This window comes from Capra hircus, chromosome 7 (assembly GCF_001704415.2).
Source record: "Capra hircus breed San Clemente chromosome 7, ASM170441v1, whole genome shotgun sequence".
NCBI classification, from domain to species: domain Eukaryota; kingdom Metazoa; phylum Chordata; class Mammalia; order Artiodactyla; family Bovidae; genus Capra; species Capra hircus.
The window spans coordinates 64488205-64632383 of NC_030814.1; the positions used below are offsets into that span (position 1 = coordinate 64488205).

Sequence of the window (144179 nt, forward strand, 5' to 3'; positions counted from 1 at the left end):
TCCCTGCCCTTTCCTGGCACCCTCCTCTGCCAGCTGCCTTGTCCAGCCAGAGTGGCTCTGGCCAACCAGAGACAGTCTGGCATCTTGACTGTATTGGATTTTGTGTAGAGAGATCAGGGTTTGACAGGGGCTAGGATCAAAGCCCCCATACATAAGATATGGGGGTGGGGTCCTGGTTTGTGCTTACTCTTGGCACAGCAAAGGAGAAAAGGAAGAGGGGGAGGCAGGTAGCCACCTATGCCCGGCCTGCACCCAGAACTAAGAATTGACCTTGGATCCTACTGTACAGCACATGGAACTCTGCTCAGTGTTATGTGGCAGCCTGAATGGGAGGGCAGTCTGGGGGATAATGGATATGTGGATATGTATGACTGAGTCCCTTTGCTGTTCACCTGAACCTATCACTGCTGCTGCTGCTAAGTCGCTTCAGTCATGTCCGACTCTGTGTGACCCCATAGACGGCAGCCCATGAGGCTCCCCCGTCCCTGAGATTCTCCAGGCAAGAGCACTGGAGTAGGTTCCATTTCCTTCTCCAATGCATGAAAGTGAAAAGTGAAAGTGAAGTTGCGTTGTTAATTGGCTATACTCCAATATAAAATTAAAAAGTTAAAAAGAAAAGTGACCTTGGGCACTTGAAACCTGCTTTGGTTCCATAAAGGTTGAGGACAGTTTTAGACAGTTATTTAGGAAAGCCGTAAGATTGAGGCTGCCCCAACTATAAGATGATATTGGAGGACCCCAGGAGCTTCCCAAAACAGCCCCCCCCACCCATAAACACAGACTCTCCTGTCAGAGTCATGTCTGGCCTGGCCATGCCCTGGTCAAGCCCTACACTGCAGTCCTCCTGGCCATTGTGAATAATCTCTGTCCAGTGGCATGGAACCCCCAAAGGGCCTCCCTTCCTTTTTAGTAAAAGACCCCCCTCTTTGCCCTCTCACCTCCACTCCCAGCTGACTCTTAATCTTTTAAGAGAAACAAATCACTCCCAACTTCAAAGTATCGTAATTCCCCCCAAAGAGCAATCTCGAGAATGTCAAGGGGAAATTATTGAATTATCCTGGTTGGCAGAAAAATCTAATTTATAGCAAAGCATTTCTCCTGAAGTTTTAATAGATTTTTTTTTTCCTTTCAATGGATTTTAATGCACAATTGTTTCCTGGGCTTGGAAATTTAGTTTGAAGCACTGACATTGCTTTTCAGTTCTTGATTTATTGCCAGCTCTCTGCTTTTGGGCCTGATAGCATACACAACATCCTATTTTCCCTTAAATGTGAGAGGACTGCTCTCTCTGTTCAGCCTGCTGTACCAGATACCTGATGGCACTGCCACCTCATTAAGGGTGTGAGGGGGCCTGGAGACCTGGCTGAACCCTCCCTGCCCTCCTTGACTGGCTCTCCAGGGAAAGTTCCTTACTTGAGGATTTTGCTAGTGTGGAACCTCAATGCCGTGTGTATGAGGATACCGCTGGTCTCTGGGGACCCATTGAAGCATGGCTAACCTTCCTTTCTGCCCACTCCGTGCCTTCTAGCCTATCAAGTTGCCTCGTGCAAAATAGGAGCTCAGCCAACAGGTGTCAGTGACATCGAGCATGGCATGGCTGAGAGTCAGAGTTCTGCTTGGGCCAGTGAAAGCTTAAGCTCCCATTAGCAGAGGAATGTTGTGTTGACATCTTTGCCCAGGCTGCAGTCCCTTGGATTGGAGTCATCTGGGCATAGCATAGGGACAGCAGGCAAGGGTGCTGCCTACAGGTCTTAACTTATGGGGGCATGGCCAGTCTGGGGAAGGGGGCTGGAGGGCCCAGTGGCACCAGAAAAATGCATCCTCCCCAAAAGATGAGAAGCTCATTATGTCCCCAGTCACCTTTCAAGAGTATCTGACTAAGGCAGTGTTTAACCAAAACTTGCTAAGGAGAGTAGGGTTTTGGAATGAATGGCAGGCAGAAAAGGGAAATATTTAAAAATATATTTTTAAAAAATCAACTTCTTTTGAGCCCTTGGAATGGGGATACCCATTTTACAGATGCATAAACTGAGGCTCAGAGAGGGGCAGAAACACAGGAAGCTTTGGCAAATAGCCAAAGTGACACTGAGACCCAGATGTGCAACTCCCTGAGGGCTCATCTAAAAGCGTGGGAGGCTGTACCTGGCTTACTAACCTGACCCTGCAGGACCTAGCAAAAATCAGCCTCCTTTGGGAGGGTGAGGGTCCCTCAGACCCTAAGGAGGCTGCCCATCATGCAGTTTTAGAGCAAGCTGATAGGCCCATGAGGAATCCTTCCTAGGTCACAGCTGTTCCCCGGGGGTTTCTTCTAGCAATCCTCCTATCCCTGACCCCAACTTCCAAATATCCAGAGTCCCTAGAGATTTCAGCCTCTTTCTTCCAAGAGATTGCTGTGGTAGCAAGTGGGAGAATCACCTGGCCAGAGAGGAGTGGTAAACAAGGGGCAAAGGGGAGAGGGTCTTCACCTTCCCATCACTCCTTTTCACAGAATATGCCCTTCTCCATCTCTCATCACTGCCTGACATTTCATCCTCAGGCAACTGGGGTTTCCTGTCTCAGGGCATTACCAGGAACAGAGAAACAAATGGCCTGACTGCTGAAAATTCCTGACGGGTTCCCTAAGCATGGAGGGCACACTGGCCAGGGTCCCTGTATGGACATGGAAATAGAGGGAGCACTCACCTCCCCCAGGAAAGTCACAGGACACAATATTATGAGCAGCGGGGCCTGGCATGTGGGTTGCCTTGTTTACTACACAGAGTAAGATGGCATGCAGGGATGGGCACTTCTATCCTATGCCTAGAACCTGGGGCAGAAGGATGGCAGGAAAGGAGGGCACAGTCCTGACTTTGCGAGCTCACCCGCTTGCTCACCCTCGAGGGTCTAGTGCTCTTGGCAGTGGCTGAGGTAGGAGATGAAAGCGATTAGGATTTGGGGGAGCCCTTGGAGCCATCAGAGGTGGCTGCTGGGAGAACACAGTGTGGCTGAGTCTCCCCCAGGTGACCCAACCTTGTAGCCATCAGTCCTTCTCTTAGCACTCTCGCTGGTCCCTGGCAAGCTGCAATCCCTACAACATTTCTGCACATGGCCAGGGCCAGCCCCTGCCGGAAGTGGACCCTGGACACTGTGGGCCCCTTTTACCCCCATGCAGCCCTCTGGAGCAAATCAAGGAGCCCAGCCAGGAGCAGAGTGATTTGAAGGTGCTCACAGGATTGTGGAGAGGTGGTCAGAGACAGGCGTTTCTGTATGACTTAAGGGCGAACCAGGCCTCGGGCTGGAGATCCTGGAGACCCTGCTTCTACAAGGAAGGTGTCCTCACCACTCAAGCCATGAAAGCGTGGAACAGGAGGCATCAGGTGGAAGGAGCCCCCTGTTACAGGGCTAGTCCCCTAGAGACCTGCCTCTCAAGGCTGCATCACACACGCTTCTGCAGGAGAAGCCACGGAGTCCACCCTGCTCCTCCACAGGTCATGACTCCCACCATGTCATCTCTCCTGGGACAACTCCCTGGCTCGGCCCCAGCCAGCTGGAACCCAGGTCACCTCGTCCCTCCCCAGTGCTCATCCCTTCCCAGTGCTCATCCCTTTACCCTTTGGCAGGCCTGTGACTACACCAGACATGGCCTGGGGCCCAGGAGAGCTAAGCGGTGGGTGGGTGGACAGGAGAAGGAAACCTGAGTGGGCTGGTCATCTGATCCCAGCTTCTGGGAATGGGAAACTCATGCAAGGCCAGGACTGGGACCCTTCCCTGTGGGTGTCAGGGAGCAGGCTTCCAGGATAGGGGCCATTGCAGCACTGATGAACACTTTCCAGAAAGGCATGATAGGGATTAGGGATGAGGAAGCTGCTAATGAGACCCCAAATACATGGCAAGTCAGTCTTGGTTAGGTCTGTGGGTTTTGAGGGTCCCAGTTGGCCAGCTGGGGGGCAGATCCAAGGGGGCTTCTGCCCATGGCTCCCTAGTCCCCAGTTGAAGTTTGATAAGATGAGGTGTAGGGCAGCCCAGCTCTGGAAGAAGTTATGCCTGGCACAGCCCTGAGAGCCCCCAGTGCCACAGCTCATGTATACCAGCTATTCAGATCAGACCACAGGGCAGGGCCCCTTGCCCGAGTTTCTGAAGCTTTGCCCTCTGGTGAGTAATTTCTTGGAGTTTGTGTGTGGCATCAAGATCAGAGGTTTTGCTCTCCACCTCTTACCTCTGAAGGAATCATGAAGAAGAACCTTTCTCGAGGGCCCTGGGGGATGCTTCTGATCTGAGAGAGGACTCCAGAGGCAGGATGAGGGCATGTGTGGACCTGAAGTGCTTGGGGCAAGAGGCTCTTGTACTGGGTCCTCCGGCCTACGCACCCTGGCCGGGCTCCCTGGGTCTGAGTCTGATGGGCACCACAGGTTGGCATGCTTATTAGTGGTCATGCAAGAGGCATGCCTGCCACCCAAGCCCTTGGCTGCCAGCCCATGCCTCAGCCCCACTCAGCTCCAAGCAGACTCACCAAGGGCAGCCTGGAATGGCTGGAGCTCCAATTGCAACTGGAAGGTCAGGGTTAGACTCAAAGAACTTTCTGAGTATAAGAGTTGTGATGTTTAATCAGCAAAGGTGAACTGATCCCTCAACTCTCAGCAACCAGGTGCCAGCCTTGTCCCTCAACCTGTCCTTAAAACTGGTTAGATCTCAGTAAGTGGTATTACCATCCACCTAGCCACCCAAGTCCCAGGGGCAGCAAGCCCCTGAGCCAATCTAGCTGCAGGTCTTTGCATCTCTTCCTCCTGACACTGTCCAGAATCTGTCCATAGCCCTCCACCTCCACTGGCACCACCCAGGCCAAGCCACCACCATCTCTCTTCTGAATTCCTGCAGCAGCTTCTCACTCTGCCTGCTCCCACCCATGCCCCCTGCTGTTCATTCTTCACCCAGTAGCCAGAGTGAGCTTCTCAGAATGTAAGTCAAATGGATCTCTCTCCTACTATAGACCTTCCAGGGGGCTGTGGTCCTCTTGGGTAAATGTCTTGCCCAATATGACTCCAGCCTCACCTCCTGCTATCTTGACCACAGAATTCTGTTGCCAGGGGCCTTATTCTGTGTGCCCCTAACTTGACTATGACTCTACCATCTCTCTGGCCTCTTGACTGTCACTTACTCATCTTCTAAGACTAGGAAGACTTTTTGATTTGCCAACCACCTCCAAGGCTTTGAGAATCTCTGCTGAACCTGAATCTACCTTCCCAACACCTGTCACCTCTTACTAACACACTTCTTTATTCTTAAGTCTACCTACTTCAGAATGACAATCACAATCGAGACAACACATACATAACAGACATACAAAATGACCACAAATTAGAGAGGTAGAAATAAAGGGTGGTTGGGGTGGAGGTGGGGAATAGACAGCCCCCTTCCTTTGCCCCCACCCCTCCCACTATCTCCTAGGGTCAGAAGTAAGCTCTCAAAAAAAGACACTTACAGATTTAGGTGCCTGACTCCCATTCAACTTTTTCTTTTTTTATTGTGGCAAAATATATGTAACATAAAATTTACCATTTTAACTATTTTAAAGTATAGTTTAATGGCACAGAACTATTGGAAAAGACCCTGATGCTGGGAAAGATTGGAGGCAAAAGGAGAATTGGGTGGCAGAGGATGAGATGGTTAGACAGCATCACTGGCTCAATGAGCATGAATTTGAGCAAACCCTGGGCAATAGTGAAGGACAGCCTGCCATGCTGCAGTCCATGGGGTTGCAAAGATTTGGACATGATTTAGGGACTGAACAACAATGGTTTAGTGACATTAAGTAAATATACATTACTGTACAACAATCACCACCATCCATCTCCAGGACTTTGTCATCATCCCAAAATGAAACTGTATACCCATTAAATAATAATTCCGCATACCTTAGCCTCATCCACTAGCCCACAACCACCATTCTACTTTTGTTTCTATGAATTTGACTACTCCAGGTACCTTATACAAGCGGAATCATACAATATTTGTCTTCTTGTGTCTGGTTTATTTCACCTAGCATATCTTCACAGTCCATCCATATGGTCATATATGTCAGAATTCCCTTCCTTTTTAAGAATGAATAATATTCCATTTTATGTATATACCTCATTTTGTTTATTGATTCGTCTATTGATGTGCATTGAGTTATTACCACGTTTTTGCCTATTGTGAATTATGCTGCTGTGAACACAAGTGTACAAACATCTGTTCAAGTCTCTGCTTTCAGTTATTTTAGGAGTATACCCATAATGGAATCACTGGATCATATGGTAATTCTTTGAGGACCTGCCATATCATTTCCCATAGTAGCTGCACCATTTTACACTCTCACTGGCAATGCACAGCGGTTCCAGTTTCTCCACATCCTTACCAACACATGCTATTTTCTGTTCTGTTTAGTTTTTTTTTTTTAGTAGTACTCATCCAAATGGGTGTGAAATAGTATCTCACAATGATTTTATTTTTTAAAATTTCCTAATAATTAGTGATACAGACTACCTTTTTCATGTGTTTCTCTTCTTTGGAGAAATGTCTGTTCAAGTCTTTTGCCAATTTTTAAATTTGGTTGTATGTTTGTTTTTTGTTGTTGAGTTGTGGGAGTTCATTATATATTCTGAATATTAACCCTTTATATGATTTGCAAATATTTCTCCCATTCTGTGGGTTGCCTTTTCCCTATATTGGTATTGGTATTGTCCTTTGATGCACAAAAGTTTTTTAACTTTGATGAAACCCAATTTATCTATTTTTCCTTTTGCTGTCTGTGCTCTCCGTGTCATTTGCAAGAAATCATTGCCAAATCCAAGTGATATGGAGCTTTTCCCTTATGCTTTCTTTTAAGAGTTTTATAGTTTAATGTGGTCTCCAGGTCTGAGGTGGGTGCTGCCTGTGTGTGCATGTAGGTGAGAGTGCTGAAGACAGGCAAGTGTAGCACATAGGAGCTCATAGAAGAGCAACTTCCTAAGTCTTGGCAAAAAAAAATAAGCTGACAATAGAGACCTATTTTTATATTTTTAAGAAAGGGGCAGAAGGCATGTCAGATGAGTTTGATCAACTTTTTTGTCCCTGCTTTGCCCCTGTAGATTCAGCAGTAAGTGAAACTCGTAGTGAAAAAGAGGGGCACCCTTTGCTAGGAGTCCCGGTAAGCATAAACTATAATTCTTTGTATATAGAAACAAATTAGTGTAAAGTTTAATTTTACTCTTAAGAAAAAGAATTTTATTGTTTAGCTCTATGTTTAGGTCTTTGATCCACTATGAGTTAATATTTGTATATGGTATAAAGTAAGGATCCAACTTCATTCTTTTAAAATGTAGATATCCAGTTTTCCCAAAACTATTTGTTGAAAAGACTGTCCTTTCCTTTCAAGGGTGTCTTGGCACCCTTGTCAAAAACCATCTGACTATACACGCAAAGATTTATTCCTAGGCTGTCTATTATATTTCATTAGTCTATGTGTCCGGAGAAGGTGATGGCACCCCACTCCAGTGCTCTTGCCTGGAAAATCCCACGGGTGCCTGGTGGGCTGCAGTCCATGGGGTCGCTAAGAGTCGGACACCACTGAGCGACTTCACTTTCACTTTTCACTTTCGTACGCTGGAGAAGGAAATGGCAACCCACTCCAGTGTTCTTGCCAGGAGAATCCCAGGGACGGGAGCCTGGTGGGCTGCTGTCTATGGGGTCGCACAGTCGGACACGACTGATGCGCCTTAGCAGCAGCAGCAGCAGTCTATGTGTCTGTCTCTATGCCAATGCCACACTCTTCTGATTACTATAGCTTTGAAGTAAGTTTTGAGATTAAGTGATATGAGGCATCCAAGTTTGTTCTTTTTCAAGATTGTTTTGGCAATTCAGGGTCCCTTGAGATTCCATATGAATTTTAGGGTGGATTTTTCTATATCTGAAAAAAACAGTGTCAGGGTTTTGACAGTGATTATTTTGACCCTTGTAACTTTAAGTAGGGCCTAGGCTAGCTAGAGGCATCCCGGTGTGACCAGGAACCTGCAGTGCAGTAAGAATGAATGGTGGTCTGAGCAGAAGGAGAAGGCACAGACTTAGTATATTGAAGAGTGGGGGCAAGAGGCTACCCCTCTCTAAAATACCAAAATTTCTGGCTCCTCCTAGGCCTCTATCAGAGGCAGGTCTTCATGGCAGCAGTTTACCCATCTGTATAATGGGCTTTGCATTCCTAAGCCACTGAAATGGCTCCTCTAGAGTCAAATGGCTCCTCCTTTTCCTCCTTTAGGTTTTTCAGCTCCTGAAAAACCCTGTTAATCTATTAGGACCTGGAACTCCCTATCCTGGCTCTTGGGGATATTAGCGCTAATTTTGACGTAGCTGGGTCACTCTGACCCCTGACCAGTTCATTCTTCTAGTCCAGCTAGCTACCCCTTCCAAGAGTGCCGGGAGCCAGTGTGAGGAATCCCGCCCGTGACAAGGTCATGAGGAAGGAAGCTGACATACGCAAGGCGTGCTCAGACTTCAGGGACCCCTCTGGAAATTCCTAAGCATGTACCCCAACAAAAATCTGCCGGCTTTTGTGCTCTGCTTTTCCACTCTTCTGACATTTTCTGGAAAAAGTCAATTCAGGGCTTTAGTCTTCTGCATTTGAAAGAGTGTTTCAATCCAAAAACCCTCTGATGGCTTTCTAGCCTGCCTGCAGGACTCGTACAGCTGCGCATGTGATTGTTTGAGGCCTCCTGACCGCAGGAGGCACAGGAAGCTTAAAACATCCTAGGAATGTAGGAGCTTCCGAGGAGTCAAAATCTTTAGAATAGGACTGATTAAAAGTTTCATTTTTTGGGTCAATGCTTGCTGCCAAATTTTCATATCCTTTATTTTTAGATACAGTTGGTATATAGAAAAACAAGTAGTAGACCTGGTATTAGCAACATTAGATCTTTGAGTTAAGTACCTTCTTTGTTATATCCCACTGCACCTTTGTTCTATAGAGATGTAACTTTAATGCGTTAAGGAGATGCAGATTAAAGAAAAACACTTCAGGGGAAACAAAATTAACATTCTTTAAGGAAGAGAGCCAAAAAGTGTTAACAAGCCTCTTGGCCAGAAGATAATGTAAATCACCTGAGACCTTTTGTATACAAAATGATGTACAGAAAGAGTCTGGGCTGCGAACGCTACATAATTTTGTGTTACCCATTGATCTCCATGTTTTATCAAAGTATAAAAGGCCTTCTGAACAATAAAGGATGGGGCCAGGGGCCGGGGGCCAGTTTCTCGAACTAGTCTCTCGGCCTGGTTTCTTGGGACTCTGGCTCCCCCCATGTCTTTTTCTCTCTTTCTTCTTCTCTCCCTTTCCTTTTCTCTGCTCTTTACTTTAACTTCAGGCTGAATCTCCACCTGGGGCGCGGAGGCTCGCCAGGTCTACTTACTTGCCCTGGCTGTTAAGACCCGCACGAAAGGGAGCTTAAGGCGAGGCACCCTTAGATATTCAAGCGGGCGCCGGTGGCCCAACGTAGATGGTGCAAATTCCTTGTCTGGAATTTTATTGGCCTTCCGCGTAAACCAAGCTATTCAGCCCTCTTCCTCCACTTAATCTTCCTACTACGCTACAGTTTCTTAATCTAATCTTATATTAATAAATAAACAAGTTTTTCCACGCCAACGCCGTCCACCCTTCGAATTCCCTGGATCCACCGGGGCTGGTCCCCGGCACAAGAGGAGCACGTGTCCTCAAGACTGGGGGGAATAAGAATGGGTAGTTCTGAGCCTCTGGGGAGAGGATGGTTGGGCAGAATACCTTTGTGAAGATTATAGAGATGGTCTCCCCATCCTGGTGCATCTTATAAGCAGATCTAGACCTCAGCAGGTGAAGTCCACCTGCAGCAGTGAAAGCAATGGTGGATGCAGGCAGCCTTCCTGTGCAGCCTAGACGCTTGAGAGATGACTCACTGGGCCCTAAGCCTTAAATCTGGCTCTGCCTCAGAAAAACTCCTACACTCAGTCCATCGCTGAAGACAAACAGATGGATAAATGAGTAGGGAGCACTCTGAACCCATAATGGGGTTCAATTCCCAGTTCTGAGTTGTGACACTCACTCACCCTGCCTGCCTGGCCATCAGCACATAGGAAAGCCATTACTGCCCTACCTCTAGGAGGCATGGTTGGGGCTTCTAGCAACTCATCCCTTCTGGAAGGGGCTGTGTAACTCCAGCTCTGACAGAGGGCTCTGGGGTTTCTGGCACAGCCTGAATTTCTGTCTCAGGGTTCATATATGTATGACTAGGGGTCAGAAAATGAGGTCCTTGAGCCAAATGGGAACCTTTATCCTAGTTGTTTTTAAAGCATCCCAAACTTTATCAGGCTATCTGGAGTCATTTTAGATACAGAAGTAAAGCAGCAAGCAGGAAACGGTCTTCCTGTTTCAGAGATGAAGTGATAGAGGCCTAGAAGATTGTGTCAGTGCTAGGAAGGGTCTCACCCAATTCAGCTTTTCTTTTGCCAAGTGAAATCTATCCATCTCTTCATTCATGCATTCATGCCTACCACTGGACAGGTCCCTCGCCAGGGGCCGGGGATACAACAATGAGTAAGACAGAGCCTCTCTCTCTCGGAAGGCACAGTCTGCTGGGGGAGGCAGGTGGTAGCAAACAACCAAATAAACAAAAATCCCTCATGAAAGAAGTAATAAAACATGACTCCAGGGAAATATTTAACTAAAGAATATGACCTGGATCGAGAAATCAGTGAGATCTGCCCTGAGAAAGCAGAGACCTGAAGGATGAGTCAAACAGACAAAGGGGAAAGGAAGCGTATTTCAGGCAGAGGAATAGCATGTGCAAAGACCTGGGGACTGCAGGGATAGACCCAAAGAGGAAGGGTCACCTTGGGGAGCTGGAGACCATAACCAGTGGTTTGGGATTCCTACTTATATTCTTCCACTATTCCCTACAGCCCAGTAGGTTGGGCTGCTCTCCAAGTGCCCAGGAGAACTTAAAGACAGACCACAGAGTGCAGAATATCAGAACTGTGCAAAGAACATATAAGATGTATCCAACTTTGTTGAAGCCTGTTCAGGTCCCTATGGTTGGTGAAAGCCTCTGGTTAAGTCTAGTTAAGACTAGAGGCCAAAGATTGAGTGCCAAATAGAAGAGTTTTATTGCCAGAGACACTGTGCCAGCAGTTTAGGTTGGAGAAGGGGGAGAAATGGAGTTGTTTATGAACTATCTCTGTTCTTTATTCAAAGAAAGATTTCTGAGTGTTGCTGATTGATGGGGATATCTAGCTTATAGGTCAGGTAGGAGTGGGTTGGCTGGGAGTGACCGTCTGTGGACCTGGGGTATCTTCCTCAGGATTATGGTGTCTACAAGCTTCTGTGTGTACACGATATGCCCGGATCGAGATTTGGGGGCCGAATCAGGTCTGCACTGATGTCAGCAGGCTAGATGGCCCGATTGGAGCTTATCACTGGCCACTGGCCGTCAATCCTTACATGTGTGTGGGGAGCTCCAGATTCCTTCCTCTCCCTCAGCCCCACATGCTGTGTTGAATTCTACTTCCTCTCATCTTCCCCTGTGCCTGCCCTAGTCTAGGCTACCATTATTGCTCACCCAAAGGCATTCATTTCCTCCAAACTTATTACCTCCAACTCATGGTCCATGAGTCATCTCCCTAAAATGTCACTTAGCTTCTTAAAACCCTTCCTTGACTTCCTGTGGCCACTGGAACAAAGCCCTGAGGTTTGCACACCCAAGCAGTTGACTTCTCCAACCACATCCCTCTCACACACTAGGCTCAGCCACAGTGAATTTCTAGTTTCTCGAAAGTCATGCTCCCTCTCACTGGTAGGCCTTGGCTAGTAGTGTTCCTTCTGTGTGGAATGCTCTTCTCACCTTCACCTGACCACCTCCCGCCTATTTTCCAAGTGTCAGTTTATATGCCAATACCTTGGAGCTTTCCTGACATCCTTAAATTGAAGTTAGGTAGTCACACCTTAGGGTTTCCCAGGTGGCTCAGTGGTAAAGAAACTGCCTGCCAATGCAGGAGATTCAAAAGACTCAGGTTCAATCCCTGGGTTGGGAAGATCCTCTGGAGGAAGAAATGGCAACCCATTCCAGTATTCTTGCCTGGAGAACCCCATGGACAGAGGAGCCTAGCAGGCTACAGTCCACAGGATCACAAAGAGTTGGACACAACTGAAGCGACTTAGCACGCACACATACATAGTCCTACTTTGGTGAGCCCCAGTCCCTTCTCTTTTTAAAATATTTATTTGAATTGGAGTGTGTTGGCGGGAAATGTGATACCTAGGGTCATTCAGGGAAGACATCTACCCCCTGTTCCTCAAACTGCCTGGAAACATAGGCGGGAACCCCTGGAAAAGGAGATGCCAGCACAGCCCTGCTTCTTCTAGTTCCTACTCTAAGGAGGACCGAATAGTCCCTTTGGTGGTTTCTTATCCTGAGCCACGCTGTCAGGAGAAGCACTGCTTTGTGAGCAGGCCCCAGGGTAGGTGGAGGGTTCCAGGCTGACCAGCCAGAACATTAGATGTACAGGGCTCAGGCAAGGGCCCAGGCTGGAGAAAAGAAGGCCAGCATTCAAACTCAGCCTCTCTATCTAACCAAGTAATCATGCCATTAAAATTGCCTGACTTCCTGCTCAGTTCAGTCTGGCCTTGTAGTGGGGTTGTGCTAGGTCAAGAGGATTCTCCAACAGCCTGTTTGCCTCTGAACTTGAGTTTCTGGCTCTTGGGTGAACAGAATGAATATCTGCCAGTGAATGAGAAATGCTTCCCTGGGGCTCTGTTCTTTTAAAGAAATCAAGGAGTCCCATAGTCAGACCTTGAGGATTTTTTTCCAAAGCCAACACAAGTCACTACTCTCTGAGAACTTCCACCACCTCTGCTCCTCCCTACCACCTCCCGCCACCACCATGTCAAGTGGTGATGGAAGGTTCTCAAAGGCTCCATCTCCTATTGCGCATGCCCGACTGTTGACTGGGGTGAGTTCTAGAGAGAGGAGAGTTGGTAGGACATATACACTGTACTGTGTATGCTGCTACAATGTGGGAATGTTTTTACAAGCATGGATGACTCCTATAATTAAAGATACAAATCTAGTAAAAAGTTTCATCCAATAGGCTGTAGGTTTAGAGGGTGAAAAGGAAGACTTGATAGGTGAGACACCACTGGAGCTGGGCCTGGTCAGGAGGGCAGCAGCAGCAATGGGGCCTTTGGACTAGGGAAAGGCAGGATGCAATGCTCAAAAATGAGAGAGCTTTAGGAGCAGAGGACAAAAAATGATGGGCATACACTGGGCTGGAGGAGGATTTATAGAAGACTTCTGAGAGGTGAATTAGCACTGTAGGATGTAAGGCCTTGGATGCCAGACCAAGAATTTATATTAAGGGGCTTCTGAAACAGAAAGATATGACCTGAGCTAGACCTTGGGCCTGGAAATGGCAAAAATGAGAGAAAGACCAGGCCTGTCAGGAGGCTATTTGCACTTCCCAGTGAGAAGAGCAACAATCAGGGGAAAGACGTTCCTGGATGAATAAGCTGGGCTGGCCCGAACCTCAGCACTGAGGACCCACACTCTACCTGCACTGCAAATCTTCCCAAAGCCTTGCTGGGCACTTGCAGCTCTGCCTGAAGTTCCTGGTTCACGTGTGGCTAGAGACAAGGTGACATCTCAGTGCACCTTTGGTTCACTCTCCCTTGCCCACCCTGACCCAGAAAGAAGGTGGTGCCAACTACACCTCTGGGGGCCTCCAGTTCCTTTTCCCTCCGTAGAACAAATCCAGAGCAGCTGTTTGATTTGGGGTCACTTCGTGATTCATTTGCATATCATATTTCCCTGGTTCCCAGAGGAAAAGCAAGCCTGTACACCACCAAAAAAGTTATTAGTATGTGCCAACTTGAGCCAGATGATGATTCTCACACTGGAGAGCCACCTGCAAGAGACAGGTCAGGTACTTTGGCAATGCTGGGGGTTCCCAAGGGTTCCAGAGAGGCGCAGACACCTCAAGGGACTGGGCCTTGACAGCAGGACGGGTAGGCTAGCATCCCCCATTCTGCGAACCTCCCAGCCCTGCCTCCCGCCCCATCAGAGGCTGCTGGGGACAGTTATGCCTAAGGGGCCATCCAGGGGCACTTACGGACCTACACAGAATGAACTGGGCCTTGGGCAGGTTCTTCAAGATCAAAGAACCCTCACTTCTCCTCTTCATAATTATAGTTCTCCCACTTTTATGATCAGGTACCAAAGATTCAAAGTTCAAAGAAAGCCCAATGAGCAGAGAGAGAGCACTTTCTCCCTTCTCTGACACCTCCGAGGTGCTTAATGAAAAGAGATCAAGGCCACTGCAACCCGAAAGGGCCCAGACCCTTCAGAGTCTAATGAACACATTAGGCTAGGAAAACTTCTTCCTCTGCCCCCGGTGGTCTCTCAGCTAAGAGCTCTGGGGCCCGCTCTTCCCTTTGCCGGGAGGCCTGTTCTCAGCTGGCCCCACGGAGGCTGAGGAACTGCTGCTCTCTCAGGAAGGTATCACCTCTTCTGTGAAGTGAAGCGTTCCATTACCACTCCACTAGCACGCTCCCCTCCTCCACTGTTTACATGTCTTGTATTTAGCCTATCACTGCATATCGCACCCTCTGCTGTTTTGCTTTCTTTATGTTCTGGTGTGATGTCATGTGAGCCCTAGTGGGTAGCCTAGTGTCTGCCTCATTGAGCAGGAACTTAGCAAGCATTGGTGCAATAGAGCCATGAAGCACAGTCCTAGATTTCCCAAGCCAATTCCAGGCCATTTGGGGATGCTTTACCCTTCTTCACCACCCCCTACCAGTTACCCTTAGCCTCCAACAGCTCTCTACCCCAACCTAAGTTTGGAACTGGATATCAGTCAGTCACACCTAGAGATGTCTTTCTTGAAAAAGTCCTCAGACCAGCAGCCTGTAGAGGTCCCCCAAGTTCTCAGTGAACTTCGCACACGGACCAAGGCAGAATGGGGAAGGCTGGAGCTGTGGAGGTTGACCCTTAGGCAGTAGCAGTGTGGTGATGATTGACAGTCCATGTATAATAAGGGACGGGCTGTGACCCAGGGGAAGTGAGTCTACTCAGGGTGTCCTGACACTCCATCTGGAAGTGGACTCTGGACCCAGGACAGTATCCAGCTTGGGAAATAGGCAGGGCACTCGAAACTCGCCAGGCAGGTCGAAGACCACAGCCACCCTCCATGAAACAAAATCCCCGATCCATCTCTTCCACCCTCAAGATAAAGATCCAAGGTGCAGGCAGGCCTTGACAGTGAGGAGAGAGTCAGCCTTGGCCACAGGGGCCTTGGCAGTACTAGCTGCCCCCTTGGATGTCCCAGCTCTAGGCTTCTTGGTCCAGACTTTGCATTCCTCTAGAATGCCAGTGCCCTCTGTTACTGGTCACTTGGCCAAGTCAGAGCCTTGCTCTCCTTCTGCCAGGGCAGCTTTTTGTGGGCTTCTCAAGCCTTAGAATTCTCTGGCTGGCTGATGGATCATCTTCTGCTTAGCCAGGCTCCAATGCTGGGCTCACCCCCAACTTGAGTCAGCACCCAGCTGGCTGCTCAAGCCCTGGCTCTGGTCTCTAAGAGGTCTCTGGGCAAATCTGCAGCTCAGCACTAAACACATTTGCATTTGGTCTCTTCGGTTCATTGATCAGGAATCATATGATCTTTTAAAAACACAGCTGGTAGAGTTGCCCATCTGTGCTTCTGCATTTGGATCATAAATTGGGCTGCCTAGAATTTATTTAAACCTGCAGGTCTGGGTGCAGAGTAAGGTGGCTCTCACAGTGTTTCCTGTGATGATCTCCTCATTTTCTGGATCATCCTAATTCTTGGGACCACTCTTGGCTGGGTTTCTAGGACTTGGTCTGTTTTTAATGCTCATTTGTCTCCTGAGTTCTTCTAAGGACTATTTCCTCTGGACACTGAGATTCTCTAATTGCAGGGCTTATATGCACTCCTCCCCTATCCCTGCACCTCCCCCCCCCCCAACCTCCACACACGATTCCCAGACAAGATGGGTCAGAAGTCCTTAGCCAGGCTAGTAACCTAAAGATAGTGATGTTCTATATGCTCCCCTTCCCACTCCATCCTTTGAACTATACACAGGAACATTACTGAGAGACTGCCATGTGTCCCCTGATATCTGGTCTAGCTGAGCACATGGCATCCAAAATAAATACTACATTTCCCAGCCTCTTTTCCAGCTATATGACTAAGTTTTGGTCAATGAGATATAAGTAGGATGGTATAAACTTCTAAAGTATCTTTAAAGGGAAAGGCATACCTTACTTCATGCTAGCCACAAATCACCTCTTGTGATATGATAGCTGGAGTTAGAGCAGCCACATTAGAACATGAGGATGAAAGTGCCCTGTGAAGATGGCAGATATGGTAGCCCATCTTCTGAGATGGCCTCCAGTGATTCTCAACTTCTCATATGTCCTTGTTTCATTCTCTCCCATATTCAATGGGACTGACATGTACCCAATAGGTACATGCATTTTGTCATTGCAAAAATGACAGTGTGACTTCTGAGATTCCTTCATAAAAGACATTGCAGCTTCTGCCTTATTCTCTTCTGGATCACTTGCTCTAGGCTAGTGGAAGCCAGCTGCTCTGTTGTAAGCACACTCAAGCAGCCCTGTGGAGGATTATAGGTGGTAAGGAACTGAGGCTTCCTGCCAACAGCCAGAACCAATTTGCCGGCAATGCTGCGGTGCCGGTCAAGCCTTCAAGTGATCACAGCTCCCTTAGACTACAACCTTATGAGAAAGCTTAAGCTGGAACCACTCAGAAAAGTCACTCCTGAATTACTGACACAGAAACTGTGAGATAATAAATGCTTATTGTTGTTTTAAGCCACTGAGTTTTGAGGTAATTTGTTTACACAGCAATAGAGGAGAGCAAGAAAACAGGAGTCTTGATCCTCTGAAACCGTGGAGGGCCTTAGCAACCCTTACATTTATCTCTGACTTTTTTTGAAGAGATATAAACTTCTCTTATTTTCACAGCTATTGTCTTGAGTTTTCTGTCATTCCTATTCCTAGTTTTATTTTGGACTCACTCATTCAGAGACTCTCTTAAGAATTGCTAACTGAAAGTGTCTTGGGAGGCCATCCTTGTCATTCCTGCTGCTGGTGGCATGTTGAGGCCTAAATCTTCCCAAGATGATGGGTAGTTAATGTCTGAAAATGTCTGTGAAAGAAATTTTATAATGAGAAGCACTGGCCAAGGATGAGGAGACCCTGGCTCCCCCCGCTCCTGAGAGCTCTCACTTATTAACACTTTGGTGACCTTACCTGGCACAGAAAGACACTGTCTTTATACAGGATATCCATGAGGCTCAAAAATATGTGTCAATTAGCAATTTGGCGAGTCCCAAGCTGCTCTACTGACTGAAGAAAGCACTCTTGCTGTGGGTCTGGCTGTTTCTGGATGGAGCCAGCCGGCCTCAGAATTTACAGCTGCTCCTTTCATGGACCAGCTTCCAGGCGTGCATCTCTGTGACCTACTGAACAAATCCTCGCCAGTGATGAGACACCCTGCTCAGATCCACTCAGCCATGGCAGTTGACAGGGCAGAGTGATGGCAGCGCTGTTAGCCTAGTTTTAACTAAAACACTTCTTCCCATTGCCCTGGTTGCAAGACAATGCTCAGCCCTCTGACACTCCCTCACCACCCCATGTCCTGCTTTGTTAGAGATCACAGTTCCCAAGTGGACTAAGCACCCAACATGATTCCTGACCCCCAGCATCACAGTTCCCAGACCTGCTTAAGACTCCTCACCTTCTCCCATTGGCTCTTGCCACACTGTGGGATACCTTCTCTCTGAAATCTTAGCTTCCTCTACCAGAGGCCTTCATCTCCGGCTTTCTAGACTTTTCCAGTCTGCTCTCCACTCCTGCTCTGGCACTTTAACAAAGGCCTGCTGTCTCAAGGGGCTTCAGACCAGGCTGGAGAATCAACTGAAAAACCAACAAATTTCTTAAACCCTATATTAGTTAAGGTAATGCTTAGATGCTATAACAAACAAATTCCAAATGTATATTGGCTCAGACAATATCACTGATTTCTTGTTCAGCTCACATAGGTGTTTCTAATTGGTGGTGTCTCTCCTCCAAGTGATGATTCAGGGACAAAGATCCTTCCACCTTGTGGCTCTGCTGTCTCCAACATGTGATTTCCAAGGGGACCTCAAACTAAAAGGAGGAAAGAAGGGTAGAGAAGGCACATCTGCTTCTTAACTATTTGGGGCTGGAAAATACACTGATCAACAACCCATCACAGATGTCATCCCTGATCAACATCCCACTGGCAAGAAGGTGTCACTTGACTCCTCTCAGATGTAGCAGATGTGAGGGAAGCAGTGTATGCTGGGAAATGTAACCCTTGCTGGGAAGCCCCTTTCTAGCTTCAGCTCTGTTCTAAAGAAGGACAAGGGATATACTGTTTTTTTTTTTTGTTTTTTGTTTTGTTTTGTTTTGTTTTGTTTTTTGTGAACAGTTAGCTCTCTTGGCTACACACTCAGAAGGAAGTAAGCCTTCTTCCACAAATGTCTTGCAAGACTGCAGCCCAGGCACTACAGGCCGACCTACCTTCCAGCTTTCCATTTCCTGGAGAAAACACCAAGGAGGATAGGTCAACATCAATGCAGATTTATGACCTCCAAAGCCACCAGGGCCCCTGTACTGCTAGGCCTGGGTCAGATTCTCTGCTATTTCCCCTAACAGGTGTTCCAAACATTCTCTCCTTGCCCTCAGCCACTCCCCAACCTGTATTCTCAACAAGTGCGAATTTTAGGGCTGAAAGCACGATGCCTCTCCACTCCTTCCCCTGCTCTCTCCTCCCCAGCCACACTCATATAAATTTGTTCGTGTCCACATTCCCTCCAGCTTCAGGGTCCGACCTGCTCCTTAGGTTCCAGACCTGTGTGTCCGTCTGCCTTTGGATGCCCCTACCCACATGCATATAGGTCCTTCATACTCACCACATCTCAAACTGAACTCACCAATGTCCAGCTTCTCCCCCTCCCCCAAAACTGCTTCTCCTCTTGTGGTTTTTAGAGATGGCAACACCCTAACCACGTAGTTGTCCTTGCTAAAAACATGACAGTCAGCATTGTCTCATTTCTCAGGTTAAATCCTGGCCAAAACATTTCTTGAATCAGTTCCTTCCACTTGTCTCCTCAGTTCAGGTCATTGCTTCTGCTCAGTGCCTGGAGCCACTGCCTAACAGGTATTTATCCTCTAGTCCGTTTCCCTCCAGCCACTCTCCACGGCAGCCAGAGCAACAGTTCTACAGCACAGATCTGCCCACAGCACTCCTCCCAAAGCACTCTGCACAGACGGGCTGGCTCCTCCTGTCCTGGGAGCACTGTGGCTCACTTCCTACCACATGACTGGCCTTGGCAGTACACTCACACTCATGTCTGCCACTGGACCTCCACGGGGCCCTGGGAGAAGGCCAGAAAGAAGCATCGCCTCCCACTTTAATGATAAGAAAACCTGTTCATAGGAGATGAGGTGATTGCCCAAGGGTATTTGTTCTTTTCTACAGTGTCATAGACCCACTCTGCTGATGTAATGCCCTGTGATGCCAACACAGACCCTAGACTCTGTGAAAAACTGCCTCAGACACCACCCCAGACCCTTCAGTCATCATATATCTTGCATGTCAGCTATTCCCTCGGGTAAGGAATTATTGGAACAGACACCCACCCAAGCTGACTCCAGCATAAAGAGGACTCTCACAGAATCCAAATGCACAGAGTCATCTCAGGAACTGGAAGCTCATTAGACAACCATTCCATCTTCAGTGCTGGACTACAGGCCCTTTCTCCCTACATTTCTAATCTCTTCCCTTTTTCACAAAACCCTTAACCATCTTTTACAAGACCCAACATGATCAACGGTTCTGAGTCAGCCTGACTCACAACTCCAGGGCCCACCCCAAAGAAGCAGTGTCAGGGCAGCGGGAGCACTTGGCTGGCCCAGCCTGGGTGCTTGTTGGTCCTCTCAGGCTAGGTTTTCTGCCCTGACCCATCATCTGGAACACGTACAACACGTCAGCTGGTACAAACAGGACAATAGGAGTTGTTGGGGAATTCCAAGGAGGGATATAGGGAGGGAGCCAATTACAAGCGTAGAGAAAACTGTGAAAGATGTTGAATTTAGTGGGTGTCCTGAATAACTTACCCACCTAGGTTCTTTCTGCTTTTTGTTGTCTTTGACTAGACATTTCTCAGCTCTAAAGATGGAAGTGAAGTTGTAAAACCTTGATAGTAATGCAAATAATTCCTGTTCACAGTAATACAAATTGTGTCTAGTGGAAGACAGTTGTGTATATTGGCCAATTTTGCATCCATTTCTGAAGTGATTTCAGCATTCCTTATCAGTATTCCTTGTGATACTGTGAGTTCTCCTTTGAATTGATTGTAATGTTTTAGTGGTTCTCTCATTAATTAATGAGTTAAACTAAATCTTTGACATGTTAATTTTATATCATGGGACAGACATGATTATATCCTCTTTTAAATTTTATCATTAAATACAGACAAACTTTGTATGATCACATACTCACTTTAGAAATATTAATGATTAGAGAAAAAAATTTAGGATACACAAGAAACTGTTAGAGTTCACCTGTGGGGAAAATGCAGGGTAGAGGCACTTAACTTTTCATTTTATATTTTTTTGAACTATTTTAATTTTTAAACTGTGTTATAAGAATTTCAGTGGATGCCGCCTTGGCCAGGCAAAGGGTTAAGGGTCATCTGTTTTCTTTTTTTAAACTTTTCCCTATTAAAATAATAACATTAAGTTTATAGTTATTTGTTAAGCTTATATATGGTTGTTTGGACTTTGCTGATTGTATGTTATATTTTTAAATTTAAAAATTGGATACTTGTTAGGACTTCCCCAGTGGTCCAGTGGCTAAGCCTCTGTGCTTTTAAAGCAGGGGCCCCAGGTTCGATCCCTGGTGGGGGACCTAGATCCCACAAGCCACAGGTATGAAAAAAACAAGAGTCTGCATGCCACAACTCAGCACAGCCAAGAAAAAAATAATCTGATACTTTAAAATTTAAAGGGAAAGGCAAATCAAATAAGAAAAACTACATCTTGGCATATTGCTCCAAGCCAGCCCAGGGCAGCCAGTGGTTATGATGTACTGCCTGTCTTCAGGGAAGAGGATAAGGTTCAGGCTACACCCACAGGTCAAAGGGCTCCAGGCACCCTCCCTTCATACACATTCTGTGTCAGGGCTATCCAGGAGAGGGACCTTCCTTGTTGTTCAATACTTGTCGCAAACCCTCCCTCTTGCTCTCTTGGCAGCCCAAGGCAAGGAACACTGATGGAAGACCATGCCAGAATGGGAACATTCCTTCTTCCTCCCCTTCCTCCCCTGACAACTGAGAGGCATCCCGCCCTCCCTGGCTGGCCACTGGAAGGAAAGAATCACTGCCAAACCACTGCTTGCACAACAATGTGCTTCTGAGTAGGGTACATACAATTTTTGTCAGTTGAATCCTGTGTTCCTCCTGACTTACATGATGGTCCAGATATACTCTGGCTTCCATGCTCAACGGAGGCTCATCCACTAGTAATGGCTTCACATTCTTTTGTCTTCATTAACCAACCTATAAACTGGCATTTAAGTTCATGAGGGTAGCACCTTCCTTCCAGGAATTTCTCCAGGCTTGGATGTTTGTCTCTGCTGTTCTCTGCGTGTGTGTGTGTGGTGAAGGAGGCAATACCCACAGGCAGTGGGACCATCTCTAAGCCCCTGACCTGTGGCATGAGTGTGTGCCATCCCTTGCATTTGGCACATCTGCACACAGGTGCTTTGCTACTGAACTCTGGTCTAGGAAAACTGAGGAAGAAGGCAGGCAGGAGCCCAGTCCTCCTCTCTGTTGCTGTACACTCACAGCTGGCCTGACCAGAGCTGACCCTTCCCATACTACCTACTAAGCACAGTGTCATGGTCACCCCTGAATCCTGGGGCTGCTGCTCCAGGCGCTCCAGAACACCCTCCACTACCACGGGGAGGGATAGTTTCACTCCTAGTGCCACTACTTGGGATGTTTGAGCCCAGATACCCAATGTCGTGTGACTACATCGCTCTCTCCCTTCAGCCCTCAGTGGCTCTCCATTGCCTGCAGGATCAAGTCCAAGCTCCATGGCCTGGCCTTCAAGTCCCTAGATTTGCAATCTGGACCCAGGTATACCTCTGGCACTATCTCCCAACACCACATACCCCCTTGTCTAACCACTCATTCAGCCCAGGCACACTGGAGTCCAACTTATGCATAAGTCTAAAGGCTGTTTTCCAAACTTCGCAGCTGCCCCAAATGCCTCATTTCAAAGACAGCCTCTCTCTTATTAACTGGTGTCATCAGAACTACACTGTACAGATGCAGATGCAGGCGTCCCAGTGCCTGCTCTAACGCGGGGCCTTACCCGGGTGCTCACACCGCCCTTGAGGCTGCACCTGGCTGAGCGTCCCACAGACCACTCTCTAGAAGGGCTCTCTCCACGTGAGCAGCTGCAGATTCCTCCCACCTCCCCAGAACTCACTGCTGTGGAGCAGAGGCAGTTGTATTAGGACATATCACAGCATCTTGCTGCCAAAGTGACAACTACAATTATGTTTTGGCCGACAGCTAGAGATGAGAGAATGTACGGCCAAGGCTTCATGGGCCTTCATGACTCAGCAAATTGTGCTGTGTGTCCAACTGATAGGTGAGGTGGGCCCAACCTGCCCACTGCCCAGGCCCTCCCTTCTTAGGCAAACTGCTAGCTATGACCTCGAGTTAATACCTGGGGCCCTCAGGTGAAGTCTTTCACTGGGGTGTGATAGTTAATCCCCCAAGGGACATCGTAGGCCCAGAGGAGAGAAATAGTAGTGGTCATGCCCAGGCATGGCCCAAACCAAAGATAGACAATTGATTCCTCAGGAAGGGCAGGGGCAGGCCATACAAAGCCAAGCTGTCTAGGGGTGAGCCCCATCATGCAGGGCAGCCTGATGAGGGGGATGGTTGTGATGGACAGAGAGTCTCTTGAGGCTCAGGATACCACCTCCATGAGGAATCTTGGTGCCAAAGGCTGTGGGCAGAGGATGGTGTCAGTGTAGGGGCCCAGATGATGCAGCAAGAACAAGCACGCAGCAGCGGCAGCTCCCACTTACTGAGCCCTTCCGAGTGCTTGGCAATGTGCTGACCACTTTACATATGTTCCTTCTTTGCATCTTCCCCATAACCCAGTGAGGTAGGTTCTGTTATTATCTCCACTTTGCCAGGAAGGAAACTGAGTCTAAGAGAGGAATGTGATGGTGGCCGCGAAGCTGGCACATGTGCAGACAGGATTGGAGCCCAGACAGTCTGGCTCCAGAGCTTGATTGGTTTGTGTTCTCATTATCTTGGTTAGACCCTTTCAATCCAGTCTTGGTTGCAGGAAGTTAAGAGACCCCCCCAGCCCATTTCTCACAGATTATGAGTTGAGTTGCGGCCTCCAAGTAGACTTTGACCTGAAAGCCAAAATATTACCAAGGAAAATAAACAACAGCTATTTCAGGTGACAGGTACTGGGCTATGGAATTGGGAGGAGAAAAAGAGCTATCAGGATTTCCTCAAAGTCCATATTTGCATGTTCAGCAGAACAAGCATCACCAGGAAGCTGCTCTGTGGCCAGCGTTGCCCCCGGAGGCAGGGCAGGAGCAGGAACGGTCCTTTCTCTCTGACCCACAGGCCTCCTGTTAGCCCAGGGCTGTCTCTTACTCAGCCCTGACCTAGGCTCTGGCTGAGGCCCTGGGAGGGGCGGGCTCAGGCTCTTACAGTGCTCTGAGGAGCACTGCTGCCCTTTTTCAGGCCCTTTGTTGGGGCAGAACCTGCTTGTCCACGCACCCTGCCCAAAGGCATGCAGAGTGGAGGCAGTAGACTAACAACTTTGTTCTACATGCTTCCAAAGTGGGCATCTGAAAGGCTGGTGAGGCTGGGACATGGGAGCATTTGTATTTCGAGTGACTGCCGCCCATGAATCACCAATTTCATTCTGTGCTCTCAGCTCTGTGAAGGCATCATTTCCACCCAGCCTCACATGGAGCTGGCGGCCAGAGCCTCTTAGTGGGGCTATAAATAGAAGATCATCAACTCACCTCTTCTGAGCTCATCACAGGCTCCTGGGTTTACTGCGTGTCTTCCTGCTGCCTGCACGTCACCATCACTCAGATTTCCCAGGTGAGGCGTGGCTGAGAGACCCAGGGCATGCTCTGGGGGCTGCAGGGTTTGAATTTTCAGAGCTGTTCAGGGTGACAGCAAGGGCAATGGCAGACTTTTGAAGAGCTCGGCATTTAGGGCGTCATAATTATAATCTCGGGTCTCTGAGATCCTCTCCAGTTAAACACAGTAGCAAGGGACTGTCATTTCTCCAGAAGTCCTAGAAATAAAAGGCAAAGGACTCACCAAACGCACACCCAGAGAAAGCCACTCAGAGTGGGTAGCAAGAAATGAGAGGTTTCATGCCTTCCTGTGGACTTGTCTCCTAACACTGAATGAAATACTTTATGGCTCTCTGGCTTCAGAAGTGAGATACACTGAATGAAATATTTTATGGCTCCCTGGCTTCAGAAGTCAGATCACATTTTTTTAGTATTACTCAGAGCTACCATTATGGAGTGCTCCCTGCGTGCCAGGCTCTGTGCCCAGCCTTGGCATGCAGCGTCTCATCAAGTCATCACAACAACCATATTGAGTTAACTGCTAGTGGCATTGGCTTTCTATTGGTGAGGAGGCTGAGGCTCCCAGAGTCTCAGGGACAGGGCTGCTGGATTTCAGAGCCCAGTCTCTGAACCACCACACTTTCTGCCTCCTGCAGAGGAAGACTGTGTGTCTACTTCCGTGTTCATGTGTAGCCATGCATGTGTCCATGCACATGTGCGAACAGAAGGATCTGAACAGTAGTCTCCTTTTCCCAGCTTCATATATTCCATGCCTAGAGTAGGAGCCAGATGCTCATAGTCATCTTCCCCCAAGTCCCAGGCCTCTTTGGCATCATGAACGTCCCCCATCATCATCTTCTCCTAATTGTGATCTTCTTCTAGGTTCTCCCGCAGGAGGGGCCCAGCCTCCATTTGGCTCTTGAAGCCCAACTTGATGGTATTCCTCATGCCTCCCTCCCCTCAGGCCTTAAACAGTCAGAGGTCAGGTGGGACTCCATCCCTCCCATTTGCTCTCCCCCTACTTCCCACTCTGAGGGCAGCCTTCCTCCAATCTGTGTCCTCCTTCGCCTCCCAGAGTCACAGCCCCATATTTGAGGTCCAGGGCCCTTTATTGGCTTGTTTCAATAGCCTTCCAGCTCAGTGCTGTACCTGATGAATGTACTGAGAACACAGATTCTTAGTTCCCTCTCTACACCACCTGAAACAAAATCTGGCAGGGTAGAGGCTAGGGTTCACATTTTTAAAAAGCTCTTCCAGTCATCTCTGCAGCCAGGATTAAGAGATCCTTTGTCTAACTAGCCACCTAGACTCCAACCTCTCCCTGCTCCAAACCCTCCCACTCACAGCTATAAGCTTAAATTTCTTTTCTTTTAAAAGGTGTTTATTTATTTGTTTGGCTGGGCCCGGTCTCAGCTGAGGCTCTGGGATCTTCGTTGCAGCATGTGGGATCTTTCCCTGAAGCACAGGGGCTTCTATAGTTGTGGTGTGCATGCTTCTCTCTGGTCATGACATGCAGGCTTAGTTGCCCTTGGTATGTATCATCTTAGTTCCCTGACCAGGGATTGAACTGGCATCCCCTGAATTAGAAGGTGGATTCTCAACCATTGGACCACTAGGGAAGTCCCATGAGCTTAATTATCTTAAAGCTCAGTTTATCTCATGTCACTCTCCTGCTCAAGATTCCTTGGGTGGCTCCCCACTGCCTGCAGGACAGTGCAAAGTCCTTAGTGTGGCCTTCAAAAGCCTCTCCATCCTGATCTACTCATGTCCTGCTAAACTTTGCCCCGTCCACAGAGTCATCCTTCCCTGTAACACCCTCCTGACCCTGCTCTCTCTCCTTGTCTGGACTTTAAGATGTCAGCTGGCACAGCAGAGCACACTGAAACAGCAGTGATCCTTTCTTAACACTTTGAGCCCTTCAATAAGAGGAATGAAGAATTATTGCTAAAATGCCCTCTTAATTCAAGAGCCACGCGTGCAGCTTTAAATGAAGAGGGTTTTGTGTGGCCAGAAGATGAAAGGAGATCTGCTAGCAGATATAACACAATAGCAGTAATGCATAAACACAAGATAGCAGGAGAGGTGGGGCTCATGATTAATTCAAAGAAGATGGTATTTCAGCATTCTCCCTGGTTTTATTCAAGCCCAAAAGACAGAGCAGGTCTGGTAAGCACTGGTGCCAAGGCCATGTTTCAAACTGCCTCTCATGCTTTTCTGTCCACATTCCCAGGCAAAAGCAGAGAAGGACATTTGGATCTTGTTCAAAAGGTCAAAAGTGTCTTACTAACATGATTAAACAATGTGTGTATTTGGACTTTGCTCCATTTCCCACAAAGAAACACCTAGCTCAAAACAAAATAAAGAATGACTATGCTGGGGAATGGGGTGGGATGAATTGGGAGATTGGGATTGACATATATTTACTACTATATACAGTATTTTTTGTATAGCACAGGGACTTGGTGCTCTGTGGTGACCTAAATGGGAAGGAAATCCAAAAAAGGGATATATGTATATGTATGGCTAACTCACTTTGCTGTATAGCAGAAACAGACTCAGCAATGTAAAGCAACTATACTCCAATTTGAAAAAAGGTGACTGTGTTGACTGACAGCAGAAATTATTTCAGAACATGGCCTGGAAATTGTTCCCCCCAAGTACTTCAAAGTGAAAAGGGACTCTAAAGAGTCCCATTTTGGACCAAATGTGACAGAAGAACTTCCCAAGAATCTCTGTCTGCTCCCTCCCAAAGCCCTACTACAAACAACCATAAAGGAATAAAAAGAGTCACACATTGACAAGTCTATGCAAACAGGGGAAGACATGGCAGCAGACTGAGTGCCTCAGCACATTTCTGAAAGGCAGGAAGCAGTGGTGAGCCACAGGGCAGCACAGGGAGGCCGAAGGCCTGATGCCTACAGAGAGCTTCTGGATAAGGAGTGGGCAGGTGGCTGGGACAGGGAGGGCAGAGCTGCACACAGGAGGGATTGGTGGAGACTGCATGGGAGCACAAATCCCACTGGGCAGTGGGGTCACACCTCGCTTGTTCCTGCAGGAGACATGAAGTGCCCACTGGGGAACTTGGGTCAGCTCCTCAGGCACTGTAGAAGGTGAGTACGGAGTATAAAACCGAAAATATGGGGAATAAATGGAAACTCTGAAACTAAGAGGTAAACTGCCAGCCCCTTTTTCTCATTCTGTTTCTAGGAAGCTTGATAAGCAGGCATACTCTAGACTGAAGACTCACGAACTCTTTTCTGAAGAAACTGAGGACACTCAAGGGAAAGACCTATAGATACATACATGATATGGATACGGACCCCCAGAAGAAGAGCCAGCTCACGACCAGCCACGCTCTGGCAGACAGAACGTCCACTGACAGACAAGATCCACCCATGCATGCTGACCATCCAATCATCTGTACAGCACATAGTTCCTAAATATGATCAGAGAGCCAAGATCCCCAGACATTTAATGAAAGCCTCAGACATGAAAGGTAGGTGTAGAGGAGGGAGGAAGAATGCATGCTTAGAGAGGAGAAGAAAGCTTTACAAATGCTATGAAATATTCAGGGAGAGAAAATGAGATTTCTATTTCAAGACTCACTTTCATGAAATGTCAAAACACCGGGGATAAAGAAAAGGCTCCAAAAGAACTCAGAAAGGAAATACAGGTCAGTTGAAAGGATCAGGGATGAGAACAACACCAGACCTCTCAGTAGCAACACTGGAAGCTGGAGGATAATGGAGTCACAGATTCAGAATTCTGAATGAGAATTATTTTAGCTTAGAAATCTAAACTCAAACCATTAAGAGAAATGGTAGAACAAAAAATACTTGAAAACATGGAAGATCACAAATCATTTGCCTCTCATGCTCCCTTTCTCAGGAAGCTCTCCATCCAAAGAAGAGAAGAACGAAATACTTTATAGTCTCTCACCCAAATAAGAGAACAATCCAAGAATGAGCAAGACATACCCAGGAGAGGGCAGAGGCATTCTCAGGATGATGGTGAAGGATATCTGGTGCCAGATGGGCCAGATGGATTACCTAATAGGTATGAATAGGTGGGAAATTATGTTCAGGAGCTATTAGATGGTTGCAAGAATTAGCAATAAGTTTACCAAAAACTGAGTCAATAAAAATGTCTGAAGCAACTGCTACCTACCGATAACCCCATAACACATAAACTGTAAAAGAAGATGAAGGCAACACAAAATTTACAGAGCTATAATAATGTTAACACAGATTATTAATTAATCAATATCTGTGATGTACAGTACTGGGAAGCTGCAGAAAAGGGAAGGGGGATGTAGGTAGAAGAGAGTAAAAGGAATCAATCTTCATATCCCATGATTACAAATAAATAGGTAATGTTTAAAATAGACAAATCAACAAATGAACACGATAAGATAAGATTTAGAAAAGTTAAACCTGGGAGAAACAGCTGAAAGAGTTTAACTGGGTACCTCTGGGCATCAAGCAGGGAGTTATGGTTGGGTGGGATAGGAGGCTACCATTTTTCACCATATGCCTTTTAGTTCTATTTGATATTTTAATCTGGGGGAGTATATGTGTTATTTTTATGAAAATAAAAAAAATTACCTAGAGGGGTGGGATGGGGAGAGTGGTGGGAGGGAGGCTCAAGAGGGAGGGAATAGGGACATATGTATACCCATGGCTGATTCAAGTTGATGCTTGGCAGAAACCAACACAATACTATAAAGCAATTATCCTTCAATTAAAAATAAATAAATTTTTTAAATTAAGAAAAATCAAAAAAAATAAAATTAAGAAAAATCACTAGAAAATATTTTAAATTTAAATATTTAAAACTCACCCAAGGGCCACATGACTTGAAAAGGTCAGTTTACATTCCAATCCCAAAGAAGGGAAATGCCAAAGAATGTTCAAACTATTGTTCCTGTAGTATAATTGTGCTCATTTCACATGCTAGCAAGGTAATGCTCAAAATCCTTCAAGCTAGGCTTCAGCAGTACATGAAGTGAGAACTTCAAATGTACAAGCTAGGTTTAGAAGAAGCAGAGGAATTGGAGGTCAAATTGCCAACATTCACTAGATCACAGAGAAAGCAAGGGAACTCCAGAAAAATATCTACTTCTGCTTCATTGACTACGCTAAAGTCTTTGACTGTGTGGATCACGACAAACTGTGGAAAATTCTTAAAGAGATGGGAATACCAGACTACCTCACCTGTCTGCTGAGAAACCTCTATGCAGGTCACGAAGTAACTGTTAGAATTGGTCGTGGAAAAATGGACTGGTTCAAAATTGGGAAACGAGTATGACAGGCTGTATAGTGTCACCCTGCTTATTTAATTTATATGCATAGTACATCATAAGAAATGCCAGGATGGATGAATCACAAGCTGGAATCAAGATTGCCGGGAGAAATATCAGCAATCTCAGATATGCAGATGATATCATGCTAATCACAGAAAGTGAAAAGGAACTAAAAGCTTCTTGATAAAGGTGAAAAAGAACGGTGAAAAAGCTGGCTTGAAACTCAACATTCAAAAAACTAAGATCATGGCATGCAGTCCCATCACTTCATGGCAAATAGAAGAGAAAAATGTGGAAGCAGTGACAGATTTTATTTTCTTGGGCTTCAAAATCACTGCAGATGGTGACTGTAGCCATGAAATTAAAAGACACTTACTCCTTGGAAGAAAAGCTATGACAAACTTAGGCAGCATATTAAAAAGCAGAGATATCACTTTGCCGACATAGATCCATATAGTCCAAGCTATAGTTTTTCCAATAATCATGTATGGATGTGAGAGTTGGACCATAAAGAAGGCTGAGCGCTGAAGAATTGATACTTTTGAACTGTGGTGTTAGAGAAGACCCTCGAGAGATCCCTGGACAGCAAGGAGATCAAACTAGTCAATCTTAAAGGAAATCAACCCTGAATATTCATTAAAAGGACTGATGCTGAGGCTGAAGCTCCAATAATTTGGCCACCTGATGCAAAGAGCCGACTCACTGCAAAAGATCCTGATGCTGAGGAAGACCGAAAGCAAAAAGAGAAGGAAGCAGCAGAGGATGAGATGGTTAGATAGCATCCCTGACTTAATGGACATGAATTTGAGCAAATTTTGGGAGACAGTGAAGCCTGGTGTGCTGCAGTGCATGGGGTTGCATAGAGTTGGACACAACTTAGCAACTGAAGAACAACAAAATTTTAAATTGACAAACTATTTTTTTAAGTGTTAAATTTTCATTAATTATACCTCTGTGATTTGTTTCTGTCCTATTGATCTTCCGGACCATTCATGTATTCACTCATTTATTTTTCCTTTCAAAGTCTTAAATACTGATTGGAACAATGCAGTAGGTTACTAGACAGAACACGTTTAGGATCTACTAATACTAAATAAAAAACAAAACAAAACAAAACGGAGAAGGCAATGGCACCCCACTCCAGTACTCTTGCCTGGAAAATCCCATGGACGGAGGAGCCTGGTAGGCTGCAGTCTGTGGGGTCGCTAAGAGTCAGACATGACTGAGTGATTTCACTTTCACTTTTCACTTTCATGCACTGGAGAAGGAAATGGCAACCTGCTCCAGTGTTCCTGCCTGGAGAATCCCAGGGACAGGGTGCCCGGTGGGCTGCCGTCTATGGGGTCGCACAGAGTCAGACACGACTGAAGCGTCTTAGCAGCAGCAGCAGCAAAACTAAAATATTATTTATCTGAAATCCAAATTTAACCAAGCTTTGGAATTTCTCTGTGTGTGCTAAATCTGGCACATTAAGATGTGATTCTTCCATTAGCCCCACAAGTTAATACTGTGGCTAAAGATAGGGTGGAACCAGAAAGTTTGTCTGCACTTAATAGTCACAGTGTGGGAGAGGACACAGCATGTGGCAAGACTTCCTGGTTAGATGCTGAAAAGCAACCTGGTGTCTAGTCATGGCATGGTGCCGACCAGTCCTTGGCCGGTCTTGGTGAGTCCAGAAGTACTATAAAGTGCAGTTCTTGCCCGTGACTGGCAGCTGTGTCCACCCCAGGGCCCAGCACTTGGCAGCCTGCCTCTGTCTGCCCCTCAGGACATAAGAGATGAGCCCAGGGCTCTCGCATTCATCTCCATTCCTTTGCTGCATTTTCTTGCTTGAGAAGATAGGGCAAGATAAAAAACAAACTTATTTTAGCTAAATTCAGGAGTGAAGCCACATCCATATCAGCCCTTCTTGCCTTTTTTTTTTTTACTGTCAGGCCACGTGGCTTACAGGATCTTAGTTCCCCAACCAGAGACTGAACTCAGGCCCCAATGGTGAGAGTGCTGAGTCCTAATCAATGGACCACCAGGGAATTTCCCCTTCTTGCTTTTTATTGAAAAACTATCTCCTTTTTTATTGAAGTACAATTTTTTACACAATGAATGACCTCACTCTCCCAGCTTTATTTATTTACTTTTGCGCTGGGTCTTTGTTGCTGCATGTGAACTTTTCCCTAATTGTGGCAAGTGAGGGCTACTCTTTGTTGTGGTGCATAGAATTCTCACTGTGGTGGCTTCTTTTGTTGTGGAGCACAGGCTCCAGGGTATGCAGGCTTCAGTAGTTGTGGTGTTTGGGCTCAGCAGTTGTGGCGCAAGGGCTTAGCTGCCCTGCAGCATGTGGGATCTTCCTGGACCAGGGATCAAACCTGTGTCCCCTGCATTGGTAGGCAGATTCCTCACCACTGGACTACTAGGGAGGTCCCTGAAGTATACTTGATTTACAATGTTGTGTTAGTTTCAGGTATACAGCAAAGTGACTCAGTCATAGGTTATTATAAGGTCTGGTGGTGGTAGTGGTTTAGTCACTAAGTCATGTCTGACTCTTGCGACCCCATGGACAGAGGAGCCTGGCAGGATACAGTCCATGGGATTCTCCAGGCAAGAATAGTGGAGTGGGTTGCCATTTCCTTCTCCATTATAAGTCCTTGTTTTCTATTATATATTATTATAAAATATAGTCTTTATTATTTATCAATTTAATATATAGTAGTGTGCATCTGTTAATCCCAAACTCCTAATTTATCCCTTCCTCTCCCCTTCCCCCTTTGGTAACCATAAATTTGTTTTCTATATCTGTGAGTCTGTTGCTGTTTTATAAATAAATTCATTTGTATCATTTTTTTAGATTCCACATATGAGCGATATCATATGATATTTGCCTCTGTCTGACTTACTTCACTCAGTATGACAATCTCTAGGTCCATCCATGTTGCTGCAAATGGCAGTATTTCATTCTCTTTTATGGCTGAATAATACTGCATTATGCCATACACCATATACTCATGCATTCATCTGTTGATGGACACTTAGGTTGCTTCCATGTCTTAGCTATTGTAAGTAACGCTACTATAAACATTGGGATGCATATATCTTTTTGAATTAGAGTTTTTGTCTTTTCTGAATATATGCCTAAGAGTGGGACTGCTGGATATATTGCAACTTTATTTTTAGTTTAAGGAATCTCCATGCTGTTCTCCAGAGTGGCTCCACCAATTTACATTCCCATCAACAGTGTAGGAGGGTTCCCTTTTCTCCACACCTCCTCTACTTTTTGATGATGTCCATTCTGACTGGTGTGAGGTGATACTTCACTGTAGTTCTGATTTACATTTCTCTAATAATTAGCAATGTGAGGCATCTTTTCAATCAAGCCTGTTGGCCATCTGAACATCTTTGGAGATATGTCTGTTTAAGTCTTCAGCCCATTTTTTGATGGGTTGTTTGGAGAAACTACCTCTTTCAGCAAATTTCTTACACAAAAACTGTACTATGTGCTTAAGAGTTTCACTCTCACGAAGAATTTTGTTCTTGAACTGTGGGAAATCCTCTACCACCACTGACCAATGGTAGGAATGTTGGGAAACAGTTCTTTGGGGTTAACAGAATTAATACAAAGGATATGTGAGTTCTCCTGAAAGCTAAAATTATCTCTGGAATATATAAATTCATAATTTGGAAATACACATATATAAATGTATATAGAGAAAGAGTTAACATTTGGATATTTAAAAATGAGGGAGAATGCAAATATAAAGCATTATTGAGTTTTTGCTATTAATTATACCTTATGTGAGTAGATGTCAAAGGCAACCAGGCAGGCAACATGTTTCAGAACTCCAACTGGGATTAAGATGATGAGCCAGTGTCCTGTTTTGCAAAATTAACAGGTAACAAGAGAGTTTGCTTTTTAAAAGACATTTTGAGCTCTTCTTATCGTATTTTTTTAAATTGTGAAATATTTAATTATGTATCTGGTTCAATCATGAATTTATTGTAGATGTGCGATGGCTGGGAGCTCAGTTCAAGTCAAGGAAGCTTTTTTTATTTTTCAGACATCTCTAATAAAGGTCTTCTATTTAAAGATGAAATCCAACTTTATAGAGTTCTCACTCTTTGGCCCTATGCCTGCCTCAAAAAGCAATGAAGAATGAGCCATCTTTTACAAAACAGCCCTTCAAAGACGGGAAGACAGTCCTATGGCCTCTCCAACGGTGTCCTTTGCTCCCATGTAACCTGGTCTCCGACTTCCCTCCTCCACCTCCTTCCACGTGAACACTTCAGTTCATCAGTGCTGTGCTTAAAATGAGGCAAACTCAACTCCTGGTATGCCCTGAGGTGTACAAAATAGCGAGGAACTATAACTTTCTGTGATCTGAGAGCTGAACGTCCATTCAGTTAAAGCAGCCACTCAACTGCTGTTTTAAAAATACCAATTTTAACATTTCTAGCCAAGAGAAGACTAATTCAACAGAAAAAAAAGTTAAGCTTACATTTAAAACAGGTTAAAGCATTCATGATTTTGATCTTTAAAAAACCCACCGTCTCATATGAATATAAATAATGGATTAACGAACTTTTGCACAACAGAAGCTAACCTGATTTTCATCTTTACTACCTTTGCAGTAAGGAGCAGAGTAACTTCCTGCAGTAGGAAGCCTTTGGGGAATGTAATTTTCACTGCCTTGTGATGTTAATTTGAGATAATTATCATAAGCGAACTAAAAAAAGTTGTGCATATTATTTGTCTCTCTGAGAGCCTTCTGCTCTTGGCTAGGCAGGATACCAAGGAAGCCCTGGGAGAGGAATATTTAGAATTTAGATATTTCTTTAATAGCCGTGGGTCCCAGAGTTTCAAAACTTTTAATGTTTCCCAGCTTTGGCTGGGAAAGCCATTCTCTACAAAGGCTTGAGAAGCCAGATCCAAGAGCTCTCTCCACTCGGTATTTTTAATGCACCTCCATTGTCAACTTTTCCAAAGCAGGATGGGTAAGACCATTTGGCTATTCTGGAATAGTTTTGTCACGTATGGAGGGAAACTACGTATTTTTTTTCATTTGATACCTCCAGGACCATTATGAATTTAGGTTATTTGCTGAGAAAAAGGAAGCCCTGGAGTCCCTGGTTCAGTGCTCTCATCTGACTGCCCACTAGGACGCCTTGAGCCATTTCCAGGAGCATTTTCACCTGTTGGACTGGCCTCCCTTTTTAAGACCAAAATCAGAACAGAAGAGTGCTGGAAGGTAAATAAGGACTAGCCGTTCTTCCAGTCTCAGGCTTCCATGCCATGGCCTTTAGGCGGGGAGGTCTTCTACAGAGCACCAGCCACGAAGTGGGAGCCTGAACAAAGAGAAGGGAGGTTTTGCTCAACAGAGTCTGGAAACATTAGAATGTGCCGAGCAGTGATTGCAGAAACTGTTCGCCAGCTTTTAAAGAGGAGGCCTGTGGCTGGTAGATTTGGAAACTCAGGTGCAAACTTTCTAGGGGATACTTTGGCATAGTAAAAGTGTGAATGCCCTTCTGAACCAGGAATTTCACTTTTAGGAGTTTGTCAGAAGGAAAAAAAACCCTGATGTCCACAGAGGTTTAGCTGAAAGAATGTCTTAGTGGAAATAATATTTTTTATTATAATTTCAAAATAGGAGAATGTTCCATCTCTGAAGGAACAGTTTAGTTCTGAATCATCTTAACAAGGACTTAACAAGGACAACAGCAAACCTGTCAACTACGTAGTTGTGCAACCAGGAGAAAAATGCAACCTCCGAAGTGTTTTTAAAGAACTGCAGGGCTGAAAATGAGCAGGAAGCCTGGTGAAAACCTTGAGTAAAGAGGGGATGTATAGCCTCAGAGAGCTCAGAAATCTCAGCAATGATTCCCTTCTGGAAGGAGAAGACCCTACTATGAAAGGGAACTATGAAAACAAGGTCTAAATAGAACAAAGCAGAATTGCTGGGGACACTGAAAAATCTTGGAAAGCACCGAAAAAAAAAAAAAAAAAAAGAACTTTAAAATGTGGGTCTAATTTTCCTAGAGACAAAGGCTGTAAAGAAATCTGAGAAACAGAAACTCTCCTGGACCAAGCTCTGAAATCCAGGGGATAGGTGACTTCTCAAGGGGTCCATATCAGAAGTTCATCACTGTGGCAACAGAGAGCTCCCCCAGCCCCACATTCCAACCACTTTTCCAGGGCAACAAGCATTACTGCAAACTGGACCCAAACCTGCAAGACCCTCGAAGGAAGGAAAGTATGGGCCAAGAGTTCTGTCCAGCCAAACTGATCTTCAAGTACACAGCCTGCAGACAAACATTAAAAAATCTGTAAGAAATCAGAGAATACTATTCTCATGAGCCTTTTCAGAGGAACCCGCTAGAACCATAGGACAGCAGTTGCAGCACCCCTGAGCAAGCCTGAGGAAATCAGGATACAAGGACCTTCCTTGAGCATTGGCTGTATTAAACTGTAGAAATAAAACAAATACAGAATGCTACATGCCTTACTTAATATTGTAGACATTTCTCATTATTAATAAAAAATTGAAGAAGAGAAAATAGGAGTAAGAATAAGTTTACTGATCACCTCAAATTATTTGATTCAAAGGATAGTATTTAAAGCTTCCAAATCAAGTAGAAGCTTAATCATATTCAACATAAACACTAATTCTATTGACTGAATGGAGAGAAGGCGTGAGGCAGAGAGGGTGAAATTAAAAGGTCATTTTATTGTTGCTCATGGTAGAGAATCAAGATACAGTCCCCAGAAAGGGTGGATCCAGGGTATTTTACAAAGGTAACTTTTAGAGCAAAAACACAAACCTTCCTAAGTATCAAAACTACATTAAGAAAAAGGGCAAATACAAAAGTAAATAATGAAAGCACAACATAAAGTAATATGACAGAATTGAAACCAAATACATCTGTCAATTCAATAAATATAAGTGGGTTTAACTCATCTATTTTTAGAATGGTTTTCAAAATAGATTGCAAAGCCTAATCCAACTCTAGGTTATATACATCTACGACAAAATGACTCAGAAAGGTTAAAATGAAAGGATGGGCAAAGAAAAGCATACCAGAAAAATATAAACATTAAAAATCTTACTATCTGACAACAAAAAATTCAGGACAAAAAGCTTCAAAGAAGATAAAGAGAAGTACATTTAAATGCTAAAGGCTATAAACTTCATTATGAACATTTAAACCATGAATATGTACCAAATAACACAGCAGGAACTTTCACATAATACAGTATAGAGATGCAAGGACATCTAGACAAAGACACCTTGTGGCAGGGCCCAGCGGTAAGGCCAGGTAAGAACACAGGGTTGGAGATGTATGAAACACAGCCAATACTCAATGCATAATCATTTGGTCTATTGCACACAATTAACACACAACACAGTTTAGTCAAAGTAGTGGAAATAGACGAGGGTAATGAACCACTCCAAGGGGAAGTCCCCAGAAGGAGGCATCTCAGCAGTGGTCCCCAGTCACTCAACAGGTCTCAGAACAAGCCGAGTTAGTAGTCACCCTCTACTCCAACAGTCTCTAGCAGTTTTGCTATAGAACAGCTCTCAGCAGACTGGAATCCGGTCCTTCCACCAAAGAGCTTTCAAGTCACCTGATTCAAGGACTTTTAAAAAAAAATTATTTATTTGGTTATGTTAGGTCTTAAGTTGTGGCACACGGAATCTTTCATTATGGTACACAGACTCTCTAGTTGTGGCGTGCGAGCTTAGTTGCTCCACAACATATATGATCTCAGTTCTCTGACCAGGATCGAACCTGCGCCCCCTGCTTAGACCATCTATGGTCTTATTTTAAGGAGTCCACCAGTAGGGTATAATGATTACACCACAGGGAGTCTTGTCTCTATCCAATGTTCTTTCTGTTCCAGTGAAGTCTTTCTGCAGATTACCAAAAAAATTCTTACCTAAAGTAACACTCTTAATTTCTAACACTAAGACACCCACAATTCTACATCAGACGTTTCAAAACAACTAATATGGAAGTTCCCATTGGCCACTGTGACTCCATTTTGAACTACTTAAAACAGCTTAAATTCTATCAGCAGTAAAAGAACTGAATAGAAGTATTCTAGAGTATTTTCTAAAGTATCTTCTAGAATTCTCTTAAAAGTTTCTAGGCCCACAATTAAAAGAATTGGTGAAGAGTATTCTAGAAAACAATCTTAGGAGGAGGAGGAGAGAGGAGAGGCAGAAAGAGTCAGAGGAGGAAGAAAGAGAAGAAAAGGGAAAAAACAAGAGAAGAGAAAAAAATTTTTAATGAAGATGTAGTGGTTTAAAATTCATTCACAAATTCTCTGACACGCTATTTAAAAGGTGGAGCCTAAAATATCTTGCCCTTAAATATGCAGTGGACTCAATAATTTACTTCTGAGTTAGAGTGGTGGTATGGACCCTCTTGAGTCCGTGTCATATAAGATATTGCAGCTCTCCCTTACTCCTCCTTGGTTTGCTGACGCTGAAGAAAGGCCTCCACCATGTGAGGACACACAGGCAGCCCTGCAGAGAGTCCGTGTCAGGAGAAACGGAGCCCTGAGACAAACAGCCATGTGCCTGAGCCATCCTAGAGGCGGCTCCGGGGCTCCTACCTAAGCCTTCACTTAACTAAAGCACTAACCCGCAAATGTATTGAAACCGCATCAGAGACCCTGAGCCAGAACCACCCAGTTAAACTATGCCAGTTAAACTATTCTGTGAATTCCTGATTCACAGAAACCGTGAGATAATAAATAGTTATTGTTTTAAGTCACTAAGTTTTGGGGTATTTTATATCCAGCCAAACAACGAACACAGAAGGAAAATAAAAATTTTACATTTGACAAAAAGTGACCTGCCACTAACAGACTAAAGGAAATGTTAACAATTTTTTTAGGTAAAAGAAAAGTGAAAAAGATGGAAAGTAAGAAGCAGAGAATGAATGAAGAATAACAAATAAAGTGGCAAATATGTGTTTAAGTCTAATGTTTCAACAGATTTTAAAATATACCATAACAATAAGACCTAAATAAATGGAGATATACCATGTATATGAATTGGAAGACTCGATATTGTTAAGATGTTAATTCTCCCCCATTGATCCACAGATTCAATGCAATCCCAATCAAAATCCTAGCAGCTTTGTTTTTCTAAAAATTGAGAAACTGATGCTAAAATTTGTATTGAAAAGCAATAGACTAAAATAGCCAAAACCATTTTGTGAAAGAACACAGCTGAATAACTCAAATGACATGATCTAAAGACTTAAAGACCATAAAGCTACAGCAGGAGTTGATGAAAAATGATTTTCATGTTTTTAAACAATTGAAAAAAGAAACAAAGAAAAGTATCTAACAGGAATTATATAATAGCCACCCTTTATAGAAAAATCTTGCTCTTTGAGCTACAGTAATCAAGACACTATCATATTGGTAAAAAGATATACACATAGATCAATGTAGCAGAATAGGCTCCAGAAATAGATTCACACATAGATGGTCAACTAATTCTTGACAAAGATATTAAAGTACGATAATTGAATGGAAAAAAGATGGTCTTTTTCAACAAACTGAACTGGACCAATTAGACAACCACATGCAAAAAGGAAAAAGAAAAAACAACCTATGCTGGGAAACAATTTTCCATGGGTGTCTTATGTATCTGCACATCTTAAGAGTTAGACACTAACTGCCCTTTTGTTCCAGATTGTCTTTTCAAGGATATTTGTCCTGAAGCAGTCTAGGGATAGTGTCTATCTTCAAAATAAAGGGTCAGTTTGTTTACTGTCCAGATAAAAAAGATAACGTACTCCTCTGGGGCAAAGGTTGAGCAGGTTTGCTTGCAGCCTTTTATGAAAGATTGTGTGTGTGTGTGCTCTCAGTCATGTCTGACTCTTTGGGACCCCATGGACTGTAGCCCGCCAGGCTCCTCTGTCCATGGGATTCTCCAGGCAAGAATACTCGAGCAGGTTGCCATTTCTTCCTCCAAGAGATCTTCCCAACCCAGGAATAGAACCTTCGCTTCTTTTATCTCCTGCATGGCTGGTGGATTCTTTACCACTAGCACCACCTGGGAAGCCCTTAGAAAAGACTGATGTTCCCTAAACTTGGGGTTCCTCAGCAGTCATACAAATCCATCGCCTGTACCTGTTTGTACCTCATCCACTGCTGACCTTTTGTCATAAACCCCGTGGGACTTAAGGGACAAGAGGAACCAATGCAAACATAAAGCTTATGCTGTTTGCTGTGCTGTGATCACAGTACAGAATTCTTTGTCTCTGTTTTCAGTTCAGTTCAGTTCAGTTCAGTCGCTCAGTTGTGTCCAAGTCTTTGCGACCCCATGAATCGCAGCACGCCAGGCCACCCTGACCATCACCATCTCCCGGAGTTCACTCAGACTCACATCCATCGAGTCCGTGATGCCATCCAGCCATCTCATCTTCGGTCGTCCCCTTCTCCTCCTGCCCCCAATCTCTTCCAGCATCAGAGTATTTTCCAATGAGTCAACACTTCGCATGAGGTGTCCAAAGTACTGGAGCTTCAGCTTTAGCATCATTCCTTCCAAAGAAATCCCAGGGTTGATCTCCTTCAGAATGGACTGGTTGGATCTCCTTGCAGTCCAAGGGACTCTCAAGAGTCTTCAACACCACAGTTCAAACACATCAATTCTTCGGCGCTCAGCCTTCTTCACAGTCCAACTCTCACATCCATACATGACCACAGGAAAAACCATAGCCTTGACTAGACGGACCTTAGTCGGCGAAGTAATGTCTCTGCTTTTGAATATACTATCTAGGTTGGTCATAACTTTTCTTCCAAGGAATAAGCGTCTTTTAATTTCATGGCTGCAATCACCATCTGCAGTGATTTTGGAGCCAAAAAATATAAAGTCTGACACTGTTTCCACTGTTTCCCCCTCTATTTCCCATGAAGTGATGGGACCAGATGCCATGATCTTCGTTTTCTGAATGTTGAGCTTTAAGCCAACTTTTTCACTCTCCTCTATCACTTTCATCAAGAGGCTTTTTAGTTCCTCTTCCCTTTCTGCCATAAGGGTGGTGTCATCTGCATATCTGAGGTGATTGATATTTCTCCCAGCAATCTTGATCCCAGCTTGTGTTTCTTCCAGTCCAGCGTTTCTCATGATATACTCTGCATTGAAGTTAAATAAGCATGGTGACAATATACAGCCTTGATGTACTCCTTTTCCTCTTTGGAACCAGTCTGTTGTTCCATGTCCAGTTCTAACTGTTGCTTCCTGACCTGCATACAGATTTCTCAAGAGGCAGGTCAGATGGTCTGGTATTCCCATCTCTCTCAGTATTTTCCACAGTTTATTGTGATCCACACAGTCAAAGGCTTTGGCATAGTCAATAAAGCAGAAATAGATGTTTTTCTGGAACTCTCTTGCTTTTACAACGACCAAGCGGACGTTGGCAATTTGATCTCTGGTTCCTCTGCCTTTTCTAAAACCAGCTTGAACATCAGGGAGTTCACGGTTCACGTATTGCTGAAGCCTGGCTTGGAGAATTTTGAGCATTACTTTACTAGCATGTGAGATGAGTGCAATTGTGTGGTAGTTTGAGCATTCTTTGGCATTGCCTTTCTTTGGAATTGGAATGAAAACTGACTTTTTCCAGTCCTGTGGCCACTGCTGAGTTTTCCAAATTTGCTGGCATATTGAGTGCAGCACTTTCACAGCATCATCTTTCAGGATTTGAAACAGCTCAACTGGAATTCCATCACCTCCACTAGCTTTGTTCATAGTGATGCTTTCTAAGGCCCACTTGACTTCACATTCCAAGATGTCTGGCTCTAGATTAGTGATCACATCATCATGATTATCCGGGTTGTGAAGATCTTTTTGTACAGTTCTTCTGTGTATTCTTACCACCTCTTCTTAGTATCTTCTGCTTCTGTTAGGTCCAGACCATTTCTGTCCTTAATCGAGCCCATCTTTGCATGAAATGTTCCCTTGGTATCTCTAATTTTCTTGAAGAGATCTCTAGTCTTTCCCATTCTGTTGTTTTCCTCTATTTCTTTACATTGATCGCTGAAGAAGGCTTTCTTATCTCTTCTTGCTATTCTTTGGAACTCTGCATTCAGATGCTTATATCTTTCCTTTTCTCCTTTGCTTTTCGCTTCTCTTCTTTTTACAGCTATTTGTAAGGCCTCCCCAGACAGCCATTTTGCTTTTTTGCATTTCTTTTCCATGGGGATGGTCTTGATCCCTGTCTCCTGTACAATGTCACGAACCTCATTCCATAGTTCATCAGGCAGTCTATCTATCAGATCTAGACCCTTAAATCTATTTCTCACTTCCACTGTATAATCATAAGGGATTTGATTTAGGTCATACCTGAATGGTCTAGCAGTTTTCCCTACTTTCTTCAATTTAAGTCTGAATTTGGCAATAAGGAGTTCATGATCTGAGCCACAGTCAGCTCCAGGTCTTGTTTTTGTTGACTGTATAGAGCTTCTCCATCTTTGGCTGCAAAGAATATAATCAATCTGATTTCAGTGTTGACCATCTGGTGATGTCCATGTGTAGAGTCTTCTCTTGTGTGGTTGGAAGAGGGTGTTTGCTATGACCACTGCTTTGTTTTAGGAGTCTTAAATATTTTGCCAGCATCCAGTGAAACTACAACAGGAGAAACTTTTAGCTTGTAAATGTGGCACACGAATGTTCACAGTAGCATTATTTATACTAGTCAAGGTGTAGAAACAATCCAAACATCTAGCAACTGATGAAAGGATAAACAAAATGAAGTGTATCCATACGATGGAATGTTCAGTTCAGTTCAGTTCAGTTGCTCAGTCGTGTCTGACTCTTAGCGACCCCATGAACTGCAGCATGCCAGGCCTCCCTGTCCATCACCAACTCCCAGAGTTCACTCAAACTCACGTCCATCGAGTCGGTGATGCCATCCAGCCATCTCATCCTCTGTCGTCCCCTTCTCCTCCTGCCCGCAGTCCCTCCCAGAAAAGGGATTTTCCAATGAGTCAACTCTTCGCATGAGGTGGCCAAAGTACTGGAGTTTCAGCTTCAGCATCATTCCCTCCAAAGAAATCCCAGGGTTGATCTCCTTCAGAATGGACTCGTTGGATCTCCCTGCAGTCCAAGGGACTCTCAAGAGTCTTCTCCAACGCTACAGTTCAAAAGCATCAATTCTTCGGTGCTCAGCTTTCTTCACAGTCCAACTCTCACATCCATACATGACCACTGGAAAAACCATAGCCTTGACTAGACGGACTCAGTCATAAAAATGGAATGAAATACTAATACATGCTACAACATGGATGAATCTTGAAAACATTATGTAAGTGAAGAGCTTACAAGAGACCACACATTGTATGATTCCAGTAATGTTAAATGCCCAGAATAGGAAACCTATAGAGATAAAAAGTAGATTAGTGGTTGCCAGGGGCTTGAGTGAGTGCAAAGCAATTGCTAATGGGTATGGAGTCTCTTTTAGGGGTGATGAAAATGTTTTATATCTAATTTGTGTTGATGGTTGCACAAATCTGTGAATATATTGAAACCACTAAATTCATCCATTTAAAATACTCAGTGGTACCCACACCAGTATTCTTGCCTGGAGAATTCCATGAACAGAGGAGATGGGTAGGCTATGGTCCATGGATTGCAAAGAGTTGGACACGACTGAACAACTTTCACACACACACAACGATGTTTTAAAAAGAAGATAAGGTAGGAAAGCTGTACTTGTCTATATAAGTACTTCACTTTAAGAAAATCTGAATCACAGAAATGAGTTAGAAACAATAACCTGGGCAGTGACTGGACTTGCCACAGGGCCCTGTAAAATGTTAATATTAACTAACATTTTTAGGCTACTTTACATTTTGAAAGTATAATGTTAAGAAGATCATAGTATAAAAAAAATACCTATTTGTGTACGTTTGAGTTCTTATGACCTGCATGCATGAAAATGTCTGTATGTAGGTACACATATGCATATGTCTCATCATTATTAAAGATGATTCTAAATGAGACAGTTGCCAGATGATCTCTTAGCCTTTACACGAGTTAGCTATGTAGCTGCAGTTGTTGGTCGCAAAGTCCAGGTTCCTATTTCTGGGGCAACCTCTCCACCATACAATGAGGTGACCAAGAATTTGGTCCCAAGAACCCTCATCAATGTTTTTCAAAGTTTGGTCAGCTGCAGATGGAATCAATTTCCTGGAGCCTTGACGCAAAATCCAGTTATGGGCCTGGGACTCTGCTATTTTTGGCTATGTCTCACAGCTTTCATAATTTCAGTTTCTTGACCAGGGACTGAACCTGGGCCATGGCAGTGAAAGCACCAAATCCTAACCACTGGACTACCGCAACTCTTAAGGAATCTGTTATTTTAACAAGCTCCTTAGGTGATGTAATCTACACTTAATTTCAGGAACCCCAGCTCTTGGCACCTATTGCTGACTGATGTGGAGAAGCTGAGTCTGTCTGATTTCACAGGTCTGTTCACATTCTTCCCAATAACCAGGGTAAAAGTAGCATGCCTCCCTATTGTTAACCACAATGGGTGTCACTGAGCCTGGTACTGTTTTTTGCAGGCACAGTCTACTTGTGAGACTGCCTGATAGTTCCATTCCATACCTGTTTTATGCCTGCTAGAGGCCCTGGTGTCTCATCACAAGCTGCAGAAGCAGGAGACTCATAGGTTGCTTTGCTCCTAAGCCTCACAATACTGGACCTACACTGAAGCCTTGGATCCTGGATTCTAGGCTCAGTTCTGTACTTCAACCCACATTTCATGGGGGAAGATGGGGAAGCCTATTAGCTCAATAACTTCCCAAGGTTGATGGAAGCGCAAGTGGTTTCCCAGTTCCTGAATGAGATGTGAAATTCAGTTTTTATGAGCTCGTTTGTCAGTGGGTCTACCTGACCCTAGAACGGACAGCAGAGTCAGGCCAACTCACCTGCTTATTTCCTCCAGACACATCCATTTTGGCTCCTGCCAACATCTTTTGGAAATACCTGGTTAAAATCCTTCAGTGGCTCCCCATTCTTTTTAGGGCCTAGGCCACAACTCCTTCTGTGATCTACTGTCCTTGGTGATCTTTGCATCCTTATCTCCTCCACTGTCCCCCTACTCTAGGATTTGTCATACAGATCTTGCAGTTCTCTCACCAGTTCGGGGTCTCCTGCGGTGCCCTACTCTTTTCCGTGTACTTAACTCTTCTCAATTCCTCAGCTCTCCAGTATCATTTCCCTGACCACCAAGCCTGCATCAGGTCTCTTGCTTATCCATGCTTCTGGCACTCTGGGTCTCTCTTTTATTAAACTTTGTCAATGCTCAAAAGTTTCCCTTGAGCAATTATTAAATATTCACTAATAATGTCTATCTCCCCCAGCAGACTAAAGTTCACTAGAGGAGCGCTCTGAGTTTGCTCTCATACCATCCCAGCACCTAGCAAAGGGTCTGGCAAGCACTCAGCTGGATCGCTAATTGGTTCCAGGAAAGCGGGCCACAAGCTGGGTGGAGTGTCAAGGCCTCTGGGAATGGATAAAAGTAGACCCTGAGCAACCACACCTGTAATTCCTCGGAACTGTGGGCAACGGTCCCGCGGGCCAGGTGCTCAGGGAATTCCCAGGTCAAGGACACAGTAAAAGCCCTGACTGAGGTCCAGCTGCCGAATGGGAGAGGGCCGTCCTTGCTCTGTGCTTGGGAAGGCCTCCGTTTCCCTACTGGTTTCCCACTCGGTCTAGTGAGAACTGCCCCTGAGGCCCTGAGGTAGAGCCACTCCAGAGGCGCCGGCTGAGGTCTGAGGTGCCGGTTCGGGCTGGGTGAGGCCGCCGCGCCCGCCGAGGGCGCTCCAGACCAATCCTCCTGCGCAGTCGCGCGCCGCCGGTGCTCCTCTAGCCGCAGAGAGGTGGCGCAGTGCATGTCGGGAAGGCGGTGGGCAGGTCCGGCCCTTAGCGGTGGAGGGCGCCATGGTGGGTGGCGAGGCTGCCGCTGCCGTGGAAGAGCTAATCTCGGGTGTGCGGCGAGCGACTGACTTCGCTGAGCAGTTCCGCTCCTACTCGGAGAGCGAGAAGCAATGGAAGGCCCGCATGGAATTCATCCTGCGCCATCTGCCCGACTACCGCGATCCACCCGACGGTGGCGGCCGCCTGGACCAGCTGCTCTCCCTCTCCATGGTCTGGGCCAACCACCTCTTCCTGGGTTGCAGGTGCGGACCCCTGCCGGCTAACTGACTCTGTCCCAACCGCAGTCCTAACCCCAGGGCTAACCCCTGCCCAAGGCTGACCCCGTCCCCAGTCTCCAACCGTACTGGCCAGGTCTAAGGCAGAGTCCCACCTTAGCCAATTCTTGAAAAGATACTAAACCTCTCAGAGCTTCGACTTTCTCATCTGGAAAATGAATTGTGATGACTACAGTATTAAAGGGTGAAAAGCACTTAGCACAGGCGGTCATCTAGCAAGAAGAGCCCTATACATGCTAGGCGTTCGAGTTTGTATTTAGTAATGCAAAATACAAATATTTTGTTTGTATTATTACTGTAATTACTTCAAACCATCCTCTTTCTGCGTGCATAATTTTAAGTTCATTAGCTCCTTTCTTCCACATGGCAAACGTGCAGGGACAGAAACTGAGATCCCCAGTTTACATAAGCAACTGAAGAGAGGGAAAGAGACATACCTAGGACCATGCAGCTTCTGGCAGGATTGGTGGATTTTACCATTTATGGCTGGATGTAGTTTGTGGCCCTTGGCTTTTTCTCTCACATCCTAGTCTGCTGGACCCAGTAGCAAGCAGCACTCTTTGCCTCTCTGCCTTTCCTTTTATGAAAATAACAAATGCCTTCAAGAACTGTGTTTGAAATGCTTGAAATATAGCACTCTACCACTCCATGAAGTGGTTGGCAAATCTTTAGGCTCCATCCTTTTATTTAGCATTTCCTGAAATTCTGTTAGGATAATGAAATGACTTAGTTGACTAGTTCTGGTCTCTGTGCTCCTTATGGCTGTGTGGTCACATGGCCCCTCCAGTCCTAAGCCACTTGGTTTTGCTTTCAGATTTGGGGAGTTATTGGAACAGAATTTTGGGAAGCAGGGCCTGCTGCATCCCTTCTGTTTCTCTGACTTCCAGGTGCCCCTAGTAAATTCTAGTTAACAAGATCCAAGATTAGGCAAAAGAAGGAATATTGGACAAATGAACAAGTAACATTATTTTCATTAGACCAGTATTCCACATATTAAAAAAAAAATTGGCCCTCACACCATATCCAAGAGTATGTACTGCCAGATGTACAGTGCCTCTGGTTTTGTAAGTCTTGTTTTGTAAATCTTACAACACCTGCTCTGTCGGCATTCCTAGTGCCGCTTCTGTAGCTACATGCGGAAGAACTATTTTCTGACTTGATGTTGCTATCAGTTTCCCCAGTAGTATCAAATTGTTCCTCTGAGAGTTGCGTTTATAGTCCAGCTACCTGCAGTTTCTTTTTAGCCCACAGTGACAATAATTCTTCCAGGGTTTTTATCTTACTACTTTTTATTGTGCAGTTACAACAAAGACCTTTTAGACAAGGTGATGGAAATGGCTGATGGGATTGAAGTGGAAGACCTGCCACAGTTTACTACCAGAGGTGAATTCATGAAAAAGGTAAACAGGATTTCCAAGTGCATTTGAAATGGTATAGAGCTAATGGCCCCTGCCTTTATGGTGATGTGTTAGAGTATATTGTTTTCTGAATGCTCTTCTTTACTACCCCAATCTTAGCCCTTTCATTTTATTTCTCTGTAACTGGTATAAAGCTTTTCATAACCAGATAACAACTCAGTAGGTAAATTACACAGTGGGTGGAGTAACACATAAATTCAACCTCTTTAGTTCCTTTAGGAACATTCTGTTTAGAGCTTTTTGCTTGAATTTTAAGAAAATGTTGGTTAGAATGCTAGTTTCCCACTTATTAAAAAATCTTATTGATAACATTAACTTATCCTTACCGCAGTGGTTGAGGACACCACCAGACTTGTTTGGCCTCTCTGACTTGTTGACGGAAATGTGGATGGTGTGATATCCACACATCGTAACTGTTTCCTATTCTGCCAGGCTTGGTCTGATCTGAGGCTGTGAATTTTTCCATAGTGAGCTGTTGCCTGTCAAGCCTTGTATTTGCCTGTAGGGGCAGGGGCCATAGTGTGTGTGGCAGAAGAAAACTCAGAGGATACCAACTGCTTTTTACTGTCTCCCAAGATAGGCTTTTTCTTATTTGCCCTGGTCTCCTTAGGCAGTGGAATTAATTGTTTCTTCATCCCCCATAGCACTTCACCCAGACCTTTTTAAGGGCACATGGTAAGCTTCTTGAGAGATGAGATGGTGCTTAAGACATTGATCCTGTTAACTCTGAAACCTGGTGTAGGCATGCACTAGAGAAGGTGCTCAGAAAATGCTTACCGAATTGACCAAAGGCTGCTAGCCTGTTAGTTCTCATCTCAGAAACATAGGCAAACGCTTGCTTCACCCCACTTGGGTCTTGTTTTAGGAAGCAGGACATAGAATAAGGTTCCCTTCAGTGTGGGTTTTGGGAACTAATCAAATCCTCAGCTGCCCCAAAAGTATTTCAGCCCCAAACAGCAAACCCCACTTGATTTCAGATAGTGTCCCTTTAAAAGTATTGTTGTTTTTTTTATGTCAGAAGCTTTCTCTATCTCCTTTATACTGTAATAAAACTTTATTACACACACACACACAAAGTATTGTTTTGTAACTGAATCTGGAATCAAAAGTTTCAGGTTGAGTTCAAGGGGCTATTTTGTTTTTCATATCAGCTGTTAACAGGGCTACTGTTTGTAGCCAGGGAGCCATTGTGAATTGTGCATTTGTGACTTTTGGAATTCTCCTACGAAATATTAAAAAAGAAACCTGGAGTAAGTCCCTTAGTATCCAGGTCGTCAGGTTCCTTGGGCTCAGGCATGGGACAGTTAGATAATTTCTGGCCACATGGGTTAGGGGCAGGAAGGGAGTAGGGTGAGCTTTCATTTCTTGACTGTTCATGGCCAGTTCTTTCCTTGACTTTTTGCTCCTAAGAGGTGGTCTGCCCTCTCTAAGATCTGTTTTTCTCGTAAATATTATATTTTTCTCTTCACAGTCATGCTGGGATATTGGAGCTCATAACACTTGATGAATTTTGGGTTTCAAACTCCAGATGAGACTAAGGAGTTTTTGTAATTAACAAGCATGTCCCTAACATTATCCATAGACCAGAGTGAAGAAGTATGTGTGTGTGGTGAGGGAAGAATTTCTAAACTGTTAAACATTTTGTAAAGGGGTCTGGAACCGCAAAAATGTAGGGAACCCCTGTTCTGAGTTCATTTTTGAATCCCCTGTTCATTTTTGACACTCACAGTGTCAGCCTCCAGAGTAGAGTTCTCAGGGATGAACTTTGGCATCCCTGAAGCCAGCTTTGCCATCAGACTAATCACTGGCACCTAGTTACCTGGAAGAAGCCTTCAGGGTGGCTGCATTTCTATAGCACTTTTGGATTATGTATGTTTGAACTTCCTTCAAATAATACTTAGGTTTTTTTAGTAACCCAGTTAAATTTTAGACTGTCAGTGTCACTGAAAATGAAGCTAAGTAGATTCTGAAAAGTGAGATACTTGGAGGATGTGTAGTGTGTTGCCAGTTGGTAAAGTCTTTTAGATAAGCCTGTCCTGCGAATGAGTCGTCTTACCTGTTCCATGACAGAACTGTGGTGTGTTGAAGGCTGTCCCTTCTCTTCTGAAAGCCACCCTGAGTGCCCACTGCAAAGAGAGCCCTGGGGGCTTTGCAGCAGTTTGTGTGTATGTGTGTGTCTTGTCTTGCCTGAGGTTTTTGCATGTAATAGAGGTTGACAAACATTAAGCACCATTGCGAGCCCAGAGACAAAAAAACAAAACAAAGAACCTTGATGTTGAGCCATGCACTTGAAAAGGTCAGTTATGGTTCTGCCCAGAATTGATCCTTAGCTCTAAGAGTTTTTAGTTGGATTTTGAAGCTAGCTACGAAGTAGAAATGAATCGCCTGGCATCAGTGGTATACAGAGACTGGATAGTGAAGATTATTTAGGGACATTAAGTTCTTTAAAGGTTAAAAAAATACTTTATGGATATTTGGCACTTTTAAGGCCAGTAAAAATGAGGTCTGTCCAGCTTTTTTTTTAAGGGGGTATGGTGTGGGCAAATCTGATAAAAGAAATGAGCATGGGACTCTGACAGGTGGTATTTGTCAGACAGTTGCAGTGTATGATTTTTCTTTGGAAAAAAGAGGTTCAAACACAAATATATTGAACACTCTCAATTATCCACCGGCCCTCCCAAGGTACCTACCAGCAGAACTTTGTGATCAACCACGTTAGCCATTAATGAGCAATAATTAACCCAGTGCAGCAGCTCCCTCAGGAATGGTGTTGTTACTGAGACTGTTTATATTATTTCCAAGGCATCATCTTAAGAAGAGCAGTGATTCACTAGGAAGTTATCGTTATTGGCCAAAGAAAGAATCTGTCCACTTAACTCCATTTTTCCTGAGAACATTTTTATCAAGAGGGAAAATGGCAGTATGGAAAGTGACTAAATATGAAATGTGGAAGAGAAGTTAGAAAAGTGTGCTTGCCTTTCAGAGAATTTTTCTTCTTGTACATTATATCCAGTCTTGGAAAGCTCTGAAGTAACAGAGCAGCCACTCCACTGATGGAAGGAGATGTGATTCTAGTAAGATGGCAAGTATTTGTCAATATTAAAAAAATTTTTTTCAGCCTGCCAGAGTAGTTAAATCAGGTTTTGTCTTGGATCCTAAGATAAATGCTTCGTGGAGCTACCTTTCTTTTTCCCTTTATCCACAGAAATAGAACCAGCCAGAAGAGCTGTGTCTGACCCTACAGGCCAGTCTGTTGCCCAGCATGAGTGAATCACCTACCAACACGAGTGTCAAAGACCAGACTTGAAACAGCCAAAGCCAGGGGCAGCTCTGCTGCTACTCCAGTCTTGGTCTGTCCTGTTGGAAATTGAAGAGAGGGCTTACCGGATTCTCTTTCCCTTTGGAATAAAGATGGTTTCTTTAGGTGGTAACTGCATTTTCCTCAAAGGAGAAAGACCTCTTATATTTTGCTCTTGCTGAGGAATTTTGCTTCTTCACTTCTCAAAGACTGATATGACAGGCTTAAGCCAGGAAATAGGTCATACCTTGAAAACTGATTGCTAAAAAGACTCTGATTGACTCACTTGCACTGCTAAATGTTAAGGAAATCCATTCAAATAGGTGACAGCCAAAATGATTTCTTCACACCCTGCTTAAGAGTTGTCTAAAGCCAAGTTTAAATTTACCAAAGGTGCTAGAGAGTACCCAGAAAGAATATATCTGCTTCAGTTCATCACTATTTGAAGACATGCATTTACAGTTTCTAATAGTGTGAAATTCAGAAACACATAACCTTCACATCTTCTAAATATCCTGAGTCAATGTGAAATGTTGTGAATTACTACCTGGATTCAACTGATTTTAATTTAGAACAATAAAGGGTTTGTGTGATTCTGTTTTTAGAAGCCTTCGTTGCAGAGCATGCCATGGAAAAAGTTATTTTTTAAGTATTTCTGTTATTACTGTGAATTGTGAACATTAACAGATCACAGGTGACAAAACAAAAAATCTGCTTCCAAGTGGATGGTATGGTCAGTGTTTTGCTCTATCTTCTGTACATAGTAAACTCTTAATAATTTCTGAGTCTACTTACATACCATCTGGGTAGGACATAAAATTTGTATCACTGCTGTATTTTTACTTATGAATTTGAGTCATTAGACTACATGGCTACTAACTTTTTCTTTTTTTTCCTAGCACCAAAGCTAAGGCAGAAGATTCGTCACACTTTCATCATTAGTTACAGACTTGGAAAGGAGGCTGGCATGAATGCGACATTGACCTCAGCGGCCTCTTAAGATTCTTGGTATTAACATGTAGCAAAGAGGCAATTAGAATGAAAGGGAATCTTGTCTAGATTGGCATTTTTAAAGTTCTCATTTTTCTAGTAGCTATCATTGTAAAAGTATGCGTGGATATTTATGTGTTTATAAATCATGCCCTCTTTTGTTGGTCAAAATGTTTAAAGTGCCTATTTTTTTTATGTTGATGTAATAATGGCAGGTAATGAATTATACACTTTGGACTTTTCAGCAGTGTACCTTTAAGTGTGATTCTGCTTTATAGTCTTTTTCCTCTGCTGACTGAGGCAAATCATATCCCTTATTTCTACCTGAAGTTTATACCATCCATATACCCTGTTTCCACACACATTTCACCTTTTTTAGAGATGACTGAAAATCAAAATCATAGGGCTTCAGGTTTATCTACCAGCTCATGGGAAAAGGCAGCCTTATTTTTTAAAAAGTCTTATTAAAAAAAAAAAAGCCTTATTTTAAAGCTCACTGAAACAAGATTCCACAGCTTGGTCTCTATAAGGCCTTCCAGGCTGCTGAGTAAAAAGCCCATACTCTTTTCCTGGAGGGAGCCTGAGGTTTGGTTTTCTAGACTTGAGGAACTGCCTTGTACAATCCCTCAAGAAATACTTATTTAGTGCAGTGCTGCTTTGCGCTGAAGTTCTCATTAATTTCCCTTTCAGTTGATGTGTGTTTCTTATCCCCCGCCCCGTTCCTCTTTCTTATTTAGTACCCACTCTTATGTGCTTCTCTCTAAGCATAAATACTAAGGACTTCACGTGGGGACAGCAGTGTAACAGTCACGGCAGGATTCCCTTATCACTGTGCTTGGTACTGGGGGTAGTGGCAAGATATGATAGTGGGCCTGCCTGAGCTTAATCTGCTGGGGAGCTCAGGACACTGAAGTGCTGAAGAGGAGAGTGACTGGGAGCCTGGTGCCTGGGAGCAGAAAAGGGGGACGACTCTCACCCATGATTCGAGGCTGAGGCCAAATAGCACACCACATCTCTGTGCAGCTTCTAGCTCTGATCTGTAGTGACCACTAGGGTGGGCCAGGTGAAGACCTTGGGACCTCTGACAAGTCACTTCTCTCCTGTGGCCTTTCCTGGAAAATGATAATCATAGAAATAGCTACCACAGAGACCTGTGACAAGGATTAAGGGCCAAGTATGGTGCTCAGTTAGCCCCGGCCTCTATAGGATATAATTCCCCAATAAAATACTCAATATCCTATCAGGAGCACATCCATTGCAAATTCAGCTTATTTTTGAAGACTTCGCCAGTTAATCAAATTTTCTGATGTCATTTTCTAGTGGATTTTCTCTCATTTCCTCAGCTTAAACGGCCTTTAAAAAATTTTATTTTAGAACAATTTACAGGAAGTCTGTAAAAATAGTTTATAGAGTTCCTGTATACTCTGCAGTTTCCCCTATTATTAGCATCTTACATTAGTATGGTACATTTGTTACCATTAACAAGCCAATATTGATACACTCTTAACTAATGTCCAGGATGTCCACGCTTCACTGAGACTTCATTTTCACTTGATATCCTTTTTCTGTTTCAGGATCCCATTACTCTCCCCAGGATAAGTTGCCTGTTTTTCATCTTACCTTTATGTCTACGGCTATCTCCCGTATAAAATTAATATTTTAGACTTTTATCCTTTGTTTACTTGGAATAGAAAGTGGCATAGAAATCTCATATTCTGCATCGCAGCACCCCTTGTAGGTTAGTAAAATGGCCCACTTTTAGATTTGAAACAGGAGCTCACAGGTAAGATACAAGCTACAAGCCACTGGTGGTCTCATAGTCTTGCCCACAAAATGGAGTGAGGATCAAGTGAGATCATACTAAGGGACATGGTAAAGTATTACTTCAAGTAATGACTAGGAGGGGCTCTCATCTGTTAGACATTAAGTCTCAAGACCTTCTGAAGAAGCAACCACAATTGATAGAGACAACCCATGGATTCAGTCAACTGCAGATCATGTAGTGCTGCAGGTCCCTGTTTATTGGTAGCGATTTACGTGTAAGTGGACCTGTGCAATTCAGACCTGTTTGGGTCATCCATACCAACAGTACAGTTTAGGGTGCTCAGTTAATAGTGATGCCCTTTCATATTATCCAGAAATTGCTTTTTGAAACATTGCTGAGTCTGTGGCCCACCTGATAATCCCTTTCTACCTGTGCACAGGCAGTTTCCCTCTAAGCTTTTCCAGGATCCACTTAGATCTGTGGCTTACCCATTCTATGGGCACTGGGTGGAATCACATTAACTGTCACTGCCCATCCTCTGTTCCTCTGCTATCTTTAGTAAATGAGTGAATACACAGTGTGGTATCTGACAGGAGATATATTGCCGTGTTTCCCAACTGTCCAGCTCTGCCTGGGTCCCCTTATGTCTGAAAGGAGACTGAAACCTCGGGGGTCTGAAAGTCAGCTTGTCATCTAGCCCTGTCTCTCATTCTTGACTAGGTTAGGGACCCCTTTCAGTTCTGTAGTAGTAAGAATAAACACAACCCTTAAGAGGCAAGAATTTTAGAACTTAAAGGTTTGTGATCATATGGAAATAGCTTCCTTCAATAAACAAGTACTAGATGCTAAAACAAACTGCCCTCCTGCATAGTATACACACACACTCCCTAAGAACAGAACCTTACCTGGCTTGTTTTTCATTAAAATCAATAAATAGCCAGATAACCTATTTACTTAAATGAAAAGCAAGCCAAGCAAGTTGTTTATTTCCCAAAGTTTACTCTGTCCCTTCAAAGTTAGGACTCCTGGGGCAAGGCACAGCAATATTTCACTGCCTTTCTCATTTTGGTCTGGAAGGCTTTTTCACACTGCCAGCAGTAGAGGCCGGAGAAGGCAATGGCACCCTACTCTAGTACTCTTGCCTGGAAAATCCTATGGACGGAGGAGCCTGGTAGGCTGCAGTCCATGGGGTCGCGAAGAGTCGGATACGACTGAGCAACTTTGCTTTCACTTTTCACTTTCATGCATTGGAGAAGGAAATGGCAACCCACTCCATTGTTCTTGCCTGGAGAATCCCAGGGATGGGGGAGCCTGGTGGGCTGCCGTCTATGGGGTCGCAGAGTCAGACACGACTGAAGCGACTTGGCAGCAGCAGCAGCAGCAGCAGCAGAGGCAGAGTTCTTCACATGTGCTCCTACCTGAGATGGAAGTGGGCCTGAAGCCTTGCTCAGAAGAGTCCCAGCTGAGGAGGTGCAGTAGGACGACTGCATCACGTGCACAGATTCCCTTGGAAATCAGAGACTCAAGTTGAGACTATTAAGAGCTCACATTAGATGGAGCTAGTTCTTACCTGTTCTAGACCTTGGCATGTGAACCAGTTTTTTCCCCTTGACGTGCTGTCAGACAAGGATGCCTCTTTAGAACATAAGCCAGGCAGTCACAGCCCAAGTCCTATCTTTTCCCAACCAAGTAAAAGTAGGTTAGCAAACCAAAAATATCCTTGAATAAGGCCCTGGGAGAAAGATGCTGTTAGGAGCCTGAGACAGGTCTTGGTCCACCTGTGATTTAGTGAAGGGGCAGTTAACAGTGAAGTCATCCTTGAACTGCATGGGCCTAGTGATTAAAGCCCTTGCTTTGCTGTCAATGCTAGCACCCAAATCTCATGCTGCTAGGGCTGCATTTTTCTTTCCCTTTGACATTTTCATTAAGAATGTTTAATTATCCCCAGTAGCTGTGGACTGGTAGTAATTCCTGCCTCCTGAGTTCCTCGGTGTTAGGATGATTCCTACTTTCATGTTTATTGGGGGATTCCATAGAAAAACTGTATGAGTACCTGGCTCTTGGTGAGCTCCCACTGCTTCATTTCTGCCCTGCTTTTCCTTTGAGACCATGGTGGGAAGATACAAAATGTTTCAACTAAAATTTACATGAGATAAAAATAAACACCCATTATCACCCCTCCATGCCAGGCTTCATCCCCAAAGCTGCAAAAGGGTGGACCTGACATGCTACCTGGCACCGATTAGGTGCCAATGGGTGCCAGCATTATCAGCAGACATGCTGACAGAACAAATGGCAGCAGGCACTGTACAGTACAGCACAAACTAAACACGAGGCTGTTCTGGATCCAGGCAGAAGCAGGATGGGAGGAAGGGCCAGCACACAGCCAGCCTTGGAACCCCTAATCTAGGGGTCTGGGGCTTGTAAAGGCTGTCGCTATGTTCCTTTTTCCATAAATGTGGACTTTGCCCTAGTAGTGGCTGAAAGGCAGACGTCTTGCCCTAAAGTATCACACTGTAAATTGCCTAGATTCCTTATCATTCTTGGGTGTGAATTTTGGGTCTCAGACAACTGGAAAAATTTGGTCTTAGACCAACACCTACAGTCCTCACTTCCTCTTAAGCCAGCTGTTTTCAGCTTCTCAGGTGGTGAGAATGACTCATGCTTCCTTCTACCTTTGTGCTTACTGAATTATTTTTTATGACAGTGTTCTACTTTTGTAACAAAAAACAGAAAGCCGCTAATTAAAAAAGTGTTCCCCGAGGATTCATGGACCCTGGAGGTTCACTGCTGTCCTGTTGGCCTTCTGCCCAGGCCTGTGCATGTACTGCCAGAGTTATCTGGAAAGCAGTTCCAAGTGTTAGCTCCACTCTATGGTACTTATAGTATGGCTCAGCCTGATACCTCAAACAGAGTCTTGAGGGTGCCAGGGTGATTGTGGTCTGTCCTCAAGCTCCCTTGTGCACAGTGCCCAGCCCATGTCAAAGAACCAATCAGTAAGGGCTAACAAAAGCTAGAAAGGAAACTTCTTCCTAACAGATGGTATCATCAACTCACCACCAGGCCCCAGGACCACCCTCACTCGTATTTCTGACTTGCAAAAGGTTTCTTGTACCTAACCCCTGGGATGTCTTCATTCTAAAGGCAGTTTTCCGGCTGATATTCCAGAGTCTCTACCTGAAATCACAGCCTTAGGTGCTTATGCAGGTGCAGTCACTACAATGCAGCAAGGTCACTAATCTAGAGTTTTCTTTGGAGGCCATATTCTAAGCCTTGAGCCAAAGCTGAAGATACGGGCTGAAGTCTCTGGATTCTTTCCTCTTCTCTGCCCAGGATGGTTATCTGAACAAGAAGCTTCCTGTTGTCTTTGTATTACCACCGACACAAAAACAGAAAACCTCCCAACTCAAGTTTTGTAGGATGACTTTACACAGAGGCTAGCCAAAGAGCTGCAAACCTCTCTGCATCTGCATTCTTCTAGTGCATTCTTCTAGTGTCGCTAGTCCAATTCAGCTGGTGGGCTGCAGTATTCTTGGCATAAGGCCTTCTTTGTAAAGGGGAAAGAGCAAGAGAGACTTCAGACAGGAAGCAGCATTAAGAAGTCTACCTTAAGCGTGCTACGTTTGCACTTTGGCAGCGTTCAGCACACCACAGATGCTCTCCTACATTCTATGAAGAATGACAACTAAAGCAGATTAGGCTGATGAGTGGATCCTTTCAGAGAGAGGCTCTGGTTTCCTCTAGACAAAATTCCTAACCCAGTGGTACATTAAAGATCCCAGTCTGGCAGGTAAGACTTTAGATCAGTTATAACATCCTCCCAAAAGACTACAGAAGCATCACACTTGTAACCAAACCAAGACCATCACCATATAAAGACCTCTCTAGCTAAAAGGTTATTATTTCCTTTTACTCAGCAGAGCACACACTATATTTAGTCTTCCCAAACACATGATTCCAGAAGTCACTGGTAAACAAAAGCATCTTGTGGCCAAACTTTAGCACTACGTCAATGGCAGAGTTCCTGACAGTCCAAGCAAGCTCTTAACCGGAGTCTCCCATGTGCCAGAGAGGAAGCTTGGAGCCTTTCCTTCCAGAGCTCTTGATTTCAACCAGCTAATGTTGCTGAGCTAAGAAAGATTTGCAAAGGGTGCATCTCATTCAGCTTTTGGGCCCAACTAAAAGAAAGCCCAGTCCAGGCTATGAACAGGAAACTCAGAACAGCACACATGTCTGTATATTTTTTCAAAGGATAGAGGAAAAAGTCAATTCTTTAAAACAAAATTTTGTTTCTAATATATCTTTGTGCTCTGTATCATATACTAGATAACAAGATAACTAAAATTTCCCCTTATCAGACAACAGCTTAGTTTTTCCCTAACTAGATGGTAAATGAAGTGACAGAGCTACCATCTTTGCACAAGGCCCCTGCCCTATGGACAGTTTCCTTTAACAGCTTTCCACCTATTGACTTTTATGTTTACATACATAATCCCCACATACCAGGTTCCTTTGGGAATCGGCAATGTTGAATGCAGCAGAAAGGAATTATAATAACCACCACCAAAACCTAAAAATTTTCTCTCTTAAAACTTGGAAGAATTGAGAGATCAAAATACCTCATACATAACTTTTGAGCCCCAGGCTTCTCTTTTAAAAGAGTACTAAATGAATAAATTAAGACAGGTACCTTGTTTACTGGGCATACAACAGACTATTAACTAAATATGTCACCTTCAGTAACTTTCTTCACTACCTTCCACCGACATGAGAAAGAACTTTTAGATCAGTTCCAAAAGTTATTCATATTCATGGAAAGAAATTTTAGGGAGTGTGTGCGACTGTGTCTGTACAGACTGGAGGATATTTCTACAAAGGGGAAAAAAAATGGGGTCTGTAAGTCAAGTGCTTTCTATCAGAGACTAGTGTTCCTATGTTCAGACTTGTACATTTTTAAAAAGGTGGAAAATGCTGAAAACCTCTTCACTGGATAGATACAAATCTATACAAAACTCTAACTTATGAATTTTCACAAGTTGGGATGAATATTTAAATTCAGTACAATTTTAAAAACTAAACTCAATCCCTTAATATTTCTTAAGGAATAGTACAGTTACTGGGTAAAAGACCAGACTGCCTGGGTTCAGATAGCAGCTCTATCACATATTGGTTGGTTGGCCTTGAGAAAAGTCACTTGATCTGTATCTTAAATTTTCTTATCTGTAATACAATCGTACCCACCTCATAAGATTACTTGGGTTTGAAATGTGATCATATTAAAATGCTTAGAATGGTGCCTTGCACAGACAGTATGTGTCAGAAGTATTGTTACAGAGGAATTACACATCACAAATGCACTTAAACATTAACATGAAATCCAACTTTGTACAAAATGAATAAATTAGTTCTAGCCTCTTGCCATACCATACATCTATAAACTTTACGTAGTAAATGTTAAAAGTAAACCTGGTATTCAACCAAATAAGGAATCTGTTCCAAGGCTGAAGAGAAAAACCTGAGTAATTGAAAGATGGAACGTCCCTAAGAATTTTCTCCAACAGGAATGGGGACTAGGTATGAGGTTTACGCACATGTGTTGAATTTAGGAATTAGAGCTTATTAATCCTTTGTAAAGTAAGATATAATTTCCTTGTAACTATCTAGCAATACCTGAAATTTCTTAGTTTTACTTTTTGGCTGTGCTTCGTAGCATGTGGGACCGCAGTGACCTAACCAGAAACCGAACCTGCACCCCCTGCACTGGAAGCACAGAATGGTAGGGGAAAGGAAACAGGTTCAGGATGAAAACAGATTTTGAAGCATTATCCAAATAGCATTTAATATTTTAAGAGGGGAGGCTATCATAGCTACTGCATATTTAATCTAAGAGTCAGTCACTGGATTAAATGTCTCAAGAAACTATAATTTGTTTTAGAGCTGAATATAAAAGTATCACACATTTGATATGATGAAAAACTACCTTTAAATACAGCATCTTTTTTTTGGTGGGGGGGGCATAATTCCAGTGAGTGAACTCTCAATTGTATCAAAAGTTCCCTGAGATCATACAGTTATCCCCAGATTTCCCAAGCATTAACTTTTAAAGGGAAACATTAGCACTTCTCCTCCCTAAGCTCTGCTTAATAGAAGCTATAGAAATTGCCCTTCTAAGTCTTCCAGTAGAAAAGAAAATCCATCTTCCAATAGAAAAGATGCTGCTAGCTAACTAAGCTAGTATGAATGTACAAGAAACTTTTGGGGTTAATGAAATAGCTGTTTTAACTACTAGAAAGACTACACAGGTGGTTCAACAGAATTTACTTGTATATTTTCCATTTTCTATACTATTTGAAGGCATAGAATAGCTTGGATTAAGCTTTCTACAAATACTGTGTTTTAAGTTTATCCAGTAAACTAAGATGCAGTACAGCTTTTATACAACTTAGGAGATTAAAAAAAAAAAAAAATCTCCACAAGAGAAGGCAACTCAACAGGCCCTGGTATTAAAACATTTTTCCAGAATAAACAGATAGGCAATTGCATTAAAAGGCAGCTTTCAAATATTTAAATTACACTAAGATTCCTTCCAAATATCTGCCTTGTTCAAACCAATGCAACAAATTCTTATATTGTTAATTGTAGGGCATGGATTTTTTAAAAATGTTGATTGTTTTACTTTCTTCATTATCAAAAATATTTTAAAGTGTTATCAAGCAGCAAAGTAAGTTGCATAAGCTCTCTGCTCAAGGTAGAGATGCCAATACCCCATGGTGGAGGTGCAAACTGTGAAATCAAAGGGTGCAGTTTAACAGTAAGTAGTGCATGAAGAAACAGTAATAAGTGGCCTAAATACAGAGCTGGACAGAATCAAACCAGTTATAATTGCTCAACTAAAACTAATAAAGGTACATTCAAAATACAGTTTGAGATTATAATTGGTTATTTAGAATCAAATCTGAATTTCTTGATAAAATATAAATCTGTTCTTTTGAAACTGGAAATGAAACTATCAATCGATAGAGAGCTAGAGACTTATTAACCCCTCCTACTTAGATAAGGAAATAAGTGACAAAGTCTCTTGCACTGAAGTATGTATTTTAACAGCTTTACATGTAATATTCATATATAAAAAACTTTAAGTGCTTTTCTCCAATTTAAAAATCTAAAGAATTCAAAAATAAGGCATTCAATATTTGAAAAAAGTACAGATTTACAAAATGTGTATATTCTGTCATGAAAACTCCACACCAACATTATACACTTGGAAAAAAATACAAACAGGATATATTACAAATTTATGTAAGCAATAACTTAGTTCACACCATGCAATAAAAAGTACATTAATCAAGATACACAAGCTTTTGTAGGTTCTAAACTGAAGGACTTTTTTTCTGCAGAATCCTTAAAACCTGTGGCACTTAAAATTTGTTAGCCTTTCTACTGAGAGGTAAATTATACACAACAATGATGAAAAAGATTAACAGACCAGTTGTCTATTATGAATCATTCCAGCTTTGTTCAACAATGGCCGAAACTCTTTTCTCATATTCTCGTTTGTTTTCCTGATAAAGCTGTGCTGCCTGACTATTGGCTGGACTATTTGGATTCGGTTCATCCAGCAGAGACTAGAAGGAAAGACAGAAGGAAAAACACATATGTAGAGTTATTTTTTTATATTAACACGGGTCAGATATGGAGCACAAAAGTTATAGAAAACAGAAATTACTTAATGAAGAAAGATATTAGTATGTCTCATGTATTTTCAGACCTAAACACTTTAGTTTGATAAAGACAGTAAGAAGTTTCCTATTGCTATAAAACTTCAGTTTTCAAAACAGATAGCTCTCAATTGCCTTAAGACCTCTAATTTCAAAGAAACTGGAAAAGAACAAATATTAATTCAGCATACTGCGATATTAAACGGGAACTAAACAATTTGATTTGGTTAATATACAATGTCTACAAAATGCCTCAGCAACTAACATTTCCCAAAGTTAAACTCTATTATTGTGATAGGTTTGCAAATTCCTGGCAGTAAGTTGGGTAGTATACCTTATTTCCTTTAATCAACAAAACATATACACCTAGCAGCAAGGGAATATATTAATAACAGGAAGACTGAAAATACTATTTGTGACTCAAATTAAAGCAGAAGTGTGACAGAAAAAACTTGAAGGCCACAAACCAAAATATCACATCTGCTCCTTTCAAATCCATGTAACTAAAACTTGACTCCACCTCAAACCTTCCTCCTAAACTGTCATTCAAGGTCAACTCTGAAATATTCTGCCAGAGTGCTTTGGTGGATAGTTACATTCTTTTCCTTTGAAACAGCATTTCTTGGATGGGGCAAAATGATGCTTTTCTGCACTGCAGTTTCTTGAGGTCCCTATGTTTTTACTAAACAATTATCTTTCTCTCTCCCCAAGATTTTTTCATCTTTCTCCATCACCTCTGGCTATGCTTTCTAGGCATGAATAATAATTGACCGGTGAGGGAATTTCGTGGTGGTCTAGTGGTTATGACTCTGCACTTGCACCATAGGGGGCATGAGTTCTATCTTTGGTTGGGGAACTAAGACCCCAAGGCTGCGAGATGCAGCGAAAAACACCCAAAACCCAAAGAAACAAAACAAAATCACTTGATCTGTGAGAACAATTTATACTTTAATTTTATCAGGAAAATGATCATGGATTTGATCCAGCATGATCACTAATGAAAAAGCAGATCAGTTGTATGAAAATCCTGAGGATTCTGTATGAGGTTTGCCACTGGTAACCTTAGTGTTGGGAGTGTTAGTTTGCTCACTTGGCCTTTAAACTGATCCTAAAAGAGTCAACTATATTCCATAGAATCTTGAAAAATTAAGATGCATTCTAACACATGCTTACCTGAATTGATGTTAAGATAGAAGATACATCGTATGTTGGACTCCATCTATTCTGAAGGATATCTAAACATATGCTACCATCAGCATATACTGCAAAGACAACACTAAAATTGGTTACATGTTAACTTGGTCATATCTAATAATTAAACAGTAATTTTTTTTTACCACAAACAGAATGCCTGGCTCAGTCAGAAGCCTTGAACACTGGTTAATGACTAAAACTTTCTGTCTCACAGGAAAATCAGTCTCAAACTAATGACTGTTTACCACATACCTTTTGATGAGGAGGCTGAGTAAGTTAAATTTTTTCAACACATAACATATAGCAAATCTGTTTAAATTCCACACTTCTAAATATTCCTAAATAAAGCTCTTGGGGGGGGGGCTAATTTTTTGAAATAGCAATTCTACTTTAAAAGTAGTAATGATGCACATGTGAAGTTTTATTTACAGCACATTCTCTATCACACTCTCCACAGAAGTGAAAAACTGGAAACGGTGTGTGGTCCCCAGTGAGGGGACTGGCTGAGTAACAGTACATCATTAATGGCACATACCACTACTGCTGCCAGAAATGACACACGTCTACCATAAGTTAATTAACGCAGAATGACAACCCTAATATATTACATTAATAAGTTTCCAATTACTTATATAATCCCATTTCTTATAAAGAATCATTTACAAATACTTTAATTTGAAGTATAGGCAGTCACAAAAACGTGTAAGACTCAATGCCAAAATGTAGATATCTGTAAATAGTAGGATTATGAAGGATCTTATTTACCTTCACTTGTACTTTGATTTGTTTTTCCAATAAGTATGCATTCCTCTCATAATAAAAATAAGAATCAAGTGATTACTATTTTAAAAGTTTAACATTTGAGAGTGGATTTTTCCCCCTCTTGATTATGAGAATACAAACAATGAATACAAATTTTTATCCACTTGCCAGATTATGTATATGTACAATAAATTTACAAAAATAGAATCACTGTTGACAAAGAATAAGTGCATTCGAATGTTATCAATACTATCAAATTGTGGAAAGCTTCACAGAACAAGTCTGATCACTCTACATTGAAACAGGAGGAAGTAAGGCCTTTTGGGGGAGAGGAGGTAAATTACACTTAATACTGTCATTCTTCAGGACTCTATCCTTGGTCTTCTTCCATCTTATACCCTTTACACAACCTCTAGGGGCAACTTTACTCATGGCCTCAATTACTATCTATGTGCTAGGTATTTCTAATTGTTAGCGTTAGACCAGATTTAACGCTCAGCTTTAAAGCAGCATAGTCAACTGCTTACTGTGTACCCCACAGGAACATCAAACTTAGCAAGTTCAAAGCAAAAATCATAACCTCTGTAAAACCCATAAAAATGCAAAATGATTTTAAAGTTTTGAAGTAGTAACTATTTTTGAGAAGTAATACGAAAGTGAATTAGAAACCAAACATCCATCAACTGATAAACAAAATGTAGTCTATTCATACAATGGATTATAATTCAGCAATAAAATGAAGTACAGTTATGTGTTATGAGATGAACCTGAAAACTATGCCAGCTGAAAGAAATCAATTACAAAGGACCACATACATTATATGACACATATATGACTCCATTTATATGCAATGTCCAGAATAAGCAAACCTATATAGAGAAAATAAACCAGTGGTTGCCTATGGCTGGGAGGCAGGAGGATAGGGATGGGGAGTGAATGCTAACAGGAATGGGATTTTTTGGGGAGAGTGATAAAAATGTTCTAAAATTGATTATGGTAATGACTGTACAACTCAGTCAAGGTACTAAAAACCACTAAATTGTACAACTTACATGGGTGAATAGCATAGTATATGAATCTTTTAATAATTTTTTTTTTTTTTAAAGTAAACTAGGAAGGTAACTAAATGAAGTTTTCACTCATAGTGGAGAAAAAAGGGAAACCACGCTATTAATATGGAGGGATAACAAAAATAACCAAAGGACCTCCTGGTGATCCAGTGGTTGAGACTCCACCCTCCCTATGCAGGGGGCACAGGTTTCATCCCTGGTTAGGGAACTAAGATCTGACATGACACACGGATCAGCCAAAAAAAGGAAAGAGGATATTTGTTAATTTTACATATAACAGGATCTCAATTTTGAACATTTGTTTGTAGTTTTACAGCTAAACTTTAAGCTACAAATTCTTTTTAGTATCTTTCACATTCTGACAAATAAATAGATATTACTTTTAAAAATCAGAAGTTATTAAAACAAAACTTTCCTCAAATCAGGAACCCTGGTAAGATTCCAGACTAAAGAAGCATGGTTAACACTGACATGGAAGCAACACCGAGAGGTGGGCCCTAACGATGAAAAGCATGGGCAGCACCTAAAAGGATGGAACAACTCTTTCTTCCTCCTATCATTTGCAAAAGCTAAAAAATGCTACTTACCATTTGGATGGAACATTTTGGATAAAAACCTAACAGTTGGCGGTTTATTTGGATATTCTTCAGAAAATTCTATTACTAGTTTAAAAGTACCTAGATAGAAAACAAACCAAAATAATTACAGTGATGACAAGTACTTGAATTTCCAACCCTATGCTGGCTTTTGCACAACCACACAAAAATTAATGTCAATTTTGGTTTAGCATATAAAACATACTAAATATACTTCTATTTATGTACTGATAATATACAACATTGGCAAGCATTTTGGGGTACAAGCACTTAACATATACTACTGGTAAGAACACTGTCATATTTTTGGCAGGCAATTTTGCCCTAGCTACCAAACTTTTAAATGCACATTTGAATAACTACAGATAATTTACTATAACTTAGAAGGAGGTGCCAAACGATTTTGAGAGGGGCTAACCACCATATGACAAAGGACTCAGACTGGAGGGTATGGCCACTAATGTGAAAAAGTCTTTTCTGTTCCCATCATTTAAGTACGTCAAGAATCAGTTAAGCATTAGTGTAACTGTCTACTGTTGGTTATAAACTAATATGGTACATTTTGGCCAGCCTAAATCATTATTTGCTGTCAAGAGACAGGCATTAAAAAAAAAAATTATGTATCTGTACCAAAGTCAATCTATTCAGTGTACAAAGAGCTCTCAACTCAAATTACAAATCTATTTAGCAGACACAACCACCATTAATATATAGTTTTATGTTTGTCATTCTGGACTCCTTTTGTGTTTATTCACTATCCAGAGACGTTTTACTTTTGAGGAAATATACCTGAAGGCTCGACAGGTGCTCCAATTACCCACTGTGGGCTTACTCAGTAAGTTGAAGCCTATTCCTAATGAAGTCAATACAAGTTTAAACCATTCAAGATGTCTCCACAAGTTTCTCTCCTTATTTTATCAATTAAACAAACAAACAAACAAAAAACATACTTTCTCAACCTAAATTCTAAACTCATGACTTCAGTCTACCAAGATCAAAGACATGTATTTAGTAAAATATTTAACACTCTATTTTCATTGCTCATATATTCAATATATAACCTCTACCTCTTTAAATTTTTTGTTGTTTGGAAATTTAGGATTAGGGAGGCCAAAGATACAAACAAAATCAAAGGTGATATTTAATTCACGTTCTGATATATTAAGAGGTTCTATGAAATGTATAGTTCATTAGCAAAGAGAGACTTAAAACCTAATATATTTTTAATACCTAATGTTATATATATATTTTACACTTACTTTTAGTTTCCTTCATTACAAAATGTACAATGTAAACATTTCAGGTAAACACAAATATGAAACAGCTTTAAGCTTGCTTTCTTCATATTTATGGGGTCTCTGGACCTCTTTATACTCTTACTCCCAATCACACCAAGCTCCGAATGTGAAGTCACTCAACGTGAAGATGGGAAGAGATGTATGCAACAGCACACCATTTTATGGCATTTCCACCAAAAATTAAAAATATTTAAAAATATTTCAACTTTTTGGTTGGTAAAAATTCCCCTAATAAAAAAAAATTCCTCAAATTTTTACACAATCCATTTTCATAATTGGTATAAACTGCTCCAGCACACCATGTGCTACCACTATTGATATTTGTATTAGAAATGATTACTCAAGGAAATCTTAAAATACTTAACTGTAAACTCATTACACATTAACCTAAGTAACATTTAATGAAAATAACTGCATTTCCCCCACCACGTTAGTGAGAAGTGTAGCACTGTCTATCTGCAAATCTCTTAAACGATTAGCTTAATAGAAAACAGCTGCCCTCTCTCGGCTGCCTCTGCATTCAATCTGTTGCAACATGCTGTTCTGGTTGAGATACATGAAGAAAATCAGGCCTCTTCCAAATATGAAAAGGAAAAAGGAAGGAGTATTTTCATAGCCTTTTCAGATAAAGGTAGATATTCTTTTCTGCTGTTACATAAAATAAATGGTAAAGTTTTTACTGGTTAGCTGCAACATAAAATATGAAGCCATATAAACTTTTTGCATCACTGATATTAATGACTATTGCACACTGCATGTATCTTTTATCCATCCATAATTTCCTAACACATTGGCCACTTGGAAAATACCAGTTCACCGAGTTATCCAAATCATCTGAATGTTGCCATATTTCATTTGATATGCATTTATATACACCAGGGCTTCCCTCATAGCTCAGTCAGTCAAGAATCTGCCTGCAATGCAGGAGACATAGGTTTAATTCCTGGGTTGGGAAGATCCCCTGGAGAAGGAAATGGCAACCCACTCCAGTATTCTTGCTTGGAGAATACCAAGGACAGAGGAGCCTGGCAGGCTACAGTACATGGGGTCGCAAGAGTCGGACATGACTTAGCGACTAAAGAGAAAGAGATACACACTATCAAAAACAAAGTCACAACCGGTAATACCATCTACTAATCTCATGAGAGAAAAAAGTATTGGGAAACCATAATTTTATCAGCAGCAACAAATCCTGTCAGTCACTTTCCTGGACTGAATTTAAAATCTTCCCTGGTGGCTCAGATAGTAAAGAATCTGCCTGCAATGTGGGATACCCAGGTTTGACCCCCGGGTCAGAAGATCCCCTGGAAAAGGGAATGGCTATCCACTCCAGTTTTCCTGCCTAGAGAATTCCATGGACAGAGGAGCCTGGCGAGCCATAGTCCGCGGAGTCACCAAGAGCCAGACATGACTGAGCAACTAACACTTTCACTAAGAATATGGCAACCAAATACATACTCAAATCTAAATAACCAAAGTTTGCCAGTCATTCTTTCAAGTAAAAATGTTCCATGAAAAAAGCAGTAATTCAAGTTGCAACTCAACTGCAGAAATGGCTTTCCCTCCAACCACCAAACTGGTATGCAAGGAAGTGCTGTATGCATACTTCCAACTTCATCAAGCAGAACATCAGAAAGCAGCATACTCAATGGTCAGAGTTTAGCAATATTAGTAATTCCCACTTTTTCATCAAAACATTTTAAAGTGAAACTGACATCTTTTATAAAAAAAAATGTGAAAAATACGACTCCAAGCACAGTTTGCTGCCACTGACTTGGTATGTGCCAAGGCACTAAATTGCTTAGGGCCAGTTTTACTCACTAATGCTTTTGTACCATCAGTGCTATGTTAATACAATAAAAAAGGTAGGAAAAAAAAGCCTTACTATTGCTATGAAGACAGTTTTGATCACAGGAAACCCCTGAAAAGGTCTCAGGAAACTTAAAGAGCTTGTGGACCACCCGTGAGCATCCTCGGTACAGAGTAAAAAGCAGAACCCCTTGAGTACCTTTCTTCAACTCCTTACCCCTCCCCACCATCTAGAGGTAACCACTGATAGCAGTATGGTATACAAGCCTTTACACACACACACACACACACACTTGCATGTATGCTAGTCAGTAAAACTGTGGTATTGTAACATATGTTCTGCAACTTTTTTGTCTCCTCAAACATACAACCAGATCTACTTTATTCTTTAATAGGTACATAATATTCTACAGTCTAGATGTTTAATAATTTGCTTAACCATTTCTCCTACTGAACATTCAGGTTTTCTCCTTAAAAATACTTCTGCAATAATTATTTGTATAAATAACCTTGATGGGTTAATTCTGGAGCCACTGTGATAACTAAGACAAATCTATTTAACACATTTTAAAAATTCATGCTATATTAGGGAAACTTTAAGTATCTGGTTAAAATCAATTTAATAAGTTCAACTATAAATACACATTGGAACAAGTTTTCCATTTTCCTGGCTCTTGGATAAATACTGAATTTAAGATGCAAAAGATTCTGTAGAATGCTAACTATTTACAGGTGTCAAAAGATAGCGGTTAAGTGAAACTACTGGCAGTTACACACAATTAAGAGCACTGATCAACATATATAAAGTTAAAAATGCATGATTATTACTCTTCTGATGTTTACCTCAGAGACACCTTTAGCATGCTATGAGGTCATTTAAATTTAAAACTATTCTCAACATAGACCCCACCACATAGGCCTACAGTTCAAGAGCCAATACAAAAGTAACAGAAAGAACTAGCAATGAAGGTGATCAAGCTGACACGGGAAGAAAGTTCTTTGTAAGCTATAAATTCTCAGTAGCATTATTTAGTTTTAATCTGATCTATTATTAATAGAAAATGGCCTTAACTAGATAGATTGGTGTTATAATTTTCTACTTAAAAGAAGCCTCTTAATAGTATAGAAAACATATTGAGAATGACTTACCATCTTCAAAGGGTGTCCCTTCTGGTCTGAAAACAAGAAGATTTCTGATTAAAAAAAGTTTTTTCTTTCTGCTTTTTCCTGATTTTCATAGTGGAGAGGATAAACTTAAACAAGAGAAAGAGGAGCTCATTCTGCTAATTTGTGGAGTATTTATTGTTAATATCACCTTAGCCCTGGATTTTTATTTATATACACATAAAAGGGGCTTCCTTGGTGGCTCAGACAGTAGAGAATCTGCCTGCAATGCAGGAGACCCAGGTTGGATCCCTGGGTTGGGAAGAGTCCCTGGAGAAGGGAATGGCTAACCACTCCAGTATTCTTGCCTGGAGAATTGCACAGACAGTGGAGCCTGGTGGGCTATAGACCATGGGGTCACAAAGAGTCAGATACAACTGAGCAACTAACAATAACAAACACACGACATAAATAGTAACTTTTCATTTTCCAAGTGTTCCTTTTAGAATGGTTTTACAAAAAACAAAACTTGCCATAATTTTAGCACAAAAAAATTCAGTTCATAAATATCAATCCTTTTGTAAATATATGTATTCTTAACAGAAAAATTCCTATTTTCTTAAATATATATCAATAAAATGGAAGTCAATATCCTTTAAGATAATTATGATACCAAAGTATCCTGCTTTTCAAAAGAGAAATAGCTCTTGTTCAACTCAACTAAATTTATCTGATGTCACCAAGAATGCCAGTTTCTTTTGTCCATGTCTTTTCATTGTACCATATCCCTATCTCATCTTTCCTGAGCAGCAACCTGAAGTTTACTTAATTTTTTTTAAGTTTGTTTTTTTAATTGCTTTACAAAGCTGGGTTGGTAAGGTTTAATTATTATTTGCAAGGTACATTCAAGATCTCAAAGAAGCATGCTAACACCCTGAATTTAATATCACTTTACTTTAGAAGGGTGAACTACGCTCATTTTTCCCACTAATTTTTAATGTAGACTCTTAAAATGGAGTCAACAGAAATTCAGAATTCTGTTTACAGAAGTGTTCCTTTTACGTTTTAGTGCAAAACCCTAGTATAAAAAGAGCAACAAAAGAGATTTCCCTGGAGGTCCAAAAGTCAAGAATCCACTTGCCAACGCAAGAGACACAGGTTCAATCCCTGGTCTGGGAAGATCCCCCAAGCAGAGGAGCAGCTAAGCCCATGGGCCACAGCTACTAAACCCATGCACTCTAGGGCCCTCATGCCACAACTACTGAAGCCTGAAGGCCTCGCTCTGCAGCAAGAGAAGCCACTGCAATGAGAAGTCAGGGCACTGTAACTAGCGAGAGTCCACACACAGCAAAAAAATAATAAAGAAAATAAAATTTTTTTAAAGAGTGAAAGAAAATAAAATCCAGCTCAGGAAAACCAAAGAAAGAGCGTGAAGAAATAATGCTCTTATACAAATACGCCTACATGCAATATATACTATATGTAAAATATAAGACTGCACCTTGAAAGGCTCCATACAGTTATTTCACATTAAGCTGTGAAACATTTTTTATTTAAATTCTTACTATGGTGGAAGTTATCAATATTTTTGGTTCCTACTCTTTTTACAATTCCAGTAGAATGCATACTAAGCATTTGCTTGGCACATTTTGTACAAACTAACTTATCATTCTCCTGTAGTCTCAAATGATATTTTTATCAAATAAAACCCACTGATTATAAAATCAAATTTTATGTGACTGCCAAAACTCTATCAGAATTTCTTTTTAATCTTACAGTTTCTGTAAAATCCCTCATCCCTAGGAAAGTTTCCTTTCCTAGCTGTTATACATTCAATTTTCTTAAAGGAATCACCATACCTACCATTTATTTCTTTCAACTCACCCAAATATAACTGCATTCCACTGCATGATGTTGTTTTCAGATGGTGCGCCACTGACACCCACAGGTGGGTCCTCTTGCAATCTAGAAATCCAGAATAGAAATTTTAAAAGTTGAACATTAAGGCCACTAACAAGGCCAGTCAAACATCTTTCAACCATCTACTTTGAGAAACAAACTAAATCCATTTTCTTGTTGTGCTGAGCTGGAATAAACCATGCCACTTTAAATGGCTTGGGAGTCATCCCTCTTCAAATATCACCAAGGTTAAGATATCTGTTCAAGAACTACTTTTAACAATAACAACAAAGGAAAAACCTCAAGTGTAAAAAAACACTATTTACTCAACTATCAATTTTGCTACTGTAAACATGCAAAGGCTGTGTGAGTCCTAACCAAAGCTACTTGGGCAACATGGCCACCAAAAAAACTCTCCCCCAAACAAATATAAAGACCCCACCTCGGTGTAAACATTAAATGACTGAAAAACACTTGCATCCAGTTTAATCAGGAAACTAGTTTTGGGCAGTAGAACTACTTTATTCCATTTGCGTTAGCAGCAGCTTTTAGAGTAAGCAAAGCTCTGGCTAGGTTTTCCCTCAGTCCCTATTTTAAAAGCTCTGCACCAATACTGCATTTTACCTCTCAGATCATGCGCCCATATACAGAGCTACCTTCCAACACCTGTTACAAACTCTTGCAAAAGAAGACCCTTGGAAAACTACCCAAGGTGCCAAGCACACAACTCAGAATTAAGCAGAGAACTGCAACGAGAAACCAGGGTACCAAAGGCCAGGAACCTCGAAATTTTATTATTGGAATTTCACTCATGGGAGCTAATCTGAAATCTATGGTTTCAAGCTGTAGAAACCGAGTTTTGCACAAAAAGGAGTATCTCCTTTTAAAACTGTCATCTCAGGAAAAAAATAAAAAAGTAAATGCGACACTAAATACACACACACACACACACACACACACACACACACACACACACACACACACACACACACACACACACACACACACACACACACACACACACACACACACCACACACACACACACACACACACACACACACACACACACACACACACACACACACACACACACACACACACACACACACACACACACACACACACACACACACACACACACACACACACACCCCGTCATGTGGTATGATTCTTGGAATTAGTCCCCCCAAAATGGCTTTTAGTTAACCTCAAGCAGTACAGGCCATGACGAAAAGAACCACCCTTGGAAGATACGCTGCGTGATATCGCCCACCAAAGATAAAGGCTAAGTTACCAATACACTCAAGGCCACACTGGGCAAAGCCCCAAACAATGGCTTCCAAGTGCCTCATTTAAAGGTTTACAATGAAGTTGAGAGGTTACTTCCTGATAAGCCAATCCAAGTTTTTACACTGGATTTTTTCTCTCAAGCAGGGCAGGTCTCCCTAGAAAAACACTTATAAATGCGCACGGGAGCGTAACGCTAAGTTTTCTTGGTTATTTTCTTCTCCGTACCTGTAAGCATTCAAAGTAAAACAACTGGGGGGAAAAAGTCACTTCCTCCTCATCAACCCTAACATCTAACAAAACCCTATTTTACAAAGGAGGCTCAGGGAGTATCAGCTTAGCCCCAGCCTCCAGAAAGGCATTTTTCCAGATCTTGAAGGCTATAGATAGGTCTTTATACACCAGGCCACAGAGCTGAGTTCCAGAAAGCACTGGCAGCCGGGTTTGCCAGCCCGAATCGCAGCCCTCTAAGCCAGCTCTCAAGGTCCTTTCAGGCGGGCGGGGAGGGGTTGGGGGGGAAGAGTCGGGTTTCGGAGGATGGGTTAACAACCTCCGGCCCTCGCGCATCAGACCCCACCCTCACTGCAGAAAGAATGGGGAGGGAGGCGGGGGTTGGCCCCAACCCTGGCAGTCGGAGAAGACGGCAAGGCCATCGAACAAAGCTGACTGGTGTAGCTAGCGGTGGAAAGGCTTCTGCAAGGGCTCGCTCTTAGGGCAGAGAGAAGAGGCACCGCAGGGTGCAGAGGCGAAGGATGAGATCTGAAAGCTAGGGCGAGGTATCAGGCAACTGGCCGCAGTGGGCAGCAGGGAATCGTAGGACAGACCATAGCCATCTTTTTACTTTTTTGTGGGGGTAGGGTGGTGGTGAGGAAGTATTAAAATTTCTTACGTAGGACAAGTGAACAACCAAGGAGAAGAGAGTGCTAAAGCGGGGCTGGAACTGGGCTTCCGTCTGTCCCCCTGGGCCCACAGCAGCCCTCTTAGGGTCAAGAGGGGAAGGTGTCCCGGATCCCCACCCTAGCCCCGGAGCTTCGGGGAGGAGTCGTCATTCAGGCGAAAATGAAGGCCCTTACCGCTTGAAATCCCGCATAAGCCTCCTCCGGGCCGGGGTCGACATGCTCCCCAGCAGCCCCGCGGTCAGTCTGAAAGAAAAGAGTCCCGCGCAGCCCCCCCACCCCCCGGCGCGGCGGCCGAATCACTGTGGGTCACCGCCGCCGCTGCCGAGGTTGCACAAACAACCCTGCAATGACGTCTCCCTCCGCCGCCTCCAGATCCCTCCGCCCTCCGCTGGTACCATGCAGTGAGGGGTGGGGGAGAAGGGAACGGGTCGTAGGAGAGCTAGTTACGGGGGCCCTTCAGCAGGGACCTTATCCCTTTTGTCTCCTTGAACGAATTGACCAATTACTGTTCCTTATGCTCAGACTGGAGGTTGTGATTAAGAAGTACCGGAACTGAAACAACACCAACCCGTCTCCCCCTCTTTCACTAGTTTAGGCTCAGCCGGGTGGGGAGAGAGGGACGCATCCGGGGCCAGAGATTTCAGGGAAAGGAGGTAGGATGACGTAAGGTCACGTGACTGCCGGCGGCGTTGTCAACAATCCACCTCCGAGGGGGAGGGGACGAAGTATCTAGAACCACGTGTCCCTATGACGCCATTAGGACGGATCACGTGAGAGCGTCTCCTGGATCTAACTTTCAGCCGTCTTTCAGCCTGGTAGTTAAATTTATGGGCTGAGGGCTGGTATACACTTTTATGTTTTTTCTCCATTTTGTCCTATGGACAGCTATTGATGAGATTGTGTCGGAAGCAGTAGTTTGTTTTGCTTCTTAAATCTTTAAAATAGAGCCCCAGATCATTTGGATTTAAAACTCCCCTCTGGTTGGCTCAATGGCTTATCAAATCTGGCATCTGAGGAAAAGTGAAGGGACCTCCGTTTTCCTCAGCTGAATGCAGAGGGCCATACAAAGCGAAATCCCCTGAAATGCTTTCTTAGGGCCACCAAATATTACTGTATGAGCATTGCAGTGTGTTTCCAGGGTTGGCGATGCTGGGCAGAGATTAAAGAACGGTGTGCAGGTTGTTTAATGTTTGTTTACGATCCCCACAGGATTACGGAATTTTGTTTACCCTTTATGAGTCTGCTCTTATTTGAGGCTTTGTGTCAGAGTCCTTGGATTGGTCTACAGTGGGGTACCATTGTATTTGTCAAGAAATGTGCAGGTTTGATCATAGAGAGTGTGTATAAAGAGAGTGTAGGTGACTAGTTGCCAAACCTAAAAGTTTGACTCACATGTGGGGGAGAGATCATGCAGACGTGGATAGGGGTTGTATATCTAGCCTGAGTAATTTATTTCAGATTTTCAACACTAGTAAGTTAATAGCCTGAAACGTCCCCCACCGGGGATCAGAGATATTGGCCGTTGGAATTCTGACATTATTTCTAGTCATTGAGTTCCCTTCCTCTATCGCCTCCAATTCTGTTCTTAAAGACTTTTTTTTGGCTGAACCCTGAGCTCTTTAAGTCCATTTGGGTGATTCCTCAACCCAAGGTGTTACAGTAAGACAGAATGAGGAATATGGCGTTGGGCATACTTTCATTGAACTAGAAAGGGTTAATTTCCCCTACTTTTCTGGTACCTCTCTTTCTTCAATCCCTGAATTCTTTCTCTTGCTTTTATTAAATGCCTTGGTAATCAAGTTAGCCAGATCTAATACTTGATAGATACCCACCGACAAATGTAATTCTCTAAGTCAAAAAGTTATTTTCTTATTTTCATTTTTTTGCCATAGCAATCCCTATAGCTAAGGATGGAGACATACTGTTAGGGTTACCTACAGTGAAATGCTAAATTTTTTTTTTTAATCTGTCGTGTCATTTGTTTAGCAGTTATAGTTGTTTTGGAAATCTACAGTTCATGGTTTTCCAGAATGAAGTAATGCTTTCGATCAAATCAAGTAAGTTTCATTAAAGTCCGAGAGCTTTATTGTATAAGCAAGAATCATACGTTGTCCTGGTTACCAACCCTGTCATAACCTAGTTGTAGAAAGGATAGTTTTAAGGCTATAATTTATAGTGTAGACTCAGTTGCTCTAGATTGTGAGCTCACTGAGAGCAGGGACTCTGATTCATGCCTTGATCCTTGACAACAGTATAAGTCAACAACAAATATTTAATAAATGTGCTTTACAAGTCTGAGTCCAGTATAAGATTTACTATGATACTCATAGAAAATATAACATAGTTGAATAACTTTTCAAAAGGAAAGACAAATTTGAATATTTTTATGGTGATAAGCAAAAACCATGACCACCTTTCTTTCCCCTCCGTCTCTCAAAATAAGCTGTCGCAACAAAGAAACACTTAGGAATGTTTTAAAATATCAATTTCTTTACCCTAACTCATTTAAATCAGGATCTCTGGGGGTGGGGCCTTTTAACAAGCTCTCTAGGTGTGATTTTTAATGTGCATGTTGGGGTAAGACCAACTGGACTAGAATTTATTGGATAATAATGACGCCTTCTCTTATTTAAAAGCAAAGTGAGATTTGGCCTCTTACGCTTAACTTTTTTTATTTTTTTTAAACAGGAAAATGAAAGCCGTAACGAAAACAGCACTGCCTGGGCACTTCCAGTGGTATCCTTTTTATTCATTGAAGGCTGTCACTCGATCCGAACCCCATGTCTAGTTCTTAGGCAATTAAGATTCTGGGAGGTGGGGTGCCTTGTATGTCACTCTATTTTGTGGTGGAGCCCTTTGAATTATTTGCCTTTCCAAAGAGGGCCTTGAACGAGTTTTGACGTGTAGAAAGGGAATTTTTTAAAGAGGATCACTATGAGTTCAAGAAAAAAATTTTAAGCATATAAGAGGTGTTCAAGAAATGTTCTTATGAATCGTCTTATCCCTGTTTTAAGGATGAATGTCGACAGCTGAGGTCAAACACAGATTATGCAATATTAAGATAACTAGGTAACTTAGAAAACTATAATTTTACAAGACTTCCTTGGAAGTCTCGTTTTACAAGAAGTCTCTACCTGTGACACCAAGCATCCTTTTAGGATCCAGCACAAGCAGCAAGTGTTCTCGGGCCTGCGTGCGTCTAAGATGCAGGTCGGATAAACTTCCACCCCGGCTCCCCTTCCCTAGAGGATTTGCAGTCTCTCGAGCTTTTGCTAAAATATGATCGTCCCCTGTTGCTGCTCAGAACCAACCTTCTGTTGTGGCCCCAGTTTGATCGACAGCTGCTCGTATTACCCACCTCCACCCGCAGGGAAGCTTCCAGTTAGCCCCCATGGGGACTCGCCTCCGCTCGTTCCCATTTTTCCTTCCGGGTTGGGCCTGGCCGGTTTTCCGGTCTTGCGCAGTAGACCCCAAGCTAGTGACCTGCTGCACCGTTGCTATGGTAGTAGGCAGTGGGGAGCTAGCAAGCTAGGTAGGGTGGGAGTCGCTGTGACTGCACTGAGCCAGGCTGGCAGGATCACAGAATGGGCTGAGGCAGCGGCGGCTGCCCGGACGAGGTCGACGGTGGGGAAAGGGGCGCGGCACTAGTCTGGGACCCTAAGACTCTTGGTTTGAGGAGTGGGCGGGACCGAGGTTTTCTTGGGCCCCGGGACCTGATCTGTTGGTGACCGCAGCTTTGCGGAAAACTTATATTTGATGGGGCTTGATGAGACGTGTGGGGACCCTACCCATGATGAATAGGTGACATGTAGTGAGAGCATCTTAAATCTTGGTGGAAATGATGGAGACAGTAGAAAGTTCCCCCAGGTTCTGGTGGTGGCCGAAGTCACATAAGGACACCTTGCTGGCGAACTGGCAGAGTTCCCAGAGACAAACAGGACTCGTGGAAAAGATTCCTAGTTTTCCGTTTTCCGTAATTTAAAGTATTAGTTTATTGTGATATTGCATTATCCACCTTGGATAAATAAAGGTATGAATGTTTAATCTTCTCCCCCCCCCCCCCACCCTTTCTTTCCATAAAGAAAAAACCGGGCTTCAAAATGGAGATGTATGAAACCCTTGGAAAAGTGGGAGAGGGAAGTTATGGAACAGTCATGAAGTGTAAACATAAGGATACTGGGCAGATAGTGGCCATTAAGATATTTTATGAAAAATCAGAAAAGTCTGTCAACAAAATTGCAATGAGGGAAATAAAGTTTCTAAAGGTTTGCTTCTTTTACCTTAATTGCTCTCTGTAAGTCAAAAAAGAGATTGTTATGAAATAAAAACTTACATAACAAATATTTCAGTTAACATAGGTATTTGGAATAGAAAAACAAGTTCGTGATAGCTTACCTTATTGTGTATATTTTGTAATTTTACAGTGATGCTAGATAAAATGTGCTTGTGTATAATGTAACAAAAACTGCCAAATGTGAAATAATTATTCAATTATTTAATTTTATAACACTTAATAAAAATGTCTGTGTTTGTGCCAGATATTGTGACTATAATGAGGTAAGAGACAGTACCTGCTCTTCAGAACTTTTATTATTTAATCAGAAAGACAAGAGGGCATATAAAAGTAACAGTGAATTTTAAGTGACTTACAATAAAAGCCAGTGATTAACACAAAGTCCTGCTGGATAGGGAAGATTTCTTGGAGAAGATGGAACTTGAACTGGGCTTTAAAGGGTATGTAGGACTTAAGAAAGAGGGAGAGACTATTGTTTCCCAGGTTAGGGGAACAGCTTAAGCTCATAGAGCCTAAAGCAAGACAAAGGACAAAGGACGGAGTAGAGTGGACAAAGAACATTTGCCTGTAGAGTTTCTTATACAGAAGTGGAAAGCAGTGAGATTAGAGAAGTAAATTGGAGGTAGGTTTTAAAGTCTTTTAGGCTGAGAAATCAAAACTTGATTTTTCTGAGAGATTTTTAATTCAGAGTAAAGAAATGGTTAATATTAATCTAGCATTATTTTTTAGAATAGATTGGAGGGCTAAGAAAGTAAAAATAGGGAGATGTGTTGTGGCCTTAATTCAAGAATCCTGTTAAATGTGAGGGACCATGCTAGAATGCAGCAATTTGAATGAAAAGTAGTAATATATTACTAAAGAAGACATGAAAGTGTAGAAGGCAACAAAGAGGAGGAATCAAAGGTATCTTTGCGGTTCCGTGATTGCTACCATTGATGGAAATATCAGAGACTCAAAAGAGACGTGGTTTGGGAACTAGTTCAGTTTTAGAAATGTTGAATTCGAGGTGACAGGAAATCAGTGAAGATGACCAGTAGGCTTTTAGACATGGGGAACAATATGAGGAGAGATCAGGGGACAAGGTAGAATTTCATGTAGGTATGATAGGTCCACCCAAGGGAAAGTCTTAAAGAAGTGTAAAGAAAGGAGCATTAACATTCCTAGGGGATTGGGTACAAAATGAGTGATTTAAAAAATATCTATATATACATATGTATTGTTTATTGGAATTTAGATGCTGTAAGGTTCATAGTCTAGATGTTTTGTATGTGATGAAAAAAACAGCTACTCTTGTTCATTTTTATCTGATACAAAAGTAATATTCTCTTCTTCCTTTGTAAGTCTGTATTAGATATGATGGATCATTTTGCTTTCTAAATAGAAGAAATATATTAGGCATCTGTGGATATTTGGAACTGCTCTATTTCTAGACAATGAAAAGGGAACTTAAACTCAGTAGAGATGTTATGATTTTGTGAGAGATACATGTCCTTATCCTGATGACCTAAAACATAATAATACTGGAAGGCAACTTTGTGCACCAAAAGTGAAATCTAATTAGGAGACCTTTTCCCAGGCAATATCTTTTGCTCTTTTTTTTTCAGCTTTGTTGCATTTAAGCAGATTTTTTTTCCTTCTTGATTGTTTAGTAAAAATAACTGATATGTGGCAAGAACACAGAGATGAATTTGACAATTTACTATTGTAACTGTTCAAGCTATTTTGAGATACCCTAACTTTTTTCCCCATTGGTTTATTTCTTGTAGAATTTTTAGTTTAATCAAATCTAATTCCACAAGAGACATTTCTTGGATTAGTTAACATTCTTAGTCTAAAAACAACTGCCATAATGACTTAATTAGAACTAAATTTTTATCTGCTAGAATTTCATTAAATAGGTTAATTAGTGGGAATATCTGTAGAAAAGTTTTCTGTTTATAAAAGAAAACAAAAATAACCTGAAAAGGAACAGTGGAGTATTTCTGGGGGTTTCACGGTTTATCTGAGGAAGACACTGATCCCTTATCCCTAGATGCTGCTGCTGCTGCTGCTGCTAAGTCGATTCAGTTGTGTCCAACTCTGTGCGACCCCGTAGACGGCAGCCCACCAGGCTCCTCTATCCACGTGATTAGAGAATCCCGTGGACAAGATATAGGTGGCAAGAATACTGGAGTGGGTTACCATTTACTTCTCCAGTACCCCTGGATGGATGTTCCTTAATGCTTATTAACTTGCACTCACCCTTCTCTGCTTTGGCCTTTAAAATCACAACTGGGCAAGAAAACAGTAATTTTCCATAGTTGAAGGATTATATTGTAGTATCCAAAGGCAGTCTTTTTTTTTTTTTTTTTTTTGCTACTGCCAGCATGTTGCTATAGCACTCTGGTACCCCACCAACCAGGGAAATTGGAGCAAAAATAGGAAAGGAATCTGGCATTATATTTTGGCATGTTTTTCTGTTAGTCATGTTTTGAGGACTTTAGTTTGTATATTAGTAAAGATAACTAGAAAAATTGATATTGTGCCATTGGAATAAAGGCAGTTTTTTTTCATACAAGTTAACTTTTTGATGAATCCAACATCAAAAATACACCCTTTAATTTTTAACCAAATGAATAAATATTTTTGGTAATTTGAAAAAGTTAAATATTTGAGAATTGATTGTAATTAAGTCAGTGTGTTAAAAAATAGAATAAGCAGCATAAAATATTAAACTTCTTTTAGTTTTCTAAGCTGATATATTCCATTATTGACATTTTGAAAGTATCTTCAGTGAGTGCTTACCAATGTAAAAACGTGTTTCATTGCTTAATAGAATCTTACAATGAGCAAAAATGTACCCACAGATAATTGTATATTTATATAAATTTCCTATGGATATAAATTGGTATTTCACATATCTGAAAAGTTTTTAGATATTTTTATACCTTTTTGTTAACAGTGTGATGAATTTATAATCTCCACCTGGAACTTACATTTTACTCTTGAGAGTTCAGGACCAAATTCAGTAATTTATTTCTATAAATTCAGATTACATGCTCAGTGGCACTGGAATTCGTGCTCATTTGAAATCATAAGGACCTTTTAATCACAGCCAATTTAAAGGGTAGGACAATATTTCTTAGCAGAATACAAAGTTATATTTCATCATGTTAACTCTAAATTATTTAAGTAAGCAACCAAATGTCAACTTGAAGTAAAGCAGTATATCGCCCTTTGTTCTATAAATATTAACTATGAAATAGATAAACATTAAAAAATAGGAATGCAAGCAAATCACATTTTTATTGAAATGCATGGAGGAAAAGAAACTGAGAATTTTCCTCTTTTTAAAATTATATGAGTCTTATATGTGCAAATTATGGTGCATGAGATACTTATTAAAAATCCATTTCTTTTGTTGATAGCAATTTCGTCATGAAAACCTGGTCAATCTGATTGAAGTTTTTAGACAGAAAAAGAAAATTCATTTGGTGTTTGAATTTATTGACCACACAGTTTTAGATGAGTTACAACATTATTGTCACGGATTAGAGAGTAAACGACTTAGAAAATACCTCTTCCAGATTCTTCGAGCAATTGAATATCTTCACAATAATAATGTAAGTGCTTCAAAGTAACCCAAACTATAGGAAAACCGTGAATTGTAAGTGCCTTTTAAACATTGTTCTGTTTTTATGAAAGTTGTTAAAATTATTTTTCTGTACAATATCAACATTGTGAAAACGGAAAGAAGGTTGGGGGAATTACTACCTTATAATTCAGTCACAGAACCAAAAAACATATTGAACACACAATAATTGTAACTATAAAGCAGACCAACTCTGAGATGCTAAGGAGGTATAGAAAAATCAGCAGTCAACTCTGGTGTCTTTTATTAGTGAAATATATTAAGACATCCAAAGTCAAGCCAGCCCAGATGATGGGAGGTTTGGAAGTAGGAATTGGAAACTAAGCCAGAGGAATGGCAAGAGAATATGGATGCCTTTAGGGAAAGAAAGGAGAGAAAGTGGCTGAGGAGTATAGAGCCTTGTCTTTTAAATCAAGAAAGGAAAGAAGATCAACTGTTTTGATTTTTAGTGTTGCCTTTTAACATTGTTTAATTACTGTTTATTTCAGCAGGTTTTTATGGACATACTTTGTTCCCAACATGAACTCTACTTTCTGTAAAGTTAGACATAGTAAGTGATATTAGGCATAACATCTGGATAGCCTAAGCTTTTTCAGACACCTTAATTTCTAATAGTCTGTCTCAGTGCATCTCCTGTTGCAGCTTTGTTGTAATGGCATCTAGGACTCAGATTGTAATTTCCTTGCCCAAATGGATCCAAGGGGAGGCAGTATAATAGTTAACAGCACACAGTCTCTGGAGTCAGACTATGCTAGGTTTTAACCTAGTAGCTTATCTATAGATAACCACACAACTTGTGTAGCTCACAGTTACATAATGAAAGGTAGTCCTATTACTCTATGGCCCCAGGAAAATTATCTAACCTTTCTGAGCCTCAGTTTCATCATCTGTAAAATAATGCTATAGTATCTCACAGATTTTTTTGTAAAGATCAAATTAGGTAATAGCTATGTAGTATTTAGCACTGTATTAGGTATATTTTAAGTGCTTAATAAACAGTGCTGATAGGGAGTCAGATATAGTTATCTCTATCCCTATAGTGTCTTGCCTGTAGTAGACTAAAAACATTTCTTGAATAATGGGAGACACCAGTCTGAGAGCAGAAAACTTCAAAGAGGGGATAAAATTAAAGTAAGAATTTTGAACTTAGGTGTTTAAATTCAGGCACATAGGGAAATAACCCAAGGGCTTAACAGACAATTGAGATGTCATTGATACACATATGAATATTACCAAGCCATGAAAAAAGGTGAAACATCACCATTTGCAGCAGCATGGATGGACCTAGTGAATATCATACTAAGTTAAATCAGACAGAGAAAGACAAATACGTCACTTAAATGTGGAATCTAAAAAATAATAGTAATGACTCTATATACAAAACAGAAGCAGATTCACAGACATAGGAAACAGACTTACTAAAGGGGAAATCGGAGGGCTAAACTGGGAGTATAGGATTAACAGATACAAACTACTATATGTTAAATAGATAAGCAGCAAGGATTTACTTTATAGCACAGGGAATTATAGTTAATGTCTTATAATACCTATAATGGAAAATAATCTGAAAAGTAATATGTATATAACTGAATCACTTTGCTGTACATCTGAAATTGATGCAATATTTTGATTCAACTATAGTTCACTAAAACAAACAAAAATGGCTTAATAGAATCAAAATGGAGTAAAAATGTAAATGATCTTGAAACTAATAAAATGAATCAAAAAATTTCAAAAGCACATAGAGCTAATAGAACAGAATTATTATCATTGTAATATGGAGTTCTATGCATTTTGGGAGCATTTCACTACAAAATAAGGGAGAATGAAACTTACTGTTTGAATCCAAAATATGATAATTCATATCATATATAAAAATTAACTCTAAATGGATTAATGACCTAAATGTAAGCACCAGAACTATAAAACTCAGTAGAAAACATAGGTGGTAATCTGTGTGGCCATGTGTTAGGCAATAGTTCTTTAGATATGACCTCAAAAGCAAAAGTAATCAAAATAGACAAATTGGACCCCATAAAAATTAAAAACTTTTGTGCATTGAAGGACACCATCAAGAAAGTAAAAAGACAGTTCACAGATGAACTGTGAAAATATTTGAAAATCAAATACGATAAGCAACTAGTTTCTAGATTGTACAAAACACAATTCAACATAAAAAGACAACCCAATTTAAAAATGGGCAAAGGACTTAGCAGACACTTCTCCAAAGAAGATATACAAATGGCTAATAGCACATGAAATGATGCTCAATATCTTGAGTCATTATGGTAATGCATATCAAAAATCGCAGTGAGGTACCATTTCACACTCACTAGGCTGGCTGTAATTTTAAAAATTGACGAGAACGAATGTTGGCAAGGAATTTGAGAAACTGGAACCTTTATACACTGCTGGTGGTAATGTAAAATGGTGCAGCTGCTATGGAAAACAGCTTGGCAGTTCCTCAAAAAGTTAAACATAGAATTAGCATATGACCCAGCAATTTTACTCCTAGGTATCTATCCAAGAGAATTGATAGCATATGTTCACATAAAAACCTGCCCAGGAATGTCGTATAAGCATTATTTAAAATAGCTGAAAAGTAGAAACAAATGTATATTAGCTGATGAATGATAAACAAAATTAAGTATACCCATATAATGGGATTTATTCAGCCTCAAAAAGGAATTGATTGCTGATGCACCCTACAGAATGAGTGAAACCTGAAAACATGTTGAAAAAAATCAAATGCAAAAAACATGTAAGTATAAATTCCACTTAAATGAAAAATTCAGAAGAGGCATTTTTGTCTTCAGATACGATGGAGTCCAATTTGTCTGGGCTTCCCAGATGGCACTAGTGGTAAAGAATTCGTCTGCCAATGCAGGAGACACAAGAGACCTGTGCTCAGTCCCTGGGTTGTCGGAAAGGTCTCCTGGAGAAGGAAATGGCAACCCACTCCAGTATGCTTGCCTGGGAAATCCTATGGACAGAGGAGCCCGGTGGGCTATAGTCCATGGAGTCGCAGAGTTGCACATGACTGAATATCTTTCTTTGATTGCTTTTGCTTTTGATGTCATAATTAAAGCAAAATAAGTTTATATTTGTTTATTTTTGAAGAAATGTCTATTCAAGTTCTCTGCCCATTTTTAAATTGGGTTATTTGTCTTTCTATTGTCAAGTTGTATTTTCTATATTTTGGATAGTAGATCCTTATCAGATACATGGTTTGCTATTATTTTCTCTTGGGTTGCCTTTTTGCTTTCTTAATACGGTTTTTTTCCCCTCTCCGCTTAGTTTTTTTTTAAATCATTTCTTTCTCTTTACTGATATCCTTTATTTGGTGAGACATTCTTTTGATACTTTTCTTTAGTTCTTTAGATATGATTTCCTTTTACCTTGAACATATTTAAACAACACAACAGAAGACTCTACACATGGACATCACCAGATGGCCAACACCGAAATCAGATTGATTATATTCTTTGCAGCCAAAGATGGAGAAGCTCTATACAGTCAGCAAAAACAAGACCAGGAGCTGACTGTGGCTCAGATCATGAACTCCTTATTGCCAAATTCAGACTTAAATTGAAGAAAGAAGGGAAAACCACTATACCATTCAGGTATGACCTAAGTTAAATCCCTTATGATTATACAGTGGAAGTAACAAATAGATTCAAGGGACTAGATCTGATAGAGTGTCTGATGAACTAGGGACATGAACAGAGGTTTGTGAAATTGTACAGGAGACAGGAATCAAGACCATGTCCAAGAAAAAAAAAATGCAGAAAAGCAAAATGGCTATCTGAGGAGGCCTTACAAATAGCTGTGAAAAGGAGAGAAGTGAAGAGCAAAGGAGAAAAGGAAAGATATACCCATTTGAATGCAGAGTTCCAAACAATAGCAAGGAGAGATATGAAAGCCTTCCTCAGCGATCAGTGCAAAGAAATAGAGGAAAACAATAAAATGGGAAAGACTAGAGATCTCTTCAAGAAAATTAGAGATACCAAGGGGACATTTCAGGCAAAGGTGGGCTCAATAAAGGACAGAAATGGTATGGATCTGACAGAAGCAGAAGATATTAAGAAGAGGTGGCAAGAATACACAGAAGAACTGTACAAAAAAGATCTTCACAACCCAGATACTCAACGATGGTGTGATCACTCACCTAGAGCCAGACATCCTGGAATGTGAAGTCAAGTGGGCCTTAGGAAGCATCACTACAAACAAAGCTAGTGAAGGTGATGGAATCCCAGTTGAGCTATTTCAAATCCTGAAAGATGATGCTGTGAAAGCACTGCACTCAATATGTCAACAAATTTGGAAAACTCAGCAGTGGCCACAGGACTGGAAAAGGTCAGTTTTCATTCCAATCCCAAAGAAAGGCAATGCCAAAGAATGCTCAAACTACTGCCCAGTTGTACTCATCTCACACGCTAGTAAAGTAATGCTCAAAATTCTCCAAGCCAGGCTTCAGCAATACGTGAACCGTGAACTTCCAGATGTTCAAACTGATTTTAGAAAAGGCAGAGGAACCAGAGATCAAGTTGCCAGCATCCACTGGATCATGGAAAGAGCAAGAGAGTTCCAAAAAACATCTATTTCTGCTTTATTGACTATGCCAAAGCCTTTGACTGTGTGGATCACAATAAACTGTGGAAAATTCTGAAAGAGATGGGAATACCAGACCACCTGACCTGCCTCTTAAGAAACCTATATACAGGTCAGGAAGCACCAGTTAGACCTGGACATGGAACAACAGACTGGTTCCAAAGAGGAAAAGGAGTACATCAAGGCTGTATATTGTCGCCCTGCTTATTTAACTTATATGCAGAGTACATCATGAGAAACGCTGGGCTGGAAGAAGCACAAGCTGGAATCAAGATTGCTGGGAGAAATATCAATAACTTCAGATATGCAGATGACACCACCCTTATGGCAGAAAGTGAAGAAGAACTAAAGAGCTTCTTGATGAAAGTGAAAGAGGAGAGTGAAAAAGTTGGCTTAAAGCTCAACATTCAGAAAATGAAGATCATGGCATCTGGTCCCATCACTTCATGGCAAGTAGATGGGGAAACAGTGGACACAGTAGCTGACTTTATTTTGGGGGGCTCCAAAATCAGTGCAGATGGTGATTACAGCCATGAAATTAAAAGATGCTTACTCCTTGGAAGGAAAGTTATGACCAACCTAGACAGCATGTTAAAAAGCAGAGACATTATTTTGCCAACAAATGTCCATCTAGTCAAGGCTATGGTTTTTCCAGTAGTCATGTATGGATGTGAGAGTTGGACTATAAAAAAAGCTGAGCACAGAAGAATTGATGCTTTTGAACCATGGTGTTGGAGAAGACTCTTGCGAGTCCCTTGGACTGCAAGGAGATCCAGCCAGTCCATCCTAAAGGAAATCAGTCATGGGTGTTCACTGGTAGGACTGATGTTGAAGCTGAAACTCCAATACTTTGGCCACCTCATGCGAAGAGCTGACTCATTTGAAAAGACCCTGATGCTGGGAAAGATTGAGGGCAGAAGGGGACGACAGAGGATGAGATGGTTGGATGGCATCACCGACTCGATGGACATGAGTTTGGGTTGACTCCGGGAGTTGGTGATGGACAGGGAGGCCTGGCGTGCTGCAGTTCATGGAGTCACAAAGGGCCAGACACAACTGAGCGACTGAACTGAAATGAACTGAATAGTCTTTTTCTTGCAGGTTATATCTGGGCTTCTTCAGGCAAAGCTTCTTATTGACTGCTTTTTCCCCTTATGCATGGGCATATATCTTCCTTTGCACACCTTTTTGGGGGAATTTTCTTGGAAATTTTATAATTTTTTGTTGAGAACTGGACATGTAAAATAATACATTGTGGCAATCTGGAGATCAGAATTTCCCATGTCTCAAGGTTTGCAGTTGTAACTGTTAGTTATTTTCCTGAACTAATTTGTGAAGTCTGTATTGTTTGTCATATGTGACCACTGAAATCTGCTCAGTTAGCTTACTGGTCAGCTAATGTTTGAACAGAGAATTCCTTAAACTCATGAAACTAATAAATCTCTCAGCCATATTTACTGGGTATTTACTGAAGGCTCCTTCTCTCTCTGTGTTGGGGTATATCTTCAGTGTTTAGGCAGAGAGTTTACAACTTAGCCCTTTTTGCTTGTGTAGAACCTAAATTCCACCAGACTTTGAACTGTGGTGTTGGAGAAGACTCTTGAGAGTCCCTTGGACTGCAAGGAGATCCAACCAGTCCATTCTGAAGGAGATCAACCCTGGGATTTCTTTGAAAGGAATGATGCTAAAGCTGAAACTCCAGTACTTTGGCCACCTCATGCGAAGAGTTGACTCATTGGAAAAGACTCTGATGCTGGGAGGGATTGGGGGCAGGAGAAGAAGGGGACGACCGAGGATGAGATGGCTGGATGGCATCACGGACTCGATCGATGCGAGTCTGAGTGAACTCTGGGAGTTGGTGATGGACAGGGAGGCCTGGCATGCTACGATTCATGGGGTCGCAAAGAGTCGGACACGACTGAGCGACTGAACTGACTGAGAGCTTAGGGACAATCTCAGGTCTTTCCTAGTGTGTGCACAGCTGGGCATGTACCCTTCATGATTCTAAGTAATATGTTGGAACTTTCCAAATCCTTTATGGACATCTCACTCCCAGCCTCTCTTTTTAATTAAGTGTTTTGGTCAGCTTGTTGTTTGTCCTGTTATAGCTCCCTCAGGTGGCTATAATGTTATTTGCTACTGCTGCTGCTGCTGCTAAGCCATTTCAGTCTTGTCCGTCTCTGTGCGACCCCATAGACGGCAGCCTACCAGGCTCCTCTGTCCCTGGGATTCTCCAGGCAAGAACACTGGAGTGGGTTGCCATTGCCTTCTCCAGTAATGTTATTTAGTAGATGCTAACTGTTTCTGACAAAGGCCCTTTGCCCTGGGCAAGCTCTGAGTTAGGTCAGTGAAGACAAGACTTCTAGTGGCATTTTCCAGTAATCTGACAGACATGTTAGATAATGATAGTTACCTGGGAATGGGGCTTTGGAGGAGATACAACCCTATAGCTAGGGGATACAGCTTCCTCTGGTGGCTACTAGGCTGCTAGTTTTCACCATGATTTGGGGGCTGTTGGTCTACAAATCTACCAGGAACTGGGGAGTGGGGAATAAAAATAGGATAACTCAAGAATACCAGTGGATCATATGGTGAGGTTATGTTTTAACGTTTTGAAGAAACTGCAAAACTGTTTTTTCCAAAGTGGCTATACCATTTTATATCCCCATCAACAATGTATCAGTTTTTCTGTGTCCTCCCAGTATTGTTATTGTCTTTCGATTATCACTATCCCAGTGGATGTGAAGTGGTATCTCTCTGTTTGTTTGTTTTGAGCAATAAAACTGTCTTTATTCACAAATGACATGATCATTTCTGTAGAAAATTTTATGGAATCTACAGTAAAGTTAAAAGAACTAAGCTGTAAGTTTATGAAGATTGTAGGATAGAAGATCAATATACCAAAATTATTTGTATTTCTGCGTATTAGCAAACTCAGAAACTGAATTAAAAATACCACTGTAATGACATCAAAAACATAAAATACTTAGAGAAAATAAATACACTGAAAACTATTAAACATTGATGAGAAAAATTAGAGAAAATCTAAACACATAGAAATACTATGTTTATAGAGGTCTCAGTGTGGTTGTGGAAGACCAAAGAGGATGTTGCTAAAACTGAATTTTAGAAGTTGGAATTCAGAGAGTGCTTGATTCTCAAAGATAACAAAATTCTGCATGTAGTCAGGGTGTTAACTGTTAAAAAGAGTGAACATCTTAGGGTGTCAACTGAGTGTATCTTTATGCATGTTTAGAGCACTGAGGAGGAGGGTCATAGCTGTGTAGTAGGCAGAATATGTAAAGTGATATTTTAAAGCGCTTTTCCATGTCTATTTTTGCTCATGTTATATTCTCAGATCTTGGTATAGTACCTGGCATGTAGTAGTCACTCAGTAAAAGTTGTGAAAGTAAAAAGGGACTAACAAAGTTTTACAGATGGTGCCTTTAAGGTGATTCATTACCCTAAGATAATTATTTGGCCAATTAGGAGGAAGACTTGAGGCAGAACAAAAGCTAATCCCCAAAGCTTATAGCAATAAGTTATATAAAAAAGGAAAGATCCCAGAATTCTCTCACCAAGATATTTTCACTTGTGCTGTGATACTTTGCTGGTGATGAGAGTATGCTTAATACATTTGATAAAGTTTTTAAATGCCTTCATTGTTTCAGGCACTGTACTGGGCATGGGGGATATAGCCTGAACAAAACAGATACACATCTTACCCTCATGGAACTTACTGTCCAATGGGAATGACAAGTAAATAGGCAAATAATAATAAAGCATTATTATTAACTGTGAAGGAGGAAATGTAGAATAATATATAAAAGGAACCTCTTTATTGCAGACATCTCAGCTGAGACATAAGGAAATAGTTGGCGAGGCAGTGTTCTAGGCAGTTGGAACAGCATTAGCAAACGCAAACAGTGATGACACAAAGCTGGAAAATTGGGAAACTAATATTCTATAGGCTAGGGAAGAACGGCTGAGAATGTGAGCAGAGGCCAAATCCTTTAAGTCCTTACCAGCCATTTTACGTAGCTTCAAATTTGTCCTATGGCATGGGGAATCCTTGAAGGAGTGCCATAATCACACACATGATTTTAAAATAATACTCAGGTTTCGTTGTGGGCAATGAATGGGAGGGGATCAGAGGGAATTCAGGGAAACCATTTAGTAAATAATAATTTTGATAAGAGAGCTGAGGGAACTTGAACTAGGGAAAGAAGTGGATGGAGAGAATATGGGACCTGAGGGAGAAATGTGTCTTGATTTCTGGCTTGAGCCTTGAGGTCAATGTTGGTTCCATTCACTGAGCTAAAGGACTCTTAAGAACAAATGGGTTTGGAGGAAAAGATAATCCATTTAGTTTTTAATTATCTGAGTTTGTGGTAGTGTGTGGGTCAGCCTTATGGGACTTCTTGCAGGCTTCCACTTCTTATGGAAACCCAGAGAAGTATCTTGGTTAGAGATAGAAATATGGAAATCATTAGTATATAGATAGTTACTAAGGCCTGTAAGAGTAGGTGAGATTGAGATGAAACAGCCAATAGGTGGGAAGAAGCCCGAAAGAATATGGTATTCCCATAACCAAGAAAGTGCCAAAAAAAAAAAGTGGATGAGATTGTGCAAGAAAGAAGATGCATGAGAAGGGAAGCCTAAGACCAGAACCCTAGATTTACAGACAGAGGAAAACAAACTGCCATTGGAGGAAACTGGTCCCAGAAGTCGGGAATGCAGGAGTGGTTGGCTATATTTTTACACTAAGATATCTAACGAGGTCTTCCCTGGTGGCTCAGCTGGTAAAGAATCGCCTGCAATGCAGGAAACCTGTGTTCGATCCCTGGGTTACGAAGATCCCCTGGGGAAGGGAACGGCAGCTACCAACTCCAGTATTCTGGCCCAGAGAATTCCATGGACTATATATAGTCCATGAGGGTCGCAAAGAGTAGGACACGACTGAGCAATTTTCATTTCACATCTGGCAAGATATGTATCGAGGGGTGTCTGTTGGATGTAGCAACAATGAAGTTGTTGATGACTTTGGCCTGGACACTTTTTAAAATTAATTTTTATTGGAATATAGCTGTTTTGCGAGCTTCCCAGGTGGCACAGTTGGTAAAAAATCCACCTGCCAATGCAGGAGATGTAAGAGATGTGGGTTTGACCCCTGGGTCAGAAAGATCCCCTGGAGTAGAAAATGGCTCCCCACTCCCATATTCTTGCCTGAAAAGTTTCCTGGACAGAGGAGCCTGGTGTCCTACAGTCCATGGGGTCACAGAGAGTCAGACACAACTAAGGCACTAAGCAAATAGTTGTTTTAAATTGTTAGTTTCTGCTGCACAGCAAAGTGAATCATATATATATATATATATATATATATATATATATATATATTCCCACATTTTTTAATTTCCTTCCCATTTAGGGCTCCGCAGAGCATTGAATAGAGTTGCTAGGGCAGTTTGAATGGGGGAGCAGAAGACAGATTGCTCACCTTCCACTTGAGCAGTGAATGAGTGATCAGAAAGTGAATAAGTAAAAATAATGTTTTCAAGAAGTTTAGCTATGAAGGAAATGAGACAAAGGGCAATACCTGAAGTGTGACACAGGGTTAATGGAAAGTTAAACTTTTTCAATTAAGTTCTTTTTTATTACTTTTTCTCTTAGGAATGCGATTTATCTTTTCAGTATTACCTTCATTATTATCTTTTCAAGGGGTTGGGACGATCCCCTGGAGTAGAAAATAGCAACCCACTACAGTATTCTTGCCTGGAAAATACCATGCACAGAGGAGCTTAGTGGGCTACAGTCAGTGGGGCACGAAGAGTCAGACACAACTGAGCACACATACACAACTATTTATAGTTACATATTTTTGCACTGTGTAGTTAATCCTTTGCATGTGGTAAGAAAATAACTTTACTATCTTAATTAGCTAGATTTTCTCTTAATTGTTGAGAAATTTTCTAGATAATTAAACCTCATTTTAATGTATTACATCTTCTGTTTGTTTTTTAGATCATTCATCGAGATATAAAACCTGAGAATATTTTAGTATCCCAATCAGGAATTACTAAACTCTGTGATTTTGGCTTTGCACGAACGCTAGCAGCTCCTGGAGATGTTTATACGGACTATGTGGCCACACGCTGGTATAGAGCTCCAGAATTAGTATTAAAAGATACCTCTTATGGAAAGTATGTATAGTTGGGGATCCTGCCTGGCCTTTCCTAGCCATCTCTTTTTTCCCTCGGTGTATCTGTTACCTGAACTACTGACAAACTCTGCCTTCTGCATCTAGGCTTGCGATAGAAAAGGGACACCCCCAAATAGAGCAGAGAGACCCTAGACATCTATCCTGCTTCTATTGATGTTGCCACACTTGCCCCCTGGAGCTGAGTGGCCCCAGCCCCAGGAAACTTATGCAGAAACCTCTGGCTATCATCGGTGCTTGCCTTAAGCTGTGCCCCACCCTTTACAGAGTGGCCTCCTTGCTTCTCTGTAGACTCTAGATTCTGCAAAGATTTTAAAATCTATTCTGCCAGTGTTATCACAAGTTTCCTAGTTCCTGAGTATGGCAAAGTCTTTGCAAACACTGACAAATACTAATTTTTAAATTGTACTAGATATTTCAAAAAGTAGAAAGGCCTCAGTCTATTGTGAATCAGTAAAAATAGTATAGGAAACAACAATCTAATAAACAAATAATGAATGCTGAAGAATGTAAAGACACCATCAAGAGTGTGAGGGTTACAAATTCCTCCGTATCCTCACCAGCACTGATTATCTGACTTTTGGATTCTAGTTATCCTTATCAGTGTAAAGTGGTATCTCCTTATGGGTTTGATTTCCATTTCTTTGATAAATAATGATTTTTGGACTTCATTGTTGATCTTTTTATGTGCTTATTGACCATTTATATAGCTTCCTTGGAGAAATTTTTATTCAGATCCTTAGCCCTTTTAAAATTAGACTGGCTTTTTATTATTAAATTGTAAGAATTCTTTGTATATCTGGATATAAATTCCTTATCAGATACTTGTTTGCAGATATTTTCTCTTATTTAGATGCCTCTTGATTTTCTTGATGGTGTGTATCATTAGAGAAACAGAGTTTTTAATTTCAATGAAGTTCATTCTGTCTGTTTTTACGCTTTTGGTTTTGCCAAATCCAAGACTGTGAAACGCCTCTGTTTTAAGAGGTTTATAGTTCTAGTTCTTAGATTTGAGTCTTCCATCCATTTTGAGTCAATTTTTATAAGTGGTGTAAGACAAGGTCATGGACATAGGTTCAATCACTGGTTGGGTAACTAAGATCCTGCAAAGTCGCACAGCATAGCCAAAAAAAAAGGTTTTTAAGAAAAGATGTTTTATATATTTCTCCATGAAAGAGTGATTTATTCTCATCTGTTTCAGACCTGTGGATATCTGGGCTTTGGGCTGTATGATCATTGAGATGGCCACTGGAAATCCCTATCTTCCTAGCAGCTCTGATTTGGATTTACTTCATAAAATTGTTTTAAAAGTAGGTAGGTATTACTGAAATGTACTGTTAAATGCCTAAATAAGTGTTTTCAGATAAATTCTGCTTGATTTTCAAATTTAGTCTATCTTTGTAAGAATAAAGAAGCATATTGTTTTGATAGATGAAAGTAGATGGATGCTTTGGGCTAATAAAAAAAAAGGTAGAAAAATTCTGTTTTTGAAAATAATATATTTTTTTCAGTTCAGTTCAATTCAGTCGCTCAGTTGTGTCCGACTCTTTGCGACCCCATGAATCGCAGCACGCCAGGCCTCCCTGTCCTGGATGCAAATAGCTGTACCATGTTGATGGTTGATACTAAGAAAAATAGTAAAATAGGAACCTACTTCAGTTTGTCTGAAAGTTTTTATAAAATTTTGGCTTCTACAAATATTTGCCTCTTTCAAAGAGGACTTTTAAATAATAGAAATTGATTTTGGTGCTCTTTTAAAGTGCTTGGAAATAGAAAACCAGTTGTTTACTAAGAAAACTTTTATTAACCACAGTAGATAAGCAGATAGCTAAATATCTTATTCAAAAATATGTTTGATGATAGCTGAATTATTTGATGATCTGCTTTGACTACCCAAACATTTTCATGGTTAATGTTGCTCATGGGGTTTCAAAGATATATTTTTGATTGAGGAGCTTGAGCAACCTATTTTGTGATGAGAAAGCTATACATAAACATATAATTACAGGATCATGAGGAAGGTACTTTGAACAACTCTAAAAACTGTGAATCTGGATAAATATTGGTTAAAGATACAGTTCAGACCCTTAAAGCATCATACTTTTTTCTGTCATATTTAAAATTCTGGTTATGAGATTAATGGTGAGAGAACTCTAGAGATGATGGGATCAGTTTTGTCATTTTACAAATGAGAAAACGAAGATATAGAAAGGGAAGATTTGCCCAAGGTCACAGAACTAGTTAAGAGCAAAACTAGTGGTAGAACTTAGCTCTTTCCGGTCCTATTCATAGTTCTCTACATTCTGCTACTAATCTATAGCCTTGTTTTTTCTTTACAATATTTCTATTTCTATATAATTTTAGTATTTTAGCTGTTTTGAATAAGACTTTGCCGATGACCACTTGCTAGATAAACCATTTTGATACCCTTATGGAAACACATAAAAGTTTGAATGTGCCTTTTCTAATAGCATTATATATCATGTCTTGTATTTTGAAAAAAGAAAATGCACCTGTGGTTTTTTATTCTCTACTGCCTATGTGCTATCAACAGATTACTGGGGAACTCACTTTTTTATGCTGTATTCAGAAGATAGTTCCTTATGCTATATTCAGAAGATAGTTTCTTGTTCAATTTTAAAAAATTGAGAGAACTTAATTGTTATTCTTTCTTTCAGTAATTTGATGCAGACAACATAACAATTTGATTATTTTGATTGTAGAATAATATCCCTGTTTTCTTATGTATGTATTTTTTTCTCTTTTCAGGCAATTTGACACCTCACTTGCAGAATATCTTTTCCAAGAGTCCCATTTTTGCTGGGGTGGTCCTTCCTCAAGTTCAACATCCCAAAAGTGCAAGAAAAAAATACCCAAAGCTAAATGGATTGTTGGCTGACATAGTTCATGTATGTTAAGAGATTAAGGACTTGTTTCTTGGAAATTTGCATAAATTATAATACAGTTTAAGATATGACTTTAATGAAATTCCAAAAGGATTCCTGGAGTAATATTAACTGTTCAAAGTTACTATATTCTTCTGTGTTTATGTATTTAGTTCAGAGAAGTTAAAAGTCACAGACTGTTAGAATTGAAAGGCCCCTGGGATAATCCAGTCTATTCTTTTTTGTTAATTCCAATTTTATTGATAAACTGGAAAATTTTAAGGATAAACTGGAAAATGTTAAGGACTTACCATGTTGATCAACACCTCTTAACAGCCAGTCTTCCCAGCAGCTACCCAAGAGATTTCTTCCTTGTACAGTGATATTCTAAGGTATGTCGAGGCATTGGCAGCTATAGTTGTAATGTAGTTTGAGGATATACCAGTGCCAAAATTCAGGTTGATTTGGAGAAAACAAAAACATTATATAGCACTTTTAAATTAGTTTAAAATTTAAATTTTATTTTGAACTGCATAATAAATATACCAGCATACTTAGAATAGAATTCAAGAAGTGAGAGAGCTACTTGCTTCTGTTTATTTTCTCTTCCCAGCCAATTTTCTTTCCCAGGGTCAATTAACTTGTCTTACTTCTAATATACAGCCCTTAAAAAAAGTGGTAATCTGACTTCAAAGCAAGTATAGCATGGTGTTTATGAGAGAGGGCTCTGAATTCACATGAAATTTTTTTAAAACCCAGCTCTGTTACTAATTAGCTCCATAAACTTGAGCAAGTCAATCTCCATGCCTCAGTTTACTGAGTTATAAAACAACATTAACAATATTTATTTTCTGGAGCTGGAGGATAAAATGAGCTAATGGTAGAAATGTTCTTAGCACAAAGCCTAGAATAAGCTGTCAACAAATGTTGTTAATGTTAACTGTTGTTGCTGTCTTTTAGATAAAACTAAACATGACATGTAACACCTAAAGACTTATCAAAGGAAGAAAGTTATTTCTTTGGTAACTGTAAAGAACTAGAGTTTATTAAAGGATCAGTTTTTTGCTACATTTTCCACTTTAATTTCTTTTTTTTCATGTCATAGTTTTGATTTTACAAAGAATACATAATGATCATAAAAAAATAGAATACTTGATAGAGAAGTTAACATTTTCCCAACCCCTGCAATCCAGGAAAAATTACTGTTGATGTTTTGGTTTATATACTTTTCCCAACCAAATACATGTGTAACAGTTTATGCTTTTTAAAAGGTGTCATACTTTATTGTTGTTTAGTCACTAAGTCCTGTTTGACTCTTTTGTGACCCCATGGACTGTAGCCTTCCAGGCTCCTCTGTCCATGGGATTTCCCAGGCAAGAATACAGAAATGCGTTGCCATTTCCTTCTTGAGGGGATCTTCCCCACTCAGGGATGGAACCCACATCTGCTGCATTGGCAGGCGGTTTCTTTGCCACTGAGCCACCTGGGAAGCCCTGTCTTACTTTATACACTGCTATGTAACCTGTTTATTTTCACTTAGCATTATAGTCTATGGGGTCGCACAGAGTCGGACGTGACTGAAGCGACTTAGCAGCAGCAGCAGCAGCAGCAGCATTATAGTTTAAGCACACTGCCATGTCAGTAAATATGGAGCTGTGTCATAATTTTAGTGTTTGCATAGTGTTTCATTGTGTGACTATACCATAGTTTATCTTGAAATTTTGGACACTAGGTTTCAAGTTTTTTCCTTATTGGTAAAGATGCTGCAGTAAACATCTTTTATATGTCTGTATGAGCTTGTGGTATTATTTGCTTGGGATAAATTCCTAGAAGTGTGACTGGTAGACCAAAGGGTTTATACTTGTTAGGACTTTTGGTATATCTTGCTATTTTTTCCTCCAGAAAGATTTCATAGATTTATACTCAAGTAGCATTGGGTATAAATCTGTATTCTCAATCTAACATTGAATATTATAATATTAAAAATATTTGCAACTTAATTAACTAGAGATACAGTATATTTTTAAAAATTGCACTTCCTTCATTACGGGGAAATTGGGCATGTTACTGACATTAATTGGTCATTTGTAGTTCTTATTTTAAGAATCCTTAAACTATTTGTGATTTAAAGTATACTTTTACATTGACTTGCCAAATAATCATATTAGTGTCCTGTTTTATATATTCTAAATACTTTTTTCAACTTGAATAATCCAGTGATTTGGAATGCCACATTTATCATAGACAGATTGCTTATACATGCTGAGGTATATTTGTATTTCAATGATTTCTCTCCTTATTCTATTACAAGTACAATTTTGATTATTATAACTTTCAAATACATTTTTTTTTTTTGGTCACACCATGCAGCTTGTGGGATCTTAGTTCCCCAACCAGTGATTGAACCTGGGCCCTGGCAGTGAAAGCGCTGAGTCCTAACCACTGGACCGCCAAAGAATTTCCTAAAATACATCTTAATACCTGGTGTAGAGCATGTATTTTTTCCCCTAGATTTAAAATTTTTAAACAATATTATAATGGTATAATTTCTATACAGTAAACTACATGATTTCAGATGTACAATTTGATGAGTTTGGGTAAATGTATACATACCTGTAAAACCACCACTACAATCAACATACCTAAAATTTCCATCACTTCCCAAAATGTCCTTGCATCCTTTTGTCATCCAACTTTCCCTTCATTCCTGTCCCTAAATAACCACTGATTTATTTTCCACTATAGTTTATATTTTCTAGAATAGTCTGTAAATGGAATCAAACAGTGTATATATTCTTTCATGTCAGTCTTTTTTAACTCAGCGTATAGCCTAGAGATTCAGTTCATGTTTTTGTGTGTATCAGTAGTTTATTCCTTTTTATTGCTGAGTAATATTCCATGTATGAACATATCACACTTTTAAAAAAAAATCTGTTTCCCTGTTTTGGGTTTTTTCCTCTTTTTGGCTACTACAAGTAAAATTGCTGTTGACATTCACTTCTAAGTCTTCGTGTAGGTGTGTGTTTTTATTTTAGGAGGGACAACAGCCAGTCTGTTTCTCAAAGTGTCATATTTTACATTTTCCAAACCAGGGCAAACGTTTAAATTCTGTAAATTATACTGTTTACAGAAGGAATATTTATCTGCTTCCAATTGGCTGTGACCTTTTAGCTTTTTTCTTCCTAAGTTTTATTGATGGGTAACTATTAATGTTCTAAAATAAGCACATGCTTTTAGCTAGTTTGTCTTAAGGATATGACTATTCTCACATCATAAAGACGAAAATAGACTTTATGAGTCAATTTTTAAAAATTGTGGTAAAAAAATAGAACCACACAACATAAAATCTATCCTCTTAACCAAATTTTAAAATGTACAGTGTGATATTGTTAACTATAAGCAAATTCTTGTATAGCAGATCTCTATAACTTTGTCTGTCAATCAATTTAAACTAGACTTTGTGAAATAATCAGAAGTGTAATGTTATATGCAATTACTTTGTACATTCTGGATTTTAACTATTGTTTCCATTTATGAGATCTTAGACCAATTACTTGTCCTCTTTGGGCCTTAGTCTCCTCATCTGTACAATGAGGATAGTAGTAGTACCCATCTTGCAGGGTTGTTGTTGGGATCAGGCAATAGGAAAAGACTAGATAGAGTGTTATATGACAAACACATAATAAACATAAATAAAAGTTACCTATTATTAGTATGTTTTGCCTTCTTTTGGAGGAAGAATGAAAATTATCAGGCAAATGGCTTTTATTCAAATTATGTCTTTAATATTTGGATTAATGTATTCTAATTATGATTAATTATATGTAGAGTCATTATATACAACTTATTTTCTGATACTCTTACTTCACTGTCTCTTTGTTTTGTAGGGGTTTTTTTTGGTTCTCAGTTGAAGTAATCCCAAGTGAAGAGAAGCAGAAAATAGCTGTTCTGATAATGGGTTATTGAAGGATTTGGGGGCATGGATACTTGTGAAATTGTTTTATGCCATATGAAAAGCATTGAATTAGGAATCAGACAATATGAGTTAAAATTCTAGTTTGGCAAATTACTAAACATGCTTCTAGCTCTATAAAATGGAAATGATAAGTCATGAACTTTCTTCCTTACAGGGCTGAATAAGAGGACCAAAATGAGCTAAATAATTCCTACTAATTCCAGCAGAAATAGACTGACTTCTGTTTTGGCTAGAAATAGGACATTTAACCTGTAGTGTTGCTTTACAAGTACAAATTTCTTACGGAAACAAGTGGTCAGAACTCACTGTCAAAAAGTCCTGAGGTCTAATTCTATCTTTTCAAGAACTCTTTTAGCTCCGGGTAATTAATTATACCTGCATTTGTGAAATTTAACATTTACCTTAAGGAGACATGTTAAGAATTTGTTTAACATGGAATCTTATTTCATTTTCTAGGCTTGCTTACAAATTGATCCTGCTGAGAGGATGTCATCTACCAATCTTTTGCATCATGAGTATTTTACTAGAGATGGATTTATTGAAAAGTAAGCATTTTGAGTGAGTGGGGACTTTTTCGTGTTTTGTATTAGGAAATTTTACTAGCATGAAAATTGCTACATAGGTTAATGTTACACAGAAGAATTCAGTTTATCAAAAACTTACTGAGTTTTTGTATTGACTAGATATATGGTAGACTTGCAGCTGTCATGGTGAAAACTACTAAGAAAAATAGTGCAGTTAACATTTATTGCACAGTTACTATGTCCTAGATAGTGAGCTAAGCTCTTCACATGCATTTGTCAATTCTTACTATAGGGCAGCTGCTGCTGCTAAGTTGCTTCAGTCGTGTCTGACTCTGTGCAACCCCACAGATGGCCTCCCACCAGGCTCCCCCGTCCCTGGGATTCTCCAGGCAAGGACACTGGAGTAGGTTGCCATTTCCTTCTCCAGTACATGAAAGTGAAAAGTGAAAGCAAAGTCGCTCAGTCGTGTCCGACTCTTAGTGACCCTATGGACTGCAACCCATCAGGCTCCTCCGTCCATGGGATTTTTCCAGGCAAGAGTACTGGAGTGGGGTGCCATTGCCTTCTCCAACTATAGTGCAGAGATAACATTAAATAGACCATCAATATTTTTTAGCCTTGTTTCCACTTAGAACCCTGACTCAGAATAGTCCAGTTTTTCCTCTTGACAGCATCTCTGACCTATATATTATAATTAGCATTCATTTCTCAGATGATTTTTTTCTCTGCTTTACTTATTATCTGTTGCAGTTCCTGTTGTTTTATTCTCCCCACCAAACTGGAAGTTCCCTGAAGACAGGGACCATGGCTCTTAAAGCCTTTCTCTGTCCCACATTGTATCTAAAATATATGTTAACAATGTGGATTCATAAATCAGCCATGCTTCTTTAAAAAAAACTACCATTTTCTATTTGGGCTTTGAAAGAAACAGGAAAAGTTTATTAATTGCAAAACTATTGTTTGCCTTGGAGTATGAGGCAGAAACATAAATATCAATTTAAAATGTGTTGGAGTTAAGATCAGGCATAGGAAAGTCCAGGACCTCCATAGAGAATAGACTGAAGTAGAAAAAGTCAAAGAAAAGGGAACTGTTGTGAGTAAGTAGAACCTGAAGCATTTCAAGAATTTTATTCTAAAACAGAAAATGAGAAAATATATTAAAATGCCATTGATGAGAAGTATCAGTTATTGAATAAAAGAGTTGCTTCCTGTCAATTCTATATAGACTCATTTGATTTCTCTTGGGTATTTAACTATTAGGATTTTACTGTCACAGGGTGAAAGTTCTTAAGTTCCACAAAGCAAGGAAATTTTAACAGAAATATGCCATTTTCTTATTCAGCCAAACTAATCACACTGTTGGTTTTTTTTTTTTTTCCTTCATCTCACACTTACCCTTTTACTATAATTCTAGGGAAGATTTCATTCATGGTAGAACTTATTCAGTCTCAAACTGATAGCAGCAGCTGCTTCAAGAAAGGAAACTGTGTAGCTCGGGGAAAAGGGTGGAAAGGAGAACTTTTCAGTATAAAGTTTTTGAGTTTTGAGCCATACAAATTGGACTTTCTATTTAAAAATAAGTAACTTTTATACAAAGCCAAACTTGGACTTCCATAGCGGTCCCGGGGTTAAGAATCTGCCTGCCAGTGCAGGAGACATGGGTCCGATCCCTGGTCCAGGAAGATTCCACAGGCTGCAGGGCGACTGAGCCCATGTTCCGTGCCACAACAGCTGAAGCCTGTGTGCCCAAGAGGCCGTGCTCCGCAACAAGAGAAGCAGCTACAATGAGAGAAGTCCATACGCCGCAACTAGAGAGTAACCCCTCTCTACTAGAAGGGCAACTAGAGAAGCAATGTGCAGCAATGAAGACCCGGTACAGCCAAAAATAAATAAATTAATATATATATTTAAGCCAACCTAAAGCCAAAACAATCTCGCTTCAGTATTGATGTATTCTAATTCAAAAAATATTTCTCTAGAGTAAAATTTTAGAAACTAGTTCATCTTTTAAGTCCTATTAAAAGAACAGGACTTAAAAGGGACAAAGTGGCCTGAGTCTTCTTTAAAGAGAATAGTACATTTATTGAATTGAATTGAATTGAAAGCAGTGCTTTTATTAAGTAAGCTTTACATCACAAAAGAAAACTAATTCATATGTCTATCTTGTGAAAGTTTTATTAATAGTAAATTACCATGGAGAAATTGTTGAAAGATGTATCTTTACCAAGAAACAACCTGTATTAGATAAATATTGTGTCATCTCTTGGCATACATTACTGATAACTTATTTATGCTGTAGCTCAGATGTAAATTAATTGATTAAAAGGTCTTTTAAAGATTAAACAGTATCTACATAAAATTATTTGATTTTGCTTGTTTTATCAGATTCATACCAGAACTGAAAGCTAAATTGCTACAAGAAGCAAAGGTCAATTCATTCATAAAACCAAAAGAGAATTCTAAAGAAAATGAGTTTATGAAAGAAGAAAGAAAAACAATTTATACCAATACACTGCAGAATATTTCAGTTTGGGGAAAGGTAAAAACTGGTCTTATTTTTAGCTAGTATAACTGTATTATAGTTAGTACTCTCGTGATAAAAATAACTGTTCTCCTGACTCAGATTTTGGATGTATCTATTCTAGGAATTGGAAAAAGAGAAAAAGCCCAAGGAGATCAAAGTCAGAGTTACTAAAGTTAAAGGAGGAAAAGGAGATATCTTAGAACCAAAAAAGATAGTGTGTGAAGGTGGACATTGTCAACAGGTTGCAGCTAAAACTGCTCATACTATGTCTCAAGATACAAAACCTGTAATCAGTGAGCCACCAAACCCTGTCAATCCCAGCACTAACACTATAGGCATGAAAGACGATCCATGTGCTGGGGGTAGTATGGTAATGCCACCCATCAATCTAACTAGCAGTAACTTGATGGCTTCAAATCCCAATTCAGATCTCTCCCACTCCAATTCAAGGTGAGTTTTAACAGAAAATAAACAGAAGGAAATGGACCTAAGTTTTATAATGTTTTTATATAATGGTATTTCAAAGAAGCAAGTTTGTAATGTCTGTATATAAACTGAATTGGAAGGTGTATTGAAATTATAGTCATATAATGGGCCATTACTAAATTCTTCTTATGAATGCTATAGAAGAACTTAACTTTTCTTGGCTATGCTCTAGATGTGTGGTTTTGCACTAATGCAGTTTGCAAAAACCTCATTTTGAAAAAAAGGCCCTCAGAAAAATTACTTCCCATTTGAAGAGAAAAATGTAATGTGACCTCACTTTTGGTATTGATGTGCCTTTATATAGCAAAGTAAGCTTTATTTTCCTATCGTAGCAAATTATCTAAATGGAAAAAAGATAGTTGAAAATAATCTTATGTAGTCAGATAGCTTTTCAAGGTTAAATATTTTGGGAGAAAAACAACATACTGGATCAATTTTAGATTCAACTACTAATACAGATTTGAGACACTGGTACCATGAACCTAATTAATCAAGGGCAGTGTGACGAATGGATGGCAAGAGTCTGTCTAGCAAGGCATCAGGACCAGTTCTAAATTTAGGGAACTGCTATGGCTCTAGATCTGACTGACTTCACTTTCACTTTTCACTTTCATGCATTGGAGAAGGAAATGGCAACCCGCTCCTGTGTTCTTGCCTGGAGAATCCCAGGGGCGGGGGAGCCTGGTGGGCTGCCGTCTATGGGGTCGCACAGAGTCGGACACGACTGAAGCGACTTAGCAGCAGCAGCATGGCTCTAGATGGAGTAGGAGGCTCGGTTCAGCATCCTAGAAGACTAGTTCAATCCTAGCAGGCTGGTTTGGGCTGTTAAGTTGTGAAGCTTAGTGGTCTGCAGAGGTGGCAAGTGGACATGTCTATATAACAGACTACAGACAGCGAGTGTTAGTCGTTCTTGAGGTAACTCCCAAACCATGGTTGTAATAACCATAATTATAAACTAGCCTTGGTCAAAAGCTCAGAAATTCATGAACCCAGTAGTTAAGAGGTCCAGGTTCAGAACAGATAGAAAGGACCAAGTGGGCCAGCTGGAGTAACCCCACCCAAAGCATGGTGTCACGAGCATGTTAGCCACGAGTGAGTTGTTCTCCGCTGTTTTTTCCTCTTAGAGCTGTTGGTACTTATGGACTAACAATTGCATTTTGGCACGTGTTCAAACAGTAGACTACCATGGTATAACTTATCATTATTGAAGCTAAAACAGAAGAATTTCTGAGGAGTTCTAATAACTTCTCATTTGTTTTTAAATAATAGGTTAACTGAAAGAGCCAAAAAGAGACGTACGTCTTCACAATCTATTGGACAAGTTATATCTAACAGGCATGAGGATACAGGTTCCACTCAAGTAAGGCAAGAACCTCATCATTAAATTACATCCTCTTTCAACATTATCCTCTCACCCTGTGTCTTTTTCTTTGTCTTTAGGGCTCTAACATTTTATTTAATGTGCTTTTATTTTTCCCTTTTACCCTGGAGTGAAAATAGGTCATCATTTCCTTAATGTTTTCACAGTTTTAGTTAATTTCTTATTACTTGATTTGTGTATTCAATGAGTGACTTGGGGGGAAAAAGGTAAGATTTTCCTTTAAAAATCACAAGACTTTTTGTTTTTTCACTTCAAAAAATGATTTTAATATCTTACTTTATAGAGTAAGAGCAATTGCCAAATAAATACATCTTACTTTTCCCAAGAAAACATAATTGGTGTCATTCATTTTCCCATTTTTCACATAGGAAAATAGTTTACTTTATAATTGAAACAGTGTTATTTATAATAATAAGACATTGAAAACAGCACATCCATCCAAGAACAAGTGACTGGTTAAATATGTTAGAATATATCCACATAATGGGATACTGAGCATTACATGACAGTACATTACATTAACCTAAGAAAGTTTCTATCGTTTGTTATAAAATAAGCAAAAACAGGTAGCACAAAAGTTTTTCCAGAATGCTGAGTTCACAAGTAATTTTTTCCTTTGGCTTTTCCCAGTGTTCAGAGCACATCATTTTGTAAATTGAAAAATAAGTTATTAATAAAATGAACCAGAGCAGTTTGTTCAAAATCAGAGTGCAATGAATAGGATAAAAAATTAAAAGTTGAGACTGTGGTTCTCATGATCAAGACTATTCTCAGAACATTGAATAAGCTAAAAAAATTTATGAAATTTTTATTAGAGTTTGATCCGTTTATATGTTTGATGATATGCTCTTCTACGTCTTTTTGGAAAAAATGATTTATTTTATCTTTGGCCGTGCTCGGACTTCTTATTGCACAGATTTTTCTCCAGGTGCAGCGAGCAGGGCCCACTGTCTAATTGTAGTGCTCGGGCCTCTCACGGCAGTGGCTTCTCTTGTTGTGGAGCACGGGCTCTAGAGCATGTGGGCTCAGTAGTTGCGGCTCTTGGGCTCCAGACACAGACTCAGTAGCTGTGGTGCACCAGCTCGGCTGCTCCGTGGCACGGAGGACTCTACTGGACCAGGGATTGGACTCTTGTCTTCTGCATTGGCAGGCGGATTCTTTACCACTGAGCCACCAGGGAAAGCCCTCTCTTCTACTTCTTAATTATTAAAATAACCTTGCAAAGACTAATTTTTATGCCCATCTTACACCATCCAAAAGGCTGAAATTTGTTGGCTCCTCATCCAGCAAGTAGTTACACACCTTTTTTCAAATTAACTCTTGTTTATTTGGTTTTTTTTTTTTTTAGAGCCAAATGGAGAAGTGTGTGTTTAATGAGCGAACCAGCCAAACTGACCAAATGGCAAATGGAAACAAAAGGAAGCTGAATTTTTCCAGATCTGACAGGAAAGAATTCCATTTCCCAGAATTGCCTTTCATAATACAATCAAAGGAGATGAAAGGAATGGAAGGTACACGTTTGTTGCATAGTTTTACAAATCTCCAGATAGAATATTTTAAAAAACCTTTTCTGGTAATATAACTTACATTTATAATATGATTTAGGTAGAAAGAAGTACGTGTGTGTATGTGCGTGCATGCTCAGTCCCTTCAGTCGTGTCTGACTCCGTGTGAAGCTATGGACTGTAGCCCTCCAGGCTCCATGGGGTTCTCCAGGCAAGAATACTGGAGTGAGTTTCCATGCCCTTCTCCGGGGGATCTTCCTGATCCAGGGATCGAACCCACATCTCTTACATCTCCTGCACTGGCAGACAGGTTCTTCACCACTAGCGCCACCTAGGAAGCCCCAGAATGGAGTATATTGCTAGGCAAAATATTTTCAGCTGATGAAAAAATTTTTTTTCCATAGTCAAATAAAGGGTAATACTTAAAGGAGATAATTTTAAAGAAGGGTTAAGAAAATTTTCAAAAGTAAAAATTTTATTAGCTCAATTTTGTTGAAATGTTAGAATAGTATTTGAGGGAGACGTTTTTGGTTTATGACCTAGGGCAATTGCAGTTTCCTCTGTTTTTCTGGGATAATTTGCCCATATAATAGCAGGAATGATGTATGTGTGCTTCAGGCATTCAAGGATTTAGTCGATTAAGATTTTATAACATGTATTGAGCTCATAAAATGAAGCTCATTTTTTTTGCAGTCATTTCTTTGAAGAACAGTGACACCTTGTGAAAAGATAATATAATAGCAAGAAAATAGTACTTGGCATAGCTCGAGAGGAATTATCTGATCCACATAACAGTAATACTCAGAATTTTAAAAGTAAATGTCTTCTTTATTTAGAGGACAGACTGGTAGACTATTTGTAAAATTATATAACAAATCATTTATGACTGATATTTTATACCATTACAGCTCATGATTTGTTTAGTTCCTTTATAATAAACTGAGAAACTGACTTTAGTGGATATCAGAATTTCCATTTGAAACTCTTGAAAAGGAAAGTAAAATTTCAAGGTAAGAGTAACAAGTTCTCGTATATATTTTTGCAAAAGTGAAACAGATAAAAGTGTTGAAGAGGGAATCAAAGAGAACAGATTCATCTAAAATACCAACTTTACTTAATGCAGATCAATATCAAGAAAAACAAGAGGTAAAACTTTTTATTGATAGCTTTTGCTAAGTAATGATGTTTAGAACATTTGACTTAGTATATAATTTTAGTTATTACTGTTGGAAAGTTAGATAAAATTTCAAAATTCTGTAATCTTTGACCTCTAGAAACAGAACTATATTTTCCTAGAATAATCAATTGTAAAGGTTTTAAAAAATGTTTTATTTTTGAGGGTAGTAAATTTGAACCCTCATTTGAATGTTGAGTAACTGAATATATGCTACCCAGAGAAAATAGTATGTGTGTTATGTATACTACTTGGTGGTAGGTAAACCATGCCAGAGGAAAGGAATAGTGGTATAAACATAGGAGTATCCTGGCCACAAGGACATATGTATTTTGTCTTTAGCCTTTTTCTTCCTTTTTTTCCCTCCGATTTATTCCCCCATCTCTGCTCTCTAACTACTGTCCTATTTTCATAAAGATATGCTCTGAGCTAAGTATCAGATAATCTTGAATTTTATTTGGGGATCTTGAAGCCATCAGTATCTATTATAAATTAATACTCTTTAAAGGTATTCTTTTAAGGGAAAGGGATTCTGCTGAGCATCCACTGAATTAAATTATATTAACAGCCTTCTATCCTGTACACCTGTGAGGTCATCAACTTTGTTATCTCGGTTTCTTATTTTCTAAATAAAATTGACTACATTTTTATCTGTGATAAAATTAGCACATACTTATTAAGGAAATTTTAGGAACTTATGAAAATAGAAACCATCATCTAAAACTATGTAAGAAGGTATTTTTTTTGTAAGAAGGTATTTTTAACCAAGTCTATTTATTTCTAAAACATTCAGGTAAGAATTATCAGACACTGTTAGATATACTTTCACAGTGACATTTATGCCTCATTCCTGGCCTTGAACTTGTTGACAACTCCACAATCAGTTTTGCAGAGAAGAAATATTTTCTAGATAGAACAAGAAAGGCATTAACGGTCATCTTTTAGTTTGTTATAAAAAAGAATAAGGTGACTTCAAACTTTTAAACCTGGGTGACTTACTGATGTCACAGTGTGTTGAACAGCACACCATTTGTACACTTTTGGAATAATTGGATGAGTTAAGGGTCTTGAGTTTGGGCAGACTAGTAATGTGCTGCATGTGTTTGTCCTACTGTACTGTGAAAGCCCTCAGAACTAAAATTACATTTTAATCCAGGAAGAAAGGAACTCTCAAGACAGTTCTGACATTTTAAAAATACATAATAGGAAGGGAAAATCCCTTTTTGTGCATATGATGTAGAACTCCTGAAAAGATGATCTTTTAAAGAGTAACAGTGAAACAGTTGTTGTTATTAGAAATATCCAGAAGTCATCAATGATAATAATAGTTTATATGTATCAGATTGGCCAAAAAGTTTGTTTAGATAGTTTCTACAAGATGGTAAGGAAAAACCCAACCCAACACTAATCATTCAAATGCAGTTCTGACAAGTGACAGAAATTACATATGCTGCTGCTGCTGAGTCTCTTCAGTCGTGCCCGACTCTGTGCGACCCCAGAGACGGCAGCCCACCAGGCTCCCCCATCCCCGGGATTCTCCAGGCAAGAACACAGGAGTGGGTTGCCATTTCCTTCTCCAATGCATGAAAGTGAAAAGTGAAAGTGAAGTCGCTCAGTCGTGTCTGACTCTCAGCGACCCCATGGACTGCAGCCTACCAGGCTCCTCCGCCCATGGGATTTTCCAGGCAAGAGTACTGGAGTGGGTTGCCATTGCCTTCTCCGAAATTACCTATGAGGCTGATTCAAATGCTTTTAATAAATTAATCTCAGAATTAAGAAAATGTCCTAAATTTCAGGTTGATAGGTTGTTAATTTAGAGCATGAGAGAATATGATATGTTTTTAAAAACTTAAGACAGGGAATGGCAGCTTATTTGTTCTATCCACAGATTTGTTTCTGACTTACTAAATCATATCCAGGCACTTCCCAGTTAACAGTGTAGACATGTATTCAATAGATGCTATGACCTAGAGAGAAATTCCCATTACTGCTGAGTGAGGCAGGAAAGAAGAGTCCGCAGAAGAGCCCCCTTCAGTTCTGTCTTAGGATGGTAATAAGGACCCTTTGCTAAATAGTCTCCCTGGGCCTTATAAAATAGCTCCCAGGTGCAAAGCCAAGTACTTATCTGTGGCTGTATTTCCTTAGCCAAAGACTCACCGTTTCCTCAACTAAGGTCCTGTTTCTATTTACTTTTTAGAATACAGGAAATGCACAAACTGAAAGGAAGAAGAACCTGCCAGATGTAGAGTAGAAAATGCAGCAGCTGAAAATTCAGGGAACCCCAGAATCACACTGTATGGTTAAAAAAAATCCTTTTTATTAATATTACATACACAAAAATGTTGACTAGAGAATTCTACAGATAGATCGTAAATCCTGTGTAGTTATGTGTAAACTCAACCTAAATTTGTTTTTAAATTTATTAATCTATAAATGTTTCATGTTTTCTTAATTTGAACATTACTTTATAAAAATTGCCTGACTGGTACATCCTAATAAAACTACAGCTTATGTTTGGCCATATAATTTTATTTCATGACCTGTTATCTCAGTCATGTTTGATTACTGGTCATTCTTAGCTTTGGTTCAGAACTTTATAGATAGAAAGATTTCTAAATGTGTAAAATGAGATTCCAATGTCTGGGAGAACCAGACATCTCTGAGCAAGCAAGTACACTAGATAACATGAAACATGTGTTTGGTTTTACATTGGACATTCTGGAGCAGTATTTAATTGAACATATCATGAAACATGTTTAAAACGATGGAAATTGAGCCGAGTCTTGAAGGAAATCTTTTGGCTTGACCAGCATGTTTATCATTTAGTAGTTTATATAGAATATATTGTTATGTATAATTTAACATTTATACGGTCAAAGTTTTGGCAACATGTATTTATATTCTTATCCCTGGTTCTTACTGGCTTGGTTTCTGATTTTAGGATGGAGATGGCCATTGTAAGGGGAAGAATTTGAAGAGGAACAGACTTTTTTCCTGGTAGTGTCTTCTCTTTTAAATCTTAAAAAATACCAATTGGCAAGTCTTCCCTTTTAATTTTATATACAACAGAAACGTAACATGAGCTGTTACAACAGTAGTTAGTCCATAGTAGCATCATCCAACTTTGTTTTGTTAGCAAACCATTCATAGTTTTCTTCTTTCTTCTAAAAATTCTGTTGATGTGATGTTATGATTTGGAATTATAAAGTCATCTCCTCTCTACGTGCTTTTTTACTTGCCATCATTACTGAGTAGGTAATACATCCTGTCATATGACCCATACTGTATTTCTACTGATCTCTGCCCTCTGCTAGTCATATAATATAAGTGTCAGTTTTTTTCTAGAATGCTCTAGCTTCCTGAAGTGAGTTCTTAATGAAATGTCTGACATTTTTTAAAAAAGTAGTCCATTACATGATTAAAAATGTTCTGTTAATTAGCTATAAAAGCATTTATAATACTTATAAAGTATCAAAATTATATCGTATTAAATGTTAATTTTTAAAATTCCTTTAAACAACTGCCAGCACTCTTTCAGTTTCCTAGTTCAATCTGATAGTACCTTTTATGTAGTACAAACTTTTTCTATTTATGTATGACCCAGAAGAGAAACACTACCAAAATTCTTGGTTGTCATATTATTCAAAAAACAAAATGAGATTGTTTGGTATTTTACCAAGACTCTGCCTGATTTTGTATTTACCAAATAGACTTGAACAACAAAGGAAAACATAATTGGTTTATTATGATGTTATGATCTCTTTTTAACTTATTAAAAGGTTGATTAAAATTTGCAGTGAGTTCTCTGGTGGTCCAGTGGCTAAGACTCCATGCTCCCATTTCAGGGGGCCCAGGTTTGATCCCTGGTTGGGGAATTAGATCCCAGTTCAGCTCAGTTCAGTTGCTCAGTTGTGTCCTACTCTTTGTGACCCCTTGGACTACAGCATGTCAGGCCTCCCTGTCCATCACCAACTCCCAGAGTTTACTCAAACTTATGTCCATTGAGTCAGTAATGCCATCAACCATTTCATCCCCTGTCGTTCCTTTCTCCTCCCACCTTCAATCTTTCCCAGCATCAGGGTCTTTTCCAATGAGTCAGTTCTTTGCATCAGGTGGCCAAAGTATTGGAGTTTCAGCTTCAGCATCAGTCCTTCCAGTGAACACCCAGGACTTGACTTCGCATTCCAGGATGTCTGGCTCTAGACGAGTGATCACGTTATCTGGGCCATGAAGATCATTTTTTGTATAGTTCTTCTGTGTATTCTTGCCACCTCTTCTTAATATCTTCTGCTTCTGTTAGGTCCATACCACTTCTGTCCTTTATCGAGCCCATCTTTGCATGAAATGTTCCCTTGGAATCTCTAATTTTCTTGAAGAGCTCTCTAGTCTTTCCCATTCTATTGTTTTCCTTTATTTCTTTGCATTGATCACTGAAGAAGGCTTTCTTATCTTTCCTTGCTATTCTTTGGAACTCTGCATTCAAATGAGTATATCTTTCCTTTTCTCCTTTGCCTTTTGCTTCTCTTCTTTTCACAGCTATTTGTGAGGCCTCCTTGACAACCGTTTTGCCTTTTTGCATTTCTGTCTCCTGGAGTTTGCTCAGATTCATGTCCATTGAGTCATTGTCCCATCCTCTGCTGCCCCCTTCTTCTTTTGCGTTCAGTCTTCCCCAGCATCAGGGTCTTTTCCAATGAGCTGGCTCTGTGCATTAAATGCCAAATGCTGGAACTTCAGCTTCAGCAACAGACCTTCTAGTGAATATTTAGGGTTGATTCCATTACGATTGACTGGTTTGATCTCTTTGCAGTCCAGAGTTCTTTCAAGAGTCTTCTCCAGCACCACAATTCAAAAGCATCAATTCTTTGGCACTCAGCCTTCTTTACGGTCCAACTTTAACATCCGTGCGTGACTACTGGAGAAACCATAGCTTTGACTATACAGACTTTTGTTGGCAAAGTGATGTCTCTGTTTTTTAATTCACTGTCTAGGTTTGTCATAGGTTTCCTTCCAAGGAGAAAGCATCTTTTAATTCCATGGCTGCAGTCACCATCCACAGTGATTTTGGAGTCCAGTCCAAAATCCAAACAAATAAAATCTTCCAATCCAAAATAAAATCTGTCACTGCTTCCATTTTCCCCCATCTATCTGCCATGAAGTGGGACCAGATAGCATGATCTTAGTTTTTTGAATGTTGAGTTTCAAGCCAGATTTTTCACTCTCCTCTTTCACCTTCATCAAGAGGCTCTTTAGTTTCTGCCATTAAGAGTGGTATCATTTTCATGTCTGAGGTTGTTGATATTTCTCCTGGCAATCCTGACTCCAGTTTGTGATTCATCCAACCCAGGGTTTCACATGATGTAATCTGCATATATGTTAAATAAGCAGGGTGACAATATACAGCCTTGTCATACTCCTTTCCCAATTTTGAACCAGTCAGTTGTTCCATGTCTAGTTCTGATATTGCTTCTTGTCCCATATACAGGTTTCTCAGGAGACAAGTAAGGTGGTCTGGTACTTTCATCTTTTTTAGGAATTACCCATAATTTGTCGTGATCTAAACAAAGGCTTTAGCGTAGTCAATGAAGCAGAAGTAGATGTTTGATCCTTAAAGGATTGTCTTTTTTATTCTTCAGTTCCTACAAAAATGCCTGCTGGGATTTTGACTGGGATTGTGTTAAAGTCTATACATCAATTTGAGGAGAATAGATATTTTAGAAACACTGAATCTTCCAATCCACAAACGTGATATAAGCGCTACATTTAGTTAGATATTTAAATTTTTTCTGTAGTATTTTGTAGTAGTCTTATACATCACTCATTAAATTTACTCCAGTGTGTTTTGGGTTTTGATGCAATTATAAATGGTATTTTAAAAAATATCTTTTAGTTGGTTGTTACTAGTAGTACAGAGGTACAATTTGTCTTTCTATATTGATCTTGTGTTTTGAGACCTTGCTAAATTAAATTCAACTTATTCTAGTAGGTTTACTTCATTCCTTCCTCCTTTTTTTTTTTTTTGTCTATTCCTTAGGATTTCCTATATAAGCAATTACAACATCTGTAGATAAAGATACTTTTACTTCTTCCTTTCCAGTGTTTCTAGGATGTGTGACGGTGCTGCACAGAGGTGGTGAGAGTGGACATTCTTGCCTTTTTCCTATACCAGAGAGAAAACACTCAACCTTTGCCCATTAAGTTTGATGTTAACTGTAGGTTTTATGTAGATAACTTTTATTAGATTGAAGAAGTTTCCTTCTATTTCTGTTTGTTGAGTGTCCTTACCATGAGCAGGTATTAAATTTTGTTAAATACTTTTCTTGTATCTTCTGAGATGATTTATGATTTTTCCTCTTTATTTCTGTTAGTATGAATTATATTAATTAATGTTTTAATGCTAAATCAACCCACATTCTTAGGGTTAAAATCCACTTGATCCTTTTTATGTATTGCATTGAATTTGACTTGTTAATATTTTACTAAGATATGGCATCTACATTAATGAGGGATTTTAGTCCATTCCTTTCTCTTGTGTTATCTTTGCCTGCCTTTGATATCAGTGTTACAGTGCTTCATAAATGAGTTGGAAAGTTTTCCCTCTTCTTTCCTGCAAGAATTTGTGCAAGATTAATTTTACTTTCTCCTTAAACACTTGTTAGAAATCACCAGTGAGGCCAGCAAGACCTAAAGTTTCCTTTGTGGAAAGATTTTAACATGCAAATTCAATTTCCTCAAATTTATTTAATACATATAGAGCTATCTAGATTTGCTATTTCTCCTGTGTCAGTTTTGGTAATTTGCCTCTTTCGAGGAATTTATCTATTCCACCAAAGTTGTTGCTTTTTATTGGCATAACATTGCTTACCATTTTCCCTTGTTATCGCTTGAGAAGTGATGTCCCGCTTATCATTTCTTATATTGGTAATTCGTGGGGGATTTTTTTAGTAAGTCTACCTAGAGGTTTATCAACTTTCCTAATTTTTTTTTTGAAGAACCAACTTTTGGTTTTATTTCTATTGTTTGTTTCTTATTTTACTGATTTATGCTCTTCTTTTGGGCTTAATTTGCTCTTTGTGATATTATGATATAGTAACAAATACAAATTTTAGGTCTTTGTCGCCTTTTCCTGACACAGAGCTCCCAAAACATTTATAATTTCCTGGCTGAGGAGTGAGAGGAGTGTCTTTTGTAATTCATAATAAACCCCTTTCACCCATACCTGAGTTCATGCTAATGAGGTCTTATATCTTTACTAATCTTCAGTCTGCTAGTTTATTAATTGCTGAGGGAAGATTATTAAAATCTTCAACTGTAATGATGGATTTGTTTGTTTCTCCTTTCAGCTCTAGTAGTAGTTGGTTTCTGCATGTTAAGCTTTGTTACTCAGTTCAGTTCAGTTCAGTCGCTCAGTCGTGTCCGACTCTTTGCGACCCCATGAATCGCAGCACGCCAAGCCTCCCTGTCCATCACCATCTCCCGGAGTTCACTCAGACTCACGTTCATCGAGTCAGTGATGCCATCCAGCCATCTCATCCTCGGTCGTCCCCTTCTCCTCCTGCCCCCAATCCCTCCCAGCATCAGAGTCTTTTCCAATGAGTCACCTCTTCGCATGAGGTGGCCAAAGTACTGGAGTTTCAGCTTTAGCATCATTCCTTCCAAACAAATCCCAGGGCTGATCTCCTTCAGAATGGACTGGTTGGATCTCCTTGCAGTCCAAGGGACTCTCAAGAGTCTTCTCCAACACCACAGTTCAAAAGCATCAATTCTTCGGCGCTCAGCCTTCTTCACAGTCCAACTCTCACATCCATACATGACTACTGGAAAAACCATAGCCTTGACTAGACGGACCTTAGTCGGCTAAGTAATGTCTCTGCTTTTGAATATGCTCTCTAGGTTGGTCATAACTTTTCTTCCAAGGAGTAAGCGTCTTTTAATTTCATGGCTGCAATCACCATCTGCAGTGATTTTGGAACCAAAAAAAAAGAGTCTGACACTGTTTCCACTGTTTCTCCATCTATTTCCCATGAAGTGATGGGACCGGATGCCATGAGGTTCGTTTTCTGAATGTTGAGCTTTAAGCCAACTTTTTCACTCTCCTCTTTCACTTTCATCAAGAGGCTTTTTAGTTCCTCTTCACTTTCTGCCATAAGGGTGGTGTCATCTGCATATCTGAGGTGATTGATATTTCTCCCGGCAATCTTGATTCCAGCTTGTGCTTCTTCCAGCCCAGTGTTTCTCATGATGTACTCTGCATGTAAGTTAAATAAGCAGGGTGACAATATATAGCCTTGACGTAGTCCTTTTCCTATTTGGAACCAGTCTGTTGTTCCATGTCCAGTTCTAACTATTGCTTCCTGGCCTGCATACCGATTTCTCAAGAGGCAGGTCAGGTGGTCTGGTATTCCCATCTCAGAATTTTCCACAGTTTATTGTGATCCACACAGTCAAAGGCTTTGGCATAGTCAATAAAGCAGAAATAGATGTTTTTCTGGAACTCTCTTGCTTTTTCCATGATCCAGCAGATGTTGGCAATTTGATCTCTGGTTCCTCTGCCTTTTCTAAAACCAGCTTGAACATCAGGAAGTTCACAGTTCATATACTGCTGAAGCCTGGCTTGGAGAATTTTGAGCATTACTTTACTAGCATGTGAGATGAGTGCAATTGTGCGGTAGTTTGAGCATTCTTTGGCATTGCCTTTCTTTGGGATTGGAATGAAAACTGACCTTTTCCAGTCCTGTGGCCACTGCTGAGTTTTCCAAATTTGCTGGCATATTGAGTGCAGCACTTTCACAGATGTATGTATATTTAGGGCTATTATATTTCTGGTGAAATTGACCTTATTCTGCTGTCCATTGTGTGAAAATAGTTGTTTTATTTATTTTTTCCAGTTTTATCATAGTTTAAGGTAATGCCAATACCTATTAGTCAGTGATGCCTGGAAGTAGAAATTTAAAGAATTCTGAAAGTGAAGATCTAGTCAAAGTTGTGAATAAGGAATAACCTTTAGAGTCATTACCAAAATTTCTAGCTCTGTCTTATATAAAATATCCCTGATTGATTGTGTGCTCTTTTAGTTTAATACTATCCCTAAGGATGTGGATATGTGGATAGGAATTTGTAATGGCTTGCCTGTTCTTTTTGTTGTTCTTATTCAGTTATTGTAACTCATTTATTCTGTGAATTCTTTGCCAATAATATGAAAGTTTGAAGTATGAGGTTTGCCAATGGAACTTCAGCAGTGGACATAGTTAGATAGGATGGATAGTCTATTGGTTGATAATACTTTGTCAAAAGATGTTAGTCAGACAAGTGTGTTTGAGTTGTATTTCTGGCCTATTTTCATTTTCCATGTATGAATCTAACTTGTAAATATTTGTTACAAAGCAATTGGTTGAAGTATAATGGGTTTCTTCCATCAAAACTGAAAATGTCCCATGGCAGCTAGAACATGACGACATTAGATGGAGCTCAGAGAAGATACAGTACTGATTTCTGTGTTTAATTTATTTCTATTCCATGCCTGCATCTCTCTCATCAGCTCTGCCCAAGGAGTTGGACAATAGATAATCACTATGAACTTATTTTAATCTCATTAGTTTCTCTTAATTAATAACCTAATGAGTCCTGTAAGCAAAGGGAAAGCGAGGGATATAATAGTTATGTAGTTCAAGTAATCAACAAGCATTCGGTCTCTGTTCTTAGATCTCTTTTCTCTCTACACTCCCTAGGTGAGCTTATCTAGGTGTATGGCCTTAAACATCACTTATATATTGATGACTGTTAATTTTCTCTCTCTAGACTGGACTGGACTTCTTAACTCCAGATTCAAGTTTCCAATTGTCCATTCAAAGCATATAACAGATATCTTATGTCCCAAATTCAGGTCCTGATCTCTTCCCCACTCTCGTGTTCCTCTTACCTGCTCCATGTTTCTTCATTCTGGTTAAGGGCAACTCTGTTTCTTCCGGTTGCTCAGGCGGAAAATCTTGCAGTAATCCCTGACTTCTCTCTTCATCTCTATATCTCTAACTTATGCTTTCAGCTCTACCTATAAAGTATTTCTAAGAAGTGACTGCTTTCTTCCCTCTACTGTTACTTACAACATTTCTTGCCTGGATTTTGTAGTAGTCTTCTGGTACCTAATCTTCCCGCTTTAACACTGTTCTACCTTCAGTTTCCTATCAACTCAGAGTAAAAGCTGCAGACATTACAACCACCTCCAGGACCCTACACAGCCTGCCTCTACTTTCTCTATGATGCTATTCCTCTTCTATTACTTATTCTGTTCCAGGCCCACTGGCTTCCTTGCTGTTCCTGCCTCAGAACCTTTGTTCTTGCTGTTTCCTCTGATGAGAAATATCTTTCCTCAGGTAACTGCAAGAGTCCCTCCTTTAACTCCTTCCTGTTGTTCAGAACAACCCCCTTACTGACTTTTACTCATATATGAAGCTTTCTCCATCAGGTTACTTAAGATGACAACTTTCCCCATTCTCATTCCTGTTTCCTGCTTGACTTCTTCATATATCATTCCCTATCTGACAAGCTTTTTTTTTAATGATCTCCCTCCAATAAACGATGAACTGCATGAGAACAGGGAAATTAGTGTTTTGCTTGTTGCTATATTCCCCAGCATAGAATAGTGCCTAGCATATATTGACACTCAATAACGTTTTCTTGTGAATTAATGAATTTATTAAACACCTACATAGGAATCACTTGAAAAAAACAAAGAATAAACTATGAGATAATTTTATTGATGTGGTAGAATGTGCTGTCTATATCATGTTAATATTCGTTGTCAAGTAGCTGAATGAGTAGCAGTCATTCGGCATGGAGGTTAAAGGTGAAGGAAATGAGGTAAGCTTACAGCTTGTTAGCATTTTAATGGAGGAATTGAAACTTAGGTACTTTTAGAGATAAAACTTGGAGGATGCTTTTTAGGAACGGAATCCAGAGGAATCTCGGATAAGTGAGAAAAATTTTTTCTCGAAATTTAGAAAGAGACAAGGAAATTCAGATAAGACAAGTGAAAGGGTAAAAAGAAATAATGCTCTACAATATATGGGTCAGAATTACGCATTTGAGTTACAGTATATGGGTCAGAATTTTAGATTTTCCACCGAAAGTGACCACATTTCTGTTTCTTTAATAACTATGTATCAGGAGACCTAAATTAATATACTTAGTGCTTGCCACAGAGTGAGAAATTGTGTGAGTACTGTCTCAGTGTATGCAGGTCTCTCAAGGAACTCTTGGCTTAGAACAAGCAAAGTGATTTATTTGCTTAATTGGATGGTATTGAAAGTATAAACAAAATGTATAACGTAGAGGGATAAGTAAAACAAAAAGTGCTTCAGATTTACTTTCTTTTATCTTTAAGTACTTATTTCTTTATTTGGCTGTATTAACTCTTCCTTGAGGCCCACGGCTCTCTAGTTGTGGCATGCAGGTTTAGTTGCCCTACGGCATATGGGACCTTAGTTCCTCAACCAGGGGTCAAACCTGTGTCCCCTGCATTGGAGGCTGGATTTCCATCCACCAGGGAAGTCCCTCAGATTGATTTTCAGACTAACTTTGGGTTAAGATTCTTGCTCTTTACCACTGGTGTTTTATTAAATGGATAGCAGAATAGAGACTACAGGCATCCAATGGCTATTATGTAGTCTCTGTGCCTGGCTTGCCAAAGCATAAAGAGGATTCCAGAGTTCTCTTTCAAGTCGGTTAGTCCTAACCGCCTCCAGAGGGAGCTCAATAGCCGTCATTTTCAGGACCAGGCGCTCTTGTCTACCCTGGTCTAACAGGACAAGTCATTCAGCTCCGTGTTGGACAGAACCTAAGTGTATGAAGATGGGGTCCTAATGAGGCAGTGGTTTTTGCCCTTAAATCAGTGGGTTTTGCTCCCTAGGATGAGAAATGCAAGAAACAATGCATGCTAGGATTTGAGTTTCCTCAGATGAATGACTCCAAAGTCTTAAGACTTTTCAGATCAAGCCTGATTATTTATATACATTTCAGGCAGCTTCTCTTGGATGTCTCTGAGTAATTTCTTTGTAGTTACTAATATTACATTTATCAGTATTACTAAACTGTTTAAAGCATCTGATGCCTCTTGAAAAACCTTTGTTGTTGTTCAGTCACTAAGTCGTACCCGACTCTTTTCAACCCGATGGACTGCAGCACACCAGGCTTCCCTGTCCTTCACCATCTCCTGGAGCTTGCTCAAACTCATGTCCATTGAGTTGGTGATGCCATCCAGCCATCTCATCCTCTGTCGTTCCCTTCTCCTCCTGCCCTCAATCTTTCCCAGCATCAACCTTAAAAAAATTCTGCCACCGGCAGTCTCCCTTGATTTGTTGTTCAATAGATTTGAATTTGGAAAATGGGTTCCTTTAATTCCTGTCCTTCAAACAATATCTAGTGGTATCAGAATATTTATTGAAACTATATCTATGAACTCCTAGGGCTTTTCTCTTTTTAAAAATATTTGTTGAAAAGATTAATCTCCAAAATATACAATCTGGTCATGCACCTCAATATCAGAAAAACAACCCAATCAAAAAATGGACAGAAGACCTAAACAGACATTTCTCCAAAGAAGAAATACAAATGGCCAAAAAATACATGAAAAGATGCCCAACATCGCTCATTGTTAGAAAAATAATCAAATTGAAACTACAATGAGTTATCACCTCACCGTGGTCAGAATGGCCATTATCAGAAAACCTACAAACATAAATGCTGGAGAGGATGTGGAGAAAAGGGAATCCTCCTGCACTGCTGCTAGGAATGTAAACTGATACAGTCACTGTGGAGAACAGTATGGAGATTATTCAGAAAACTAGGAATAAAACTACCATATGACCCAGAAAGCTCATTATTTGGCGTATACCTGAGAAAGCCATAATTCAAAAACACATATACCCCAGTGTTCACTGCAACAATATTTATGATAGCCAGGATATGAAAGCAACCTAGATGTCCATTGACAGATGAGTGGATAAAGAAGTTGTGGTACATCTATAAATGGACTATCACTCAGCCATAAAAAGAAATGAATTTTTAGTCAGTTGTAGTGAGGTAGATGAACCTCGAGCCTATATAAAGTGAAGTAAGTCAGAAAGAGAAAAACAAAAAGTGTATATTAATGCATATATGTGAAATCTAGGAAAATGGTGCTAGTAAACCTATTTGCAGGGCCAGAACAGAGGCACAGACGTGGAGAATGGAATGGTGGGCATAGCCGGGGATGGAGAGGGCGGGAAGAGCTGAGAGAGTGGCACTGAAACACATACATTCCCGTGTGTAAAACAGATAGCTGGCAGGAAGTGGCTGTGTGACACGGGAAGCTCAGGCTGGTGCTCTGTGATGACCTAGAGGGGTGAGATCGGGAGACGGGAGAGGTGGCAGGTGGGAGGGAGGCTCAGGAGAGGGGATATGTGTATAGTTGTAGCTGATTCACATTGTGATACAGCAGAAACCAACATGACACTGTAAAGCAATTACCCTCCAATTAAACATTTAAAAACATATTTGTTGAATGAATTTTCAGTTTTTAGTAAGAGCCATATAGGATAATAGAGTCCAGGTTATCATCTTATTGCCCAAAATAGAATCAGGACTTTTACACACTTCTTTACTGCAGAGTATGTGTGTGGTGTTTTGTTGCCTCAGTTGGAAAATGGAGACAAGAAAAGCTTCTCTCATAGAGATATTGTGAGGACTTACTAAGATAAGGTTTAATACACACAGGGCATATTGAGTTTATACTATACTGATGAAATTTAGTTGTCTTCTTCAAAGATGCAGAATTACAGTTTTGCTTGTTGGCTGTACTCTCAGTTTGCTGGATCTCAGTTCCCCAGCCAGGGATTGAACCCAGGCAGGCTACAGTCAGTGGGGTCACAGAGTCAGATACAACTTAGTGACTGAGCACAGACACATAGCAGCGAAAGCACCAAGTCCTAAGCACCGGACTGCCAGGGAATTTCCGAGAATGGTGGTCTTTAATCATAGTTCTTTTGACCAAGTTGTCCAAGTTTATCCTGACTTCATTTACTTTGATAATAAATTGGTCTGTAAGTACCCCTTACTCTTATTGTGTACCACCTGTGAGATTTATGAGGGGATCTGTACTTTGGTCTCCATTTGTTTAGATATGAAATTGGCATGGATGACAAATACATCCCTGCTTTTAATGTGTAAAAATGTGAAAAGTGAAAGTGAAGTCGCTCAGTCCTGTCCGACTCTTTGCAACCCCATGGACTGTAGCCTGCCAGGCTCCTCTGTCCATGGGATTTCCCAGGTAATAATACTGGAATGAGTTGTTATTTCCTTCTTCAGGGGATCTTCCTGACCCCGGAATCTGCATTGGCAGACAGATTCTTTACCACTGAGCCACCTGGGGTATTGTAGTTCTGTTCTATCCTGGGAAAACCAAGTCAAGACCTGCAGTTTCTAGTGTTTCTCCTTTGAGCCTACATTGGATTTTCTCAGAGTCTTTGTGCATTATGGGGATAGGTAAGTTGATGTTACAAATGTGGCTGTTGTAGGGTGCTGAGTAGATGAGTTACGTGGTATTATAAGGAGATGAAGGTTTTATGAAGCCTGAAGCTTTTAGATTTGAAGGCCCCTCTGAAGGGAAAAAAAAAAACGGAGAAGGCAATGGCACCCCACTCGTTTTCTTGCCTGAAAAATCCCATTGGCAGAGGAGCCTGGTAGGCTGCAGTCCATGGGGTCGTGAAGGGTCGGACACAACTGAGCGACTTCACTTTCACTTTTCACTTTCATGCATTGGAGAGGGAAATGGCAACCCAATCCAGTGCTCTTGCCTGGAGAATCCCAGGGACGGGGGAGCCTGGTGGGCTGTCGTCTATGGGGTCGCACAGAGTCAGACACGACTGAAGCGACCTAACAGCAGCAGCAGCAGCTGGGAAAAAAAGACAATACAAATTTGCAATTATGAAATTGTTAGGGCTGTTCTCATGGCCTTGGAAGGCACCTATACAAGGGAGAGGACTTTATTGCCTTCTTGGCATATATGCCTCTGCGGATAGGGTTGCCATTACTTAGTTCTGTGGTCACCAAAAGTCACTGAGAAGTGGGAAAGGCAGAGGCAGTGGCAGCTGAATTGGCAATCAACCAGGTCAGGTTTTGAAGTCTATTGAGTATATACTCATGTGATGATTAGGAATCCTGGTTCTAGTCCTTTGGCCGAGTGGAGTTGTTATAAGTGGAAGGGTTTACAACTGGTAGCTCAGCAGGTTGCTGCTGTGTGGCACTCCTCTCCCTTCATTTGGAAGAAGGAACAAAGGATACCATTCCAGTGATAGGAGGCACCCTGATACATTTATCACCTTGAAGAATAGACTTCCATTTTTATTGCTTATACCATATATAAACAAATTTATGTTTCACATCCTGCTTTATAATGTTAGTTACCTCTTGATTTGTATCTTTGTACCTTAACACCCTACCCCCAGTACCTTCATATAATTATATACCTTGATATGTATGGAACAAATCATTTAAATTCAAAATGACCTTGGTAGTTTGGAGACTTGCTGAAGAATCAATGGATGATGTCAAAACTGATCAGTAAGAAACTGAGACATGGATGTCACAGACCACGCTTGTCAGAAGAAGTTTTGGGATAGTAGTTAATGATGTCATGTTGCAGTTCTTCCTTAAAATTTCAGAACACTCACAGTTCCATGTGCTTTTAGGAACGTTTAGTTGAAGTTTTTCTCAGATTTCAGTTTGAGCACATGAATGCCAGAAATAAAAACTAGTTTTCCCAGCTTTCCTTACAGTTAGCGCTATCAGAGAAATAGTGATAGTAGCAATTTGTATTCATCGCTGACAAGTCAAAGATTTTGCTTTATTGCTGTCAATTTCTAAGATAATAGAAGAAAACATGAAACAACTGTCTTGGACCCTGGGCAACAGGCAGCCCAGGACTGTGATCTCTGAGAGAAGAAAAATTATTGAAACAATCACTGTGATCACACAGGCTTTCTACAATTTCTGGATCACTGAACAGGGAGGTGGTGATTCAGCAAGAGACTGGCACATTTGGTGAGTTTATGAGGTGGGGATATAAGCTTAGGGAGGTCAAGATGGCTAGAGTTGGTAAGGCAGAATACTAGAGAAGGAAAAACTATGTAGAGAAGGAACTTAGAAATCCGCATGGATTCCTCTCCAATATCTTGCTGAGCAGTAATCAGAGAATGTGTGGCAATCATGAAAATGTGCCTCCTAGAGCTCCAACTTCAGGGACTGCAAATTAACTTACACCAAAAGAATTACAAGAATTAGCTAGCTTACTGGGAAGATTCAAGAAAACATCCCTGGTATTAGATTTGGGGTATTTAATCAAGGGGACTAGAATATATGCCTAGATAAGCAAGAGTTCACTGACTTGGGGGAAACATGTCAGGACATGAGATTTAACACTCTAGCAAGGACCTTATGGGATGTAGGAAGCACACTGCTGTGTTTGCTCTTAAAAGCCTGGGAATAACTATGACCAACACCCAGGGAAGTAGAAGTGCCTGAATTGCCCTTAAAGTGAGAAAGGAAGAGAGAAATAGGATCGGGAATAGACTGTGTTATATAAGACCAGGAGACAGCCAGAGAATAATGTTCCATGGGAGGGCCCAAGGGACACAAGTTCATTAGGAATAAAAGAAGTGCAAGTCTTATATACTGAGAACTACAGTGAAGAGACTGATGCTGAGCCCCTGATATGGCATCATTCCTTGAGGAGACTAACTGGCTCATTGGTGGCAAGTCAAATATATCAGGCGCTTTCATCCTTCCCAAACTTCCTTAGAGATACAGTGCAGTGTAAATGTTTTCCACTCGATTTCATCCCTCTCTCCTTCATAAGTCTCAGCACTGCCTTGCAGTCTTGTGACTCCCTTTGCTACCCCTGGCTGTCTTCCCCTTTTTCCTTATGGGTATTTACTTCCATAAATCTCTTTCATGTCACATCCTCTTCTTGACATCTGCTTCTTGGAGTAACCAGACTGACAAGGTATGCATAGAGGAAATTTACAAAGCCAGCCAAAGAGTATCTGCCAGGGAGCTATAAGCTGAATACTTCTTAGAGATCACACAGAGTTAGGAGAGACTCAAGTTTCTGACAGCCAAGTGCAGGGGGTGGGGGTGGGGGGAGTAGATGATGAACCTGAGACATATTATTGTAACAGTAAGTTCCTTTAAAAGAGATGCTGAAAGAACACAGACACCAACTAGAAGGGACTCCTAATGGTCAAATCTGAGACAATGGGAACAACAAAACAGCTGAATGCAGAGTTCTAGAGAAGCCTTCTTAAATGAACAATGCAAAGAAATACAAAACAATGTAATGGGAAAGACTAGAGATCTCTCCAAGAAAACTGGAGATACCAAGGGAACATTTCATGCAAAGATTGGCACAGTAAAGGACAGAAACAGCAAGGACCTAACAGAAGCAGAAGAGATTAAGAAGAGGTGGCAAAAATACACAGAACTATACAAAAAAGGTCTCAATGACCCTGATAACCATGATGGTGTGGTCACTTACCTAGGCCAGACATCCTGGAGTATGAAGTCAAGTGGGCCTTAGGAAGCATCAGTATGAACAAAGCTAGTGGAGGTGATGAAATTCCAGTTGAGCTACTTAAAATCCTAAAAGATGGTGCTATTAAAATGCTTCACTCAGTGAAGCAAATTTGGAAAATTCAGCAATGGCCACAGGACTGTAAAAGATCAGTTTTCATTCCAATCCCAAAGAAAGGCAATGCCAAAGAATGTTAAACTACCAACAATTGCACTCATCTCACATGCTAGCAAGGTAATCCTCAAAATCCTTCAAGCTTTAGGCTTCAACAGTACATGAACTGAGAACTTCCATATGTTCAAGCTGGATTTAGAAAAGGCAGAGGAACCAGAGATCAAATTGCCAACATACGTTGGATCATAGAAAAAGCCAGGGAATTCCAAAAATACATCTATTTCTGCTTTATTGACTATGCTAAAAAGACTTTGACTGTGTGAATCACAACAAACTGGAAAATTCTTCAAGAGATGGGAATACCAGATCCCTTTACCTGCCTCCTCAGAAACCTGTATGCAGATCAAGAAGCAACAGTTTGAACTGGGCATGGAACAACAGACTGGTTCAAAATTGGGAAAGGAGTACGTCAAGGCTGTATACTGTCACCCTGCTTATTTCACTTATATGCGGAGTACATCATGCAAAATACTGGGCTGGATGAATCACAATCTGGAATAAAGATTGCCAGGAGAAATATCAACAACCTCAGATATACACATGATACCACTCTAATGGCAGAAAGTGAAGAGGAACTAAAGACCCGCTTGATGAGGGTGAAAGAGGAGAGTGAAAAAGCTAGCTTAAAACTCAACATTCAAAAAAACTAAGATCATGGCATCCCATCACTTTGTGGCAAATAGAATGGGAAAAAGTAAGAACAGTGGCAGATTTTATCTTCTTGGGCTCCAAGATCACTGCCGATAGTGATTGGAGTCATGAAATTAAAAGATGCTTGCTTCTTGGAAGAAAAGCTATGACAAATCTAGACAGTATTAAAAAGCAGAGACATCACTTTGCTGTCAAAGTTCTGTATAGTCAAAACTATGGTTTTTCAGTAGTTATGTATGGATGTGAGAGTTGGACCATAAAGAAGGCTGAGCGCTGAAGAATTGATGCTTTTGAACTGTGGTGCTGGAGAAGACTCTTGAGAGTCCCTTGGATAGCAAGGAGATCAAACCAGTCAATCCTAAAGGAAGTCAACCTTGAATATTCATTGGAAGGACTGATGCTGAACCTCCAATACTCTGACTACCTGACGTGAAGAGCTGACTCATTGGAAAAACCCCTGATGCTAGCTAAGATTGAGGGAAGAGGAGAAGGGGGTGACAGAGGATGAGATGGTTGGATGGCATCACAGACTCAATGGACATGAACTTGAGCAAATCCCGGGAGATAGTGAAGGACAGAGAAGCCTGGCCTGCTCCCATCCATGCGGTCACAAAGAATAGGACACAACTTAGGGACTGAACATAACAATGGATGTATAAATAAAAATGAGTATGACTCTATGAACATATAAATGAATAATGCAAAAAATAAGTAAATAGGGGAGAAGACACAGCTTTTTCTTGCAGTAGAGCTGCATTTAATAAATGTAGAGGGAATGATGGAAAAAGAAAATCATCATTTACCATCACACTAATAATTGATGCTGGCAAAAATCACTGAAGGGTGTTAAAACTAAACAGGATATTGCATAGTGTCTCCCCATAGATAAATTATTTATTACAAAGGGGAAAGTAATTTTACAGAGGAGTAATCTTAGTAAATTGGTTAAAGTGAACATTTTCAGTAATGGCACAAATTGATATAATTTACCACTTGACAGGATGCAATGAGAAGAGCAACATTATTTCTCTGATAGTCCTGCCAAAAATGCATGACCTGAATATAAACATGAGGAAATATCAGGAAAACAAAATCTGAAGCCCTGTAGAAAAACAACTGGCCTGCAATACTCAAAAGGATCGAGGCCACGGAAGTCAAGGAGAGACGGAAGAACTTTTTTTCCATACTGAAAGAGAAGAGAGATGAAAGCTAAATAAAACATGTGATCCTGGACTAGCATGTTTTGCTATTAAAAACATGCTGGAAAAACCTTGAATGAGGACTCTGGATTAACACCGTACTATTATATTAGTGTTAATTTCCTACTTTTGATTATTGTATTGAGGTTGAGTAAGAAAATAACATTTGGCAAAAATTGTCAATTCCAAGTATTGGTGAGGATGTGGAGCAGTAGGGTGTATCATACAGTGCTGGTGGGAATGCACATTGGCGCAACCACTTTGGAAAATCTGGCATTATCCACTCAAGTTGTAGATGAGCCTGCACTAACTCAACTATTCCTTTCCCTGGTGTTTACCCTAGAGAAGGGCTTGCGCATGGACTTCAGGAGTTACGTAGCAGAAGGATGTTTCTAGCAGTGTGGTTTACTGTAGCAAAAGTTGGAAACAAACCAGAAGTCCTTCAACAATAGACTGGATGAACAATGATATATTTAATACACACACACACACACACACACACACACACACACAGTCTTTAAGTGAATGAACTACAACTCCAGTGCATCAACATCAATAAATCTTACCAACATCTTTCATCAAAAAAGCAAGTCACAATATGATTCCACATGTGTAAGTTACAGTATATGATTAGATTATTTTAAAAGGTGGTACTAATAAACACAAAATTCAGGATAGCAACTCTATCTGCTGGGAATGTGATCAGAGAGTGTACCTGGAACTTCTATGGGGCTAGCAATGTTGAGTTTCTTGAGTTACTATACTTCAACAGTGTCTGTTTTATTACTATTCTTTAAATATGCTAGTTACATTTTTGTATTTTTATAATAAAAATATTTTAAACAAAACCCAATTCTTACAAACTGAGATAGAAATGGATATTATTCTTGAAAGTCAGTACAGGAAGTGCAGGACTCTTCAGACATCCCTACAGATGATTGTCCACTTTCCATTTCATTTTTATTTTTAATTTATATGTTTTTATTGTGAAACATTTTAGAAATATAAAGATGCTCAGAGAATAATACAATAATCACTTATGTGTCCATGACGACATGTAAAACTTAAGAAAAATAGTTGAAGCCCCTTGTGTAGCCATCAATTACATTTCCTTTCCTGCATTCCAATAACTATAGTTCTGAAATTTGTATCTGGAATTACCATTCTTATCTTCCTGACTTTATGCAGGTACCCTTAAAATCTGTATTGTACTGTTTGGCATGTTTGACATTTTATTAAGTGGTATCATCCTGTACATATCCTCCTGCAACTTATTTTTCCCCAGTTAAAAAAACAACTTTGTCCAGGGCAGGATTCTTTGCATCTAATTTTGTTTCCAATGCTCCAAAATTAAAAAAAAATTATTGTGGGAAGTTTCAAATATAAACAAGGGTATATATCCATCTACATCTACAAGAGTAGATGGAGTATCATTTTGATACATGCACAATGAACCCCTATGTACTCATCACCCAGATTTAACAATTATCAACACGTGGTCAATTATATTTCATTCATTCCCCTACTTATTTCCTCCCCTCTTGTATTATTTTGAAGCAAATACTGACATCAGTATAATTCTTCCCTAAATACTTCAATGTGTATATCTAAAAGCTAAGTCCTCTTTTTATAAAGATATAATTATGTCTTTACAACAGTTTTGAAGTTTAATATTATCAATACCCAATCAGTGTTCAAATTCCATATTTCTCCTGTTTTTACATTTTGTTTGAATCAAGTCTCTCTTTTACTTTTTTTAAACTGCTGGTGGACTACCCTGTGTAAGGCATTAAGTATAAAGTTCTACTGAAAATATGTGGGGCTGAAGATCTCAGTCTGAGTGAAGAGCAGCTCACTCCCTTCATCAATGGGCTTGGAATCTAGACTTCTTCATGTGGCTTGTGGAAACCAGCAACCATTTCCACAGAATCCGGGTTTGTTCATCACTGATAATCATCTAACTCTGTGAGAATGTTGGTTTTTGTTCTTATAGACTGTGTAAAAAGTTCCTGTAACATATCTTTTTTCTTAAAACCCCATTAGATGGTTATGCTATTACTCAATATTTACCATGTCAAGTAAAGACATAAATAATACTTTTCTGTTTACTAATAATCCATGCTAAACAAATACTTATTTCCATCATTCTACTATCCTTGCTCTTCCTTGAAACTGAAGAAGGGTGTGGGATGAGATGAAAGAGCGAGGTAACAGCCCCATGAAAATATTGATGTTAACAGATTGAAACCCATCACATGCTCTCCATACACAGGTTACTTTAATAGAACAAGCACCCTCCTCTCTGAGACATTTTACATTTGTATTCACTGTAATTGCAGTTTCTCCTTAGTTGAACCTGTCTTATTTTCAGGCTCTCAGTCATCATTTGGGCTATTGAAGTCTAATATGCCCTGCAGTCTTGAAAGTGTTGCTCTCGTTGTTAGCATAATGGTGCTTATGGGACAATTTAAATATTTTACTCTTTCTGGGGTAAAAATAAAAATTATTTGCAGTGGAAAAATGAGACTGCTGATGCTAGTGATTAGAAGCCTCACTCTGCACACACATGTGCACATGCACACACACAAACACAAGAGAAGCCCCACTTTCATGAATGTGATTGCATTAAGACAAAGATGAGCTCCTTAGGGGTGCTAAGAGGGTGCTAACGAACCTTAAGCCTCAGCTGAACTCTTATATGCCAGATGTCACAAGATAGATGATATACTCAGTTGTGAAGGAAAGAAAAAAATATATATATGTGTGTGTCTGTGTGTGCTGGAAACATGTTTGACACTGATTAAACTGTGAGACATGTTTTTAACTATTTTGGAATGAACTGTCCTTAAAAACATTTAAACAAGATGCATGTCTGAAATACACATGGCTTCTGAGGATGTTTTCAAAAAACACAAAGCTGCTTATAGTTGAATAAGGCTTCCTTTCCCACAGTTACCCACAGAGCTAGAACTCAGGAGGGAGAGGGAAGAAACCAGCTTAGCTCTGCTCCTGGTCACAGTGCTAGGCAGCTTGGAGGGGAGGACAGCAGGAGAAAGGGGTGGTGAGCCCCGCCCAGGACGAGGAGCCACTCCTCTGGCTTTGGCAGCCCAGAGCAATTATTTCATGAGAAGCCATCTTGATGACATGTGCCCCGTTCACAGGCCCCAAACATGCACTGTTTCCTGTGTGGAAACATTGTATGAGTCATCAACTGGTATTTGGGTGAAGCAGGAACCTGAGCAGGTCTCCCCTGAAGCCTTGTTGACCCTGAGAACCTGGCACTGATTTAGAGCATCACTTCATACAGGCAGAGGACTCTTTCAGCAGTTAGGACTGCCAGCTTTCCACAGCCAAAATTCAGTGGTAGTCACTGACCTCGTGGTCCTGACAGTCTCTAGACAGGGTTAGAGGATGCAGCGTGGACATGCAGCCTTCACCATCTGCTCTGCCCTTGAATTACAGGTACACCAAGAATACACATCACAACTGCATCATCAGGAAAAGCAGGGTAGAAGTGCTTCTAGCCCTGTGCCATATTTTAGATCCAACACTGTGCACTTATCTTGGAAAAAGCTTTGGGAACAGAGGAAGTCATAGTTTGATGGCATTGTTTGAATTTGACAATATCACTGGTACAACTTTTCCTTCGATAGTTTCCTAAACTCAGCTATGTTCACTATATATGTTCTTAAGAGGTAAATTCTGTTTAGTAGTAGGGGAAATGGTCATGGTCCTTGGTCATACTAGGATCATATCATACTAGGTCATACTAGGACTAAAATCTAGGTCATACTTTGAGATTATTCTGTACAAGAGAACCTCAGGAAAAATAGTTTCATAATGATAATGAGCCACAGCTTTATTCAACAAACATTGTCTGAGTGAATTGTATTGAGTTATCAGTGTTTGGTAACTAGATTGTGAATACTTGTATGGCAAAGATCCAAGTTTTCTCCATCTTTTATTCACTATGGCAGTTAGTACATGGCAGAGATTCAGTAAAGTAGAGCAGAGTATCTAAATAATAACACTGAGTTGACCAAAATGTCCCTTCAGGTTTTTCCATAACATCATACAGAAAAACCCAAAAGAACATCTTGGCCAACCCTGTAGTTAGTGTTGAGAATGAGATTATTAATGATCTGTGGGATCCTAGAGGGAGAGATGAGACTAGGGGAACTAAAAATGCTTCAAGGGTAGTGTTTTTTGACAGATAGATGGACCTTAATAGATTGAAGTAAGGGCTATCATATATTGGGTGTTTAATGTGTGCCAGGCACTGTGCTAAGCATTTTGCATGCATAATCCAACAGAATCCTCCAAGCAACCCTATGAGAAAAGCACAGTCAATATCCCCATTTTAGTGCGGAAGAAACTTGTGGCTCAGGCAGATTAAGTCATCAAAGTCACACAGCTGGAAGGTGACGGAGTCGGAACTGAATCTAGTCTAACATGAAGGGTATGCTCTTTACCACTGGGCTATATTGTTCTCTATTCTAGGAAGTGAGGCAAGTGGCTTAGTGTTTGGAAATCATGGACCACATTCTAAAAGCATTTATTAGTTGATGTGACTGGAGAGCAGAACATGTGGGTGGGAGAACAGTGGGAGATAGGGTTGTTCCGATAAGTCAGGGCACAGCTCAGAGACCTTGATGTGATGCGATCCTAAGGAACTGGGGGTTTTTGGAAGGTGATGGAAACATTCAGTGCCTATTACTGAAGTGGCAGGATTAGATACGTGCTTCAGGAAGACAACTCGGTGTGAAGGGGCAGAATGAGACGCAGAAAAACCAGTAAGGTGGCTACGGCAGTAGTGGCACAGGAGTGGCAAGGCATGCTGAACACCAAAAGCATGTGATTTCCTCCTGCAAGTCTAACTGGGATTGTTTCATTTTAAGAAAAACAAAAACGCGTTTAAAAATCTAGACTCAAAAGGAACATAATTGAGGAAATAATTATTAGCTTTATAAAATGTGTTACACTTGAGAGCTTTTAAATAGGATTTAAGAACTGATGTCTTCAAATGGTGGTGTTGGAGAAGGCCCTTGAGAGTCCCCTGGACTGTGAGGAGATCAGTCAATCCTAAAGGAAATCAACCCTGAATATTCATTGGAAGGATTGGTTGATGCTGAAGCTGAAGCTCCAATACTTTGGCCTCCTGATGCAAAGGGCTGACCCTTTGGAAAAGACCCTGATGCTGGGAAAGACTGAGGGCAGAAGGGGATTACAGAGGACGAGATGGTTGGATGGCATCACCGACTCAATGAGCATGAGTTTGAACAAACTCCAGGAGACAGTGAAGGACAGCCTGGGGTCCATGGGGTCACAAAGAGTCTGGCATGACTGAGTGACTGAACAACAACAGAACAGAATTTAGGGAATTTTTGCACATCTCTGGGAACTATGGAAACCAACCTGTATTTCTGTAACATTCTGTGTATATATATTTTTTCTTTATGTATTTTTGGCTTACTGGTTCTTCGTGGCTTCTCAGGCTTTTCTCTAGCTGTGGAGAGCAGGGGCTGCTCTCTAGCTGTGGTGCTGCTCATTGTGGTGGCTTCTCTTGTTTAGAGCACAGGCTCTAGGGCACGTGGGCTTCAGTAGTTGTGGCGCACGGACTTAGTAGTTGCGGTCTCTGGGCTCTAGAGCACAGGCTCAGTAGTTTTGGCACACAGGCTCAGTTGTACTGTGGCATGTGGGATTTTCCAGACCGAGGGTTGAACCTGTGTGCCCTGCATTGGCAGTGAATTCCTTACCACTGAGCCACCAAGGAAGCCCTTGTGTGACATTCTTAAAGGAACATTTGTTGACCAATCATCACAAAGGAATATAGGGAATGTGTATGTCTCCTAAAACAAACCCCTTTTCTACTTGACTCTACTTTATGACAGAGAAGGCAATGGCACCCCACTCCAGTACTCTTGCCTGGAAAATCCCATGGACGGAGTAGCCTGGAAGGCTGCAGTCCACGGGGTCGCTGAGGGTCGGACACGACTGAGCGACTTCACTTTCACTTTTCACTTTCATGCATTGGAGAAGGAAATGGCAACCCACTCCACTGTTCTTGCCTGGAGAATCCCAGGGACGGGGGAGCCTGATGGGCTGCCGTCTATGGGGTTGCACAGAGTCGGACATGACTGAAGTGACTTAGCAGCTACTTTATGAATGCCACTTAAATGTCATTACGTCTCTGACAAATTCCTGAAATATTTCCAAAGAAATAGAAATCAGTAGAATTAAGCATTGGAGAACTCTCAGACAATTGCTCTGGACTGTGCTCTGGATCTGCAAGTAATTCCCTGGCCTACAATGCTCACTTATATTCCTGAGCTGTGTGTGTAGTACTTTGGCAAGTGTGACACCATGACATGGACTGATTACACAGACTCTCTCCTTGTCTAAAGGGAATCACTCATGAGAAGACAGGCTCTCTAATCTTCCTTTCAGAGGGATTTCATCCCATGACTCCCCACCCAGAAATGCAGAATAAACAAATAACAACAATTAGGTTGACTCTGAGATCTCATCACCCACTTTCTGAGGTCTTAACAGCCAACCTAGAAGCATGTCCTATTGAACCACAGTGTGAGAATGACAGTTTCACATCTCTGTGGCCATGGGGATATTTTGCCTGTCTCCACAGGTCAGTATTTTTCATTTGTTCCCTAAAACACGATCCCATGGATGCTATGGAATTATTGATTTCAAATACGGGAGTGATTACGTTAAAATGAGTTTTTGTCTTTTAGAGATACATAATGAACATGTATAGATGAAATTATATGACGCTGGGACTTCCCAGGTGGCCCAAAGGCTAAGACTCCATGCTCCCGGTGCAGGAGGCCTGGGTTTGATCTTTGGTCAGGGAACTAGATCCCACTTACTGCAACTAAGGCTTGTCATGCACAACTAAGGATCCTGTATGCTGCAACTAAGACCCAGTGCTGCCAAGTAAATAAATATTTTATAATAAAAAAATTTTTTTAAAGAAATTCTACAGTGCCTAGAATTTGCTTCAGAATGGCACAGGAGGACTTTCCTCGTGGCTCAGTGGGAATGAATCTGCCTGCCAACGCAGGGGACATGGGTTTGATCCCTGATCCGAGAAGATCTCACCGGCCACGGAACACCTAAGTCCTCATGCTCCAACTACTGAGCCTGTGCTCTAGAGCCCAGGAACCACAACTATCGAAACCCAAGTGCCCTAGAGCCTGTGCTCCGCAGCAAGGGAAACCACTGCAGGGAGAAGCCGCACACCGAAACTAGAGAGGACTGAGCAGCTAAGCACACACACAGGAAACAGAAATAATCTAGGCTCAGAATGATTCTGAGAAGGGAAAGGGGGCGGGAAAGGAGGGAAACGGATGGGAATGGCAGCAGTGTTCTTCTGTTAACCAATAGTTGTCCTGAAATTCATTCCCAAGCGGTGAAAGTGAAGTCGCTCAGTCGTGTCCGACTCTTTGTGACCCCATGGACTGTAGCCTACCAGGCTCCTCCCTCCATGGGATTCTCCAGGCAAGAGTACTGGAGTGGGGTGCCATTTCCTTCTCCAGGGGATCTTCCCGACCCAGGGATCGAACCCAGGTCTCCCACCTTGCAGGCAAACGCTTTAACCTCTGACCCACCAGGGAAGCCCTCCTAAGTGGTAGAGACCACAAACCTGTCCCCAGGTGGCTGTGCCCACAACCCTGAGTCTTGTTTCTTATTTGTGTGGCTACAACACGGTTCTAACTCTTCTGAGTAGGTGAAGTTGCTTCCAGAAGTCTTCTGTAGCCACTGTAGCCCCTTTATCTCTTTTAGCATAGAGTTCTAGAAAATGTTATTGCTGAAAACGGTCAGAGCATCATCGTAAAGGTTACCAAAGGCCCTGAATGTGCAGGGCTCACAGCAGATGCCAGGTCTCAGTTCCACCGGCCAGCTCCCCACCTCCACCCAAGTCCTAAAGATGCACCTTGGAGGTTTGTCTTGAAAGTTTTAGTCTGATAGGAATCAAGGGATAGATTGAGTACTCTGTTTGAGAACTATAATCTCTAGTTTTGGCTTTCAAATGGAAGTTCAAAGAAAGTGACTTACCTCTTAAGCAACTGCTAAGATGACCGAGTGAACTGCTGTGAGAAAGTCATGATGTCGTCAGTCCTTCTGGCCTCCACACAGAAACTGCAACTCTTGGTTAGAAAATAAAGGAGGAAGTGAAGCAGATTTATCATTGCTTAAGGAGCTTGGTATGCAGAGCTAGGATTTCCTAGCCGTTGGCTGAGGTAACAGGGGGATATTTCTCATGTGTGTGCTGGGCCCCCGCTGAGAACTGGGGAGCTGCTGGTTATTAGGCTGGACCTGCTTATTTGTGTTCTCCTAGAAGCTCACTGGGTACTACTGTGATCTCCTTTCTTCTATGTCCAACATTGTTCAATACCTCCAGGAAGTTTTCTTTAGAAGAAACCTTCCATAGCAGTTCTGCATGGATAATTGGCAAATATGGTTATGATACAACAGGTAAGATTGGATGATTCGAAAGTTCCTTCTGCTAAATGGACATTAATATTTTGAGATTCTCCTTGGCCCCTGTGAGTGGTTAAGAAAATGAGTAGTGAACAGGCCCACACTCCAGGGGTTCCAGACAGCAGATGGAACAGGTAGTCTGAGCTCCTGGAATCCTAGCCAGGCTCTCAGCCCTCCTTTTTCCTCTAGGAAGAGGTTCTTGTTCAGTTGTTAAAAATGAAAAACCCTGCTCGCTAGAGCGTCTGGCCACTCTGCAGGAGTGTTGCCTGGTCTGAAAGGCACCTTGGCCTCCCCTAACTGCAGACAGCATGCCTCCAGTCCAGACTATGCAAGGTTTCCTGCTCTGCTGGCTAGTCCAGTCTGTGTTTCCTCTTTTGTAAAATACTTCATCAGGACCCAAATTAAATCTCCCTTGCCTTAATTTGGGTCCATTTCTTCTTGATTAGTCATCTCAGATGACATAATAATTTCTTGTTTTTAATGTATTTTATTGAAGTATAGTTGATTTATTTATTTGGGCATACAATGCAGTGTGGGGGAATCTTAGTTCCCCAACCAGAGACAGAACCCACAGCCCCTGCATTGGAAACACAGAGTCTCCTGGAAAGCCGGGAAAGTCCCATGGCATCTTTGTTTTGGGTGGTGGGAAGCTGGAAGCTCTGGGAGTGCCCGTTTAATGGGGAACAGAGAGGCCACGTGCAGTGTGTGTGCGTGGCAGAGTGTCTGCAGCAATCAGGAATGGTGGACTGGAGTGGGCACGACAGTGTGGATGGGCCTCAAAACTGAAGTGCAAAGTGGAAAAAGTAAGGTACGATGAGATCTATATCACAAAGTCATTGATGTAAATGAAAATGCATGCAAACCAGACAACACACACTCCCTTGAACACATACCAGCCAAAAATAGAATTAAGGATATTAAAATGGTTGCATGGGACCTTCCTGCGGGTCCAGTGGTTAAGACTCTGTGCTTCCACTGCAGGGGGCATGGTTTGATCCTTGGTCGGAATCCCACATGCCACACAGCAGGGTCAATAAATAAAATATAGCAGTTGCTTGTGGGAAGAAGAACAGGAGTGAGACATGGGCATAAGAGGAAATAAATGTGTGTATACTCAACAGTGCAGCCTTGTATGGACCAGTTAGAGTATAATGTCCTGTGAACTGAAAAGTGTGATTAACACTCAGCACCAAAGGCCTAGTAAATTAAAAAATAAATGAAATTGAGTGCCCGGAGCCTTGCCAAATCCTCAGTTCTGTTTGGTCTGGTTTCTCATAAATCCTGCATCCACTTTTTGCATCCAGCCAAGGGTGGCAGTGGATGGGTCGGACTGGACCCTCAGTCATTGGAATACAGTGTCTTGACTTCTTCAGATATAGGTCTAGATCATCCTAGACCAATGCAGTCACAAAGTGACTAGCTCTAAAAACTTTCACCATTTAAAAAAACTAACTTGGGGACTTCCCTGGTGGTACAGTGGATAAGAAATCTGCCCGCCAATGCAGGGACACAGGTTCAATCCCTGATTCCAGGAAGATCCCATATGCCAAGGAGGAATTAAGTACATGTGCCACAACTACTGAGCCCACTTGCCCTAGAGCCCATGCCTGGCAACAAGAGAGGCCACCTCAATGAGAAGCCTGTGCAAGGCAATGAAGACCCAGCACAACCAATAAATAAATAATATATAATTTTTATTTTTGAGATATTTCTTGGTCAACTGTGTGTACAACTTGAACCAAAAAAAAAAAAGACCTAACATTCTCCAAATTAGCATGTGTTCAGTAGGTACCCTGGTGGCTCAGAAGGTAAAGAATCTGCTTGCAGTACAGGAGACCCAGATTTGGTCCTTGCATCAGAAAGATCCTCTAGAGAAGGGAATGGCTGCCCACTCCAGTATTCTTGCCTGGAGAAACCCATGGACAGAGGAGTCTAGTAGGTCACAAAGAGTCAAACATGACTAAGCGACTAACACGTTCACTTATTTTTCAAGCTTAAGTTAAACTGATCTTTTTTTGGGGGGGTGGGGCCAAGCCTTAAGGCTTGTGGGATCTTAGTTCCTTGACCAAGGATCAGACCAGCACCCTCTGCAGTGAAAGTGCAGAGTTCTAACCACTGAACTGCCAGGGAATTCCCAGGTTGAATGATCTTTTAACCGTCCATTCAAAGACACCTCTTCCCCCTTTGATGTCTTATGTGTATTAGAAATGTGCCTCTTCCTGAAGGTACAACCCCATAGTCAGGCACAGGTGTGGCAAGTGGAGCTGGGTTATATAGTCCCACTGGCCCTCTCTGTTGTTCAGGGCACAATCCACACAACTGTAGCACACAGCCCTGTGAACAAATAGACTTCTATCTGTCTCTCTGCTGGGTTATCGCCACTGTTTGCTGGTTGGTCTAGGAAAGGCAGGCTTGACTGACCATCCTAATCACCAAGTAGAGCAACATATGTCCCATCCCACATGCTCTTCTGGAACTCTGCCCCTGCCTCTCTAGAGGTGGAAACTGCTTTCACTCTCCTGAAGTCTGGGTGAGCTAGTGACTCACTCCAAAAACCAACAGGACACAGCAAAAGTGACACTGATTTCTGGGGTTTAGGTCATAAAAAGTGATACAGCATCCACCCTGTTGGCCAGAACACTTCCTTGCACTCAGAGCTTTCAACTGCTGTGTAAGAAGTCTGCCAATGCTGAGGAAAGCCACGCCATGTGGAGAGGCTGAGTGTGGGTGCTCTGGCCAGCGGTCCTAGTTTTTGAGTGCTCCAGGCTCTGACATCAGACGTGCGAGAACAAGCCTTCGATACTTCTAGCTCCCACTTATGAAGTCATCGCCAGACTTCAAATCTCTCCAGCTGAGGCCCACACAGCTAAAAGCAGAGAGAAGCCACTGTGATGGTCCCCTTTATGAATTCCTGACACATAGAATCCATGAACACAAATTGGTGGTGGTTTGATGCCACTAAGTTTGGGGTGAGTTGTTACACAGCTGCTGCTGCTGCTAAGTTGCTTCAGTCGCATCTGACTTTGTGCGACCCCATAGACGCAGCACATCCCCCGTCCCTGGGATTCTCCAGGCAAGAACACTGGAGTAGGGTGCCATTGCCTCCTCCATGTTACACAGCAGTAGTAACTAAAAAACCCATCATCTTCAACAATCCCAAAAAGTAGAGCAATAAGAAAGGGAAGCCGTTATAAATTAAATTTTTTAGAAGTATCAACTGAAAGAGACAGAAGTGACGTATCAACAAACACAAATGACATGGTTTGGTTCCTGACTAGAATAAAGCATTACAGAAAGATTCTTAGGAAAATTAGGGTAATAAGACTTTTGACTGGATACCAGATAATAGTAAGGAATTACTGATTAAAAAAAAAGGAATTGATTAAAAAAAAAGTGTGATACAGTAGTTATTGGAAAAAGTCTTATTTCTTACAGATAAATACAGAAGTATTTAACTATGAAAGTATCTCTGATTTGCTTTAAATTGATTTTAAAATAGAGGTTGGGGTGGTATTGATGAAACAAGAGTGCCATATGTTGATAATAACTGAAGCCAAGTGATAGGTGTGTGCATGCAGGCTAAGTCGCTTCAGTTGTGTCTGACTCTGTGTGGCCCTATGGACTGTGGCCCCCCTGGACTGTCCAGGGGGTTCTCCAGGCAAGAATACTAGAGTGGGCTGCCATGCCCTTCTCCAGGGTATCTTCCCGACCCAGGGATTGAAACTGTGTCTCTCATGTCTCCTGCATTGACAGGCAGGTTCTTTACCACTAGTGCCACCTGGGAAGCCCCAGGTGATAGGTACATGAGGATTTATTATATTATTATTTCTCCTCTTGTACATATTTGAAAATTCCCATAAGAAACAGTTTGACAAAAGAGAGGATGTTAGGTCCTCTGTCCTAGTCTTCCAGGCTGTGGTTTTGTGCCAACAGATGCCAATGGTTTAAATAGATTGCTTCTCTTACAAACATGATCTCTGTGTACTTCTGGAGACCCAGAATCCTACACTCATGTGGAGATCTCAGGCAGAGAAGTAGACTAGCAGAGGAAAGCATATTTTTAGGTAAATGTTTATACTCAAATTAGTATAATTTTTGGTGGCTAGAATTCCCCTTAAAGACAAAACTCTCCTCTCTGACAATAGCCAGTATTAGGTACACAGAGGGGATCCTGACAAATTGATGTGAATTAAGAAACCTGATTATTCAGGATTCACTCATCAGCTTACTCTGAAGGTTAGATAATGTTTGATTTTGAACCTTGAAATGTATCTGTCAGCAGAAAACACAGCTGCATGTTGCTAAGCAGATGACATTTTTTTGCAAGGTCCTTCTGTTTGCACGAGAGTTCTCTCCTTGAAGGAAGACTATTAACTCATGCTGCAGCCTGCTGCTCTCTGCTTGGTTTTGGCGATGTCACTAAGCCCAAAATAGAAAGCTCTTTTTACTGCAGAGCAGGGAAAGAGGTTTAAATTTCTCAATTCAAACAACAAAGGGTAGCACTATCCTGGCATTTCTTGGGAGGGGGTGGGAAGAGATGCTGCCTGCTTCATGGAGGAGGAGTCATGTGACACTGGCAAAGGCTGGGACCAAGAGACAAACGCACACTGTGGCAAACCGGGCTCGTTTCCCATCCTGGCCCCCTCACCCCCTCTATGCAACTGTGTCACCTCTTTCAGGACATGGGAAAGCAGCTGAGCCACTGGGGATTCAGTCCCAGAAATGTCACTGAAGTTATCAGACTGGAAACAGTTCTCTGAGGCAAACCCCTTCTCTCTCAGCTTTTAGCGGAATCAGTACCTTGCCACAGAGGTAAACAGCAGGGAGATTTTTTTTTTTCTTCCTGTCAAATGGTCAAAAACTTGATCTCTAGGGTCAGAAAGAGTTTGGGGAAATGGCATTCCTATATATTACTAGAAGGAGGTAGACTGACCCAGCCAACTGGAAAGCAATCTGACAAGACGGATGCACGATAGAGCAAAGGATGCAGATCCAGAGGCTGGCTCATCTACAGCCTGAGGAAGTATAGGCTGGTTCCGTAGGCAAACTCTAGCAAGTTCAGCAGGGGACATTTATGGTTATGTTCACAGCAGCAATGTGAACAAGGTCTAAATCTTAGAAACAATGCACTTGCCCATGAGCAGGAGAGTGAGTGGTGGACTCTGGTGTGTATATGCGCTGGGGTATTTTACACCAGCCAAAACGATCTACAGTGGAATGTAATGACACGCACGGATGAATTTTTTAGCAAAGTAATATTAAGTGGGAAAAAAAGTCCTGAAAGATTACATACAGCATGATATCCTTTTTATAAAGCTTGGAACAGGACTTCCCCAGTGGTGAGAAGTCTGCCTGCCAGCGCAGGAGACATGGGTTCAGTCCGTGGTGTGGGAAGACTCTATATGCCACGGGCAACTAGGCCCGTGTGCCACAACCACCAAAGCCTGCTTGTGCTCTAGAGCCTGTGCTCCACAATAAGAGAAGCCCGCACACCACAATTAGAGAGTAGCCCCAGCTCGCTGCAACCAGAGGAAGCCCATGCGCAGCATCCAAGACCGAGCATAGCCAAAATTAAATAAATAAAAATTTGAAAAGCTAAGAACAAATTTTTAAAATTACTCTGTAAGAATAATACAAAATACAGTAAACCCAGGTAACATGAACATCGGAAGGAGGATGGTCCTCTTGGTTGGGGAGCACAGGGAAATGAGGGGGAAGGCCTTATGAGTTAAATATTGGTTATTGTTGAAGTCCTAGTTTCTGTTTTGGGTTCTTGATTGACAGGTACTAATTACATTATTTAGATGAATTTACCACCTATATTAACAAAATCAGGCCATCCAGTAACAATTATGATAATGTCACAAACCAAGGGTTGTGGTTAATCCAATTCTGTGTACCTGACATTAGTGTAAAACAAACAGTTCCAGAAATGTCATTGGAGTTATTAATAACTGGCACAGTTATTCTGTTTCTAAATATTTATTTTAAGGAATAGACAGAGATGCACATAAAAATTTATGAACAAGAATTTATCATTGTATTTATAAATATAAAAATAGGAAACAATCTGACTACCAAACTAAGGGATTAGTTGGATAAATTTGGTTATATCTCTATGCTTAAAAAAAGGTAGTCTTTTCAAAATATTCTGAGTATTTAAATATGTGAGAAAATACTATGTATCAGATGAATAAAACAGGTTACAGAACAGACACACAATATGAACCCAGTTTTTTGAAATTTCCTGTTGGTATATATATGTACACACACACAGAGATAACTGGGAAGATTATACATCAAAATGATTTACTGTTCCCTAGATGTCACAATTATTTTTTTCCCTAAACACTTAAGTAGTTCACAAATTTTCTACAGTGATCATTAATTCCTTTACAATCATAAATAATTTTACTACAAAGATGGATTTTAATAATAGTAGCTAATATAGATGGAATATTTGTCATGTGCTAAGAGCTTTACATGGGCTAATTTATTTAAAGCTTAAAATAACCCTGTGAGAATGGCAGTATTATTATCCCTGTCTTACAGATGAAGATACTGAAGTTTAGGGGGTTAAATAACTTGCCTGAGGATACAGAGGTTCTAAGAAGTAGTGCCTTGAATCAGGCTTCTAGGGGGCTCTTCAAAGAGTGGGCTTGACAGAAGGATCGTGATCTTCCTGGCAGAGGGATGGCTCCACCAGAGAGAATGATCTTCCTGAGAACAGCACTGGAAACTAAACAGTCTGATGTGGACCTGAAATCCGTATAGAGAAAAGACCCCAAGGGGTGCCTGAGTCAGAGCCAACACAAGGGAGCCAACTGTTGAACCTAAGGAGGGCAGACATGGGGTGGCCAGGGCACCCACTCCTGAGGATTTCTGATGAGCCCTTGTGGAAAAGGAGATCCCACTGACTGGAGAAATGGCTGGGGAGCAGAGATGTTTTGCTCCTGGCTCTGGCCAGCCCTGACTCCCATCAGCCACTGCACTAAGATTGGCATCCAGAGCCTCTGGTAGAGAGGAAGAGGGTGCTCTAGGCATGGGACAGGGCCAGGGCCTTAGCTGCGGTCTCTTATCATCACTCATGCTTTAAATATAAGCTCTGATGTGATCGTGGCATCAGAGATAAAATGCCTTTCTCAGACTAAGTCAGCAGGATCTGGTATCCAGTTTGGACAAGACAGTGGAAAATAGGCTCAGGGGGAAAAAATCCCTTGGCTTCAACACCAACACACAGGAGTTGAAGAATCTGACACCTTAATATTGTAGAATAAACAAATGTAGGCATGTTTTCTTATGTTTTCTCCAAAATATCTAGAATAGATATGATTTAAGAAGGAAAGAATTTTTAAAAAGAGAATGGATTTTAACAGTTCTCTGCTGAAGAATTCTGGACTATTTTTTAACATGTAGCTCAAGCATCAGCTTCATGGAAATACTTACCAAGCTGCCTCAAGCAACAAGGCCATCTCTCTTCTATAAATGTCTAATGAATGACTTGTTTACCTGTTGGACTGTCTTTCCCTGCTGGAGCATAGCTCAGTGGACCGTGTTATATACCACTTGGTTTTCCTGCTCTCCCTGCATCTCTTTCTGTCAACTCTCCCCCACATACATTCCTATTCGTGCCATGTGATAAGTCCTAATTAAGTGTTGCTGTTGGAACAGAGAGCTATAGAGGTTTGGGGTGTGGTCTTCTAGAATTCCCAGAGCTGGGCACCAATCCCCATTTTGCATCTCTGATACTGGAGAGCCCTTCCCCAGAAAACACATGAAAAAGAAAATTCCCAACTGTATAGCAGTAAATACACAAACACTCACCAACAACTACACAAATGAATGTATGTAGAACTGGGAAAATCTGAATAAGATAGATAGATTTTATTAATATCAATATCCCCATTGTGTACTACTATAGTACAAGATGTTACCACTGGGAAACTGGGATCTCTAGTATTTCTTACAACTGCATATGAATCTAAAATTATCAATAAAATTTTTAATTAAAAAATTCCTATACATTATCCTTTAGGAATTGATGGGGCCTCCTGAATTCACCCACAAATCCTAATTTGAGAACTCGCCAGTATCGTCTAATCTCTACATTGTTGGATGGGAAAACCAGTAGGAAAGGATGTACTCAGTCATAACTGTTGATGGCAGCAGTGGAGATGAGCCCAGCTTTCTTTTCCTTGCACTTCAGTTGGCTCCTGGGAAAAGGACAGTGCAGTTCACATTGTTTTTTACTTGACTTAAAGGCAGGACAAACCAATCTGGGCAACTAATACTCTCTGACATGGGGAATGAGCTGGGCAAATTGTTTGCAGAATAATTTGGTCTTTTTTCTTCTCATTGCTTTTTAGGCTGCCTGTGCTCAGCCTAAGAATGGAAAGGACTTTATTCCCAAAGAAGAAGGCTTGAAAAGGTGTAGCTCAGGGACCAGAAGCCTATTTGACTCTGATTGCCGTTTGTTATTGTTGAGTTACTAAGTCATGTCTGACTCTGCGACCCCAGGGACTGCAGCCCTCCAGGCTCCTTTGTCCATGGGATTTCCCAGGCAAGAATACTGGAGTGGGTTGCCATTTCCTTCTTCAGGGGATCTTCCTGACCCAGGGATCGAACCCGCATCTCCTGCATTGGCAGGTGGATTCTTTACCACTGAGTCTCCAAGGAAGCCCCTGACTGCCATAAGAGCAGCCAGACGGTGCCAATGGGTTATCCCAACAGGCTGGAAATGAAGGAGTCGTAGAGAAAGAAAGAGAACAAGAGGGTACATCAGAAGGAAGGAGAGCAGAAGGGCATGGTACAAGGAGACAGTGGAGGAGGAGATGGGATGGATGCGTTTAGGGAGTAGGACTGATGCGATGGGCTGAACCATAGGCCACTCCCTAAGCTGCAGTCTTTAAGGACTCTATTCTTGCAGACAGCTAGGCATTGAAAATGTCAGATGGTTGGGTGGTCAAGTTCTTCCTTTTGTGGAAATTACTTGTGATCTGATGCTAAAGGCTCTCCAGGAGTTAAGAGTTTGGGTACTTAATACCAGTTATTTTAGATTATACAAGTTACTTAATCCCTTTGTGCCTCAGTTTCATCATCTGTAAACAGAGGATAATAATAGTACCTGCCTCATGAGTGGTGAGGAATAAATTATATAATACATATAAAACATTTAGAAGAGTACCTGACACATAGTAAGTGCTTAATTAATGCTGGCCTTATAATTGCTGGGCTTCCCTGATAGTTCAGTTGGTAAAGAATCTGCCTGTAATGCAGGAGACCTCGGTTTGATTCCTGGGTTGGGAAGATTCACTACCCACTCCCATATTCTTGGAATTCCCTTGTGGCATAGCTGGTAAAGAATCTGCCTGCAGTGGGTTTGATCCCTGGGTTGGGAAGATCCCCTGGAGAAGGGAAAGGTTACCCAATCCAGTTTTCTGGCCTGGAGAATTCCATGGACTGTATAGTACATAGACACACAAAGAATCAGACACGACTGAACAACTTTCACTTTATAATTGTTACTACAGGATAGCAGTTCATTTCCTCTTGCTCGTTCCTCCAAAGACAGAGATAGCTGATAAGCATCCTTCCTCTAAGAAACAACCATCAACATGCAGGCAGTAAATTATCCATCAGTTTTCTCTTTTCTGCACACACTGATCATTCTCCTGTTTGTGGACCCAATTCCACTACCATACGCCACAATGAGAACTTAAAAAGGAGCACATAAGTTCCTGGTAATCAAGGGGTCTCCTTACCTGGTGTTTAGAGTACAAACACCCTGTAAGGGGAAAGTTTGTTTCTTTCCATCAGACATGAGAGCAGTATGGTCCTATTCTATTTTTGCAAATGAACTTGAAAGCCCTGTTTAGTTGCCTCTGTGCTTGCAAATCCACCTTCTTTGGGGAATCTGATTTCTAAATTTTGTCTAGCATGAAGCTAAAGTCCTGATGAACTGTTAATCTGGAAAATAAAGAACAAGATTTTTTTACTCTGGCCT

At 41.0% G+C, this 144179-nt stretch overlaps 3 protein-coding genes across 5 annotated transcripts; 2 read left to right on the forward strand and 1 right to left on the reverse strand.

Moving 5' to 3' along the window:
* On the forward strand, positions 45274 to 51702 carry CDKN2AIPNL (CDKN2A interacting protein N-terminal like). Of its 2 annotated transcripts, none has more exons than XM_005683309.3 (3): positions 45274 to 45704; positions 47038 to 47137; positions 51353 to 51702. In XM_005683309.3, exons 1-3 carry the CDS (start codon positions 45466 to 45468, stop codon positions 51362 to 51364), a joined length of 351 nt encoding a protein of 116 aa, XP_005683366.2. In that variant the 5' UTR covers positions 45274 to 45465; the 3' UTR covers positions 51365 to 51702. The 2 variants fall into 2 exon arrangements, with proteins under 2 accessions (XP_005683366.2, XP_017905874.1); XM_018050385.1 differs by lacking the exon at positions 51353 to 51702 and adding an exon at positions 50361 to 51346.
* UBE2B (ubiquitin conjugating enzyme E2 B) lies at positions 59512 to 73466 on the reverse strand. The gene is made up of 6 exons (XM_005682942.3): positions 73021 to 73466; positions 70644 to 70724; positions 68805 to 68830; positions 64540 to 64629; positions 62100 to 62188; positions 59512 to 60833 (listed from the first exon to the last, which is right to left on the reverse strand). The coding sequence occupies exons 1-6, from the start codon at positions 73062 to 73064 to the stop codon at positions 60705 to 60707; spliced, it is 459 nt and encodes a 152-aa protein (XP_005682999.3). The 5' UTR covers positions 73065 to 73466; the 3' UTR covers positions 59512 to 60704.
* CDKL3 (cyclin dependent kinase like 3) lies at positions 76936 to 109282 on the forward strand. 2 transcript variants are annotated; one of them, XM_005682941.2, is made up of 12 exons: positions 76936 to 77111; positions 80548 to 80742; positions 91404 to 91582; positions 92801 to 92913; positions 94369 to 94508; positions 98917 to 99005; positions 101370 to 101523; positions 101630 to 101958; positions 103264 to 103354; positions 104724 to 104886; positions 105929 to 106026; positions 108996 to 109282. In XM_005682941.2, exons 1-12 carry the CDS (start codon positions 76947 to 76949, stop codon positions 109053 to 109055), a joined length of 1776 nt encoding a protein of 591 aa, XP_005682998.1. In that variant the 5' UTR covers positions 76936 to 76946; the 3' UTR covers positions 109056 to 109282. The 2 variants fall into 2 exon arrangements, with proteins under 2 accessions (XP_005682998.1, XP_017907218.1); XM_018051729.1 differs by lacking the exon at positions 108996 to 109282 and adding an exon at positions 108252 to 108308 and having other exon boundaries at positions 76947 to 77111.

What these genes read in the sequence shown, in the direction of transcription:
- CDKN2AIPNL (XM_005683309.3), top strand. Translation starts at nt 45,466, where the DNA reads ATGGTGGGTGGCGAGGCTGCCGCTGCCGTGGAAGAGCTAATCTCGGGT. An exon ending in CACCTCTTCCTGGGTTGCAG is followed by an intron (nt 45,705 to 47,037) that starts GTGCGGACCCCT and finishes TTTATTGTGCAG; the next exon opens with TTACAACAAAGACCTTTTAG.
- UBE2B (XM_005682942.3), bottom strand. Translation starts at nt 73,064, where the DNA reads ATGTCGACCCCGGCCCGGAGGAGGCTTATGCGGGATTTCAAGCG. An exon ending in CTTATGCGGGATTTCAAGCG is followed by an intron (nt 70,725 to 73,020) that starts GTAAGGGCCTTC and finishes CTGGATTTCTAG; the next exon opens with ATTGCAAGAGGACCCACCTG. An exon ending in TGGAATGCAGTTATATTTGG is followed by an intron (nt 68,831 to 70,643) that starts GTGAGTTGAAAG and finishes TCTTGTTTTCAG; the next exon opens with ACCAGAAGGGACACCCTTTG.
- CDKL3 (XM_005682941.2), top strand. Translation starts at nt 76,947, where the DNA reads ATGGAGATGTATGAAACCCTTGGAAAAGTGGGAGAGGGAAGTTATGGA. An exon ending in TAAAATTGTTTTAAAAGTAG is followed by an intron (nt 92,914 to 94,368) that starts GTAGGTATTACT and finishes TTCTCTTTTCAG; the next exon opens with GCAATTTGACACCTCACTTG. An exon ending in TGTTGGCTGACATAGTTCAT is followed by an intron (nt 94,509 to 98,916) that starts GTATGTTAAGAG and finishes TTCATTTTCTAG; the next exon opens with GCTTGCTTACAAATTGATCC.